At 39.9% G+C, this 122891-nt stretch overlaps 2 protein-coding genes across 4 annotated transcripts; one reads left to right on the top strand and one right to left on the bottom strand.

The window, feature by feature from the left end:
• Window positions 1-14411: 14411 nt before the first annotated feature.
• On the bottom strand, window positions 14412-40780 carry NMRK1 (nicotinamide riboside kinase 1). Of its 2 annotated transcripts, none has more exons than XM_036261481.1 (9): window positions 40593-40780; window positions 35263-35323; window positions 34243-34333; window positions 33908-33956; window positions 28068-28215; window positions 27916-27987; window positions 27163-27269; window positions 18854-18937; window positions 14412-14761 (listed from the first exon to the last, which is right to left on the bottom strand). In XM_036261481.1, exons 2-9 carry the CDS (start codon window positions 35289-35291, stop codon window positions 14724-14726), a joined length of 618 nt encoding a protein of 205 aa, XP_036117374.1. In that variant the 5' UTR covers window positions 35292-35323; window positions 40593-40780; the 3' UTR covers window positions 14412-14723. The 2 variants fall into 2 exon arrangements, with proteins under 2 accessions (XP_036117374.1, XP_036117375.1); XM_036261482.1 differs by lacking the exon at window positions 40593-40780 and adding an exon at window positions 37589-37653.
• Window positions 40781-41069: 289 nt separating this feature from the next.
• Window positions 41070-95852, top strand: OSTF1 (osteoclast stimulating factor 1). Of its 2 annotated transcripts, XM_036260940.1 has the most exons (11): window positions 41070-41306; window positions 66992-67038; window positions 75035-75085; window positions 77767-77830; window positions 79433-79486; window positions 80852-80959; window positions 81887-81936; window positions 86192-86270; window positions 89700-89798; window positions 95253-95283; window positions 95686-95852. In XM_036260940.1, exons 1-11 carry the CDS (start codon window positions 41273-41275, stop codon window positions 95723-95725), a joined length of 657 nt encoding a protein of 218 aa, XP_036116833.1. In that variant the 5' UTR covers window positions 41070-41272; the 3' UTR covers window positions 95726-95852. The 2 variants fall into 2 exon arrangements, with proteins under 2 accessions (XP_036116833.1, XP_036116834.1); XM_036260941.1 differs by lacking the exon at window positions 95253-95283.
• Window positions 95853-122891: the final 27039 nt, after the last annotated feature.

Genomic DNA, 122891 nt, shown 5'->3' with positions numbered 1-122891 from the left:
CAGCCCAGCCTAGGCTCTCCTGTTGCTTTGTCTATTCTAAGCCTTTCCTTGTTTCACTGTCCCCAGCATTAATAAATATCCCATTAAAAAATTTAAAAATGCCCTGGCCAGTTTGGCTCAGTGGTTGAGCATCGGCTTGCGGACCAGAGAGTCCCAAGTTCAGTTCCTGCTAGGGGCATGTACCACAGGAAAAAAAAAAATTTAAAAACAAAAACAAGTACTGTGATTATTCTTCATTAATGTTACATTTTTATTTTATTTTATATTTTTTATCCTCACCCGAGGATATTTCTTTTGCATTTATCTTCAGATAGAGTGGGAGGGAGAGAGAGAAAGAGAAACATCCGAGAGAGAGAGAGAGAGAGAGAGAGAGAGAGAGAGATTTAGAAATCGGGTGGTTGCCACCTACATGATCCCAACCGTGGGTACAAACTGCAACCTAGGTACATGCCCTTAGCGGGAACTGAACCGGGGCCTCTCCAGTGTGCAGGCACATGCTCTAACTGCTGAGCCAAACTGGCCAGAGCTAATGTTTCATTTTTATAGAAGACTTTTATATGTGCTGCCAAAGAGGCACTCTATTTTATTTCTTCACTCTATTCCTCGAATCAATTAATTACTGGGTATCAATTAGCTAAAATTCTGGATTTAAAGTGTAAAATTTGAAGCTAGAATCAGAATAATGTGTAAGGAAGAGCCAGAATTTCACTATCTTCCTAAAATCTCTAGAAAAATCAGTGGTTTTTTTGGTGGGAAGTAATGTTTCTTCCCCACTCTTGATGTTTCCATCCATGAAAAGGGAGTTTAGTCGGGAGTTTAGTCAAGCAATACTCCTACACTCTCTCTACTCTACTCACTGTGCCTGGAGAAGACTGACTGGTAAGAATAAACTACATGAATCAGCTCCTGTCATTATTATTATTATTATTATTATTATTATTATTGTTTTTCCTCTTTGGAGTAAACCTGCGTGCAGTAAGCATAATTTCTTCTCTGTTTCTCATACCATAAAACCCATCCCACTTGGAAAAGTCCTGGTCCAATGCTGCCTGTGACCATATGAGTAAGTCTGCTAATTCTGGATAAATTTAGGAGGCTCATTTGACTCTTACATTAGGATTCTCCAAGGTAGGCTTTATCAGTAATAGAGAGGATATTTTAGCCACTATCTGCCTCTCCTTTGTCTTATTGCTCAATTTATTCTGAATCCAGGTGGGAAATAGAGAAGTATATTAACTATCTTATTTTCTGTATTTTTTTTTAATCCTCACTGAAGGATATTTTTCCATTGATTTTTTTTTTTTCAGATTGAGTGGGAGGGAGGGAGGGAGAGAGAGAGAAAAAAACATCGATGTGAGTGAGACACATTGACAGGTTGTCTCCTGCATGTCCCAGACCAGGGCTCGGGATCCAACTGCAACCAAGGTATGTTCCCTTGACTGGACTTGAACCCAAGATTCTTCAGTCCACGGGCACTGACGCTCTAACTGCTGAGCCAGGGCTGTATTTTTTTTAAAATTTATCTTTATTGTTGAAAGTATTACAGATGTCCCTCCTTTTTTCTCCCATTGACACTCTCCATTTTCTGTTTTTTTAATTTATTTATTTTTTCTTTATTGATCTTTAGAGAGAGAGGAAAGGAGAGGGAGAGAGATATAAAAACAATGAGAGAGAACATAGATTGGCCGCCTCCAGCATGCCCCCCCCTGACTGGGGATTTGGCCCACAATCTGGGCATGTGTCCTGACCAGGAATCGAACCAGCAACCTCTTGGTGAATGGGTCAGTGCTCAACCACTGAGCCACACTGGTTGGGCCATTTTCTGTATTCTTGATGCTCTGCCATCTGGGGCTTTATTGACTGGGGAGAGACTGCGTCTCCCCACGCTAGCTAATTTCTAGGGAGAGCAAACAAATCCACAGAATCTTTTATAAGCAAATAGATCAAGCTGGAACACACAACCATCTCCTTTATCAAACTCTTACACACCAAGCCAATATTCCCCTGCCCTAATCAACCCAGGGATAGGCACCAATTTGGGATAGTCTCTACACCCCAAATCCTGCTAAATTATTCCAACTAGCCAATCCTAAACCTTCTTACTCTGCTTTGACTTTTCCGTCCTGTGGAAACTACTATACAAGCTTGTACCCATGCTTTACCCCACGCTCTCTGCCTCCTGGCTGAACCTGGTGCTTCCTGTGTGGCCCTTCCCCTCCTCTTGCAGACTGTTAGTAACAAACTATCTTGTCAAAGGCAGTTGTCTCCTGCCCTGGCCGGTTTGGCTCATCGGTTAGAGCATTGACCTGACGTCTGAAGAGACCAGGGTTTGGTCCCCGCTAAGGGCATGTACCTCGATTGCAGTTTGGCCCTGGCCCTGGTTGAGTCGTGTGGGTGGCAGCCACTTGATGTGTCCCTTTCACATCGATGTTTCTCTCTCTCTCTCTCCCTATCTGAACAAAATATAAAAAATGTTAAAAAAAAAATGTCCTCTGTGTTATAGCTCACTGTCCTTGGAATTCAATAAAGAAAAACAACTTGTCCTTGAGCTGCCCTAATTAACAGCCTCAGGGACAACAAGAGAAACAATGGGGATGTTATAGATGGCTTTCACTGGGAATTTGAAAAGTAACATCCTTCAGAAAAAGGGAGGACAGAAATGGCCCCAAGGCCAGAATGTCCTGCATACTCTGTAAATAAACTGATAGGGAGAAACTGAAGCTGAATAGCAGGATAGATGTGTGCTGACCCAGTTCACCCAGTTCCCTTTAGCCTCAGCTCCCTCCCATCTCTGTTCCCTCCTGCTTATCGCTAACTGCCTCAGCTTCTGTACACGTAGCTTGCTTGCTCTGCTAAACTCTTGAATGACCCCTGTCCTATATAAGCAACCCTCCCCCTGAGCTCCGGGCTACAGTTCTCCTCTGTGTAGGTTGGCTGCAGTCACTGCACAGGTAATAAAGCTCACCTTTAATTCACCCAACTTTGTGTCCGAGTGAGGTTGACTCTCCTAGGTTACAACACTTGAGTGAGGATTAAAAAACAAAACAAAAAACAAAACAAAACAAAAAGGCAGCTGTCTCCTGATCTCTTGGTCTCACCATGCATGAATAGTAATAAAACCTACATTTTAAAACTGGGAATTCTTATCGGGCCCCTCCAAATACCCTAAAGGATATCGTCAGGAAATGATTCTAAGTGTGACTTGATAACACAGTCACTGATATAATTTTCCCTTCTTTCCTGCTATCTTTGTTTTTAAATCAGTAAGATGGGAACAGAATTACTAAAAGAGCTGAGCTCTGACGAGCAACAATTTGCCCAACCTTCGTTTATTCTTAGGATTCTAACCTAAGACTTCCTAAAGAAAGATAGCTTATCCAAGAATTTTTCAGTCAATCTACATCTTAAGTGTGAAAAATTCTTAAGTGTTCTGAACACGAGAGAAATGTAATTTGTGGTCCAAGTTTTCAAGAAGCTTTTGGTACAGTAGGGAAGCAAAACCAAGAAATATTAAACAATTGAGATGCTTTAGTGTTAAAATAGTATGGATTAAGTGAAGTGTAATGGGAATTAAGGAACAGGAGAACAGTTTGAAAGTGGCATAGAGCTAAATGTCAAGGAGGCAAAGATGTGGGAGTACTCTTTGCAAACCAATTCCAAGAGATTTATTTTTTTCATATTACTGAAAAGATCAGGCATAGGTAAGTCTAGAAGCTCAAATTATATCATCAGGAATCTGTCAGTTGTTATTTCTAATAGTGCTAAAAGAGCACCATTTTCTAAAAGTCAGTGAAGCCCCAGAAGGCTCTCAATGGACCAGCGTGGGTGTTGTGCTCGTCACTGAACTGACTGTTGTGGCCAAGGGGCTGTGGTTCTCTGATCAGCCACACTTGGATCACATGTCCACTCTAGAAGGCTATGAAGTCTGTCACATCCCAACCTTGGACTGAAGGTAAAAATTTAATGATTTCCAAAGGACATTCTGAGTGATGTTACCAAAAGGTAAAGTTGTTTCTGGACTGGAAATCACAACAATTTTTGATGTGGTTGGGAGTAATAACATAAGCGAGGTGGAAAGGAAGGCAAAGACCAGTCTCATTATCATCCATATGAAGAAATAGGGGGAAACATTCAGTAATTCAGATGGTATAAAATTATTAAAACCTTTAAAAATTAGAAGAGTTTGGGCGAGTCACTAAGCCAAGGGGATTCATTTTAGATTCTGAAGCAGCAGTGTGATATGATGAGTAGTAGTATAGATCGCTTAATCGAACAATAGCCAGGCGATAAACTGTTGTCAGGAAGACCAGATGAGGAGATTGTTTGAATAATTCTGAAATGGCGTGATATAGATTTACACTAGACAGTACGAGTGAAGGGAAGAGATTAAAGTAAATCCAGATGATATTTTCAAATAAAGAAAAGACAGAATTGAATATAAGGGATGAATAAAGAGAAGAATCAAAAAGGTTGTAGCCAGAGCTACAAAGATATTACTGGTAGAAATTCATAAGGAGAGTGGCTTTCTCCTTCTCCAATGCCCTCAGCCCACAAGCCTGCCCTTTTATCCTATGATTTCCATCACTAGGCTGGATAAAGACTACTAGGGGTTCGAAGTACTGAAAGATTATGGTATCCACCTCCCTCATCATATGTGATTCTGAGTAAGACTATTAAAAAATAAGCATGAGGGGTCTAGCAGTCATGAATTGTCACATGATGCTACTGTGATGCTTTTTTTACAATCACAAATATTGAGTTTTTACAATTTTTTCTCATTTGAAATTCACTTGCTGATACCATAATCCACGTTTAGTTTATATAATCCAGCATTACTTATTAAAAATGATGTCCTTTTTAAAAAATCCTCACCCAAGGATACTTTTCTATTTATCTTCAGATAGAGTGGGAAGGAGGGAGAGAGAGGGAGAAAAAAAGGGAGAGAGAAATATTGATGTGAGAGGGACACATCGATGGGTTGCCTCCCACATGACCCCAACCAGGGCTGGGGACAACAGCAATCGAGGTATGTGCCCTTGACCGGAATTGAACCTGCGACTCACTGGTTCACGGCCCATGCTCTAACCACTGAGAAACCAGCCAGGGCATAATGTCCTTATTTTTAACCCTTGAAAACACATATTTCTAGACTGTAGATGTTCTTTGGATTTTTTTTAAGGTAACTTTTAAATGGTGTCCTAATACAGCTAAAATTCTTTTTATTTCCTCACAGGAAATGAAAACAAGGTATGGAAGGGATATCTACACTCCCATGTCCATTGCAGCATTATTCCATGTAGCCAAGACATGGAAACAACCTAAGTGTCCATCGATGGATGATGGATAAAGAAGAAGTGGTATTATGTACATAAATTATAATTCTGAAATGTTTATTTATAACTTCCAGCTGTTTAAAAAATAAGAGAATGTCTATCTAATCTTAGTAATTAGGACTATTTGATAGGGGTACCAATCATATCTAGGCATAAAGAAGAGAAGAAGAAAGAGGAAAGATAAAAAGTATATGAGGTAAAACTATCTCTTAGTTGGGGAGAAGACTGACAGATATTAGCACTCAGGCAGAGCTTTATCTTACTTTTCCAGCTTCCTTTCTCTAGCCACTAGATCACAGGAAGGATTCTTCTTCATTTTAGGAAACTGGCAAGATTCAACAATTTGGTGGATGGAATAGAGAGAATGTGGGAGTTGCCAAAGGAGAAAAGTCTAGAATGGAAATAGAACGCCAAGTACTAGCCAAAACTATTGACTACTGGCTTAATGGAGCATGCAATTCAAGTTATACTTGAATGTCTTGTCACTAACCTTCCACTTGCACAAATTTTAGACTTTTTTTCTGTCTTTAAATAAGGGCTACTATTTAATGAGCACAAATCCTGTGCCAGATTACTATGCCAAGTGTAAAGCATTTGCATGAGTTAAAAATTTAATCCTCACAGTAAGTTTATAAAGTAAGTTGATTATTATCTCTGTTTTACAGACCAGATGGCTAAGTGTCAAGAAAGATTCTGCTCTATATGATGCACACCAGTTCTTTTCCAAATAGAGAAACTCTTAAATTTCTTTTAGCTGGGTGACAGCGTTTCAACCTCAAAAACAAAGTGTTTTTATTGCTAAAGAAGGGGCAGGTGGAAATTGAGAGGCATTCTCTGCCACATCCAATAAAGCAGCACAGTCAGTTTTCCTCCAGTGTTGGAACAGATCACTGTTTCTTTAGCTGAACATCAGATGAAATAACTGGCTTGCATTTGGGGGTTGTATTTTCTAAAGGGTCAACCACATTTAGCATTATAGGATGCTCATCGTATTGTGTATTTGGGGACACTTATGGGGGATCTTGTAAATATACATCTTCTCCCATGTTACCTGCCAGCATATAATCATTTTCTCTGCTTCTTCTGTTCTCTCTCTGTGTCTCTGTCTCTCTCTCCCTCTCTCCTTCTCTTTCTCTCTCTCTCTCTCTCTCTCTCTCTCTCTCTCTCTCTCTCTCTCCCCCTCTCTCCCCCAGCCCTCCTCCCCCACCCCTTCTCTCTCCCTCTCCATTAAACCTCCATAGTTTATTGGAATATGAAGCAATGGCATTTTTATTTCTGGTCTCTTTTCCATTCACCTTTTGAAATAGTTTTGGACTTCAGAAAAGTTGCAAGATTAGTATAGAGAATTTTCATATTCTCTTCACCCAACTTCCTCTAATGCTAACATCTTGTATAATCACAGTAAAATGGTCAACATTAAGAAGTTGGTAGAGTAGCATTAACTAAGGTACAGAATTTATATGCATTTCAATGGTTTTCCTACTAATGGTCTTCTATTATTCCAGAATTCAGTCCAAGAGCTGGTATTCTATTTAGTCATCATGTCCCTTTGTGTTCTGTGTCTGCCTGTGACATCTTCTCAGTCTTTCTTTTTCTTTAATGATTTTGACACTTTGGAAGAGCACTGATCATTTTTTTCATATGATGTTCCACAAGTAGGCTTATCTGGTATTTTCTCATAATTAGAATACCACAGAAATTATGTGCTCTTACCAGTGTATTATGTTAGAGTGTATGTGATGTCAATGACATGCTTTTAATTTTTTTCTTTATTGATTTTAGAAAGAGAGAGGAAGGAAGGGGAGAGAGAGAGAAATATCGATGAGAGAGAACATCAACTGGCCACCTCCTGCATGCCCTGCACTGGGGATTGGGCCCACAACCTGGGCATGTGTCCTGACCAGAAATTGAACCAGTGACTTGGTGCATGGGTCAACACTCAACCACTGAGCCACAGCACCTGGGCTCAATGATATGTTTTAATCAAAGGAGTGACATGATACAATTTACACTTTGGAAAGATAACTCTGGCAGCGAGGTGCAGAGTGAAGTGGAGTGAAGGAAGGTTGTCAAAGTCACCAATTAAGAGATTGTTATAATAGACGAGGCCAAGGATGAAGGAAGTCTGAGCAAAGGCTGTGACTGCAGAAATGGGGATAAGATTTCTGAAGTAGAATTAATAGCATTTGGGGGCTGCTTCCCCGAGTGAGATGAGGAGAAAGAGGAATTGAGAATCATTACTAGGATATTAGAATATCAGATGGATGGTTGAGTCCATTACCAATTGGTGGCTAAGATCTTTGTAATTTAGATTCCTTAATAAGATTTTTTAAATGATTTGCTGGTGTGTGGCTAAATAAGAAGCTGCTAGACCGAGTGTTTGTGGGGGGAAAAAATACTAAAAGAGTGGGAGAAAGAGATGCTTAGCCATTCATTTACTCTTGTTTTCAAGTTTCAGGTTTGGAAATTCAGCATCTTGGGTCTATATGAGTGAGAACTAGGCAGAAGTGTCAAAATCTCACCATGGTGTCATTTTGTCTGGGTGGAAGGAAATTTTCATATGTACTTGAAAAGTATTTGTGGAATATTGCGTAAATGAGCTAGTATGTCTGAGTCAGGGCCAAGGGAGGGTGAGCAACAGAATGTGATGGGATCCGTTTCAAATTGTCCCATGGCCAGGAATATTTCATACAAACTAGCTGTGATCCTAACTCCTTACAGTGAAGCCAAGATGGAAATTCAAGGGTAAAGGAGTGAAAATAATCTTTCTTGCTCATTTCTATGTTAGAGATAGAAGAGAAAAACTCTCAGATTTTCCTAATGTCGGAGCCTACCTGAGCTTCCATTACCTACCAGCTGGCCCTGTCACAATGCATCATCAGGGAAGAGGGAGTTTAGTTTACCTGGAGTTTTAGGGTTATAGTTATATGTTAATATCAATATTCCACAATAAAACAAACTTTTAAAAAAACGGGGCTGCACATTATAATCATCTGTAGAGCTTTAAAAAATTAAAAAAGAGAGATGCCCAGGACCCATCCCAAGTGATTCTGGTACAGTAGACGTATTATTCAGAATTTCTTTGGTGGGAAGTGGCAGAATTGCAACTCAAATTGGCCTCAGCCAACAATTTTTTTTTTTTTTTTGGTACATGCCCCTAGTGGGAACCAAACCCGGGACTCTCCAGTCCACAGGCCAACGCTCCAACCACTGAGCCAAACCGGCCAGGGCCTCAGCCAACAATTTTGAGTGGGTTGTGTGTTACTTATCTACTACTGCATAATATATTATCCAATTACCCAAAACTTAGCAGCTTAAAACTCAATTACCTTGTACAGTTTCTTCTTCTTTTTGTTTTTTATTCCTCACCTGAGGATATTTTTCTACTTATTATCAGATAAAGTGGGAGGGAGAAGAGAGACAGAGAGAAACATTGATATGATAGAGCCACATCGACTGGCTGCCTCCTGCACAACCTGACCAGGGCCAGGGACAAACTGCAACCGAGGTATGTGCCCTTGACCGGAATCGAACCCATGACTCATTGGTCCCTGGGCTGATGCTCTAACCACTGAACACAAAACCGGCTAGGGCACCTTGTACAGCTTCTGTGAATCAGGCTTTTGGGAGTGACTTATATGGTGGTTTGCCTCAGGGTCTCTATGAAGTTGAAATGAAGGTGTCAACTGGCTTCAGTCATCTAAAGGCTTGTCTGGAGTTGGAGGACCTCCTTCTGAGGTGGCTTAGTTATATGGCTGGCAAGATGGTGCTGGCTGTTGGCCGGTGACCCTATTATTTTGCCACATGGATTTTTGCACAGGACTGCTAGAGTAGTCTCACAATATGTTGGTTGGTTTTCCCCAGACTGAGCAAGCCAAGACAGCAAGGCAGAAGCAGCTTGTCACAATTTATGGCTGGAATTAAGATGTCCTTGAGTAGGAGGAGAAGGATAGTATTCATAGGTTGCAAAGGCTAAAGACCATCCTTATATAAAGTTTTAGGTCCTCAAGCCATATGTTCCATCATACCCAGTCATTTTTTTTATGAGGTGAAAATGATTAAAATGAGTATACAGAGAGGGCTTGAAGGGGAAAGAATACTAATTAAAAAACCCCCAAGGGTTATGTGTGACTCACCTCTACTTGTGCTAATAGGCTTAGATCTGTCTTAATAACACTTTAACATTTGAGGAGCTCTTTAGAGTCTTATAGATGGTTTCATAACCTTTTATTTGATCTTAAGAACAATCTTCGGTTTGTAGGATGGAGTTGGAAGGGTTGGGACTGAAAGATGGAGCTAATAATAGTGAACACCCACCAGGTGCCTGGCATTTGACTGGATGCTTTATATTCATTGAACCTTTTAACCAAATACCATGAGGTTGATGTTAATAATTTCAATTTTGAGAGAGGCTTGTCTTCCTTGGTCTCAGAGAAGTTAAATGACATGCCCGTGGTCAAGCCGGGAGAACCCAGGTTTTCCTACTCACAGTCCCACCTGCTTTCCACTTGGCTGTTTCACTTTCCAGCACGCCAGCCATTGCTGCTGCCTTCTCCACTTGCTGTATCCTTGATTCAGTCCACATCTTCTGGCAGCAAGGACGGGTGATGCTATAATTGCAGGCCCAGACTTAGAATAGCTTTTTGTTTTTGTTTGTTTCAGTGAGCACTTCCTTACAAGCCTCTTACAAGCCCGATGGGGGTGGGGGCAGACAAAGAAAAGCATATTGGATTGGAAAAGACACCTAGTTTATAATCTATGCTAAAGTAAATTGAAGTCTCTGGGAATGTCTACTTTTGTTTGATTTTTATTAAAAATCTGGCCGCAATGCAGGCTATTTGAGTGGCCCCAAATAACACCTTGGCTCATCATTTTCCTTTGTTGTCAAGTGGGGTGATTGTTAAGGTTGACCTACCTTTCATGGATGTGGAAGGGTATAGGTGGAATGAAAGATGGAAAGCACTTTGTCCTCACCCGAGGACATTTTTTTCCCCCATTTTTGTTCAGATAGAGTGGGAGGAAGAGAGAGGAAGAGAGAGAGAGAAACATTGACATGAAAGGGACACACTGAGTGGCTGTCATCCACACTACGAACCAGGGCCGGGGACAAACTGCAACCGAGGTACGTGCCCTTAGCGGGAACTGAACCCGGGTCTCTCTGGACCGCAGACCGATGCTCTAACCACTGAGCCAAACTGGCCAGGGCTGGAAAGCACTTTGTATTCCTGCATATGGAACCAAAACCTCCTGAATCCCCTTTAGTGTCATCCAAAACTTGGACTTCCTCTATTATTAGATTTAAAAAAAAAACTTGGACTTCCTCTATTTCTGAATAAAACACACATACACACAGAATCAAACAATCCTTGCACAAATGAACTATGCAATTCGATCACCCTTTCTACTTTAAACTTTCTTTGCTAAAATTAAACAGCACAACACTGAGGAGTCCTCTATACTCTTCATCTACGACACCAGCTCCTGCCTACATCTATGAAGTGTTTTTGCAGGCAAGCCAGAACTGGAGGTTTTCTTCCATAACACCCTGATGAAAGAGCTATCTTTTTTGTTGTTGTTGTTGTTTTTGGTTGTTGTTATTTATTTATTTATTTTGTTAATCCTCACCGAAGGACATGCCTTTCATTAATTCTAGAGAGAGTGGAAGGGAGAGGGAGAGAGAGAAACATTAATCAGTTGCCTCCCGCATGCACCCTGATCGAGGATCGAACCCAAAACCTGAGTATGTGACTTGACCCGGAATCAAACACACCACCTTCTGGTGTATAGGATGACACTCCAACCAACTGAGCCACACTGGCCAGGGCTACTCACTTCTGATTTAACAGTAATTTATAAAAAGTACCCAACATTTATGATGTGTTCATCATGTGCCAGACACTACACTAGTTAGCAGGGACATGTTTACAACTAAATCCCAGAGGTAGGTCCTGCCTTCCTGGAGCTTGTAGTCTAGCTGGAGAGACGGCCACTAAACAAGAGAGTCTGTATGTGGCAGTATAATTACAACTGTAATCAGTGCTGTGAAGACAAAACAGGAGTCCTTTGAGAGCACCAAGTAGGGGGGATCGGGAAGGCCTCCCTGAAGTGGGATTTCAGAGGTGATCTGAAGGAGTAGGAGTCAGCAAGCTGGTTGGAGGGGACTGTTGCAGAAGTTTGCTCTGAGCATTGGGAGCAGCAAGCGTGCCAGGTGTGAGGCAGGAAGGGTCCTGGGAAGTGTGAGAGGTCCCTGTGGCTGAACAGTAGTGGGCTGAGTGATGGGAAATGAGGGCAGAGAGCTACACGGAGGCTAGATTGGGGAATGCCTCAGAGGTTATTTTAAGGATTTCTAACTTTATCCTCACTCTACATTACACCCTAATAAATAATGTTGATATCTCCATCTTAAAAAGAGGAAATTAGGACTTTCAAAAGCTTGATCAAAGTCATATAGTCATTAAGGAGCTGAACTGTAATTCGAGTCTGGGTTGTTTTCTTTGTTTTATGTAAAGTGTGTGACCAAAAACCTCCTAATCATCACCGAGTGCAAGCTAGTTAGAAATACAGAAATAATAGAGCTGATCAAATGAGTCTTTAGGCAACATTTAAAGTTAATGTAACAATGTATTTTATATTTGTAAGGACTGAAAGGGTTGTGAGCAATCTATTTGTTATTTATAAACAGAAAGTTGATCAGTATGGAAGATAATTGAAATTCCTGCATTAAAAAAGGCCTCAAAAAAATCACACAATTCAAATCGCCTGTCTGTGCTTTTCAGTGAAAGATATTCTTTATTACATCATTGAACTTATAACTTATTTCTGTCATTTTAGACCATTGGTTTGACAAAAACAAAGCACAGAAAATAAACCCTATTTGTAACAATGTCTTAACATAAATGACATAATGATTCAGTGATTTTTGACACACCCAAAAAACAATAACAGAATCAACACTGACAAAACACACACAAAAGATACTGTAGAAAATTGTTGATTTATTTAATGTGACTGCTACTCCTGGTAATGCCATCATTGGCTGCAGAAGGTGGGCATTGGTATGGTATGGTAAACACTATTATAAACAATGAAAAATAGAAAAATATCAGAGGATATTATACATAAGGTAAATGTTTTGTGATACTTGATTATGTGTGTATACATATATACATGTGAACACATTTAGATACACACATAAAACATGTACATACAAACACATACAATAGATTTCATTTACACTGCATTGTGATGTAAATCTTATTTCTTACTTTGGGTCCCATTCAGAAAAGTTTGACAGTCACTGGTCTGGAGGAACTGACACACTGTGAGCTATGCTACGTCTATGCACTCTTTGGAGTGAGAACAACTCATTAAGATAAATTCCTGACCATTTTCATGGATAACTATTTACTCTTCCACATGTTGGGGAAATCCTGTGTGCTAGCACAAACAAAATGACAGCTGTCATTGTATGAAAGTACATGTTATATCTTGGTTAAGTTTCTTAATTCACCCAGGAAGAATTCAGTGTAATCCATTGTTATGCTATTATTTGCAGACTTTAGGAATATAACAGAAATCAATGGAAAATTCCAGCTAGAAATGGTATTTGTCTGCAAAGGACTAAATAGAGTCCAAATCTCATTCTTTTAATACTTACATTAAATTTAAGCCTATTTTAGGATTTCAGATATCTGATATCATTTGCAATTGGTATAATAATCCTTGACTTCAAGGAATGAAATAATTTGAGAACTAGAATATCATAAAGGGTGGCTGGCTGCAATAGAATTCTTGTTTTGCAGCATTATCCTTGATTTTGGGAAATAAGTATTATTACCTTTAATGATTTTTCTTAAACCAAAGAAGCCTACCTGAATACTTAGTGACTGACTTAGAAACCCAGTGATAAACCTACTGCACTCTTATTACACAGCTCATGTTGGAGAAACACACATTTTTTAGTATAGCATTTAATCTTTTAAAAAATATTTTTAATTTTATTTTTATTGTTGACATTAGATATCCTAATTTTACCCTGCTTTGCCCACCGCCACCCCATCCCCACTCCCCCTTCCTCTCACCATCATCACACCGTTGCCTGTGTCTATGGGTTATGCATATATGTTCTTCAGCTAATCCCTTCACCTTCTTTATCCAGTCACTGCCCCTCCCATCTGACAGCTGTCAGTCTGTTCCATGTCTCTGTTTTTGTTTTGTCGCCATCACCATTTATCCCCCCTAATCATCACCAAGTGCAAGATAGTTAGAAGTCCTCCACCTCCATCCACCCCCTCACTCCCTGCAATCACTACACTGTTGAACATGTCCATGAGCTCTTTTAGTACTTAATCTTTGAAGTATGTAAAAATGATTATACTCTTTGACCAAGCACGTGCTACTCTGAAAAATTTTAATGTAATTAAAGAAGAAAACCAGTAATCTGTGCAGATATTTTTTAATAGCATGTTATTTGCCACCGTGAAAAACCTGTACAATGCTAAATATCCAACAATTGAGAAATGACTCAATAATTTATGTCAATTTGAAATATTAGGTTACCATTATTTTATAATTAGAAACTATATTTTAAATTCAATATAGAAAAGTGCCAAAAAGAAAAACATAAAAAATAGATTAAATTTTTATTTTGTAATTTCTTATTCCTATGATTTGAAACTAGACATGTGACATTTTCTGCTATGTTGTGTTATAATTCATTTTCTGTGAGCAAAACAGAATTCAGCCTTCAGTCTTTTAACTGGGAAAGTTATTTAGTTTTATTTAGTTTCAGTATATAATGGACTCTATAAAGCTTCTTCAATATTAAACATAAATTTAAAAAATAAGCATCACAATTAACCATGTAACCATATAAAAGACAGATGAATGTTAACAGTAGAAACATTGAATGTGTACTCATTAAGATGTTAATTAACATTGCTCACTGGTGGAAATATAGGTGATTATTTTTTCTGCTTTTGCTTTTACATTAAAACTTTTTTTATAATTAATATACTTTTATAATGAGATGAAAATAAACATTCTTAAAGGAATTTTTAATGATGCTGGTGGCTAGAATGCCTTGTTTAGTGAGAATAAGTAATGATTCAATTTTGCTTCAAATTTGGATTTAAATAAGGATTGAATTAAATATATAACTTCATATCCTTACTCTCCTGGGTCATTTGCTGTTTCATTATTAATTAAACTCAATCTTTGTTGTTTCCCTTTCATTATTATTACTTTATCACAATTATGATTTTATATGCTTGGAGTGGAAAATTAGTTAAGCAGGTTTATGAAATGCTATGCAAAGCTGAAAGAGTAGTCAACTGAAACATCTGAAAGGCCTCCCCATTAGCTCATTCCTGAACTGAGGGTTAAAGTAGGCTATTCTGAGGATCCCTCCAGGCTGGCTTTGCAGGACACTGTGGTTGGAAAAAATGGGAAAAATGGAGGGTTAATGTAACACAGTAACTTATTTATGCAACTGGAAAAAAAATAACATAGGTCTTAGAGGTAGGAAAAGCTGATTTTCTTTGGATTTTATTTCTCTTCTAACATATCTGTTATATACAGGGGTGGACAAAAGTAGGCTTACAGTTGTTTGTGTGGAAAATACCATTATAAATAAATAAATAAATAATACAAGAATAAACTCTGTGTTTTGCATACTCATAATTGTAAACCTACTTTTGCCCACCTTGTACTTTTTTCTTTTTAAATTTGATCCAATGTATTAGTTAAAGCCCAGTCTGGGTAGTTCAGTTGACTGGAGTGTTGTCTGTACACCAAAAGGTTGTGGGTTTGATTCCTGGTCAGGACACATATCTAGGTTGTAGGTTTGATTCTGGTCGGGGCAGTTGGGGCAGGTATGGGAGGCAGCAAATCGATGTTTCTCCTTCTCTCTCTACCTTCCTCTCTCTCTCAAATCAATAAAAACATAGCCTTGGGAGCCCTGGCCAGTTTGGCTCAGCGGTTAGAGCATTGGCCTGTGGACCAGAGAGTCCCGGGTTTGGTTCCTGCTAAGGGCATGTACCTTGGTTGCAGTTTGTCCCAGTCCCGGGTGGGGTCATGTGTGTAGCAACCAGTTGATGTGTCTCTCTCACATCGATGCTTCTCTTTCTCTCTTCCCCCCTCTCTCCTTCCTGCTCTATCTGAAGATAAATGCAAACAGTCCTTAGGTGAGGACTAAAAAAACCAAAAAACAAACAAAAGAAACATAGCCTTGGGAGAGTATTAAAAAATAAAAATAATAAAGAATTTAAAAAAAATTTAAAAAGGTATAGTTAAATATTTCCTGGGGGAGGGGGGAGTAGAAGAGGGTAAAGGGGGGATAAATGGTGATAGGAGACTCGACTTAGGGTGGATAAACACCCAATAAACTGATGATATATTGTACAATTGTATACCTGAAACATATGTGATTTTATTGACCAGTGTCATTCCAATAAATCCAGTTAAAACTATAAGAAATAATAAAGAAAAAAATAAAAACACAATTCAAGGATAAGAGAAAACTATATAAATAATCTTATTTTAAAAAAGAATAGTTTATTGATTTTTTTAGAGAGAGGAAAGGAGAAGGAGAGAGAAAGAAACATCAATGTGAGAGCATAACAATGATTGGCTGCCTCCTACACACCCTACTGGGGCTGAGCCCACAACCCTGGGCATGTGCCCTGACCAGGAATTGAACCAGCAACCTTTGGGTGCACAGGATGACACCCAAAGCCACACTGGCCAGGGCTATAAATAATCTTTTAAAATCAACATTAATATCCCTGGAAACATGAGAAGATACTGCACAAATCAAGAAAATGAAATTACATATTTAAAAAGAAGAATTTTATAAACAAAAAGAATGATGGGGTAAAAGATACAGCGATGGGAGGAGATTTGACTTTGGGTGGTAAACTCACAATGCAATATACAGATGATGTATCATAGAATTGTACACTTGAAGCCTATATAATTTTATTAACCATTGTCACCCCAATACATTTAATTTAAAATTTTTAAAAATATATATATTTCCTTACAAGTCCCTAGGACATAGGCAAAGAACAAGGAGGGTATAAACACATATATTTTCTTGTGGGCTTTCAGCACCTGTCAAAACATGCCAGCTAGTCTCAGGCCTTGGACCAGATGGCAAAAGTTGGCATTTGTTATGGACCTAGGCAAAAGTTGGCAATTTGCCTAAAATACATGATCAAGGCTCCTTTCATTTTTATCAGCAGGTAGATCATAAGGCCAAACTCCAGTATATGACTTAGTTGCTAAGGAAGAATTGGACCTGCGCACTGGCCATTATTGAGAGGATTAAAAAGTCTAGGTGACCAACAGCTGAAATGCCCCTGGAAATGTCTCATTAGGGCCAGAAAGGAAGCCAATAACCCCTATAAATGTGGCTTTGGCTCAGGTGCTATCCTTTATGAAGGCAGAGTCCCCTCCTTTCCCCTACACTCTCTGTATTCATTCATGCTGGGGCTCTGAGCTTTCCTGTGGGAGGCCTGCCTTTCATTAAAGTTAACAGATGGCAGGGGTGGGCAGGAGTATCTGGCAAGAATTATAAGTTCCACTAAAAGTAATTTAAAAACAGTCCAAAAATTTCTTCAAATGAGTTCATGTCTACCTGAAGAGCTGATTTTAAAATTAGGAGTATGTAGGATCAATAAGCTTCTCAGCTGGGCTCAGTCCCCTAGTCAGATAGGAATTTACTGAGGACAAGAGAAATCTAATTCTTATTGAACAGATGATGACATTTGGACTGGGGCAGTTGTGTCCCACTAACAAAGCATGTAATATTCTTCACTGCTGGAGTGGCTAATCCTGTCTTCTCTTGAGTTAGCTGATGATTGCATTTTGCAGGAGTTAGCCATGAAAATCCTTTTAGTTCAAAAACAGCAGCTAGATCTATCGTTTTGTTCTCCCAGCATGCTTTATTATCCTTCTTCTTCTGGTTTCTATCTTTTGCCCTGCTTTCCCTTTGGGGAATTTCCCCCCTTAATTCAGGAGGCCTTAGGAGGTATACTCAATTACAAGATAAGTACATGATCCAGTCCTAGCCAGAGTATGCCATCTCCCTGGCCATAGTGATCAGTTTAGCAAAAGTCATGTGACCCAAGCAGGACCAATCAAAGCCTTCCCCGGGAATTTTCAGCTGGGCTACAATGGAAAACAGCTTAAAAAAAAACTATTTAGGGGAAGTGGGGTTGGGGGCCTGGTTGAAAGATGAAGGGATTAAGACATACAAATTAAGTTACAAAATAGTTGTGGGTTATAAAGTACCGCATAGGGAATATAGTCAATAATATTGTAAGAACTAAATATGGTGCCAGGTGGGCACCTGAAATATTGGGGGAAATCGCTGTAAATTATGTGATTGCCTAACCACTATACTGTATACCTGAAACTAATATAATGTGAATGTCAACTGTACTTGAAAAATAAAATTTGAAAAACTTTCTTTTTTAAAGTGCACTCAGACTGGCTGTGCGTTTTTATTTTTTCATATTTTTTAAATCCTCATATAAGGATATTTTTCCATTTATCTTCATATTGAGTGGGGGCAGGAGGGGAGAGAGAGAGAGAAAGAAAGAGAGAGAGAGAGAGACAGAGACAGACAGACATCGATGCAAAAGAGACACATCAACTGGTTGCCTCCCACATGATCCCGACCAGGGCGGGGGACTGAACTGCAACCGAGGTATGTGTCCTTAACTGGAATTGAACTTGTGACTCTGGCCCACGAACCAATGTTCTAACTGCTAAGCCAAACCAGCCAGGGCTAAAAAACTGTTTAAAATAAAAAATTGTAAACATCTGCAAAAGCAGTGAGAATAATATGTAAACCCCTCGTATCTAACACCCAGCTTCAACTTTGATCAACTCATGGACAATGTTGAAAAAGGATAAACTGTCTTTTTCCACTCGGGCTGTTGGACATAGAATAGTGCTTCTAGCAGACATGATATCTGTCAGTGTCTGCTGCCCCTATACTTTTTTTGCTTAAGCAAAATTTGAAGGATTTCTGTCATTTGCAAGGTGTGTTGTCTAATATAAAAATCTTAAAGAAACACTCAATAAATAATTTTTTAAATCTTGTGTTTACTTTTGAAGTATTTGGGAAATAGAAATTCATGGAAAATCTTTAAAACGAATAAAGGAGAAGGGGCGCTCTAGACATATTAAAACAAGAACACCAGCATTTTAACTTTACTTGGCCAAAGGATAGTTTCAGTCTCATTGAAATAGCAGCCATCTAAATAAGTATTTAAACTATATAACATAAATATTATTAAGAGATATAACAAAGGGTGAATATTTTCACCCTTAAAATAATAATCAAGCCTCCAAACCCATTCAGAGTCTCTGATTCTGAATTATCTTCAAAGCAATGAATAAATAGACACAATCACTCCTACATCAGCATTCTGGTATGCCATTCTTGAGTATGTAACGAACTATATTCCTAGCTGTTTCTTCACCATCCATTTTGAAAAGACAATACTTACATTTTTGCTTTGCTAGTTCTTGTCTTAGATCTTCATATACTTGTGAAAAGAGTTCCTCTTCAGATTTTGTACCATCTAGGTAAACTGAAAAGGGAAAAAGAGAGCAATTCAAATACTGACATTAATATAGGATGCTTACTTTGGCATCTGGTATCTCTTGAAAATACCAGTAGGTTTAACCAAAGAATCCAGGAGCATAAAGTAAAAATAAATTAATAGCCAATAAAAAGAGAAATAGATTATAGCCAGAAACAACAGGTAAAAAAATATTGGTTAATTACAGAGAAATGCACACTATCTGATGTGAACATTATTAAAAACAAACAAACAAACAAAAAACAAGAAAGAAAGATAAAAAAGAATTAAAAGGACTGAAGAGGTGCCTCTCTGAAAGAATCATGTAAGGGAGTTCTCCAACTTACTTATGCATCAAGATAACTGTGAAGCTTCTTAAACCATGTAAGGGTCTGGGCTCCCCCATATGTACCGAATCAGAATTCTGCAGGCCTGGAAGATTATGTATTTTTAATAAAACTGGCATAGTCAGTTTCAGAGAAAAATTAGTTATGTATGTTAAAGGAGGGAAAAGGCCTCCTAGTCAGAAAATTGCAGAGGTAGGGAGGTAGGAGAGAGTTTTGCCCATTAAGAAAAGGATCCCAGTTTGGAAAGCCTAGAATGTGGGGAGCAGAAACAGTGGAGAGGTGAGGTTTTAGAGCAAGGCTGTGGCTTTGTCCTTAGAGGCCTTGATGTCTGGCTGTGGGTTTCACTCGAGAGCTGGAGACTCTTTGAAGGTATTAAGCAAGGCAGGGACATAGTTAGGTTTACATTTTAGATGGAAAGGGAGAGAGGAGCAGGAAGAGGAGGACGCCTCTGCAACCAAGGTCCAAACTACAAGTATTGTGTCTAGAACCTCAGCAGCATCTTGGGGATGGGGAAAGGAGATGAACTTGACTGAAGAAGAGATTATAATGGCTGCCAGACCCTGGAGAGGCCCCTTGTCTGCACGGCTCAGACATAGCCACCCTGGAGGCCACAAAGCTTCTCAACATAGGCAACTCCCTTTATTCTGAAAAGTATACATCAGTTCTGCTTCCCCTGCCCCAACCAAGAACCTTCTTTTTCAGCCTCCTGTAGCCTCTCCATGTCGAATTCTGTATTCCAGAGGTCTGTTCTGAGCTTGTGCTCATAGATCCAGATGTTTATCCCCCAAATTGCCACTTTATGTCTCTCAGGCATCTCAACATTATGTGCAAAAGAGACTTGCATTCTTACCTTATAAACTTGCAACTCCTTCAGTTTTTTCTGTTTTCCAAAATAGTACCTGCCAGGTTCCCAGGTGTTGTTTTTGATATCTCAATGTCCTGCACCCTCCGTATCTACGCTATCACCCAGTTCTATTCAGCTATGTACAATATAGCACCCTCTACACCCACCTTCCACATAGCCAGAGGGATCTTACTAAAACAAGAATCTGGTATTTATCATGTCCTTGGTTCAAACCTCTCTGTAGAGGGCTTCCTACTTTTCTTGGGATAATGACCCAAGTCCTTAACTGGCCTATGGCCTTGCAGGGTTTGGATTTTTCCTATATTACAAGCAGCACTTCCTGTCCTTGGTTTTCTCTATGACAAATACACCAACCTTCTTTCGGGTGCTGATCATTCCTTCCCGCCCCCTGGTCTTTTCATGTACCACACCCATTGTTTGAAGTGATCGTCCATCCCAACAGTCTTCCCTTTGTTCAGTTAACCCTATCAGAGCATGGTTTACATGAGGCTGGACCACTGGAATGTAGGCAGAACCCCAGGAACTCGCTGACACGGTATTCAACACAGCTAGAAAGAACATGCTTGTGCAGCTACTGTGTTTAACCTCTGCTTCCCTAGTAGAATGTTTGCTCACAAGAGTAGGGACTGGATCTGCCTTATTTCCCTTGACATATATCACCAGGGTGGTACCTGTACACAGAAAGCATTCAATCAATATTTAATGAATAAATGACCATCTAGAAGTCAATAAGCTACTGACAAGAGCCAAGGAGAGAAGCAGAATCCAGAAGAGCCAGGTATGGAAGATGGGGAGGCCAGAGTGTCATGGCTTAAAATGTTCCTTTAAAATATAATACATGAGATTCCAAAATGGTGGCGGAGTGAACGGAGCTACACAGACCGTCTCCCAGAAACAAACTGGAATTACAACTATAACACAGACAAATCGACAGAAAAAAGCAACAGAAAAGCAGCTTGTGAGGACCATATAACCAGGGACACTGACTCGATCCTGGTACGCTTGCAAAGGCGCAAGACGAGGGCTGGGAGCCTACGGTCAGCAGCTCGGCAGCGGCCTTAGCTGGGAGCAGCGCCCTCGGGTTACACTTCCAGGCGGCTCCACAGTGCAGCCGGGACAGAGGCTGAAACAGCCACAGCCACTCACCTTGGGCTCCGGCAGAGGGAGGGCAGACTGGACTGGAACTGTGTGGGGACACTCGGCATTTGGAGGGCGCTCAGAGCTTTTGCTGAGTGGCAGCCACGCAGGACGGTGGCCATATTGCTCCTTCCCAGGGTTCTGGGGAGAGGCAGCAGCCCCTCCCTCGGAGATCCAACCCCACCCTGTGGGCCATTGAAATGCTAATTGAGGCTCATTAACAACCAGCATCTGCCCCACCTGCTGGAAATCCTCTTATGCTGAGCACCTGAGGGAGTTTTTCAATCAACTGACAACCCAAACCTCTTCAAGTAACCTCGACTGCTAGCCTCCAGGCAAAAAGCTAGAGGATAACAGTAACTTTCCTGGGCTAGCAACTTTAACCAGGGAAGTAAGACGTGACAGTGGTGTTTAACGTGGGTCCTCCCTCACTCATCTAAACCTAGGAGAGGGAGCCACAAACAGCAGAACACCAACACCCACAGGGAAAACTTGACAGGCTCCAAAGCCCACTGTGATAGCCAAAATGGTGAAACACAGAAACAGAAGCCAAATGAAAGAGCAAGAGACCTCCACCGAAGATGAGATCAATGTGGAGCAATTAGGCATGTTAACAGAGCTAGAATTCAGAGCCATGATCTTGAGGAAGCTCAACAGCATGAGTAAGCACGTAGAGACACTGAAAATCAGCCAATTGGAAATTAAAAACCATCAAGAAGAGATAAAAAATGACATATCCGAAATGAAAAACACATTGGAAGGTTTAAAAAGCAGAGTAGAGGAAGCTGAGGACCGGATCAGTGAATTAGAAGACAGGGTAGAAAAAGTCAACCAATTAGAAAACCAAAAGGAAAAAACAATTAAAAAACAGGAAGACAGTTTAAGAGAACTGTGGGGCAACTGGAAACGTAATAATATTCGCATCATAGGAGTCCCCGAAGAAGAAGAAAATGAGCAAGGGTTAGAGAATATCTTCAAAGAAATAGTGACAGAAAACTTTCCTAATTTGGTGAAGGAAGAAGGCATTCAAGTTCAAGAAGCACAGAGAGCCCCAAGTAAGAAGAACTCAAACAGGCCCACACCAAGACACATAGTAATCAAACTGCCAAAAATTAAAGACAAAGAGAGAATACTCAAAGCAGCAAGAGATAACCAACAGGTTACCTACAAAGGAAACCTCATAAGGCTCTCAGCTGACTTCTCAACAGAAACACTACAGACCAGAAGGGAATGGCATGAAGTAATCAAGGTCATGAAAAACAAGGATCTGAATCCAAGACTACTCTATCCAGCAAGGCTATCATCCAAAATAGAAGGTCAAAGAAAGAGCTTCCCAGACAAAAAAAGGCTAAGGGAATACATTAGCACCAAACCAGCACTGCAAGAAATGTTAAAAGGACTGCTGTAATTAGTAGAAGAAAAGGAAGAAAAATATTACCAAACTAAACAAAAATGGCAATAAACAAGTACATATCAATAATCACCTTAAATGTAAATCGATTGAATGCTCCCATAAAAAGACACAGAGTAGCTGATTGGATAAGAAAGCATGACTCATCTATATGTTGTTTACAAGAGACCCACCTCACAACAAAAGACTCACATAGGTTGAAAGTGAAGGGATGGCAAAAAATTTTCCAAGCAAACGGAAAGCAAAAAAAAGCTGGGGTAGCAATACTCATATCTGATAAAATAGATTTCAAAATGAAGGTCATAACTAGAAACAAAGAAGGCCACTACATAATATTGAAAGGCTCTATCCAACAGGAAGATGTAACCTTGATAAACATATATACACCCAATATAGGAGCCCAAAATATATTAAAAATCTTCTGGAGGACTACAAAGGAGAAATCGACAGCAATACAATCATAGCAGGGGATTTCAACACCCCATTGACACCACTGGATAGATCCTCTAGACAAAAAATTAGCAAGGAAACAGAGACTCTATATGAAGCACTAGACCAAATAGATTTAATAGATATCTACAGAGAATTACACCCCAAAACTACAGAATTCACATTCTTCTCAAGTGCACGTGGGACATTCTCAAAGATAGACCACATGATAGGACACAAACTAAATCTCTACAAGTTCAAGAAGATGAAATCATATCAAGCATCTTCTCAAATCACAATGGCATAAAACTAGAAATCAATTTCAACAAGAACATGCAAAGACATTTGAACACATGGAGGCTAAATAGCATGTTATTAAACAATGAATGGGTTACCGAGGAAATCAAGGAAATTAAAAACTTCCTAGAAACCAATGAAAATGAACACACAACAACACAAAATCTATGGGATGCAGCAAAAGCACTTCTGAGAGGGAAGTTCATAGCACTACAGGCCTACCTCAAGAAACAAGAAAAATTTCTAATTGACTGTCTAACTTCACAACTTAGAGAATTAGAAAGAAAACAAACAAACAAACAAAAAACCCCAGAGCAAGTAGAAGGAAGGAAATAGTAAAGATCAGAGCAGAAATAAATGACATAGAGACCAAAAAAACAAAAAAACAAAAAAACACCAATTCAAAGAATCAATGAAACAAAGAGGTGGTTTTTTTGAAAAGATAAACAAGATTGATGGACCCTTAGCTAGACTCACCAAGAAACAAAGAGAGAGAACCCAAATACACAAAATCAGAAATGAAAGAGAAGTAACAACCAACACCACAGAAATACAAAAGATCGTTAACAGCTACTATGAACAACTATATGGCAACAAATTCGACAATTAAGCAAAATGACAAATTTCTAGAAACACACAGTCTCCCAAAACTGGACCAGGAAGAGATAGAAAACTTGAACAGACCAATAACAACTAAGGAAATTGAAGAGGTAATCAAGACTCTCCCAGCAAACAAAAGCCTAGGCCCAGATGGTTTCATGGGGGAGTTTTACCGAACATTCAAAAAATAACTAACACTCATTCTCCTCAAACTATTTCAAAAAATTCAAGAAGAAGGAAGACTTCCAAACTTGTTTTATGAGGCCAGCATTATTCTAATTCCAGAACCAGAAAAAGACACTACAAAGAAAGAAAACCACAGGCCAATATCCCTGATGAACATAGACACCAAAATCCTGAACAAAATACTAGCAAATCAGATCCAGCAATACATCAATAAAATTATTCACCATGACCAAGTGGGATTCATTCCAGGGATGCAAGGCTGGTACAATATTCACAAATCAATAAACGTGATACACCACATAAACAAAATGAAGAATAAAACCACATGATCATATCAATAGACGCTGAAAAAGCATATGACAAAATCCAGCATCCATTTCTGATAAAAATGCTCAGCAATGTGGGAATAGAGGGATCATATCTCGACATAATAAAGGCCATATATGAAAGACCTACAGCCAACATCATACTCAATGGGCAGAAACTAAAAACATCTCTCTTAAGAACAGGAACAGAACAGGGATGTCCACTTTTGCCACTCTTATTTAACATAATACTAGAAGTCTTAGCCACAGCAATCAGACATGAAATAAAAATAAAAGGGATCCAAATTAGAAAGGAGGAAGTGAAACTGTCATTATTTGCAGATGACATAATATTATACATAGAAAACCCTAAAGACTCCATCAAAAATGTTCTAGACTTTGCCCTGGCCGGTTTGGCTCAGCGGTTGGAGCATTCGCCTGCGGTCAGGAGAGACCCGGGTTCGGTTCCCGCTAAGAGCATGTACCTCGGTTGCAGTTTGTCCCCGGCCCTGGTTGGTCGTGCAGGTGGCAGCCACTCGATGTGTCCCTTTCACGTCGATGTTTCCCTCTCTCTCTCTTCCTCTCTCTCCTTCCCACTCTGTACAAAAAATGGAAAAATGTCCTCGGGTGAGGATAAAAAAAAAAAAAAATGTTCTAGACTTAATAAATGCATTCGGCAAAGTAGCAGGATACAAAATTAACGTCAAGAGTTCGACGGCATTCTTATACACCAATGATGAACTCACAGAAAGAGAAACTGAAAAAACAATCCCATTTACCATCGTGGGAAAAAAATTAAGATACTTGGAAATAAACTTAACCAAAGAAGTAAAGGACCTATTTGCAGAAAACTACAGGACATTGAAAAAAGAAATAGAGGAAGATATAAAAAAGTGGAAGCACATACCTTTTTCATGGATTGGAAGAATTAACATCATTAATATGTCCATACTACCCAAAGCAATCTATAGATTCAATGCAATCCCCATCAAAATACTAATGACATATTTCACAGAACTAGAACAAATACTTCAAAAGTTCATATGGAACCAAAAAATTCCCCGAATAGCCACAGCAATTTTGAAAAAGAAGGACAAAGTAGGTAGGATCACAATACCAGATATTAGGTTATACTACAAAGCCACTGTAATCAAAAGAGCCTGGTACTGGCACAAGAACAGGCATATAGACCAGTGGAACAAAACAGAGAACCCATAAATGGACTCAAGGCAATATGCTCAATTAATATTTGACAAAGGTGGCAAGAGCATACAGTGGAGTATACACAGTCTCTTTAATAAATGGTTTGGGGAAGTATGGACAGCTACATGCAAAAAAAATGGAACCAGACCATCAACTTACACTATACACAAGAATAAACTCAAAATGGATAAAGGACTTAAATGTGACCCGTGAATCCATAAAAATTCTAGAAGAAAATGTAGACATCAAAATTTCGGACATCGTATGCAGCAGAATTTTCATTGATACATCACCTAAGGCAACAGAAACAAAGGAAATAATGAACACATGAGACTACAAACTAAAAAGCTTCTTCACAGCAAAAGAAGCAATCATCAAAATGGAAAGTCAACCCACTGCATGAGAGAACATCATTGCGAATGATACATCAGATAAGGGGTTAATTTCCAAAATACATAGAGTACTCATACAACTCAACAAAAGGAAGACAAAGAACCCAATTAAAAAATGGGCTGAGTAGCTGAATAGACACTTCTCTAAACAGGACATACAAATGGCCAAGAGACATATGAAGAAATGCTCAACATCACTAATCATCAGAGAGATGCAAATTAGAACAACAATGAGGTATCATCTCACACCTGTCAGAATGGCCACCATCAGCAAATCATCAAACAAGTGCTGGCGAGGGTGTGGAGAAAAGGGGACTTTAATACACTGCTGGTGGGAATGCAGACTGGTGCAGCCACTATGGAAAACACTACGGTGTTAGCTCAAAAAATTAAAAATTGAACTTTCATTTGACCCAGTGATCCCGCTTCTAGGAATATACCCTAAGAAGCCTGAAACACCAATCAGGAAGAATATATGTATCCCCATGTTCATAGTAGCACTATTTACAATAGCTAAGATCTAGAAATAGCCCAAGTGTCCATCAGTAGATGAATGGATAAAAAAGCAGTGGTACATATGCACAATGGAGTACTAAGCAGCTGTAAGAAAAAAAGATCCCTTATCCTTTGAGATGACATGGAGGGACCTGGAAAGTATAATCCTAAGTGAAACAAGCCAAGCAGAAAAGGACACATACCACATGATCTCACTTATATACGAATATAATGAACATAACAGTCTGAGTAATACGGTAGACCCAGAAACATGAAAGTAGGGTACAGACTGATAACCCTGAGAAGGGGGTGGTGGGGGTGGGAAGAGATAAACCACAGAACTAATATGCATGTATGCATAACCAATGGACATGGACATCAAAGCCTGGGATCGGGTGGGGGGGATGGGGAGGAGGGTGCCAAGAGGGTAAAAAAGGAGAAACATCTGTAACAAAAATAAAATTAAAAAAAATATATATAATACATGAGAGATATGCCTCCTGAAATCTTTTGTGTACTTTGAGGCATTGACATGTAAATGGCCTTCCGTGGAGAAAGGGCACTTACCAATTTCCCACGTGATGTCCTCCATTTCTTGTCTGTGCTTTAGATACATGGGCCACACGTGGCCATCAAAATACCCTGGGGGGTCTGGAGGCTTGTAGACCCTTGTGCTATCAAAACATGTAGGACATTTTATGTTGATAGAAACTCACAGTGATAAAGTAAAATCACAGTGGTCAGGATAATGAGAAAATCACCCAGAGATTGAATTTAAACAAGATTAGGATTACACATTTTAGACTCAATGCCAGTTACAAAGACAATAAAATGTATTTGGTTCACTCACCCCAAAATTATCTTATATTTCACTGACTATCATTCATATTATCTCCTCCCCACCCTAGTTTTTTAAAATAAAATAATTACAAGACAAATATCAATGTAAATAATGATAGGAAAAATGATAGGTTGGATTAATTGGAGTTCTTTGTGGCTGTAGCAGAGTACAGGCCAACTAATTTCAAGTAATAATCAATGACTTGTTGATTTCATTTAAAGATTCATTGTTTCATTTGAAGATTCGAGAGGAATGATCCAGATGGCTCCTACGAGAGCCTTTTCTTAGAAAAGTAATTTGTGTTAGTCCACGTGGATGATTATTTATGGAAAAAGGTTTTGCTCATTGTGTAAAAGAGCTGAGACTTCCCCTTGTTTGAAAAATGGCATATACACATTGCTCAATAACGTCACTTTCCTTTTTTGTGTGTAAATTTTGTCTTTTGAATCATCATCTACAAAGGCAATTTCAAAACTTACCTCCTCCTCCTCTTACATTCTTCATATGGAATGGTCAGAAAGTAGCTTCTATTCCACACAGGGTCGAGGGGCCTAAGATAACAGCATATTTAGTTAGTTCACAAGGTTTCCTCCCATTCATCCCGAGTCGGCATTTGAGTGAGGATGCTTACTTATAATTAAAGAGAAGAAAACCTTCGATGATTAATATGGGGACTTCCTCAGCACGTCCCCAGGCTGTTGACACCAGAGTGTGTCTCGGGCTTTCCATCCAGCAAGAAATGGTGGACATCATTTTTTCCATGTTAAGCGCTTCAAGCACTTCAAACAACATACAAAAATATGAAATCAGTACAAAGAACATTTTATGACACAGCTTTTTATGATAAGTATATCCTGGGCTCTAGAAATGTATAAAAGAACACTATTTACCCTTCAAAAAAACCTAATAACAAACCTTTTTTGGATACTTTTAAACTCTAATATTGATAAATTGGTATGCTTGAAACACTTTTCTTATGGAAAATTTGAAACATATACAAAAGTAGAGAGAAAAGTACAATGAACTCCTATGTCACCGTTAGCAGCTTTGACAATCATAAACTCATGGCTAATCTTGCTTTATTTAACTCTTACTACTGCCCTGACTACATACAAGTTTAACATTTTTAGATGACAAAATATCTATAAATTAGTTTGAAAGATACATGACACACTGAGGAAAATATCTGCAATGTATTTGGTAAAGAGCTAATATTTTTAATACAGAGCTCTTACAAATAAATAAGAGAAAAATCATTGAAAATTTTCACAAAGAGCACAAATATGTCATTTTCAAACTTTAACATGTGCATACTTCCTGAGCTTACAGTTATACCTCTATAAAAGTAACTATGAAAGTGATTGTGAAAATGTGGTACGTAGATCAGCAGCATCAGCATCACCTGGGAACTTGCTAGGAATGCAAATTCTGAGTCTCACTCCAGAGTCCTGAATTCAGTCATCTGGGCTTAGAGTTTTTTTAGTTAAATAAATTATGGACTAATTTATTTAATTGATATAGGGCTGCCCTGGCCGGTTTTGCTCAGCGTTTAGAGCACTGGCCTGCGGTACAGAGAGACCCGGGCTCGGTTACTGCAAACTACTTGGTTGCAGTTTGTCCCTGGCCCTGGTTGGGTCGTGCGGGTGGCAGCCACTTGATGTGTCCCTTTTATGTCGATGTTTCTCTCTCTCTCTCCCTCCCACTCTATCTGAACAAAATATCAAAAAAAAAAAAAAGTCCTTGAGTGAAGATAAAAAAAATAAAACAATATATAATAGATATAGGGCTATTAAGATTTTCTCTTTGTTCTGGTGTTAGTCTTGGTCAGTTATATTTTTCGGGGCAATTGTCAATTTCACTTACGTTTTCTAATGTATTTATATAAATTGTTTATAATACTCTTTTATCTTTTTAATGCCTGTAGGATCTGTAATGTTATTACCTTTTTTTTTGGGGTTTTAGTATTTAAATTTGTGCCTTTCCTATTTGTTTCTGGATCAGTGTTGTATAGCCTGTTTGAGGATCACTCAGATTCTTGCATATGTAGATTTATGTCTTATGCCAAATTTGAGATGTTTTACACCATTACTTTTTTTTCTTAATTAAAAAATATTGATTTGAGAGAGAGAGAGAGAAAGAGAGAGAGAGACATCAATGTGTTGTTCTACTCATTTATGCATTCATTGCTCACTTCTTCTATGTGCCTTGACCAAGGATTGAACCCACAACTTTGGTGTATGGGGGTGACACTCTAACCAACTGAGCAACCTGGCCAGGGCACTTCTTTAAATACTTTTTCAGCACCATACTCTTTCTCCTCTCCTTCAAGACTCCAATGATATATTGAATCTTTTGTTATTGTCTGCATTTCTGTTCATTTCTTTTCAGTCTATTTTTTCTGTTGTTCAGATTGAGTAATTTCTACTGTTCTGTGTTGCAGTTCACTGATTATTTCCTCTATCGTTTATTCTGTTGAGATCCTCCAGAGAGTTTTAAAAGTTCAGTTATTGTTTGTTTTCAGTTCTAAAATTTCAATTTGGTTCTGTTTTACATCTTGCATTTCTTTACTGAAGCTTTCTGATTTTTCAGTTGACTCAAGAATGTTCACAATTGCTTGCTGAAGCCATTTATTTATTTATTTATATTTATTTATTTATTTATTTATTTATTTATTTATTTATTTATTTATAATCCTCACCCGAAGATATGCCCTTGGCTGGATTTGAACCCAAGACTGGTCTGAGGGCCGATGCTCTACCGCTGAGCCAAATTGGCCAGGGCACAATTGCTTGCTGAAGCCTTTTAATAAACACTGCTTTAAAACACTTTGTCACATAATTCCAACATCTGTGTCAACATGGAGTTGGTGTCTGTTGATTGTCTTTTCTCACTCAAGTTGAGAGTTGCCTGATTCTCCATATCACAAGTGATACTCAGTCTTGTCCTGGAAATTTGGGGCATTATGTTGCGAGGCTCTTAAGCCTATTTAATCTTCTTTTGTGCAGGTAGTCACCTGTTTAGGTATAGGGTGCCAAGGTTGGGCGATGTTTAGCTCCCTGCTAGGGGTGGGCTGCCATGGTGGGGAGTAAGGGAAAAGCAAAGTGCTGGTAGTAGCTGACACTATCCATGGGAGGAAAGTGTGGACTACCAACTACCACCACCTCACACTGCCTCATCTGCTCCTCCGCGGCTAGGTGAGGGTGGAAGTTCAGTCACTGTTTGGTTCCACTGATATGATACCTATGGATGACATGGGAGGCCAACTTACCCCGCCTTAGTAGTGTTGGTGGATTCAGAAGTCTTGTTCCCCGCTTGGCTCTGCCAACACCATGAGGGGAAAATGTTTTTTCCTTTTTTGTTTGGCTTGAGTAGGGTGGATATTATCAAACTGATTTTCTATTCTGCTAGGCCACCCTTTTTCTGGTCCTTTGACTAGGGAACAGGTTTCCTGGTTTATTTTTATTTTATTTTTTATCTGTGTCTATTGATGTTTCCATGTTGCACACTTCTCCAGCATTCCTTCCTGAATGAGTAAGAGGCAAAAAGAAAACTCTGGTAACTCACAGCCATGTCATTCCTCAAGTCTGGAAGTCCCTAGTCAGTCTGGTCTCTTCTTTTTATCTTTCAATCTTTCAGAGTCTTGCCTTTGTTGTATTCCATCCAGGGTTTTTAGTTGTAAGAGAGAGGAATAGTTAGGAATGGGGCCAATCCATTTGGGCTGGAACCAGAAATATCATTAGTTTTAATATATTTTCATTATTACTCAGTTTAAAATATTTTCTAATTTTCATTGTGATTTATGCTTTAACCCATGGGATACAAAAGTGTTTTGATTCAGATACAATGGGATGATGTCTGGGATTTGCTTCAAAATAATGTAGGAGAAAGTGAGTGAGGCTATAGATCAAATATAATTGGTCATGAGTTCATCATTTTTAAAGGTAGATGTTCAACTAATGAGAATTCATTATACTTTCCTGCTACTTTTGTATATGTTTAAGAAAAAGTTTTTACAGAGACACAGATACATAGAACAGCCTGACAGCTGTGAAGGGGATGTGGTGGGGGAGGGGGGAACTGGATGAAAGAAGGCGAAGGGATTAGCCAGAACATATCTGTATAACCCATAGACACCGACAACAGTGTGGTGATGGCCAGAGGGAAGGGGTGGGTGGGGGCTGGGTGGAGGTGGGCAAAAAGGGGAAAATGGGGACATCTGTAATAGTGCCAACAATGAAAATAAAGTTGAAAAAAAAGTTTTTAAAAATCAGAAAAATAAAAGGTACTGATTATTTTCCAAACACTTGGGACTTTACTACTTCCTCTTTAGTCATTGATTTCTAATTCAGTTCTCTGTGATTGAGGGATGTCTCTGTATTACCTGAACTCACTGAAATGTACTAGCCCTTGCATATGCGTCCATTTTGGTTAATGTTCCATGTGTCTTTGAGAAAGAAATGAGTATTCTGCTGTTGCTGGATGAATATTCTATATGTGTTAATTTAGTCAAGTTTGTTCATTGCACTGTTCAAATCTGTTATGCTTTATAATTTTTGCCTGTTAAGTTCATTAGTTTTTGAGGAAGTTGTATTAATTTTTCCCACAATAATTATAGATATGTCTATTTCTACTCTTAGTTTTGGCAGTTTTTACTTAATGTATTTTGAAGCTATGTTATTAGGAACATGCAGATTTTAGATTGTTTATCTTTCTGTTGAATTGATCCACTTATCTCTCTTTATCTTCAGTAATACTCTTTGCCTTAAAGTTTACTTTGTCTGATAGTAATATAGTTTTCTTTCAGTAGGTATTTGCATGATATACTATTTTTTTCTAGTCTTTTACTGACTACTTCTCTATGTATTAATATTTAAATATGTCTTTTATAAGGAGTTGGTAGTTGGCTTTCTAAAAGAATCCAGTCTGATAATATTTGGAGTATTTCAGTTCATTTAACTTAATATAGCTAATGATGTATTTGTTTTAAATTTACCAGCTTACTATCATTTTCTACCTTTATACCATCCTTTGATTTTTTTTAAATCTCTGTTTTTTATGTATTTTAACGTACTTTGTATTTATCAACTATATTTTAATGATTCCATCTATTTACAATTCCATCTATTGATAGCTACATATTTAAAAATTTAAGAGTAAAGATTTCAACATTATCATGACTTACCTTAAATTTGTACATTTACCTAAAAAGTTCAGATTTTTCCTCAAGATAGATTCCTGGAAGTGGCCACTTGAACACATGGGATGAATATTTTAAGGTCTTTGGGACATATGCTTAATCTCCTCTCCAGAGAGTTTGTACCAATTTATGATACTCCCATCTGTGACAGTTTTTGTTTTATTAAAGCCAGTGCCATCATTCAATAATTATCATTGCTTTAAAAATCTGTTTACTAAGTAAGTTGGGAGAAAAGTAAGCTATAATCCTTTGACTACCTTTAAGGTTGACTTTTTATTGCACATTATCAAATAACCTTTTGCTTTAGTGAATAGCTTATTCACATCCTTGGACATTTTTTCTATTGGGATATTAGTGTTTGTTTTTCTTATTAGTTCGTAAGGACTCATTTAAATTAAGAATAATTCTTTGTCAATTGTTGAAAACAGTTTTTCCTTGTTTAATACTTTGTAATAATCTTCTTACTAAACTTTAGAGGAATAGAAAAGAAGAAAAAATATCCTGGCTGCAGCTTAAGACACAAGAACAGACAGCAAGTCAGAGACTTTGCCTTTCTTAAAACTATCATGTGTCTATAAGAAATGACTACACAACATTTTACCTCCAAAGCTATCAAAGTGAAAAATAAAGAACATATTTTATGGCTTCTGAAGAAGCCATAAGCTTCTTGCTAGTTGGCATAAGCTCTCAATATTATCTTTGTTAATTATAAAAGCTGACAATATCATTAAATATAGCTTATTTGCATGCTATTCTTTATAGGAAAATAAACGTTTTCTGATGGCCTTTAATCCTTTTGCTTCAAAGCAGTGTTAGATTGGGTAGAGGAGTGAGGTGAATCCATCTGAAAAAATATTCACTATCCTTTTTGAACAATGAAAAGAAAAAACCAGAAGCATAGTATCATCTTGGTCACTGGGCAAGAAAGCTCAGAAGATAAGTGCTTTGAGATTCCTCCAGGTAAGACTGCGGGTAGTAAGGGAAGTATAGTTAGTTATGCATTTCCCAAGCAGGGATGGCTAGAGTAGTGGTGAACCCACCTTGCCCCAACTTCAGAATGAAACTTTGCATCATTCCAAAGTTTTCTGTTTTAAATATAAAACTGGGGAAAAGATTTCATTTTTAAAAATAGGTGAACACAAATCCAAAACCTTTACAAAAGCAGGTTTAAAGTACAGTAATATATTTAAACACACTTTGAGGATGTCTTCATAGATAGCAAAGTATCTGGGCTTGAAAAAGAAAAGGAACATTTTACAAGCTCGTCTACTTACCATCATACTGCAGAAATCCATTTTTATCTGTCTCTATCTCAGACTCTGGCTGAAAAAAGAATAAAGTACCCATAAAACTGTGCAGCGCAGAAATAATACAATTATAGAATGAAGAGGCGATAAATTATTAAATGCATTGGATGAGGAGGATAAATAAAAGCAAAGAACAGCAGCAAATAATGGTGCCATCTAGTGGATATGTAACACTACTGCACTGACTCTATCTTCACTACAAAAGTTGTATCTCTCCGCAAAGGCTTTTTGGATGTAATTCAATGAACTTTGCTACTAGAACTTTTGTGTTAAATAAATTATCTGAGAAGTTTTAAAGATACCTTGAAGAAATCATCCTGAGATATGACACTGCAGTTTGGGAGATGTTTCTGCAAATTTTTAGCCAGTGTTGTCTTCCCACCATTTGTCACACTGAACCAAAAAAGAAAAAAAAAAATTTTTTTTAAATTATAAATAGTAAGTAGAAAGATGCATTAAAAAACATAAAACATTTAAAATTAAGTTTGAGAAAGAATATTTAAAACCATAGGCATGAGTAGACCTGATGTAATACATTTTAAGAAATAAGCTGGACGGATTGAGAAAAAAGGTAACTAAATACTGGGCAAGAGAATTGGGTAATACCAAGACTTAGACTTAAAAATACAGCTATTGTGTTGGAAACAAACACATATTTTGTCTATGGTGAAACATTCACAGGGTTCATATGCAACACAAAGTATGAGTAGTACGTTTTAATGCAAGCACATAAAGCTACATGTTATGGTCAATGCACAGTGGAGAAAAATGGAGGAGTGTCTTATTACAAGCCCACTTATCATGAATTCACATCTCCCTCTATGACATCCCCTTTTCCCCTAATGTCTATACTTTGGGGCTAGGTGGGAGGTCCATTTAGCTGATCACACCAGCCAGGTGAGGTGGTTCCATAGTCCTTATGTCCAAAGCTGGGCATAATAGACAAGAAATGACAGAAATGATAGATTTTCTCCAGTGTCACACTGGCACATTGGCGGAGCAGCCATGTGGAGACTGAAACCATCCTGAAGCAAAGTAGCATCTAACCAGGCCTTGCCTCTGGTATCAGTTCCAGAAAATAAATGATAAAGTAGGCAAACTTTGCTTACTGACTCTCCTGTTTTTCTGTTTATAGGGAAACTCTTCCATCTCCCATTGGCATTTATGTCCCAGTGCCCCCTGTTTTACATTGGAGAGTGGCCTGCTTTCTCCAGGACCCAGGAATCCTCACTGCTTCTCCTCCCCCCATCACGTCCACATGAAAACACACCCTTTGGACATCCTGAATGTCTTGATCAGCTGTTTGTAGCAAAATTACTCACCCACCAATTCCAATGACAAATGTTTTCATAATTAGTTTTGAAAATGTCTTCCTAAAATTTCCTAAAAAAAAAAAAAAATCAAATGCTTATTATTTCAATGTCTGAAGAGGTAAAAGAAAGAGTCCTAAACTAGGAGGGCCAGCAGAGGGGGTACAATGGTTATCCTACCCCTGGATTACCCACATTCACATTGTACAGGCACAGCTCATAGTTACTGTGCTTTCAGTTCCAGACCACTCTGTCATAAAGGGAGTCATAATCTTTTTGCTGGCACAGGGTCTTGCCTTCAGTTTGTAAAAAACACATCTGTAAAGCACAGTAAAACGAGGCATGCTTGTACTGGCTTCTCTCTGCCACACTCCCCTGCTAAGTGCCAACAGATGGTGCATGTGTAGCACCTGTTATGCCCAAGAGAACTGAAAGGGCCCCCGTGACAAAGCTCATACCCTTGAAGGTCTGTGTTCAAGGCTGCGGAAGAGTTGCTAAACCGCAGAGCACACTACAGAGTTTCACACTCTATCCCTTAGCCAGATTGCCTTTTACCTGCATGATTCAGTCACTTGGAGATGATGACCTACCATTCCCATGGAGGGAACTGAAGAACAGACATCTCTCCTCACCCCCTCCCCTTTGAGGGCATTCTTTTCTCACCCAAAAGCCTAGGTCTAAGGCCAGGGTAGACAATTTTTTTTCAGAAAAGGGTCAGGTAGTAAATATTAGAGGCTTATAGGTCAAGAGGCAAAATCCAGGTTATTATGTAGGTATTTATGCAAGAGAAGACAACACATTTCCATACTTTTTTTGATGACAGTCAAAACATAATAATAACTGAGTACAACTAACTGACTTTTGGTAATACATGTCTACTAATGGGAAGAACGGAATTCCTTATTTTTATATGGATAACACTTCCCTTATTGGATTTGAAAGTTTGTGCTCCCTATCAGAAAATTGATGCAAATGTTGAAACAGAGGGCCAGGTTTTAGCCACAGGTCTAGGGCTTGGAGGGCGGTTTCATGCATGGTTATCTAAGGTTCACCACAGCAGCCCCTTCCAATGGGAAATTTTCACCTTTTTCAGTGAAAAGGTAAAGGTCACTGGAGGGAACCTTAGAAAAACTGTTCTTTATTCCTGACTGCTTCGGCTGGGTGATCAGGGGCCTATGTTGCATTGCTCAGGGTGAGTGGCCCCTGAGCTGGAGGCTCCCAGCAGCCCTTTCCATCCCTGTCTCTGACATGGGTCCAGCCTTCCCCTGGGGAGAGGTGGTGAGGTGAAGAGCCTGGTGGAGAGAGAGCTGTTGTTCCTTGGTATCTATTCAATTTATCCTGAATATTCCAAATTGAGAGTAATTGCTTAAGGTTTGGTTCCACTTTCATTAACAAGCTTATGTGAGAATAGAATTCAATAATGACTGTGTTAAAAATACAATAACAGAACAAGTTGAACGTCTGAGTTTCACTAGGATTTGCACTGTTGAATATATAATCCACCCAAGTTGACAAAGCATATCAAGGGAACAATTGTTACAATGAATACTATAAATTTTTATGCTATAATTGTCAACTTAAGAAACATCCGAACTATGAGTTTATTTGAGCTGAACATGACAATTGCTGGGAAGCAGAATCTCAATGGACTGAGAAAATGCTCTGGAGAATGCAAGTTTTGCAGCTTGTTTTATACATTAGAAGCAAAGGAGGGGACAGAATGGGGGTTACATGACATTCATTGGTGATGGATTAGGGAGGCAGGAGAAAGCAAATTGGGAAATCTCAGATTGGATAAAGAGCAAAACAGAGACTTCTTTTACATTGGTGAGTACAGGACAGTTAACAAGTAACATTTATAGAATATAGATATGGTATTTGGGGAACAATGTAATAATGAGGGGTTCTGTGGCCTCCTGTCCTGGTGTGAGGTTATAGTCTGAGGGGTCTGGAAAAATGAGGTTACTCAGACATTCCAAGGGTTTATCTTGGATGCAAAAAGACAACAAACAGGCTTACTTAAGGTAAAAACTGAGCCTTTGCCAATGCTACAGGCCCAGGATGTGACCACCTGCCATGACTAGCTTTTAGTCAGGAATATTTTTGTTCTGGCCATCCCATGTGGTTACTTTTAGTCTCGGAGTTTGTAAGGACACCAGACAGGCCTTCCCTGAGCTTGTCAGGTTTAGTTTGCGGCCCCTTTTTTGTCCACGTAATTTTTCTGCTTTTGAATTGTTTTACCCTATTCTTATTTTTACTATGTCGGTGCAAGGGTGGCAACTATTCTTTTTTGGGAAGACAAAGGCTAAGCTTTATCCTGAGATGATACCTTTCTTACTTTTTGGGTGATAAATGTCCTTTCTCTTATGAAATTGTGTTTGTAGTAAATAGTAGTAGATTGATGTCCTCACTTGGCAAAAAAAAAAAAGAAAAAAATCATAAAACTTTGTCATTCGTTGCCCCCACCTCACTTATTTTTGTATAGTTCACCAGAACATTAAACTCTCAAACCCAAAGAAGTACAGACTTAGAGAGTCTACCCATTCATTTTGCAGAAGGTGAAACTGGCCCAGAAAATGGAGTCACTTGCCCAAGGTCACACAGCTAGCTAGTAAGCTTTGGAAAAGCGAGAACAAAACTAGACCTCTTTTCAAGCTGCTAAAAAGTACTTTATTACAAGAACAAAGAAAAAATAGTACATATGTGCTGGCTTGTGAAGTTCTCATGTATAATTAATGTCCTTTTTATTGATGTATTATTGATGGGTGTTTATTTACTGCACACACTGAATGGCAAGAACCACTGGTACCCTGTGCTTCTTTCTACATCTGTGCAAATGCATGAGGATATTATATTAATTACGTAGCATGTAAATAACAAGTGAGTGTGATTGTGGCCCTGGAAATAGGCTTGAGGGGATTATTTGGGTGGAAACTCTAGCAATTCAAAAACTAGGAATGAGGGAGAGTCAATAACCTACTATTATAAAATCTCTTGGGCTCAGGAGGGAACTCACCGAGTCAAATGCAAGTTTTTACCAAAAGAGAACCCAACCCTCAGTTCTTTATTAGTTTGCAGTCAGCCTGTCCAAGGCAGTGTTTGGGTAAATGTTGGGTACAGTCCATTAGCAATGAACAGATGTCAATGTGGCAGGAAGGGTGGGGAATTGGAAGAAGCAGAAGCAAGACCTGTGGCTGGGATGAGTAGCTGGGGTGGTACTGGGCATAGCAATCCCAGAAGCCATTTATTTCAGAAACAGTTGGATGCACATGGTAGCTTCAGGTAAATTCTCAGTTCAGGCCTGGCACTGCCCACCTCAGCACCACATTCTGTCATTTCACTGCCTGTGGCCCACTTTAAGAACTATTTTAAAATCACATTAAAAAAAAAAATCCTCACCCAAGTATATTCTTCCATTTATCTTCAGAAAGAGTGGGAGGGAGAGAGAGAGAGCAAAACATTGACTGGAGAGAGACACATAAAATGGTTGCCTCTTGCACAACCCTGACCAGGGCCGACCAGGACTGGGGACCAATTGAAACTGAGATATGTGCCCTTGACTGAATCGAACCCAAGACTCTTTGGTCGGCGGGCAGATGCTCTAACTGCTTAGCCAAACCGTCCAAGGCTAAAATCACATTTAAAAAGCTTTCAATCAAGAGTTGCCAGTCTCTAAATACAGGGGTGGGCAAAAGTAGATTTACAGTTGTTAGTATGGAAACTAATGCAATGATTAGTAAATAATAAAACAAGAATGAACTGTTTTAGGTACTCATTACTGTAAACCTACTTTCGCCAACCCCTGTATATGCAGCAGCAGACTCCATGAAGCAAACACAAATTTGATCAACTACACACTGTTAATCACTGAATGTCTCCAGAGAGACAACCATTTAGACTTTCCAGCCTCATCAATCCAGGGCATCCAATTACTAGGACTATAACCCACCTCCAATCTCATGGGATATTTATGCACTTTCCTCTCCCAGTAAGTGCAAAGCTTTCCTTAGCAGCACAGAGCACTTGCATAGGGGTACGAAAACTAATTATGATATCCAAGAGCAAACCAGAAATAAGTAATTTTAATAATTTCTAATACCCTTTTTTACCCTAAGTAAAATATGCTATTGAGTACTTTTTTTAAATAGCTGGTGTTTGTTATATCTCATTTATTTCACTACTAAACGTGGTACATTTTGAATTCTAAACTGCAAAATGGTCAGAGGTGGCATGTGCAGAATCAGCAGGTTATAAGAAAATAGCAACTCCCTAACACAAAGAATTTGAAAGATGGAATGACAATATGCTAAGGAAGTGTTCTGCTTTTCCACGCACTGAAAGAGCAGTTAGACATTTTTAAAAGAGTGAAACGTTTTCAGGACTTCTCATTCATTTACTTTATTCAATAGATATTTTGGTTATCTTCTTCCACGTGGCAGGGAAGTCTTTTCCTACTATTGTTTAAACTTTGCTCCCTTTTGGTAAACAGAACTGTCCCAAGGCTCAGGTTTCTGAATATGCAAACCATCCCCCTTTCCCTTGGAATCACTATCTCTTTCACTAATCCCTAGTATTAATTGCGAAGCTTCATTTTATGGAGACTCTTCTGTAGAAAGTCCTTTTATTATTTTCCTTTTCACTTTTTCTTTCCCCAAACACACAATTGGTTTATAATACTGACTGCTATTTCGAAGTTATGAACGCTGCATTTCTTGTGTGCTCCAGTCCTTGCCTCCCACTGGCGACTCAATTTGCTAGGTTACCGGTGGGTAAACTTTTGTCAAGTGCCTGACAGCAAACGTTTCCGACTTTGCGGGCAGCTGTTGTGAAGTGAAAGCGGCCACAGCCAACACGTAAGCAAATGACCGTGGCTGTGTTCCAATAAAACTTTATGGACACGAAAATGTCAATTTTATATCACTTTCACGTGTCACAAAACATTCTTTTGATTTCTTTTCAGCCATATAAAAATGTGAGGAATCATTCTTGGTTAGCAGGCCATACACGAGGCAGGCGGGCCGTAGTTGGTCGACCCCAATGCTATGGGAATAAAAAAAACCTCCTCCCGTGGTGATCCAGATCTGGTCCCGGCCCGGTGACTTCCCCACAACCTGGACGATCTCTGGGAGGCCGGCTCCCATTTTAAGGATTACTCTGGGCGTTGAAGCACTAAACCATTCCGAGTACACTTGGCAGGCCACGTCTCAGCTCGTTTAGGGTGGTAAGAGTCCCAATGGGGCTTGTAAGACGCAACTAGGTGGGGGCTCCAGCGCAGGAACACTCTGGAAAGGCTTCTAGGCCCCACTCGGCGAGCGGCGCGGCGGGGTCTGGCAGGTACTCACCCGGAGCCCGTTCTAGTCCTCCCAAGCAAAGCGGCAGAGGCGATGGCCCAGCGCGCGCTTGTCACTAACCCGCCGCAGCCCCAAAGCTCTTTAACCGAGAGGCCACAGCCCGGTCCCTTGCGCCCTAACCAGGTCAGATGCGGCCCAGGTAGAGGTCACCAACCGAGGGATCGGTCCCACCCCTGCAGGAGGCGGTGCCCGACTGCAGCCCCCTTAGGGCGGGGCCGGGCTCCACCAAGCGTGACTCTGCGCGCGCCCCTTTCTCGTCGGGGGCGCGCGCGGCCGAGCCTGCCCCGATGCGAGCCCGCAGCGCCCTGGCTTGACTACGGCCGGTTCCGCCGCCGCGCGCGCCGCCGTGCGCGCTGCCCGCGCTCCCGCCGCCTGCGCCGCAGCTGCCAGCCGAGGAGCCAATTAGCGCTCGCGAGGCGGCGGCTACTTCCTCGTCGGCCCGGCCGCGCGCTTCGGACGGCTCCGGCGGCCGCGAGGCGGGGCGGGGACTGCGCTGAGCCGCTCTGCTTGCGTCCGCTGCTCCCGCAGCCAAGGGTGGGCGCAGGTCCTTGAAGGCGCTGCACTGCAAGGCAGACAAAAAGAAACTCTGGGGCGCCGGGTGTGCCGGCTGGCTCGGCGTTCAGTTGGCTTTTCCTGCGTGGTCTTTAGGATCAGCTGCTCCAGGAAGCGAGATGTCGAAGCCGCCACCCAAACCGGTCAAACCAGGTAAGGGAGGTGTTCGCTTGGTCCCCTGACCGTCTTGGTGCCCTGCGCTGACTCTGCCACTTGGCAGGGCAGAAAAGACACGTACCCGGCCCCCAGCCTCGTTCTGGAGACGCGACCCACCGGGATGGGAGCTGTTAGCTTTGTTGCGTTCGCTAAAGAGGAGGGATCGTTTTGGATAGCAAGAGGATTTCGAGGATTTTTTAAAAGTTTATTTTCAAAGAGGAGTCGCCCTCGGTTTTGCAACACTGACATTCTCTGCGACTTTCAAGCGGGTGTGATGGCTACGTCCCATTGAAGCTTTCCTGGTAGACAGGGCCACTGATCTCCCTTAGAAAAAAGATCTTAAATAAATGTCTTGAAATGGTCTTGTAGACACTTCCTTTCTCTTAGCCCCCCCACCCCAAGTGTGTGTCACTGTCAAGTTAGAGTCCTTGACCGGCCAGAGCGAACGGGAAGTGCGCGGCTTGCAGGGTGGGGTGGGTGAGCAAGTCTCCTCCCGGACTTTTGAGAGGAACAGCGTTTGAAATTGACCTCGGGATCTTGGGAAAAACATTTAGAAAACTTTGTACTCGGTTCATGGCGAGAACAATCTAGGTTGCGGCAGATTAGTCTCGGCTGTTACTATTCGGAAGTGTCACTTAATCGTGCAGTACAAATCCTGTGCCTCCGCTCGCCAGTGAATTTGGCCTTCTAAACCGGAGAATGCGAGATTACTAAATTCTTCACAGCCGTTTTCTTGGCCGATAGTCCTGGTTGGTTTTTTATTCTATTCTTAGAATATTTTCTGGAGTAGGTAGAAAAAATAATTTAAAATGGACTGATGTATTTCAGCTCAATACCATTTAACAAACTCTTTCTTGCATTCATTTGGTAGGTGATTACAGGAAACGTAGGAAACGGAAAATAACTCTGACATACTCAGGTTTTTTTTCCTGCCAATCTCCTGTAACTTTAGTACATCACAGGCTGAAATTTACCTCCTTACCTTATATTTCAAAGTAACCTTGGTTGCAAGGCTTAGAGTTTCAGCGATTAATTTTTTTCTTGGCTTTTCTAAACTTTAGTCAAGCACTATATCTTACATGTTATTCGGTTTTCTTTTTTTTGCTCTCATACACTTAGTTTCAAGTCATTTTATTTGAAAATTATGTACATACATATATGGAATAGTGATTCACTGAGGACTTAAATTTTGGTAGGCTGGGTGTGGAAAAAGTTTCGGGGACTTTGGCTGTCCTGTGAGCAAAGATGGGGATTGGCTAAAATTTGGCTCTGTGCTTCTGTAGATGGGAATTTGCATTTTAAGTGAATATGTGGGAGGTAGCAGCTTTCTAAACTCAGATGTAAATCAGGACCTCAAGTATCCAGCAAAGCAGAGTTGTTCTTTGATAACCAAATAAAGTACTGTACTAAAAGATTGTCCTGAGGAGCTCTCTAGACATTTAAGTGATGTCTTTCCTCCAGCTGGAGGGACAGTGATGTGTATGTGTGTGTGCATGAGTGCGCACATGAATATTTATGCACACATGGGTGTGGTTTAAGGACCATAGTGTTAGCAGTTGGGAATAAACTCCCAGGAACCATTTTTGTTGTCTAGCACCACTACTTTCTCCTCTTCAGTAGACCAGAATGCAAATGGTTGAAAATGACTGCTGTTTAGAGAGAGCTTAGACTCCGCACTCATTTATGAATGACATCCAAACTCAAATAAGGTCACCATACAAATCGGGTCTATATAGCTTCCTGCAAAGCAAGGTCCGGGGCAGAATAGCATGGCTCAATTCATAGGCAGTGCTAAAAGAAGGGCAGCTGGGCGAGAGAGGACAAAGGACTTATTGGAAGATTTAAGTAGCAAGGAACATTAAGCTATAATGTGGGCTAATGTATCTATTGGGGTGATTGCCAATACCCCAAAAAGGGACCTTTTTGAAAATGAAGCTACTTGGTCAGCTGCTTGTGGGAAAACCCTGCTACTAAATTTTTTTTTTTGCATTTCCTTAATTTCCTTCCTGAGGTTATACCAGGGTCACCTTGTTTGGGATTTTGGCTATAATCAAAATTCATTTGCCAAAAACACTTCTTAATACATGGAGCTTATATTTTAGGCCCTGTGCTAGACACTGAGATTCCAAGGAATAATGAAATAGGTTCTCATTCATGAGAGTCTTAAGTCTAATGGGGGAGATTTATGTATATACAGATTAATTTTACATTTTTTTTTTTTTTTATCCTCACCCGAGGACATTTTTCCATTTTTTGTTCATGTAGAGTGGGAGGGAGAGAGAGGAACAGAGAGAGAGAGAGAGAGAAACATCGATGTGAAAGAAACACATCGAGTGGCTGCCACCCGCACGACTGACCAGAGCCGGGGACAAACTGCAACCGAGGTACATGCCCTTAGCGGGAACTGAACCCTGGTCTCTCAGGACCGCAGGCTGACGCTCTAACCGCTGAGCCAAACCGGCCAGGGCTACAGATTAATTTTAGATTGACCCATATTTACAATGTGAATGGCTGTTCTTGTCCATTTTGTTTAAAAATGATTGTACTTAAAAATAAAAGTAATATATCTGTTATAGAAAAATTAGAAAATACAGTACAGAAAAATAATAAACATATAGATAAAAACATTAAAGTCAACCCTACTTATCATCTGGTGATAACCACTGTTTTTTCTCAGTTTTTTTTTTCTTCTTCTTCAAATCCATTTCATCGGAAAGAGAAATACAAACAATTATCCCCAGAACAGTCTTAGTTTCTGTTTTAAGTGCCTTGCTGTTGGTTGGCATATTTTTCCCATTGTCTCTAGTATCACCTACGCTCCACTTGAAAAAGCAGTTCTGTCACATTTTCAGCTTTCCTTGTTTACTTTGTTATTGTTTTCCTATAGGGTCACTTTTGTCTACTCCAGATCTGTTATCAAAACTCTCTCTTCTAATTGTTAGGTGTGTCACCATGGTACTCCATCTGCTAAAATGTGTCACAGTTTTATGGGACCCTCCTTTCCTTCCACTGACCCAGCCCAGCCTGTCTGTTTTACACACATATGGCACTTCTGTCCCTTTTAGCCACCCTCCGAAGACTTGCAGTTAAATTAGGGCGAACCTGTCTGGCTTGTCCGAGTGTAGAAACAGCTCATGTTCTCACAAATACCTTTTTTTCCCCACCCGAGGATATTTTTTCATTCATCTTCTTCAGATAGAGTGGAAAGGAGAGAGAGAAAGAGAGACACACATCGACTGGTTGCCTCCTGCGTGACCCCGACCAGGGCTGGGAACTGAACCTCAACCAAGGTACCTGCCCTTGACTGGAATCGAACCCACCACTCTTTGGTCCGAGGGCCTATGCTCTACTCGCTGAGCCAAACTGGCCAGGGCCTCACAAATACTTTTTCTGAAAAAGACTTTATTCTGTGACTTCAGGTAAAATGGGCCAAAGGATAATGAATGAGATATGGACCAGAATCATTGCATTCGAAGCAGATTTGATGACTTTCCACTGTAGTTAGAAGCTTGAAGTCTGACCTTGATCAATTCTTTTAAATGGCTTATTGATTTTGATGGTGGAAGTAAAACAGCATAAATATTTCACATATTGTGAAAATAAATTTGTAGGACTTTGAAGAAGTAAATGTCAATGTTTTGGGTTCTTTTGTATACACAGTAAAAAACAAACTTCAAAGATGTCACCCATACGCTGCTTATATAACATCACTGAGAGGAAAAAGGTCTTGATCCAGAACCATCTGAACATTTGTGTAATTTTTTTCCCTTTTAATAAATGAATTAGTCAGAGGTGCACCATTATAAAGTTTGAGAAACATCTTGAAAATTACAGGATGATGATGATAGTAATAGTTAACATTTATTTGGTCCTAAGTGTTAGGAACTGTGCCAAGAACTTTAAATGCTCTATGTCATTAGATTATTTTAACTTCCCTGAAAGGTAGACCTATCCACATTTTATGGATGAAGTAGGACTTAGTGAGGTTAAGAAAACTACTTGAGGTCTCAAAGCTAGGAAGTGGTTGGTTTGACCTAGGAAAGGAACACAGGCCTTAACTGGAGTCTGCATTTTGCGCAGAGAAACCTGTGAGGACTCTGTTGGGCTGGACGAGCTTTTGTTGGGCAGCCACCTTTATTAACTTAGGCAGTTGTATTTTTTGTATTTGCTTTGTATAACTAGACTACTAGATACTTCTTTTTTTTTTTCTTTTCTTTATTGACTTTAGAGAGAGAGGAAAGGGGAGGGAGAGAGAGAAAGAAACATTGATGAGAGGGAACATCGATTGGCTGCTTCCTGCATGTCCCCCAACTGGGGATTTGGCCCACAACCTGGGCATGTGCCCTGACCAGGAATGGAACCAGCGACCTCTTGGTGCATGGGTTGACGCTCAACTACTGAGCCACACCGGCTGGGCATAGACTACTAGATACTTTTTTGAGAGTAGAATAATCTTTTATTTCTTTGTAACTGCATAACAACTAAACTTTTTGTGCATGACAGATACAAAAAAGTCTTGATACATAATAAAGTCTTTGTCTGGAAGGTGAGGGAGACTGTGGTTGGGTACATCTTGCAGCTTCAATATAAAGTAGCAAAGGCTGGAGGCACTGTCCATCCGTAGTACTTCTTTTTTTTAAATCCTCACCCAAGGATATTTTTCTACAGATTATCAGATAGAGTGGGAGGAAGGGAGGGAGGGAGAGAGAAAGACATGTCAATGTGAGAGAGACACATCTACTTGGTTGGTTGCCTCTCGCATGACACTGACCAGGGCCCAGACCAAACCACAACTGAGGTTTGTGCCTTTGACCAGAATTGAACTTGCGACTCTTTGGTTCATGGGTCGATGTTCTAACCGCTGAGCCAAACCAGCCAGGGAGTTCAGTTTTATCCATACTACTACTGAAAATAGTGGGGTCCCCTCCCTTTTGTGTTAATATTTGTGCTTGACTTCCATGGGACTAGTGACAAGCTTTTCTGACATGCCTTTGTTAGGGAGAAAAAAAATCTTTTCCTCTACCCTCTTAGGTTCTATGTCTGGGTCCTGTGAATTAAACTGACAAAATAAAACAACAACAAACAAACCAACCAACAAAAGAAAACAACAACCCCCTCCCCCCAGATTATCAGGAGAAAAGGGCATACACATTTAATTGATGTTTTTAATTTTATATATACAGGGGAATATACAGAAAAGAAGTGAAAACCCAAAGACGTGGTTAGATTTGGAGACTTATACGTCATTTTAACAAAGGGCAATAAAGTGTGGAGAAGTGACTAGGCAAAGAACAGGAGGGTTGGGCTTCTAGGGGGAGTACATTGTGGGAAGGTAAATGTATGGGGATCTAATGGAAGATAAGGGTATTTTAGTAAGGTTTGTTTATACAGACTCATCTAGTTGCCATTGCCATCTCCAGTGATAAGGGTTGTTTTCCTCTTGCTTGTATGGGGACATGTTGGGAGGGGTACCTTCACAAGTGGAATTTATGCCCTGCTTTTCGGCAGCTAGAGAGTGGACAGAGGTCTTCCTGTGTCTGCTTTTCCTCGACTGCCTTCAGCTCAAAATAATCCTTATGCCAAAGCCGAAGTGGCAGATTTTGGGGTGGCAGATTTTGATCCCCTTTACCTCATACCTCATGTCCAATGAAAACCATTGCCAAAGTTGTCCTCCCTTGCATACTGCCCAGTGGAAAACAAAATACGAGAGGGAGAGGGAGAGAGAGAGACAGACAGACAGACAGACACACCCTTTCAGTGGGCTGATGTGAGCTGTTAAGATTATCTATAAATTTGTCAATCGTACCTCAGTAAAGCTGGGGGAAAAAGATTCTCTAGCAAATAAATTAAAGCAGTTTTCGGGGAAACTTTCAGATATCAGTATAAAGAGAGATTCCTGGTTCTTTTGTACAAATGAATGATAATCTATTGTATTTATTTAACCAGACCTATATTAGTGCACATTTAGATGGTTTCCACTCTTTTGTTATAACAGACTTCTTGCTTATATGGTGAATAAATCTACAGGGACAAAGTCCTGACAGTGGCATTGGTGTATTGTTCAAAGGCACATGCCTTGTCATTTTCATAGACATTTCCAAAATGCTGTCCAAAGAGGTTGTACCAACTGACCGTCCTACCAAAAATGTTTGAACTTGCCTTAAACAGAAAAAGTACACAGCATGTCATAGGAGATATTATCAGGGTGTGATCCGAGAGCTGGGAAGTACAAGATAAGGAGCTTGAGGAAGCTGAGAACTTGTCAGAAAAGAAGGGGAATTTAAGCAGGGTCTCGAGTGCTGAGTAAGAGCTTGGTAGGCAAAAAAGGGGGAAAGTTGTTTGACGAGGGCAGAAATGAAATAGCTTGAAAGGTCTTCCTATCCACGTTCGCCTGACTGCACGGGGGCCGAGCTTCTTTCTCTGTGCACACGTGGAACTGTGAACCGGAGAGATTTGTTCCAGATGAAAGAAGTCATTCGTCTGGTACAGCAGTCCGTGGAAAACAGGAATTTGTTCCACACAGGAATCAGAATTTAAATGTCTGCATATCAGCCCTCTACATATCTGCATATCTGTTTGTCAGAGTGTTAACAATAGCTGTGGGTGTATAGTTTGCAGCCATGGGTTAAAAAGGGTCACAGATTTTAATCGTTTAAACAAGTCACTGGTGGGACTGCTGTGGCCACGTCCTTTTTATCCATTCTCGCCAGTCATTTCCCACTTGACGTTTGGGCATCTGTAGAATTTTTAGAAAGTCACAAGGCAAATTCTTCAACGTACTCTTGGGGTAAGAGTTTGGGAGAGTTTTGTATTTGTGCATTTTGATTAGTGTGGGATTTTAAAGCTCATTCACATCCCGTAGAAGTTAATAAGTTACTTTGGTTTTATATTCATGGGACCAAAGAATACACTCAGTGTGGCTCTTTCCTAGTTTAGTGCTCCCATTTCCAGGGAGCCTGAAGGCAATTTAAATTCGAATTAAGGAAGACCCTAGGGACTAACTCAGTCTATCCAACTACAGGGGCTACCTTAGGCCCTTCAGGAGGAAGGCCTGAAGGCAGCTCTAGGGAGTCTTTCTGGCAGCCTGGCCAGGGATTTTGCTGGGTTCTGAAAAACTCATGGGTTCTATTTCAGGATTCCCTTCCTCATTTAGGAGAAAAGACTAGAATCAGCTTATTGAGACAAAGAAATGACTTCCACTGGAGAGTGTTCTGGGGTGGCTGTGTCTTCTATGCACCTTCTGACCCAATCTATACTTGGAGGAAGGACCACCAATTTCAGTCTCTCTGGGCATTTATGAAGACCACTAGGCTGAGAGAAGCCCCTCTAGCCTGTTGGCACAGTTGGCTGGTATCTCAGATTCCAGATTTAGAAGTGTCCACAGAGTCTCATGTTTCCTTGTTTGAAAACCAGATTCCAAATGACTCTGCCTAAAATGTTGCCTACCCCGGTTTACAAGGTTTTCTGCTTTGGGGGCCTGTTGTTTGATGAGTCATTGCAAATTTGTCTGCAGTAGCCCCGGGAGGACCTAAACTGAAGGTATTCTTGCTAGTGTTTCAGGCAAGAAAACTGGCTGTGAAATGTTGCAACAGAAACCAGTCCCTCCCAAGATTTTTTTTTTTGAACAGTGTACCGAATTTGAGATTGTTTTCTGCCTTATTTTTCTGTTGGGGAATAAATAATTTTCTTTCATTCCTCTGCACTCAGGTTCTGAGTCTAAGGCACCCAAGCAGCTGCCAACAAGAACCTGGGCCTGAGTTGAGTTGAAATGTGAAGCAGGAGTCACCCCTTATGGTGACTGTCCACAGGGAGCCTGTCTTGTCCACAGGGCTGCTTCTTCTGATCCTCGCCTAATGCCTTCCCACTCTCAGGGAGCAATTGTATGCCTAAATATTGAGGCTCTGAAGGGTCCCTGGGACTTGACACTGGCTTGGTAGGAACTTTGTTCTCCACAATGGGCTCCTGACCATCTCCAGATTCTTGGTTGGCACTGGATCTCTCCGATGTCTTGATATCCATTGTGGCACTCTGTTGTGGACTGGCACTGGGATAGCTACAGCTTTGTCCCAAACCCTTGTCATTGGCCTGCTTTTCTCCTGCATGAACGCATGCCCCATATTATTTGGGCTGTTGGCTAATACATGTGTGCCTTATGGATGTGTTTGGACCCTAAGATTGTCCTAGCTCTGTGGATTTCCCAGTACGTGCCCTAGCTTCTTCAGACCTGGCCTTAGGCACGCCCACATACCATAGCCAGTTGTTGTCTGCACTCAGATTATGGCACCTCAAGGGACCAGGGCCACATGCCCAGAGAGCCTTACAACATTATCTCGGTCAGGACTGTCCCTGTCTTCTTCCTTGACATCATCTGGATCTTGATTTCCTCTTATCTCAATGCCACAGGGCTCTAAGAATGAACATCTGATGAACAAATCTACCTTCTGAGTTAAGCCAATCATTGATTTGTCATAATTCCCTTCCCCAAAAAGGATTAATTTAAAAATAAATTAAAACAAGATTCCTGAAAGGAATTCCATTTTCAGTTGGATTATGGTAGTCTGCCTTATTCACCACGGTTTTGCTTTCCATGGTTTCAGTTACCCGTGGTAAACTGTGGTCTGAAAACATCAAATGGGAAATTCCAGAAATAATTCATAAGTTATTAATTGCGCTTTATTCTGAGTAACATCATGAAATCTCATATCATCCTGCCTGACATGCATCAACTCCTTTCCCAGTGTATCCATGCTGTATATGTTACCTGCAGGTAGTCACGTAGAAAGTCTTGGTTATCAGATCCAGTGTCTTGGTATCCTGGTGCTCGTGTTCATGTTACCGTTATTTTACTTAATAATGAGTAATAATGCTGACGATTTGGATATGTCAAAGACAAGTGCTTCCTTTATGGGAAAAGTATGTATTTGTAGGGAGAAAAATAGTATATATAGGGCTTGGTACTACCTGTGGTTTCATGTATCCACTAGGGTCTTGGAACTTATCCCCGTGGAGAAGGGGGGCTACTGTACTCTTTAATGGGACTGTAGTCATAAAGCAGGCTAATAGAATGGATATTCTAGGGACGGGGCTTTGATTTGGAGGAGGGGGCAGAGTATAGTAATGGGTAATGAACATTTGCTTTGGGGTGAAATTCTGGCCTCAATTTTTTAAAAAGCCTCAGCTAAGGATATGTTTATTGATTTTCAGAGAAAAAGGAAACCGGAGAGAGAGGGGGAGAGAGAGAGAGAGAGAGAGAGAGAGGAAGGGAGAGAGAGAGAGAGAGAAACATTTATTGGTTGCCTCCCGTACGTACCCAACCAGGGATTAAACTCGCAACCTGGGCCTGTGCCTTGAGCAGGAATCAAACCAGCAATCTTTGGTGCACAGAATGACACTCAACCAACTGAGCCACACTGGCCAGAGCTGGAGGTAACAGTTTTAAGCCATGGATTCTAATTCAGACCTTGCTTTATAGAAATGGCCATGTTTTATTACACTGTGGAAGATTTTCAATGCTTCTCTCTGGAAGAGAAACGGCGATTCTTTCTCTAAGAAAGTTGTTCTCAGCCCACCTGTCACTGTCAGTTAACACAGTTCTTAAACAAGAAACCAAAGCCTCTTTTAATTTTTATTAGTTTTTTTAATCCTCACCCGAGGACATTTTTCTATTTATCTTCAGATAGAGGGGGAGAGAGAGAGAGGGAGAGAAAGGGACAGAGAGAGAAATATCGACATGAGAGGGACACGACTGGTTGCCTCCCACATGACCCCCACCAGGGCTGGGACGAACCACAACCGAGGTACATGCCCTTGGCTGGAAGTGAACCCGAGACTCATTGGTCCGTGGGCCAAACCAGGCAGGGCTTCTCTCTCTCTTTCTCTTTTTCTTTTCTTTTTAAGAAAATAACATTTATATACTGATAGGGATTCTGATATAATGACAGTTTTAAGAACATAGAAGTGTACTGATGGGTATACGTTTTATTGCTAAAACTTTAGAACTTAAACCAAAAAGATCTGTTTGTTAGTTAAAAACTATTATAATACTCGTGAGTATTAATTTTTCACTAAATACATTTAAGGTCATAAGGAACTGCAATTTGTTAGGACACATGACAAGAGAAGACAGGTTACTTATGCAGCTGGACAGCTGGTACTGAAGGAGGGATAAATTCCTAGTAACTATTATGAAAGCCTGCAGTTTATATACTACTGTGTGTTGGTGGAAAGCCACTGCCCGAGAGAACAGTGTTTCCCCTCTTCTGTCCCTGTGGGCAGAGAGGTTCTTTTCTCTGCCAACCCATCCATATCATAAACAGCAAATAGTTCTGGGAGGGGACCAGGGGTGTTCATAGAGTTTTAAGGGCAAATTCCAATGTCTCAATCCCCTGCCATCCTCCACTCATGACCCTATTTCATAAAGATAAATGATCTTCTGGGTGTTTGTTAATGAAAAAGAATTAAAATTCACGAGCCACTTACAGCCTCAGGAATGAGTGGAAACGGTGCCTTGGGCTTGGAGTAGCTGAAGTTGGTCACTGAGTCTAGGTCTGTGACCTTCAGTTTTGCCCAGGCCTTGACTGGAGGGGATTTTTTCAAAAGAATGGTCCTGTAATTACCCTATTTTAATGACAGCCCCAGAAAACCACAGCTTTCCATTTGTCTGATCTTTGTTATTTCGTAGGGAAATTCTAGGGACTTCTGTATCATTCTATAGGGACTTTATTCTCCTGGGCCCCTCTTCCATCTTCCCAAATCTGATCTGGTTTGGGAAAATACCTGAACATTTCTTTGGCCTTTTCTGGGAGTCACTTGGACTCTGTGGGGTCAAATAGACACATGGCAGATTAGCAAGAGAAAATAACTAAATTTAATACATACATATGTATGGGAACCCCACATACATGAGCATCAAAGACCCTACATGAAGGAGAGGTTTATGCTGAAAGGGGACTGAGGTACACAGACATGCTGAGCTAGGGATGAGGTAATGCACCGTGGGGGCTGCAAAGCGTCTTCGTGGGATAATAAGAGGAGCAGATGTTTAGAACAGAAAAAGTTTGCCCCATCATGTAGGTGCCTTGAAAAGTTTATTGCTGATAATCTCTTATGGGAAAGGTCTCTAATTTGAATTCTTCTAGGCTATTAGGGTGAGGGGCAAAAATTTCTCCTGAGCCTGCGGCTTAAAGTTACCTTTCGATAAAAACAATCAGTATACCACAGAGACACGTCTTAGGGGTGACTCTTTCTGGACCCTCACTACTCCTTGGGTCTTCCCAGAGCCTCCAGACTTCTGTCTAGCCCCCCTTCCCATACACTCTCTCGACTCTCAGAACTATGCAAGCTGGAGAAGGAACTCACCCCCTGCGTGCACCTCCTGGGCTGAGCCTTCAGCAAGATGTCCTGTCTGACTGTGATGGCCGGAGGTGTCATGTGCAACACGCCCAGGGTGACCAGGCAAGGCTCACCGCTTTCATGGTGGGACCGTGACCCTTAGGAACACTTTGTTAACCTTTTGGAGGAGCACTGCTGTGGAACTTGAGAGAGGATGCAGTTAGGGAAACAATTTCTAGTTTAAAGGTTGTTGAGTAGATGATTTTGGAAGAAACAGATGTCTTAGACATCTTGTTGGTTGCCTGCAGATGGTCTTTCCGAATCTACTTTCCTGGTTTTGGTTTTGTTCCCACTTCGGTTATGGACTTCCGTGGAGTCTCTTGTATGTGCCACAGAAGCAGATTGGACTCCTTTTGTTTTCTGAACTGAGAGGGTTCAGTTTCACTTAGTGTTTGTTCTTTGCTCTCTAATTTCTTTTTCCTGTGTGTTTGGTAATGTTTCTCACATATCCAGAGTTTTTATTGTTAAATGAGAGTTCTAGTATTAACTAGAAATAGTAAAATTCCCTCCGTTACGGATTTGGCCCCTCTATCCATCAGGTAAGCTTCGAGTGAGCACCTTGATTTGGCTTAAGCTCAGTTCAGTGTCTCCAGAAAGTCTCTTTTCTTTTTCTTAGATACAGTGTATAGCTTTGTCTTTATATCAGATTTTAAACGGGTTCTGCTTTAAATAAAGGGAGGTATTTTTTTTTTAATCATCATATTGTCTTGCTAGTATGTGTTTTTATAGAGGTCTAAGACCAAGGCCATTTTGTTGTTGCAAATTTTTATTTCCTAAGCACATTCGTAATTTTCTTAGAAATTAAGCATTTATGAAGTCTGAAGTTTAAGCTTGTCCATTTATTATCTGCTGAAATTTTTAAAATCCTCTTGAAATAAAAATAATTTCCAAGGTCATTTTTAATATATTCTGAGAGCATTTTATGATGGCCAAGAGAACCAGATATCTAAATGTGAAAATTTTCTATTTGGTTTCTAAACACTGGTTATGCACATTCATGTATTAAATGCTTTGGTCTGGTGTTTATTCAGATTGTGAGTGGTGATCTAGTAGTAGGTCACGAAGTCAGCATAGTTAGTCATGACTAGCATTTAGTGGAAAGAGAGAGAGAGGGAGAGAGAGAGAGAGGAAGAGAGAGAAAAGAAGTAGAATAGAGCAAGAATTGAAAATAATCAGAGAGTGCCCTGGTGGGGCATCTCAGTTGGTCAGAGGGTCGTCCGGATGCACCAGAGTACATACAAGAACCACCCAGCGAATACGTAAATAAGTGGAACAACAGCCCTGGCTGGTTTGGCTCAGCCGTTACAATGTGGACTGAAGGGTCACAGGTTTGATTCCTGGTTAAGGGCATGTACCTGGGTTGCAGGTTCGATTCTTCACCCTAGTGAGGGTCGTGTGGGAGGCAACCAATCAATGTATCTCTCTCACATTGATGTTTCTCTCTCTCTCCCTCCTTCCCTCCTTTCCACTCTATCTAAAAATCAGTGGAAAAATATTCTTAGGTGAGGATTAACAACAACAACAAAGCTGAGTGAAGGGAGCTAGCCTCAGGAGACCACATGTTGTACATTCCATTTATCTGAATTATAGATTAGTGATTGCTTGGGCTGGGGGCAGGAACTAAAAATGACCAGGAGGGACATTTTAGGGGCTTGTTTGAAAAAGTTCTAAAATTGATTTATGGTGATAATTGTATGACTTGATAAAGTTACTAAAAATCATTAAATCGTATGGTTAAAATGGGTAAATTTTATGTCAAATATATCTCAATAAAGTTCAAAAAGAAAAAAGGTAATGAGTATAATTTTACATATCTTGGTCTCAAGTGCTTAAATTAACATTTAAAAAATTTATATGACTGTCAATTAACTTTTTGTAGTTTGTACACTATCTTCCTTTAGTCATACAACAAACATTTATTTTGGTTTTATTATGGGTCAGGTTCTCTGTGAAGCAATGTAGATATGAAGATTTTATTTTATTTCATTTTTTTATCCTCACCCGAGGACATTTTTGCATTTATCTTCAGATAGAGAGGGAGGGAGAGAGGGTGAAAGAAAGAGAAAGAAACATTAATGTGAGAGAGACACATCGACTGGCTGCCACCCACATGACCCCAACAGGGGCTGGGGACAAACTGCAACCGAGGTACGTGTCCTTAGGGGGAACCAAACCTGGGCCTCTCTGGTCCACGGGCCAACAGTCTAACTGCTGAGCCAAACCGGCCAGGGCAGATAGATATGAAGATTTTAAATAGCCTGTCCTCCAGAAACTCATAGTTCAGGAATGGTATGTATATATCTTTATATTTTTATCTATATGGTCATAAACATATAGATAAATCAATATAGTTCTGTGGTAGGCAATTAGACAGGCAGGAGCAGAACAAGGATGGTGGGCCAGGTACAGAAGGTCACCAGGACAGAAAGCCCCAGGTTCCTAGCAACGGGTAAAACTGGCATGTCCTCTAATATATCACTGGTCGTGCAGTTTAGACTCCCTGACCTTTCATATTGCTGATACGTGGTTTGGACCCTCCCCTGACCTTTCCTCCCCTGACATGTCGCTAGTCATGTGGTAGACCCCTTGGAGGAGGAGCAAGGGGCAGGAAAGTAGCCTCATGTGACTCCCATGTTGGGGTGATCCCTGAGCAGGGCCTTGTGGGAGGCAACAGGTTGATGTGTCTCTCTCACATTGATGTCCTCCTCCCCACTCTTTCTAAAAAAAAAAAAAATCAATGGAAAAATATCCTCAGGAGGATTAACAAAAACAAACCAAACCAAAAATAAGTGGAACAAGTAATTGATGTTGCTTTCTCTCAAATCAATTAAAAAATATCAGAGAGAATCATTTAAAGTAAGGATACATATTTTTGGTGAAAATTTTTTCAGTTTTATGAGGGTGTATATATGTGTGTTTCCTGGCCTGATGTGCAATGTATTTCTTAACGTGAGTCTCAGAAATATCGAGAAACCTCTAGCCCGACTGTGCTATGTCCCCAGCCTAATCTCTCACCATTTCTCTTACCAGGTTCCAACCACATTGATCTTGATACTCACTTACAACCCTTCCTGGCCTCCAGCCCCTCTGTCTATATACTGCTCTATATAATGGGTCTGCCCTACCCTGCCCCCTGTCCCTCCAGAAAAGATAACTCCTGTTATCTTTCCAGAATCAAAGTAGGTGCTCACCTCCTATCCAGCCTGCACTGACCTAAGAGTCTCCCCGCTGTGTCTGTCACTTACATGTCCTCTGAAATCATACCTTTGTGAGCATACTTGGCATTGCAGTTGTTTATCTCTCCACTGATTTGTGTGTGTGTGTGTGTGTGTGTGTGTTTTCCTGGTTATATATGGAATTTCTATTCTTTTAGACAATTTAGAAAATAAGAAAATAAACATGACTCACAGTTCTATTGCCCAGAGATAACTATTCACATTTTGACTTCTTTTCCTTCCAGTTTTTCTTCTATGCATATATTTGTTTTACATAGCTGATTGTATGTATAATATTACCACCAACCTTTTTTATGCAATGGTGAAACATAAGCACATCTCCTAAAAGCTGATTTTTACTATTTTTGTGTTAGCTTATATTCCAGCCTATGTACACATTTACATGTTCATGCAGTTCTATAGTTTTTTAAAATATAGAATTTAGCCTGGCCAGTGTGGCTCAGTGGTTGAATGTTGACCCATGCACCAAGAGGTTGCCAGTTTGATTCCCGGTCAGGGCACATGCCCAGGTTGTGGGCCAAATCCCCAGTGGGGGGCACGCAGGAGGCGGCCAATCGATGTTCTCTCTCATTGATGTTTCTGTCCTTCTCTCCCTCTCCCTTCCTCTCTCTCTAAAATCAATAAAGAAAAAAAATATAATTTGATATTCATAGCTGTTATGGACTAAATGTTTTATTTATATATTGAAGTCTAACAGTGTGATGGTGTTTTGATATGGGGCTTTGGGAAGGTTATTAGGGTTAGGTTAGGTCATGAGGATGAGGCCCGCATGACCGGATTAGTGGTTTTATAAGAAGAGGATGAGCGATCTGTTTGTGTAGAAAAGTCCACGTGAGCACAGTGAGGAGATGGCCATCGGCAAGCCAGGAAGACACCAGAAACTGAGTTGGCTAGCACCTCGATCTCGGACTTTCCAGCCTCTAGAACTGTGAGAAATCAGTGCTGTTTAAGCCGCCCTGTCTGTGGTGTTTTGTTAGGGCGACCTGAGCTGACTAAGGACAATAGCTATAGGTTTAAAAAATGACCACTTAAAACTCACATTTAATTCTTCAGTAGCCACCAGGGACAGAATACTAGATGTTACACTTTGTTTGCATAACAAAAACATTACGACTTCTCTGCTGGTGTACGATAAATGATAAACTTCCTAATGTACAGGAATAGGATTTTGATAAGGCTGTCTTGCCAGTATGGATACAGACACAAGGAATAAACCCTGAAATAAGGTAAAAATATGTGGTAGTTGATAGTTTATGCTTACAGCACATACACCACCTCAGGTACTGCACTCAATGCTTTATGTATGTTAATTTGTTTAGTCTCTGTTAATCCCAGTGTGCTGGCATTAAAAGCTCACAGCCTCAGAGTAGGGGGTGGGAGTGGGGGATGGATAAGATGAACCAAAGAACTTATGTGCATGTATGCATAACCAGTGGACATAGACAGCAATGCTGGGGGGTAGGGGGAGCAGGATGGAGGGGAGAGGGTTGGGGGGGGCATCTGTAACAAAAATGAAAAATAAATAAATAAAAAAATAAAAGTTCAGATCTTTCTGAGCTGCATCTGGGGTGTTCAGGGCATATACCCTGGAGCCTGGGCCTGGGTTTACTCCCTGTCTCTGCTCCCTCCTAGCTGGGTGGACCTGGACTAGGTACTTAGCCTCTCTAACCTCAGTTTCCTCAGCTGTAAAATTGGGCTAAAAAGCATTTATGTCCCAGGATTGCTTTGAGGATTAAATGAGTGGCTGAAGTCAGCGCTTTGCATGGTGTCTGGCACGTGGTAAGTGTCCAATAACCATGAGCAGAGATGGGTAATTTTGTTTTGAATTAGAGATTTTAATATTTTTTAAAAATATGTTTTTACTGACTTTAGAGAGAGGAAGGGAAAGGAAAGACAGAGAGAGAGAGAGAGAGAAAGAGCGAGAGAGAGAGAGAGACATTGATCTCTTGTCTCCTGTATGCACCACAACTGGGGACTGAACCTGCAACCTGGGCATGTGCCCTGACAGGGAATCGAACCAGTGACCTTTTGGTGTACAGGATGGCGCTCAATCAACTGAGCCACACTGGCCAGGTCTGGATTAGAGATTTTAGTGTCAGGGAATTTTCTTTTTCAGTCTCAGATGTATAGACTTATTTTCCCAGCCAGTTATTTTACATAGGATGAGGCCGGTACCCAGACTGCTGGTGGGCTCAGTGAGAAGCAGAGTGGGACCTGCAGGTTTACACATGATGATGAGCCTGTGGTCTGACTTGATACTTGCAGAAGGGACCATGAGGTAGGAATTGGCAGACTTTTTCCATAGAGGGCCAGACAGTAAGGACCGTAGGCTTTGTGGGTCACAGAGGGGCTCCATCGCCACTGCCCACCTTGCCATGCAGTACGAAAGCACCACAGACAGCATGCACATGTTGGCTGTGATTTGATAAGACTCATGGATGCTGCAGTTTTAATTTCAGATGAATTTACATGTCTTGAAATATTATTAGTATTTTGATTTTCTTCCCCTCCCACCTCAACCATTTGGAAATGCAAAACCATTCTTAGCTCCTCACTGGTTGTGTAAAAACAGGGATTGCTATCATGGGCCAGCCCTTGGACTCATCTGAGCCTTTTGCAGAAGGTGACATGACCAATGTAACTTTTTTTTTTAAGTTAAATTACATGGACCGAAATAAAGAATTTTCTTCCATTCATTTCCACAAGCTCCTCGAACTGACTTTGGAGCAGTTCATCTTGGGATGAGGGGTCTTTAGAGGCCTTGCCCCCTCTCTGGTTTAGCCAGTCAAGACACACTTGACAATGAATCTGTCACTTGAAATTTTGAACACTGCTCTTTGGGACTTTTATGTTTTACTGCGGAGACGAAATAAAAATAACCAGCAGTTATGACCCCTCAAGATGTAAAAGTAACCAAGTTTGCTGAAAGGCACTGAAAAGTGTAAGCAAAGGAAAAAATGGATAAGAAAGGCACACTGTTAATACACAGAACCCTCTTGTCAGAAAACAAACTGGCTACTGTTTTTAATGAGTCTGCCATTCCTGCAGCTGAAATCAAGACACGTTTCCCATTCTTCCGTTGTTGTGTTTTTGGATTGGATAAAGGGAAGCCGCAGAGAAGAGGTGGTGTCGGCGTAAGAGAGATGACAGTTTTATGCTCCTAGCCTTTTTATTAGTTGTATCCTTTAAAGATAGACATGCGAATAGAATCCATTGGATTTGATCTAATTTTTCCAAGAGTATCAGTATGAGGGAAGAAACTTATTCTTGACATGGGAAACTCTCGGACATTGCTGCATTCACATGATGATTTTTCTTTGCAAGGATCGTAGCCTCTGTGTTTTATTTTCAAGAGCAGTAGGCTTTGGTGGAGGGACGTGAGTAGAGATCATGACCGAGAAGCCTCTCCTGAGCCAGCCACCTCATTTATGGGCGTTTGCAATCCACCAAGCTCAGGGGAGCCTTGTGTTGGCCCAACAGCACAGCTGTTTCCTTTCGCCCAACGAATGATGGCCTTGACTCTTGGATGCTGTCACATAGAGGCCTTCCTTTTTTTTTTTTTTTAGCAGAAAACATCCTGTTTCAGCATGCATGTTTAATGGAATAATTTAAATATGCTTGGTGGAAGTAACATTAATATTTTTACTTACCCTGAGAATATTCAGAGGTGATGACACATTTTTTTTCATATCCACAGGATGTAAATTAAGAAATTAATATGCCCTGCGTTCTCTTAGACAAGTGAGAACTATATGTATATGGTAACTTCTTATTTTTTCATGATTCTCCCCCCCCCCTTTCATTTTGTTAATCTTCACCCGATGACCCCAAGTGGGGCTGGGGATCGAACCTGCAACTCAGGTACATGCCCTCAACCAGAATCAAACCCACAACCCTTTCATCTACCAGCTGACACTCTAACCACTGGGCAAAACCGGCCAGGGCATGATTATCCCTTGTTCGTATAATTTTCTTCCCCTTCTTTCTTTTTGGAAGTGCTAATGTTGGTTATATATCAGTTTTGGGGGGAGATAGGAGAATATTGTTATATGTATGCAAGCTGAATTTTAAAATTCACAAAGTAGAGGAAATATTATGTATTCTTTAGTGTCTTGTAGCAAATTTCTAATTTGATTACATAGTGTAGAGCAGTGGCTTTCAAACAGTTTTTGACCTTGATCTTCAGTAAGATATTCTATTTAGTGACCTAGTACACACACACAATTATGGGGGTGAACAGAAGTTTACATTAGCTTCAAATTTCTTCTGAAATCTGCCATTCAGCTCAGGCTGAGTAGCCAGGTGGTAGACTGCCTACTCGGTGTCCTTTTAGGCACACCTAGACTTGTACTAGGATGAGGGTTATAGGTTGCATTGGTAACCCTCCTGTCTAACCAGTGTAGCGGCACCAGTAATCCAAACAAGGTATGCCATTTGGATTTATCATTACCTAAACCTTCACTGTGAAAAACAGGTATGTTCTCGAAATGTAACTTACTCCGAATGTTCCTTTTTGTGCTTTATGTATAAAATTCCCTCAGTCAATTGAAAGTTTAAATGTATGTTTATTACTAGAGAATAGAGTATTGCTGTAAGTAATGATGACGATTGTCAAGGCTGTGAATTTTACACGTCCAGAAATTACTATACAAACAGTGGCGGTTGTGGGTATAGATTGCGAGTTAATGTTGTGAGGGTGTGAGTGCTCATAGTTTTGGGGAAACCAGTGTGTCCTTCGTGGGGTTGTCTTCAGTGAAATTGCATCACTAACATTAAGCAAATCTTCCAGCCCAGGAGATGCACAGGAGGTAAGTCTTGACCTCAGTCGTTTTCTATTAGGGGGAAAGGAAAGCTTACTAGCTTGGCGGTGACATGACCACCTGCAGCAGCTAAGTTGGCAGAGCAGGCACCGAACTACCTGGCTTTTCCACAGACCTCATTTCAGAGAGATCATTTATTTCGTTTCACACAAGTCTCCTCTGGCTGCAGTTGATTGTGCCAAGGAATTAGGACTCCTGGCCTTTTATGTCAAACTTTTAAAATGGGTTTACCAGAATTTTTAATATAAAGATAGTAATCATAATTTTTTTTAATTCAATTTCAGATTTATTCTTGTTTCTTAATAGTTCATTCTGTAAAGGCAACATTTGGCTTTGGCAAATACTGACTTCAATATTTGTCCATGTGGTGTGATGCCAAAGAAAATGTGTTTATTTCTAAAATAAACATCCATCTATCCAGTCCCAATGAAATAAAAATTTCACAAAACTCTTATTACTGCTATTGTGTACAGTGTACTCTGGCCTTTTCAGTTCTGCTTAATATTTTTTAAAGCGACTAAATTCGCTTCATAATATACTATATATATGTACGTGTGTGTGTGTGTATGTGTAAAATGTACAGGTTATGATCTGAAGTTTAAAAATGTTGAGACTCACTGTACTCTGGGAGTTGTGACACTGTCCTGAAGGGGTCATCTTTGTATGCAATGTTTTAGTCCTACAAAAGATGCAATGAAGGTTTTCTAGTTATGTTTCTTTTCCAGAAATGGAATTTAAGATCTCAAAGGCATAAGATGCATAAAAAAGGAATTAAAGCTACTGCTAAATAATTTTCTGTAGTGGTTGTACCAGTTTACACATCCACCAATAGTGTCCAAGAATTCCAGTTGTTCTGTGTTCTTAACACTTAACATTGTCAATATTTTTAGTTTTAACCATCATAAGTGGGTGGTAGTTATCATAGCCATTCTAAATGAAGTTCTAGGTGGCTCATGCTTCCTACATTCTTAGCAGAACATAAATGAAATAGCCGACCTGTTCTAGATAACAAAGTTCTGATAATTTAAGAAGTCATTCCTCTTGCTATTTATTATATGTTTGTCCGTTAATAGCAAGCAGTCTCTTTTCATTCTGTTTTAGTGGCTCACTCTAGAAGCTTCTCCTCCACTCCTTTACCAACAGAGAATAAAGTAGATTAGAAATTTTATGTTTGAGTTGATAAGCCTCAAGGCCCACGTGCCATTTCAGGGCCTTAGAGGTGCAGCGATACATACTCTATTTGCAAACCTCTTACCCATTCCCTATACAAGGCTCTGTCCAGATCCCCTTCCCTCTGTTTTTCTCAAGCATGATGGGCAAGGATTCCTTTATTGAAGCCTGGGGTCAGCCTCCCTCCACAGGAAAACAGTGTTTGGCTGATGGCTGGTGGATTCCGCCCTTCTCTACAGGGGCAGGGTGGGCCTGCAGAGAGATGGAAAGGGTGTACCAGGCAAGGTGAGAAGCCAGCAAAGGGAAAAACCAGGAGGGGCCAGCAGCTTCTGGTGTTTGGTGTTTACTTGTCTTGCTAACAGCAGGAAGCCGGCCCTACTGAAATTCTTAATACCATTCACATGCTAGTTCAGTGAGAGCTACATAAAGCCTCAGACAAAAGATTGGGCCTCTTTCCAGTCTTAATTCAGGGTGAATTCCAGGGTGATTTCAGGTAATTCACACAGTCTCCTCAGCTCTACTTTCTCTCTTTGTTATGTGTAACCAGACTGCCATGAGAAAATGATCAAGATGGAAGGTGCCCCAAGAAGGCATCTGAGTTAGCCTCCCTGCACATACAAGACACAACTATTTTACATTTGTGAATCTGCTTTCTTTAAATTGGAATTGATCAGTACTTGCTCTTGGTGATTAAAATGTTTTATTATTATTTTTTAGATGTCTGCAAGGATAATACTATAGAAACACATATTTGATTTCTTCCCTTCAATACTCTGTTTAAACCTGTATAGAACATCACTCACAGTTAAATTAAATATGATGTAAAGATGATCACTGTATTATTATTAATGATTATTTTTTATTTAATTAATTTATTTTTGTTACAGATGTTCCTCATTTTTTCCCCATTGACACCCTCCCGTTCCTGCCCCCTACCCCCACAGCATTGTTGCCTATGTCCATTGGTTATGCTTATATGCATAAGTTCTTTGGTTTATTCCCCCCACTCTGCCCCTCCTCTGAGGTTTCAGTCTGAACCCTACTTCTATGTCTCTGGGTCTATTATGTTCATCACCTTATTTTGTTCCACAAATAATTGAGACCATGTGATATTTGTCTTTCTCTCCTTGGCTTGTTTCACTTAGCATAATACTCTCCAGGTCCCTCCATGTCATCTCAAAGGATAAGAGATCTTTCTTACAGCTGCATAGTATAACACTGCATTTTTATCCACTCAACTATTGATGGATACTTGGGCTATTTTAGATCTTAACAATTGTAAATAGTGCTGCTATGAACATAGAGGTGCATGTATTCTTTCTAATTGATATTTCAGGCTTCTTAGGATATATTCCCAGAAGTGGGATCACTGGGTCAAATGAAAGTTCAATTTTTAACTTTTTGAGGAAACATTATATTGTTTTCCATAGTGTCTGCACCAGTCTGCATTTCTACCAGCAGTATACTAGGGTCCCCTTTTCTCCACACCCTCACCAGCACTTGTTTGATGATTTGTTGATGGCGGCCTTTCTGGCAGGTGTGAGGTGATACCTCATTGTTGTTTTAATTTGTATCTCTCTGCTGATTAGTGATGTTGAGCATTTCTTTATATGTCTCTAGGCCATTTGTATGTCCTTTTGGGAGAGGTGCCCATTTTTAAATTTGGTTCTTTGTCTTCCTTTTGTTGAGTGGTATGAGAACTCTATATGTTTTGGAAATTAACCCCATATCTGATGTATCGTTGGCAATTATGGTCTTCCATATAGTGGGTTTTCTTTCCATTTTGATGGTTGTTTCTTTTGCTGTGCAGAAGCTTTTTAGTTTGATGTTGTCCCATGTATTAATTTTTTCCTTTTTTTTCTCTTGCATTAGGCATTGTATTAGTGAAAATTTTGTTGCGTGTGATGTCTGAAATTTTGTTGCCTACGTTTTCTTCTAGGATTTTTATGGATTCATGAGTCACATTTAAGTCTTTTATCCATTTTGAGTTTACTTTTGTGTATGGTGCAAGTTTGTGGTCTAGTTTCATTTTTTTGCACGTAGCTGTCCAGTTTTCCCAGCACCATTTATTAAAGAGGCTGTCTTTACTCCACTGTATGCTCTTATTACAAAAGAATATTATTAATTATTACTCTCTTGAGCAACTATCCAAGGTTGGTAAACTATAATCATGAAAGTCATGTTTTTATTTTTTTATGAAATTCTTTCATACCCTCATTTGCATTCTTTCTTTTCTACTTGGTCAGGTCTGAGAACAGAATAAATTAAAGACTAGAACTTTTATAATATATAGATTAAAAGGGATCCACAAAAAGCTAACATCCCAACATTAATCGATAAGTAGATCATGTATGTGATAAGTGTTTCTACAGCATTACACAGAATGTTTTCTTGTATAACAGCCTAAAGCAGAGATTTTCAGGAATTTTGAAAATATGCAATGCCTGACTATTTAGTCAGGAGCATTGACCTCTTTTCCCTTAGATTGTAAAATAAAAAAAAAGACAACAGCCAACAGAACAATACCTATCCAGTGTGAATGAATCAAAATTATACCTTTTTTTTTTTGTATGATTTGCACAATAATTTTTTTGGTGTGCCACAGAATTTTAGTAATTAGTTTATATGTGCCATGAGATTTAAAAAAAATAGAAAATTGCTGGCCTGAAGATAGTTGCCTGATGTTCAATGTAAATCAAAATGCAAATAAATCTCCCACTTCCTTTTAGCTGTGAACAGTTTAAAGTGAGACAATCACAAAAGATAGAATTAGAAAAATCAGTGAGTCACACTCCACATATTTTTTTCAGGTTCTTTATATTGACTTCTATCTAAGCTCATTAAATTGACACTGGATCTTGTTTTCAAAATCAGCCATAGCACATCCCACTGCCGTTATTCCCTCAAAGGAATGAGAAAGTTCTGTCACTGTCGATTTGGGTCACGAGTACATTGCTTCCCTGTGTAACTTCTCTTTGGAAAGTTTGAAGTAATCAAGATAACCAGTCTCCCCTCTCAGAGAGACAGTCAGGTCAGCAGAAAATATTTCTCCTGGCAACTCTTCCTTTCCTCTGGTGTTTCCTTTCCCAGTCCTGTGGGTGTGGTTAAAAAGTAAACTCCAAACAAAAACAAGGTTTTACCTTTTCTTCTGCCTATGAACCTTCCCCTAGTAAAGCGGGAAAGAAGTGGCACTAGAATCCAGATTGCAAAAAATATTTTCCTGCAGCCACACTAAGTAACAGGGATCTGAGCTGTTCTTCTGTATTACGGCGTTTAGAAGAAAGAATGATACTCACCCCTCCACTCCCCGTGAAAGGATCTTCACTGCTTTCATTGATTATAAAAGTAATACATGCTAAGTGTAATGAATTAAATAATACACGTAGAGTAGAATGTGAAGGTTCCCCACAGTTGCTGCTGTCAGTCAAGGGGTGTGTGTGAGAGTGTGTGTGTGTGTGTGTGAGAGAGAGTGTGTGTGTAGTCAACATAAATGGAATGGGACTTGGCCTAATATTCTACAACCTGCTTTTTTTCACTGCATGTTTTGTAGGCTCTTTGCTATGTCAGGGTCTGCAGATCCACCTGCAGCCCTCTTTTTTAATGACTATTGTGTGAATGAAACAGGGTTGATTTATTCCGTCATTTCTCGTTTTCGGATGTTCTAAACCTGAGTTGTTCAGTATGCTAGCCACCAGCCCCGTGTGGCCATTTAATTTAATTAGAATTAAATAACGTTTAAAAATCAGTTCCTTGGTCACTCTAGTCACATTTCAAGTGCTCAGTAGCTATATGTGACTAGTGCAGGCGTAGAACTTGACCACCATTGCCTAGTTATATGGGTCAGTGCTGTTCTGAACTACTGGTTTTCAGACTGATTTTGAGCATGTGTTTTCATTCCTTTATTTATCATTCTTCATTCATTCAACAAATAATTATTGAGTGCTACTATGTTCCAGACACTGTGCTAGGTACTTGGATATCTCATTCATAAAACAAAAACGCCTGTCTTCATAAAGCTTACATTCTATCAGCAAAAGGTTTTGAGTACTCACTCCCAATAAATGTGTATGAATTTTTAACTTGCCATGTATTCTATTATGCTGTTACATTATAAAACATGTTAAATTAGGAATGAAAAAGAATAAGATAAAAATGTACATAATTTCCTAAGAAGAAGTCTTCCTGTATCCCACCCTGGAGCCCACCATTCTGCACCATGCTCTTGTAGTAGACGTCATCTGTAAAGGTGCTTCCAGTGCTGAAATGGAAATGTTAGCACTTTAAGTAGGTAGTTCATCTATTTCCATATATCCCTTCTAAATCTATTTATTTCATAAAAGGACCTGTTTTTTTTTACACTGTCTGAATTTGGTTTTTCCTTACATGTTCATTTAACAAGCATTTATTAAGTTCATACTATGTATATGCCAGGAAATTGAAAATGTCGGGGTTTCTGCCTTTAAATGAGACAGGCCAGCAAATCAGTTATTCTAAGACATGGTCTTATTAGAAATGCAGCAGAAGGGCAAATTCAGAGAGAGATTGTTGGGCAGAAGGGAAGATAGTTCTCATGAGTGTGACCTCCTCTTTGCTTAGTTATTGTGCTCTGGGGACTTAATGGAATCACAGATTTCTCCAACAGGTACTATTTTTCTCAATGCTATTTTCTTTTTGGAGGGAAGTAAAATTCTAAACCACTGATTTAACAATATTAAATAGACCATTGTCTATTGTCATGTTAAGTATCTCTTTATGTTAAATGTTCACCTTTCTAATGAGACAGATTTTAGGATTGGAAGGGCTCTAGATAGGATAGAAGGTAAGCACTAATATTGTTTGAGAGGAGAAAGCAAAATCACCCCTGGAGTTTGTGTTTATTCATACTTTTGTTTAACAAATGTTTTAAAAATACCTGCTATGTGGAAAAAACACTTATTTCTAAAATTAATTTCTCACATGGGCTTTGAATTAGGGAATTCTGAAGCATATAATGAGTGGATAATAATATTGAGAGAAATTTAGAAATGAAAGAATTAATCATGTTGTTTTCTTCCCTCTCTTTTAGGGCAAGTTAAAGTGTTCAGAGCTCTTTATACGTTTGAACCCCGAACTGTAAGTATTCAGTTTTTAACTTTAAAATTGGCATAAAAACCTAAGGTGGTTTCATTTAGATACTTTTTCTGGCCTAAGTGGCCTGCCGGTTCCATAAATAATTCACAGGAATGGATGTTCGCTCACTTCCTCCTGCCGTCCAAAAGCCTGAAAGCTAAGCCCTTCCACTGGTCTGCATGTCCTTCCTTCTCAAGGTCATGTAGTGCATCCTGAGCTGCTTGTCCCCATGTGGTGAAACCCCTCGCTTAAAATCACCAAGTGACCTGCATTGCAAGCATGTGATCCTGTCTTAGTCATTCCGCTGACTCTCTTGCTAACTGATTTTCCACTTGACCTGCTATCTCAAACTACATTATAATGGCATCATCTGCCAGTTGCCCGGAAAAATTTTTTTATGTCTCTGCTGTATGCATTTTTAATTGTTATAGTTTCTGGTGTGCATCCATAAATTCATCTATTCACCCGTGGTTTAGTGAGCACCTATTATGTACCAGGCACTGGTGCAGGCTTTGTGGATAGTGTAGTGACAACAGAAAGGACTGTCACATGGCACTCACATCCCAGTGGGGAGAGATAGTAAGTAGATAAATGAGTGTAAATGTCAGGGCCTGGTAAGTGCTATGAAGGAAAATAAGGAGGGTAAGGGGCATCATGGTCAAGGGAGGAGGAGTGTTATTTTCAGTAGGGTGGTTAGGGATGGCCTTTCTGTAGAGGTGACGTTTGAGTAGAGATCTGAAGGAAGTGAGGGAGCAGAAGGAGCAGGAAGGATGCTTGGTGGGTTCTAGAAATAGCTGGGAGGACAACAGGGCTAGGAGATTTGTGAACAAGGGGGAGGGAGGTAAGAGATGAGTTCAGATGTGCTGGGTCCTGTAGGGCCTCGTGGGTTACATGTAGATTTTGCCCTGAGTAGGATGGGAAGCAAATGGAAGGGTTTGAGTACAAGAGTAAGTAGATAGCTAAGTTTGAGAAGACTCACTCTAAGATGTGGACAACCATCTAGGGGAATATGAGTGGAAGCAGGGAGTCCAGGCAGTTAGGATGCAGAGAGAGAAACCGAGGAGGAAACCTGTTCGCATCTGACTTCTCTCTCTCCTTGTGATGCGGGCCTTCCTGCTGTGCATGGCCAGCCTGCTGCTGGCTTCGTCTGGGTTTGCCTTGGGCTCAGCAGTCCCTGGGACAAATGGCACTGAGCACTGATTCACTGCTGTCAGGCCAGGGCCTGCCTTCAGACCCCAGAACTGTCATTAACTCACTGGGTGAATGATTCTTGTGGCCATTGTTTCCCTATCTTGAAGATGGGAATGATACTAACCTTCTCACAGTAGAACCTTGATGAGATGGTGAGTGCCAAGTCATAGCATGAGTGTGTGTGTATTCAGATGAGTTCTCCCAAGACTTTGTAAACAGAATGTTTCTGGGATTTGGTGAGTAGAGGTAAGTCTTAGTTTTTTATTCTCACCGAGAGGTTGCAGTGACACCTCCCTGTGTTGGTTGAGGTGGGGAATGGGCGGTTTGTTAGTCTGCTAGGGCTGCTGTAGCAAAGGACCACAGACTCTGCAGCTTGACCAACAAATTTATTTTCTCAGAGGTCTGTAGGCTAGAAGTGTGAGATCAAGGTGCCAGGAGGGTTGGTTTCTTCTGAGGCTCTCTTCTTGGCTTGTAGATGACTGTCTTTCTCCCTGTGTCCTCAACATGGTCTTTCCTCTGTACTTGTCTGAAGTACATTGGTCAGATTGGATTAGGGCCTGCTCTTATGACCTCATTTTAACTTAATTACCTCTTTAAAGATCCTGTCTCCAAATACTGTCACATTTCGAGGTACTGAGGATTAGGACTTCAACATTTGAATTTTGGGGGGACATAGAAGATATGGAAGTTTGAGGCCGAGACATTGTTGTCTTTGTCCCCTGATCACAGAGAGGACTATCATTTCATGCCTCCATTTGGGACCATATTCCTGGTCCCAAGGTTGCATGACCCCTGAGGTGGCTAGGGGTGGGAGGAGGGGAGAGGTCATCATCTGCCCTCCTGGGCCAGTCAATGAATAGACCATTCTGCCACCTCCCAAACTCTAGAAAGCAACCTGCATTTACTGAATTGAGACCTGACGTGACGTCTGACTGTCCTCTCTCCCTCTAGTATCCTGTTCATCATCACCTTTGGCCTTTCTCACTGACCTCCTCTTTGGTTCTTGATAACTTTTTTGGTAATCCTCACCCAAGGATATTTTTCCATTGATTTTTAGAGAGAGGAAGGAAAGGAAGGAGAGAGAGAGAAACATCGATATGAGAGAGATGCATCAATTGGTTGACCCCAAATGGGCTGGGGATCAAACCTGCAACTCAGATACATGCCCTTGACCAGAATCAAACTTGAGACCCTTCAGTCCACAGGCCGACACTCTTAATTGCTCAAACTGGCCAGGGTTGTTCTCCGTGACCTTTAACAAATATTTTTGGTTGGTTGATGTATTAGTTACTTTAATTCACCTTTGGTTCTGTTCCAGATGGAATCTTTCCACTGCTCTTTATTTTAGTTATTATTGAATGCACAGGAGAAAATAGGCATTTGTTTATTAGGTTTATTTGAGTATTCTGTATTTAAAATGTTATTTTATCTTTTAATATCCCTGGTCACAAGGATTTTAGGCTGCAGAGCAATGCTGCTGATTCATCCTGTATGTACTGAGTGTTCAGTAATGACTACTCCACACCCTGCTTCACCCATACTGTGCCCCTTCCCACCTCCCCTCAAACCAGGTGTTAAAGGTATCCTCCAGCTCCCATGGACCTTCCTGATTGGTTAAATGCCTATGCTTAAGTGTATCAGCTGTTCAATATTTTGAGTATCATCTAAGAAATAGGTTAGTTTTACATTCTTTTCCTGAATGAGAATTTTTGTTGGATAATGCTGGAAACCCAGGTTGGTCTTTCTCTCCCATGACCAATAACCATCTTCCCTGGTGGGATAAAAGTACATCCTAAACTGACCTGGCCTCCTTACTGTCATCAGGACCAGGCATGATGGAAGAGCTGAGCTGGACTCTGTGGGATGTTTGCTCTCTGGTGCAGCTCCCCAGGGAGGCCTGGGTCTTGTTTTTCGCTACTGTTCAACCCTCAGATGATAGGAACAGCAGTGCCCAACTCCACTCTTAGTGACCTACTGAAGAGCTTGTGGCTCCTGGTTCTTCTTGCCAACCCATTTTTCCTCTGTCTTGCTTGAAAGGTAGTCCTGGCAACACCCAGCCCTGTTTGGTTTTTTTTTCTCACCCAGCCCCCAGTGCAATAATGTGCCATACAGAGACCTGGCTGGACTTGATAGACCGGCGTAAAGATGTACTGATGGAGAAAGAGCAGCATTTCCTGTGTGCTGGAGGTGTAGCGCTGATTTCTAAGGAGAAACCAGCAGGACCCTGCTCTATCATGTATTTGCTAGACCTTGCTAGGTTTATAGCATTAAATGTAGAGGAAGGAGCCCTAGAATGGGATTCCAAAAGCTCAAGTAGGAGCCTAGTCCTGCTACTCACTGTGGGACTTATGGCAAGTTCTTCAACCTCTCTAAGCTTGGTTATGAAATGGAGATTCTACTCATGACCAGCCCTGCCCTAATGGGTTGTTATGATGATAGAATGAGGTTAAGTAGGCTTTGCAAGTATAAGGTGCTGCTTTAGGTTTTGTCGTAATGCGTTATGTGGGGGTGGGGGTGAGGGGAAACATATTTCCCATGGCCACCAACTTCTAACCAGGTCATGACACCATGACGACCAGTAATGGCGACGCATGACCCTTCTGTATGAGAGAAAGCATAGGTGGTGGTGAAGAGCAGGGAGACCAGAATTTTACTGTCATGGTTCAAGTCTGGGGTCTGCCGTGTACCTGGTCTATGGCCTTGGATAAGTTTCTTATCTATAAAGAGGTAATAAGAGTCACACCCGCCTCATAGTGTTGCTGGTGAGGATTAAATTAGTTAATATTTGTAAGTGTCCAGACCAGTGCCTGGGGCATAATAACACTATAAAGTGCTAAGTGAAAATATCTGTGTCAAATTGATTTGTCTTCTTTTCTTTTTATTAATTTTTGAGGCCCTAGGTTGACAAATCAGATTTATTTAAAAAGTATCTCACTGCCTTCCAAAATTTTTACATAAAGTATATATTTGTATAAACCAACAAAATTAATTCCTCGGGAATGATATGTTCCCAAGAATATATGGAACAGGAATGAGAATATATATTGCCAAGTGTGTGCTCATCGCTGTAACATTACAGTGGCCAACAGTTTACTTGTTCTCTCTCAAGGGGAGAAGAAAGGAGGAATGTGGTTACAAACCGAAGGACAAGCTGGAAATAGAGATATGCTTACTTAAGCATGTCGTCATCCTCCCATTTCTGTTCTGGGAATATGATGCCAGGAATTTAAAAGTAGATCCTCACTGAACAATTTACATTAAGTGTCCTTTCTGCAAGTAGTTTCTTAATGGAAAGTGTGCCCATTGTAGGTAAAATCCACCTAAGTTTTAAAATCATGGAAATTACCTTGTCATCCATATTGCCATCAATAGTATGAAGAATTTGGTAAACCACTTCCTTAGATAGGCCAAGACAAGTGCCCCTAGTTTCTTTGGAAGAAGATACTCTATAGATAGGAAGTAGCACTGTGTGTTTGGGAGCTATTGATTGTAAAGGAAAAAACCATTGACTCTCCTTTCTCGAGATGAAAAAAAAATAGACCTTTTTATACCTGGCTGAAATTGACCACCTGTTGTTGCCTCAGTTGAGAAACTAGTGTGACCTAATATATGTGGCTTTTGCCAGACACCAGTATTGAATAGTAGCCATCAATTTCAAAACCAAACTGAAAGAACGCTGAGAAGTAGCAAAATGACCGTACTTTGTGACATTTTCCAGATGCCACTTAACCAAACCATGCAGGACAAGAATTGCTCGAAAGACATTAAGAGTTTTAACTGTTCTTGGCTTTAATTGCCTTTTAAAAAATTGAATTAAAATTACTATTACATAAAATTAACCACTTTATGTGGAAGAGGGCATAGAGGGGATAAATGGTGATGAAAAAAGAAGAAAATGCACGCAATAAAAGAATTCCTGAGAACCCAAACAAAGGCCAGTCTATACCACAACCAGTGAGTGAGTTCTGCTAAAAAAGGAAGTATTGCTGGACTCCAGACATGCTCAGAACCAGACTGACTTCTTAGAAAAACAAAACTAACCACTTCAAATGAACTGTTCAGTGGCATTTAGTACATTCAGTGTTGTCAGCCACCACCTCTAATTCTGAAATATTTCTGTCACCCCAAAAGAAAATCCCATACCCTTAAGCATTAAGCATTTACTTTCCATTCTTCTGGGATTTCTTTCTTTCTTTTTTTTTTTTAAATGAGAAAAACTAATCACAGGTATGTGTTTGTATGTGTGTGTTCTGTTTTTGTTGGGTTATTTGTGTGATACCTTTTCAAAAGGTGCCTTTTGCTTCCAAGAAGGAATGATTTTTTTTTTTTTGTTAAACCCTCACCCAAGGATATTTTTACATCTATCTTCAAACGGGGAAGGTGGTGGTGGTGGGGGGTAGACACATCGATTGGTTGCCCCCTGCGTGATCCCAACTGGGGCCAGGATAGAACTGCAACCGAGATGCGCGCCTTTGGCCATAATTGAACCCGGGACTCTTTGGTCCACAGGCCAATGCTCTAACCGCTGAGCCAAACTGGCCAGGGTGCAAATGTAGGCAGCCTTGACTTTTACCAATTTAGAAGGAGACCAAAACTGTGGGCAGAAATGATGCCTTAATTTCAATGAAAGCAGTGATTGGGCGGATTCACTGTTGGACTTAGGTGGGCGGGGTTAGCTCTTAGAGAAGTACGGAATAAGAACGGCCCAGGATGGCTCTTAGGCCAGAAGGATCTCAGGGCGCTGAGCTCTTTGACAACTCCAGGAAATGTAGTCAGTACAGAAGAACGCTACATTTCCACATATATTCTGTTTTCCTTACTTCCTTATGTCCTATTTCATTCTGTCCTCCTATCCCTCTCTGTCATCTAAAGGAGAGATAGTCAAATGGTGTTACCAGTAAAGGCTGACATTACTGTAATGGGAATGGACACTGTGTCTAGCTGGGATGCTATCTGTGGTGGTATGTGGGTCCCCTTTCTGGCCTCTCTGAGAGGGAAATAAAATACAAAAGAAAATAGTTTGTTTCCCTAATCACTTTCTATATCCATCACATATTGGTAGTCATAATGATCATAAATCATCGGAAAATTTTGGAGAATAATTAGAGACAATCTTAGAGGTCTTGCTTTTTTTCCCTCCTAAATGCCTAATTCAAATAATATTAAGATGTATATCATCAAGTGTATATAGGTTCAACTAATTTTGTATAGCTCGTGCCATGTATAAGTCTAGTCTGGCAAATCAAAGTGTAAATGCAACAAGTGCTTCAGGAAGTTGCCTTTTAAAGGAGCTCAGCCATTTTTTGGTATCATTAATCATTATTTGTTAATTTTTATATTTGAATTTATAATGCATCTAAATATTCATGTATTGTGGTTTTTTAAAGCATTATATAGCTGTTATAGTCTTCATTTATATTTGGAGGAAATAATTATAATATAGATCATTTTTGAAACTAAATAAATTACTAGTGCAGAGTCAAATTTGCTACCCTAGTCTGTGACTGAGAGAGGAGACAAACAAATGGAAAAAGAAATAAATTAAATAATTTGTTTCACTTGTATAACTTTTATTTGTATGGAAGAATAACTATAATCAGAAATAGCAAAGCCTCTTATTGAAAAAGTATTTTTCCAACTAAAATTATGAAAATATTAAAAGTAATAAAATTTGGAAATTTTTCTATATATATCTCATACAGTTATTATGATTTTATCCTATGTGAAATTTGAGCCGTACATTTTTCACTCAATGTGACGACGTAAACATTTCCTGGTATCTGAAACTCCCTCTGAATAGACATTGTCTTATTTACTCATAATGTCATGCTGATAAGTGTTATCTACTGATGGGGAAAAGATGTTCAATTAAAGTGCCTGGCTTTATTCAGAGAGTGTGTGGGACATTTGGCTGGCACAGGCCAGAGCACATGCTGACTGTAATCAACTAATGCCTTAGACCTGCTTATGGTCTGAACTGTCCAAGTCACCGCTTCATCTTTCAGTTCCATATATTTCATGATTGGATTATATATCAACTATTCTCACATATAAAATGCTCACTCTCTCTGAACATAAAGAGGTAGGATAATAGTTTTCTCAAAGTAAGCATTTAGCAGATGTTGATATGAAAGTGGTTTTTTTTGTTTTGTTTTTCATCCTCACCCAAGGACACATTTTTTGCATTTATCTTCAGGTAGAGTGGGAGGGAGAGAGGGAGGAAGAGACACATTGAGTGGTTGCCACCCATACAACCCCAACTGGGGCCGGGGTCAAACTGTAACTGAGGTATGTGCCCTTAATGGGAACCGAACCCAGGACTCTCTAGTCCGTGGGCCAATGCTCTAACCACTGACCCAAAACAGCCAGGGCAATAAGAAAGTGTTTAAAGATTGATGCCTAATCACTTAGGAGAGAGCCAAGCTTCTAGTAATTTGTCATGGTTTTAATTCTAGACATTTATCCTTTTATGAAGAAGTATGTATCACCTTTTGGAATTTCTATAAGAAGTTTTATTTAATATTCTATTTTCATATAAAATGTCCTGATTTCATTGTGGAAGAATATAAAATGTGGGTATTTGGGGAATCTTTATTATAGTTCCTTGAAGTTCATCATGGGGAAAATTCAGCTTCTATACATGTGTTAATTTGTTAATAATGTTTTGTGAAATGGTTTATGTAATTTAAAACCACATCGTCTATAAGGATACTTTACTATTTGGAATCTATATAATTATCATAATTGTTTTCAGATTCATGAAAATATTACATGGAGTCAAACTTAAACATTTTTTTTTTTCTTTTAGCCAGATGAATTGTACTTTGAGGAAGGTGATATTATCTACATTACTGACATGGTAAGCAGCTAAAATTTTGTAATACCATGTATGAATTAAAGATATATAAGACTATTTTGTACAGCTGTAACTTTGTACATTATTTAAATGTGTTTCTATATAGAAATACATATGCTCTTATCTATTCATTTTAGCACAGTTTGTAATAGCATAAGATTAGAAATACCCCACATGACCATCAACAAGAAGATAGTTGAATAAATATTGCTATTTTGGAGTATTATGCAGCTACAAACAATAAAGAATATCTCTGTTGTGGAGTAATCTAAGTGGAAAAAAAAGCAAGATGAAAACATGTGGATAGCATGTCATCACTTATCTAAGAGAAGGTGACAGGATACACATTTACTGATTTTCTTCAATTGGTTGCCTCCTGCTTGACCCCAGGCTGGGGATTGAATCTGCAACCTAGGTACGTGCCCTTGACCAGAATCAAACACAGGACTCCAAAGTCCATGGACTGACGCTCTAACTGTTGAGCCAAACCAACCAGGGCTAGAAGATGGACTTTTAAAAAATTATACTTTGTTTTGGAGATTTGACTTTGGAGTCATGCCAACTTTTTTATAAATATACAATTAAATCAGTATAAAGCAATCTCTGACAACTAAAAGCAGCATGAATCAAGTGAAATTAATTGTGTCCCAGGTAAATTGGCATAACCACACAGAGAGGAACCATTCCAGGTGACTTTAAAACTCAGCAGTTTGAGCATCTCTCGTAGAATATAGATGAGGGGCAAAAAAGACTGCCAAAAAAAATGGAAAACTGTTTTTAAACATGCTCTTGTTGGAGAAGTGTTGGTATTGCTATTGTGAGATAGTTGCATGTGTATTGTGGAGCAAATGAGTCATTAGGTCAGTGATGTTGAAAACTGGAATTTTCAGCCTGCAAGAAAGGATATGGGGAGGTGAGCTCAGTGGGGGTAAGTAAAGACCCTGTAGCTCTGCATTTGAATCGAATGTCGTGTTTTTACCGAAAACAAAACAAAATAATATCTCCTGCTCTATACTTTGAAAAGGCCTAGAAAAAATTACCTTATTTACTAATAATTACCTAAATTAACTAATAATTGTCTATTTATTTCCCATTAAAAGGAGCAAAGTTCTTTTGAGAAATGTTGGTACCAGGTCAGTTAAGGTATAAGATAATTCCCTAACATCTTGTTTTAAGGAAACTACCAAAGACTACTTAGGGTCACATTGGAAAGACACAGGAGCTAAGTTGAAGAGGCTGCCACTAGCCAAAGATAGGACAATTTCAGCAGTCAATTAGAGCAGCAGTTCCCAAGGACTGAAACACATTTACTATGATTAAATGATGAATTTCTAATGATATTTCAAAACAAACATTATCAGACACCCTGAGAGAATGTGAGGGAACCAACTTTTTATTCTGACATCTGTTAAGGAAAATAATCAGCATTTATTCTGCCTTTTTTAAATGAACTTCATCTCTGGGTAACCTGAACATTGATGAGGGAGAGTGTCTCTTTAAAGAAGTATTCTAGTTATTTAAATGAAGAAGGAATGATAGAGTTAGAATCTCATCCATTTTGCAACCCCCATGAAATTATGGATCCAGGTAATGCTCATCAGCGGTTTCTAACAATGCAAAAAGAGACCACCAGACATTGTGTCTTTTGATGGAAAAGATCAAGAGTAACTGTGAAATAGTCTGGCCAAAAAAATTGAGTCTGAATCTAATTAAGCATCTAGAACTCATGACCGATTTAGAGGCAATACAGGGAACAGCGGAGCACATTTTTGCTAGTATAGAAATTCAACAGGCAAATTCCAGGCTGTTTGAAACTCTACAAAACAAACGGACTGATTTTTCTAACAAGTGGATTGTGAAGGAGTGAAAAAAATGAAGGGGAAACCTGCAGACTAACAGACTAAGAGACAAATCAGTCAGTCGTATTGTATGGCCTTTATTTGGACTCCAAATTATAAGACAACTGGAAAATTTAAGTATTGATAATTGATGATATTAAGGAATTATTGACACAAATTTAAACTGTGATAATGGTATTATAATTATGTCTGAAAAAGTCCTTTTCTTTTAGATACATATTGGAATATTTACAGATGAAATAATACAATGTCTAGAATTTATTTCAAAATAGTCTGAGGGAGGGAAGTTGCAGGTGGGGGTATGTATGAAACAGTATTGGCCATAAGTAAATAATTCATGTAGTTAAAAATGGGTATGTGTAGGTTCATTATACTGTCCTTTCAACTTATATATATGGTTTGGATTTTTCTGTAATAAATATTACTCCAGAAATAGAGGTGAAATAAAGATATCTTCAGAAAACAAACAAACAAAAAATCTTGATGCTAACAAAAATTAGACTGGACAAAAAATTTCTATAGATAGTCTGTATAAACTAAATGTAATTCTTTTCTTCTCTTTGTATTATCTCTGTTTGAGTTGTTTGATGGTTGAGGCTCTGTGATGAAGTGTATTTGATTTGTTGGAGACAGATGTGTGAATATTTGTGATTTAGTGATAAGGGGAATGGACATTCGTAACTGGGGAGTGAGGAAGCTTGATCATTGTGACCAGGGCGGATGGACATTTTGTAGAGTGAGTCTACTCCATGAGTCCAGTGGTTTTAAAAGTGATTGGATGTAAACTGGGTCTGCTGCCACTTAATTTAACTCTTCTTTCCCCAGAGTGATACCAGTTGGTGGAAAGGCACTTCCAAAGGCAGGACTGGACTAATCCCAAGCAACTATGGTGAGCATGGCCGCTGTGGCTAGACTTTGGTATGCTCTGTGCACCTTCAGTTATCTGTTCCCTGAGGCCTTTCTGCTCACTGCTCTGGCTGAGGAATCAATGAGGCCTTGTCAGTCTAGCACATTTTCTCCTCCGTGAGACCCCTGTTAATAAAACGGTCATGGACACTGGAAGTGTTTGAGCCTTGACTCATTGGTTTAAGAAAATGCATTGTAGCATTCTTGAAGGAACCCAGGGTTTCCAAGGAAACACTATGCTTTTACTTCATTCAACTCTTAGAACTTTTTTTTTTTGCTGTTGAACAAAATCTCATGGATAGTTTCTTAGACTAGCTCTTTCTTTCTTTTCTGATGAAGTAACCCTGCCTTGTTAATTCATTTTGGGGGCTGTGATGTTCATTAAATGCCTATCAGGGGCAATTTGGAGAGCTTGAGCAGAGAGATGTGGCCCCTGCCAGGAATCCACTTCTAGTTGGAGGGGGGACAAACTAGACTTCCCTAGAAATTGGCAGAGTAAAGTAAATAGAGCCCAGGATTGATAAGCAAGGGTCCTGGGTTCTAAGCCCTTTTCTTCCACTTCCTAATAACCGGGGACCTTACTGAAGGCACTGAACTGCTTGCTACCTCTGGGGCTTCCCTTATCTGGGTAATGAGAGGGTTAGATTTAAATCACTCCTAAGGTTCTTTTTGACTTTAGCGTTAGGTGAATCCTTAGACCAGTTGGCCTGGCATCAGGCGCCAGTTTCAAGCATTGTTAGAAAATTTCAAGGAAGGTACTTTAAAGCTCCTCATGGAGGGGAGGAGGGAAGAAGATGGAGAGCTGAGGCTTGGGACCCAGTACAGGGGGCCTCACCTGCTCTGGTCTTAGGGTGATACCATTTTGGATTTAAAAAGGCTTGAAACTTTTCTACATTGCTCTGACCTTTGAAATCCCAAATATACCTAATTTCTGAGGGTGTAAACTGTTCATAGACACTGCAGTTGTAAAATGTTGCTTTGGATCCCCAGTAACCAAGGGATGTCCAGTTATAGCCCTTTATGGAGGGAGGGGGTGTGTGTGTGTCTGAAGTCTCATTTGCACAGTAGTCTAGTCACCCCTGCTGATTCTAGGACAACAGTGAACATGCCTTCCTTGGAGGCAGGTAGGTGTACTCATTGACCTTTCTGAATACAGGAAGCAAAATATTTTCCTCTTACCTCACCCCTGACCCTGCTCTACACACACAAGGGAAACAGTTATTTTCTGCCATCTTCAGATAGGGTGTTTTTACAGACACATCAAATACTTTCTTTTGCACTTTTGTGACTAAATTTGTTTATTACGGACTTGAATAAACTGGTGTGCAGGCCATGATCTGTTTGTTTTGTTTATACTTCCACTTAATTGCTATGTTATGGTCTTATTGCTTAGCTTGGTTTCATTGAACACATAATTCAGATTCTTTTAAAGCAGAAAACATCATTTAGATTTTCTGCTATGTTTCCCCCCCCACACTAAGTAAGGAAAGTTGGATTGTGGAAGCTGGGGGACTGTGAAGGCTTTAGTGAACCATTTGGGTGACACTCAACATTGGGTTTGTACTTTTTTTTTGTTTCTTTCTAGTGGCTGAACAGGCAGAATCCATTGACAATCCATTGCATGAAGCTGCAAAAAGAGGTAGGCGTGATTCTTTTTGACTGAGATACACAGTACAGTGACACACAGAGATTTTAATTATGTGGTCTGGTGACTTTTGACAAATGTATCCACCCATATAACCAACACCCAGATCAAGATCTTAGAACATTTTTGTCATCCCAGAAAGTTCCCTTTCCAGTTAACTCTCTGCCTCCCCCAGAGGCCATCTCTGTTGTGCCTTGTCATCCTGGAGAGATAAGTGTAATTTTAACTTTAAAATGTCAGTCACAAACACTTTTGAGTACCTCACATACCCCATGCGTGGTGGCAAGTGGAAAGGCATGGTCTGTGACTCCCAGAGCTGAGTCTGGAAAGGGGGTGTGACCGAAAAAGATGCTGGTGTGACACACACAGCAATTGAAGTGTGTTTGAGGCCATAGAGGCCAGCAGGCGTACCAGGAGGGCGGAGGGGTGGGCGCTTCTGGGGGAGAGTGTTGGTGTAGTGAGTGTGTGGTGAGGTGGAGTCGGGGAGGGAGGAACAGGACGGGCTTGCACCTGGGGCTTTATCTGTAGATCAGTGGTTCTCCCCTGAGGGTACTCTTCCCTCCGCACCCTGGAACATTTGGCAATATCTGGAGCTATTTTGGCTGCCATGACTAGGGGGATGCCGCTGGCACCTTTTGGGTAGAGGCTGGGGATGTTGCTGAATATACTGCAGTGTCCAGGACAGCACCGGCAACAGAATTCTCCAGCCCCAGTGTCAATAGGGCTGCTGTTGAGAAATCCTGTGTAGGGAGATTTTGCAAGGCCTGAGAGAACTCCCTTTTATTTCATTTTAGATCTTTTTGAAATCTGAATATGTAAAAGGAAATTATTGGTTTGGGATTGTGCATAAGTGGAACTCCAAAACTGATGTTTAAAATATTTTTTTATAAATTAGATATTTAGGGCATTAGCGAGAGGATTTTAAATCACTAGTTATACTTTAACATATAAGAGTAGCAGATCTGAGTAGATTATTTAGTGTTTCATGTAAAAACTGAAAATATGTTTTAAATATGAATATAAGTAGTGTCTGCTTCTTCTGAGGTTTTGACTGTTTTTGTTCCCCCAAAGTTTCAGGAATTCACAAATGATAAAAAAATACAGAGTAAATACCGTAAGCAGACCCATTTAGGCAACTCTTCCCATTAACGTACTATTAAAAATGGATGTTAATGCTTTCCATGAATAAACTAGAAGTCAAAATGTACCATAATAAATGCATTACTGGGCAGGTCTTAATCTCAGACTCGCTGATTAATCCGTTGTAAATAGAATTTATGCAGGATGAAATTGATTTAAAGGAAAAACAAACAAAAAAATTCTTTCTCTTGTGTTTTTATGAATGTAAAATTTTTTCAGGCAACTTGAGCTGGTTGAGAGAGTGTCTGGACAACCGAGTTGGTGTTAATGGCTTGGACAAAGCTGGGAGCACCGCCTTGTACTGGGCTTGTCACGGGGGTCACAAAGGTATTACCTTTTGTTTGTTACCATAAACGTCCGTGCTTCTGAAAAATGTGCTTCATTGAGGGGAGTCAGATTTACAGAAATGAAAAAAAAAAATTGGTTTCTCTTTTCAAATCCTTTAGAACATCAGCCAATAGCCTGTTCCTGGAAGCTTTTTCTGTGATGTGGAAGGTTGAATGTGATCAGCCTCCCTGACTTGAAAGAGTGGCAGCTTCCTTTCCTCTCTCAGACTTGGCAGAGTCGCAGGAAAACAACAGTGATATAAAAGCAAACCCCAATATCTAATCTTACAGAAGATTATAAGGGCCTCACTGACTCCTGGTGTAGGTTTTTCCATGATATGCTTTTATGATGTAATTTTAAGTTTAATGCAAACTGTTAGATTCAGGAGAAAGAGCATTTACTTGAGTTAGTGATTCATAGTTGGTAACTTTCTCTGTTATAGTCAATAGTAATAATGACAAATGGAATTTCTAGACGTATTTCAGACTGGCCAAAAATCTGCCACAACCCCTCTCTTTATACCTCTCTCTACAACACACAAACATAATCCCAACAACGATGAGAAACAACCCAACAAATTGGGTAGTACAGCGAAAGGGAAATTTATGGTTGTCTCCCCAAAGATACCCATTTTATTTTAGCTAATAAACAAAAATTAGTGATATGAATATTAAGTATCATAGTGAGTGTAAAATATTCCTATAATGTCTTGTAAAAATGCAAAAGCCAAATTATTTGAAAAAAATTTTCCCAAATAATTCTACCTTTTAGAGTCTTAAGACTTCAATTTAGACACATTTTGAAAAATTTGATGTAAGGATTTTCTTCAAGATTCTTCTAAAGAATTCTCTTCTTTAAACTTACTATGCCTAGTTTTGTCAGACTTTTACTTCTTATTCTTAATTTTTTTTTCTATTTGAATTTCAGATATAGTAGAAGTGCTATTTACTCAACCAAACATTGAACTGAACCAACAGGTAAGATTGTTTACATGAAAGCCATTTAACACACTTCCCTTATTCTCTTTGTGGAACTTATGGGCATGAAAAATCATAGCCTAGTGTCTTGAACTGACCTTTTCCCATTTGTTATCTTTCACAAATTTTAATCAAAATACTACAAGCACATAGTTAAAAATTATTATTGTGCTAAAGTTCAAATTGTATAAAGCCCGAGATGCTGACCACATTCCTCCTTGTCTATCACTTTTGGCTTTTAGCTCTTTCTTCTTACCTTCATGTTACTTAAGAAAATACTTATGAAGCTGTGTCATAATTTATCATCTTCATATGCATTTTGGTGTCCTATCTGGTAGGTGCAGGTTTAAGTTTGTCAACTGCCCAACTCTTCCTCCGCTGGTCTTCCCAACGTATCATATGATAGTTTTTGGTCATATTACTGTATATTGCTTACAATTTTATGGCTAATTAAATATTGTTCACTGCTTGTATAACTTCTTTGTTTTTACATTTTCTGACTTTTATTTCGCTTTTTTTTTTTTTTTTTTTGGTATCTCACAAAGACTTCTACACTGTTTTATACTCTCTTGATAGATTTTTCCAAAATGCGTAAGATAATCAAGTGCTTTCATCTTTCTCCCTGGAATCATACTTCCTGAAGCCATTCATGCTTATTCTCTGTTCTGAGCAGCTTGGTTGGTGCTGCCCTTTGCTGCCACCCTGGGAAGCCCTTCACCTCTCTCCCGCGCCGTGTCTTCACTTTTCTGGGTCCCGTGTCTTCCATTTGTTGACGAACATCTTCAAGTAGATTCCTGAGAAAGGAGAGCTTACTACTGATTATTTGGTTGACAGAATTATAGGTTGAAAATGATTTCCTTCAGAATTTTGCAGGCATGCCTCCATGGTATTCTACTCTCTGGGGTTGCCTTTGAGAGGTTTCAAGCCATTCTGTGTGTGATGTGCTTTTTCTCTGGTTTGGAGTCTTTAACTTTGGTGCTCTAAGTTCACAATGATGGGCTTTAGTGTGGGTCTTTTCCCAATAATGATGGTGATTTTTTTCAGCTGGAAAAATATCTTGTGTTATTTCTTTTATAGTTTTTATGGTCAGTTTTCTGACCTTTTTCTTTGTTCTTTCATTCTGAAAGACCATTGTAGTGATGTTTGACCTCTTAGGTTGAACCTCCAATTGTCTTAGTTTTTCGGAGATTTTTCTCACTTTTATCTTCATGTTTTATTTTTGTTACCTTTTTTAGTTACCCAAAGCTCTTTATAAGTTTTCTATTGCTATGTAATAAATTACCACAAATATAGAATATAAAACAACACCCATTTACCTTACATTTTCTGTAGACCAGAATTCTGAGCATGGCTCTGCTCAGGTCTCACATGTTGGACTCAAGGTACTGGCTGGAGTAGGATTCTCATATGGAGCTCATATCCTATTCCAAGCTCATTCAGGTCACCAAGAGAATTGAGTTTCTTGTACTAGTAGTAATGTGGCCCTCAGCTTTGAAAAACCACTGTTCTCCATTGGCAGTTCATGACTATCTTGCTCTCTTCCTCAAGGCCAGCAGGAGATTGTGTCTCTAACACTGTACCTATTTTGGAAAGAGCACATCTGATTAGGTCAGGCCCACCCAGTATAATCTCCCCTTTGGTTAACTCAACATCAAATGATTAGATACCTAATTATGGGAGTGCTGTTTTGTTATATTCACTGGTCTCACCCACACTCAAAGGGAAGGAATTGTACAGTGGGTGTGTGCCAGGGAACAGGAGTCTTAGGGGCCATCTTAGAATTTCGGTTACCCCAAGCTCTTTCTTTTACTCTGTTATTTTAAATAGCATCTTTTTTCTTGTTTGATTATTCATTATCGTCTTATATCTCTGATGCTAATTACAGCTTTTAAATAATTTTCTTCTGTTCACAGTACTGTGTCTTTTTCCTCAGAGATGCATTTATTTTGTTTGGTGTTTGCTCAAGTACAAGAGACTTTCCTCAAATACCTAGTGTCTTTGACCCTTCATGTCTAAGTGTAATTGGAAACTTTGTGTGCTCGAGGGGCTTGTTGGCTGGTGGGCTTCTCCATAGGGTGAAGTGGTGAGGTCCTGGCTGTTTTGCTGGGTTGTCCCCATATGCCAATATGAGTACTCTCTCCCTCCTCTACATGTGGGGATATTCAGCTTCACCAGAAAAGTAACCTCCAGCCTCCTGCCTGGGGTACATGCTAGATTGTACACAATGGGGCAAGGGGGTCAAAAAGGCAGCTGGGAGAGCAGTCATACTGCTCAGTGTTTAGGGTTTTCACCTATCCCCTGGTTTTATTTCTTGGCCTTATTGCCACCATTTTCTGTATCTAGTCTCCATGAGCTTGGAAACTATCTGGTTAATTTCTTGACAGGGTAATTCTAGCATCGGTACTGGGTCATCTGGCAGGAAGGAGAGAGGCAGGTGATCTGGAGTTCTGGGGTTACTCTTTATAAACACTTTCACCCAGTACCCTTGTTTTCACCCCATGCCTCATTCCTGCTCCAGTGTCTCCAGGCATCTCCAGTTCCTAATTCATGCCAGGTCTCTGTCGGAGGACACCTGCTGGCTGGCTTCCTCCTGGTGTCTTCCTCTGCAGGTGTCTGCACTTCTGCTTGGCTGCAGTCATGGTGGTTTCTATTCCTCATCCCATTGCATCTCCCAGCATGACTCACCTCCCACCTCTTGAGTCTCCTTTTGTTCTTTGGAATTTTATATGATTTTAAAACTTCCTTCTCATTTGAGGTTTACTTAGAGCAATGATGTTCTACTGGTGTGCTGCAAAAAATTTTTAAACATGCAATACCTGGCTATTTAGTCAGGGGCCCGGACCTCTTTTCCCTTAGATTGTCAAATGAAAATATGACAACAGCCAACACAGTAATAGCTGTTCAATGTGAATGCCCTATCTTTGAACCAAAATATATAGGTCATATAGTAGAGTTGTATCTTATTGGTCTTGTTGCATAATAAGATTGCATCTGATTGGTTAATTCTTAGTCCCAGAAACTCTTTTTTTTTTTTTTTTTCTCACCAGAGGATACCTTTCCATTTTTTGTTCAGATAGAGTGGGAGGGAGAGAGAGGAACAGAGAGAAAGAGAAACATCGATGTGAAAGGGATACATCTAGTGGTTGCCACCTGCACGACCAACCAGGGCCGGGGACAAACTACAACCGAGGTACATGCCCTTAGCGGGAACCGAACCCGGTCTCTCTGGACCGCAGGCCGACACTCTAACTGCTGAGCCAAACTCGCCAGGGCAGTCTCAGAAATTTTTATATACAAGTGTAGGGACCTGATTTTTTAAAAAGTCACTTTGGCCCTGGCCGGGTAGCTCAGTTGGTTAGCGTGTCATCCCGATAGGCCAACGTTTTGGGTTTGATCCTGGTCAGGACACATACAAGAATTAACCAATGAATGCATAAATAAATGAAACAACAAATAAATGTTTTAAAATAAATAAATAAAATAATTAAAAGTCTCTTTGGAGTAAAAAGGGTAGGTAATTACCTTTATTATATATTTTTTATGAATCAGTCAAAGCTATACCTATTTGTTTTTGTCAGAGAGCTAAAAACGATTAATTTTGGTGTGCTGCAGAATTTAGTAATTAGTTTATGTGTGCCATGAGATGAAAAAGGTTGAAAATCACTGACTTAGTGTAAGCCTAAATTCCTATGTGTTTTCAGTTTATACCATTTAAAAATGCTACTTTCTCTCTCAGTGTTTTTTTCTTTGTCAATTTTTTGATTGAATTTATTGGGGTGACATTGGTTAATAAAATTATATACGTTTCAGGTACACAATTTTATAACACATTATCTGTATCTTGTATTTATTGTGTGTTCACCACCCCATTATGCTAAGTGAAATAAGCCAGTCAGAGAAAGACAAGTACCATATGATTTCTTTTTTTAAAATCCTACTCACCTGAGGATATGTTTTACTGATTTTAGAGAGGTGGGAAGAGAGAGAGAGAAACATTGATCAGTTGTCCCCACTGGGGATTGAACCAGCAACCTTTCCCTACAGGAGATAATGCTCCAAGCAATGGCCAGGGCATCATGTGATTTCACTCATGTGGAATCTAATGGACAAAATGAACTAACAAACAAAATAGAAATGGACTCATAGATAGAAAACAGACTGTCAGCTATCAGAGAGGAGTGGAGTTGGGGGATGGGGTGGGGGGACAGCACCGGAGATGATGGGATTAAGCTACTTTCTCTTTTTATCACCATAGAACAAGTTGGGAGACACAGCTTTGCATGCTGCTGCCTGGAAGGGTTATGCAGATATTGTCGAGTTGCTTCTGGCGAAAGGTAAACTGCTGAGTGTGTCTGGTTTTTGCTTACCCTGAACAATACGATATATCTAATTGTACCAGTAGGAATAATAATAAACTACTTATTTTAAAACTGGGATTTTTAACCTCTACTCTTGTGTGTATCACAGAGTTGTTATGAAAAGATAGAATTATTGAGGTGATCTGTGTAAGTTTTTAGTTTTAAGTTAAAACCAACTTAAGCTTTAAAATTGCATATATTCATTTTAGTAAGAGCTTATTGTACATTTCTGTAGGATTAAAGGGCCTTAGAAGAAAGATGTATTGTGTGCGTGTGTGCATGTGCTTGAACAGGCAGAGGAGGTCCTCTCTGAGAAAACTGTACAGGTGACGTTTCTGCAGCCCCTGTTCTCACAGGAAAGTCTCGATAGGTAGGAAAGATTCCTGTAGCTGCTGTGTCCTGCTCTGAGCTGAGCAGGTATTAGCTGTACAGAGAATGGGAGAAGATCCCTTGCTTCCCTGTTTTTTGCACAAGTCAGAGGGAACTGTGAAATTATGGACTGACCATCCATCTATCCATTTTGTCCCACAAATATCAATTAAGCATTACAGTGAGCCATGCATAACACCTGTACCATGCCCTGGTCTAGAAGGCTATATAGATGCTTGAGCCCCCAAGGCACATGTTACCTGGATGCACTGTCATAAGGGCTCCTCGGAGCAGTGTGGGATATATGAGAGGAAATGGATTTTTTTGTTTGTTTTTTAAAAAATCCTCACCTGAGGATATTCCTCCATTTATCTCCAGACAGAGTGTGAGGGAGGGAGGCAGGGAGGGAGAAAGAGAGAGAGAGAAACATCCATGTGAGAGACACATCGATTGGTTGCCTTTTGCACGACCCCAACCAGGGCCAGGACCAAACCTCAACTGAGGTACGTGCCCTTGACTGGAATTGAACCCATGACTCTTTGGTCCTTGGGCTGATGCTCTTAACTACTGAGCCAAACTGGCCAAAATTTTTAATTTTTTAAATTTTTTATTTTTCCTTATTGATTTTAGAGAGAGAGGTAGGGGGGGGGAGAGAGAGAGAGAGAGATAGAAACATTGAAGAGAGAGAACATTGCATGGCCACCTCCTGCATGTCCCCCATTGGGGATTGGGCCCACAAACTGGGCATGTGCCCTGACTGGGAACCGAACTGGTGACCTCTTGGTGCATGGGTTGATGCTCAACCACTGAGCCACACTGGCCAGGCAAGAGGAAATGCTTTTAATTTAAAGTATATTGATGATGTAAACTCTAGGTCTGCTAGATCGGACACCACTGCAGTGCCCACCAAAGTTATGCCAAGAGCCGCACAGTCAGCTACAGCAGCTCCTGGCCACGTGTACGCTTGAGCCCCTGAAATCAGGCTACTGTGAACTGGGGTGTACTGCAAGTGTAAAATGACTGGAGAGTTCAAAGACTTCGTGAAAAAATGTAAAACAGCACAGTCATTTTTATAATGGTTACATGATGAAGTGATAACATTTCAGATGTGCTGAGTAACATAAAATATATTATTGGAATGAATTTCGCGTCTGGAAAATGCAGCCACTAGGAAGTTGAAAGTGACACACCATGGCTCAGGCTGTGTTTCTGTCAGGCAGCGCTGGTCAAGGACACAGGAAGTGGCTGTTTCTTCCCAGCATTGCTGTCTCTGAGCATTTCCTGTCCTGACAGAAATCACATCTGAGTCCTCAAGTGTAATTTAATGTAAGACGTGGTTAATCACAAAACTGTTAGCCCTCAGGACCTTTGACCTGGAGCACAGTGAGAGGAGGTTTTCCATAGAACCCTAACTGTGGAGAGGTTTAATTCTGCTCACGAGAAAGATGTTCACACGCAGTCACCATATTCCTAATTAAACATAATGTTTTTCTCTGGACTCAGTATTTTTGTGCCTTTGCGTTTTAGGAATTTGTTTTTAGTGTGTTGAAGAGGCTGTGGTTGCAAAGAAAATGGTGCATTGTGGCAGGAAGTACACTTGGTAAAGCCTCGTTGGAAAGCAGGCTGATAGTAACTAGGATAATTAAAAATGTGCATATTCTTACGTTTCAACACAGCTTCTAGAAATATATGTATAAACAAAGATGTTGTATGATTTTGTGTTTATGTACATGTGTGTCTGTGAATGCATCCATGCACGTGACAGTGATAGCTGATGCCCACTTGTGAGGAATGGTTACCTCTGGAGAAGGTGGAAGACAGGGAAGGCTGCATTTGTTAGGAGATGAGATGGACATATGATTTTGGTCAGCATACTTCTGCATTTTTGAATCTAAGGATGAGAATATTTTCATGAATTCTGATATAATTTTTAACATAATAAAGACGAGGAAAAAAGTGTGTAGAAGATGGACTTTGAGAATTATGAATTAATTGCCTCTGGGTTTTTTTTTTTTGTTTTTTTTTATCCTCACCCGAGGATATTTTTCCATTTTTTGTACAGAGAATGGGAGGAAGAGAGAGGAAGGGAGAGAGAGAGAAACATCGACGTGAAGGGACACATCGAGTGGCTGCCACCCGCACGATCAACCAGGGCCGGGGACAAACTGCAACCGAAGTACGTGCCCTTAGCGGGACCGAACCCGGGTCTCTCCGGACCGCAGGCCGATGCTCTAACCGCTGAGCCAAACTGGCCAGGGCGCCTCTGGGTTTTATGATGTTACTCTTCTGCTAATTTACATGAGAGTATACTTATAGATATAAAATATGAATTCCCCTCAAGCTCAACCTTCATGGTCTCTCCTTCTTGAACAAAAGAGGCAAAGGGTGTATTGAATCTTATCTCCAGTCATGCTGAGGCACACTCACTATTGGTGTCGAACTGATGTAGGATTTGACATAGGGACAGTCAACTCCACACGGAGAAGTTCACATCAAATTCTAGAGGGACTTGAAGGGAAAGGCTTTATTTTTTTTTTTTTTTTTTTTTTTTTTTTTTTTTATCCTCACCCGAGGACACTTTTCCATTTTTTGTTCAGATAGAGCGGGAGGGAGAGAGAGGAAGAGAGAGAGAGAGAAACATCGATGTGAAGGGACACATCGAGTGGCTGCCACCCGCACGACCAACCAGGGCCGGGGACAAACTGCAACCGAGGTACATGCCCTTAGCGGGAACCGAACCCGGGTCTCTCTGTACCGCAGGCCGACGCTTTAACCGCTGAGCCAAACCGGCCAGGGCGAAAGGCTTTATTTTGATTGTGCATAATTATCACAGGTGCAGCAACAAGCTCCCTGATTAAAGATGCCAAATGTGCTATTACTGGTTTGGGAAAGTTTTTCTGCTTTGAAAAAGCTTGCTTCTGGACCAGAAAAGTTCTCCAGTTAGTTTTGCCAAAAGTGATCATTTTTGGTGGAAAGAGTATTGCTACTGCTATAGTCTTCAAAAACATCTAATTCACTTTTCTTGTGTCGGGAAAGGTGCTAGAACAGACTTAAGAAACAATGAAAAGAAGCTGGCCCTGGATATGGCTACTAATGCGGCCTGTGCAACCCTCCTGAAAAAGAAACAGGGAACAGGTATGCTAACTCTTCTTTCTTCTAGGGTGCCATCACGACTAAGATTTATCAGCTTAGTATTGGGAAAATTTCTTCTTGCTAAACTCTTCGGGTGATGCTGAAGTTAGATTTTATATCCCTGGTCTAAATCAGAACCTCTGACACAGAAGGATACACTCACGCAAACAAATTTGAAGAGACAAATTAAACATACACATTTTTGTATACGTCTTTGTTTCTTACAATCAGGTTCTAATCACCTTGCTTTCCATTGCAGTCCTTATCAGAGAACCATGGTCTCCATCTCTTTTCAAATATGTTTTTATGAGTGGATATCTCTAAATATTTTTTAACGTAAGCACTGAACAGACCCATGATTATATTATGTTTCTGTTTTAAATGAGGGCCTCAATAAACTATAATCAAAATGGTTTTACGCTTTGTAAACATTTGGGTAGTTTTTAAAGATGAAGCGTAGGCGTACATTCGTAAAAATGAAAATAGCTATTGATGTGAAGAGAATAGGTTTGGAAAAAAAAAGAAAGATTTGTGTGGTTGTTTTCAAAAGGTGTTAAAGAAAGGTGTTAAACATGGTTGCAATCATTCCTGTTTACTATTTAGAGACTGGATGCTTATTTGACCTCTCAGTACATAGCTTATTGAATGTATCCCCCCAGAACCATTCTAATGTAATTCCTGAAAGAAATGCTGGGATGGTGTGCCTTGAACTTTTCTTTCTAGCTCCCTCTTCTCCCCTTCACTCCCCGCCCCTCCCCTTCATCATCAACCTTCTGGCCCTGAGAAACCCAGAGATGTAGGAAAAAGAAAGGTAGAAGATGATTTGGTTAGAGGGAACTTCTCGTCTCTTTCTTTTTCACTTCTTAAGGTTTATCATACTTTATTACCTTATGTTTGGCACTTTATTTTAAAAAATTGTTTTTCTTTATTGATTTGAGGGAGAGAGAGAGATAGAAATATCAATGAGAGAGAACATCGATCGATTGGCCGCCTCCTGCCTGCCCCCCACTGGGGATTTGGCCCACCACCTGGGCATGTCCCCTGACCAGGAACTGGGTCGATGCTCAACCACTGAGCCACACTGGCTGGGCATGTTTGGCACTTTAATACCACTTTGAAGTATATAATTTATACATATTTTTCACTGTTTTTTTTTTTTTTTTAATCCTCACCTGAGGATACTTTTTCTGTTTATTATCAGATAGAGTGGGAGGGAGGGAGAGAGAGAATCATTGACATAGGAAGGACACATCGACTGGTTGCCTCCCACATGACCCTACCAGGACTGGGGACAAACTGCAACCGAGGTATGTGCCCTTGACTGGAATCGAACCCGAGACTCATTGGTCCACGGGCCGGCACTCTAACTGCTGAGTCAAACCATCCAGGGCTTCATTGTTTGTTTGTTTTTTTTTTTAAAGAAAGGGACCAGTGTAATGGGTTTTCCAGGTCTTTAGCATGGCTACTTACCATTCTAACCCCTCTTAGTGTTGCTTTAGAGTTTAAAGTTTAGACTGATGAATCTTGATGGAAGATCACAATACAACTTTTGAGAAATTTCATTATAGAGGTGAAGTGCACATGTTTTCATTTTAACTTGAAGGTATATCACTTTCAGAGATTGCGTGACGCGATACCGATTTCTGTTTTTATCATTTGAATTGATTTTTTATTAAGTTTTGAACCCTGGGCAAACTTATTTCTCCCTCAGGTATCCTTTTATTTATGAGAAGAGGCAACCTTATACTGTCCCATACATATTCCAGTCCTAGCAGAAGCAACAAAATAAAGTCAGTGCCCTAGTTTCCTGTTTCAGTCAATCAAAAATACCACAGTCCCCTTCTCTGCGTGGCTCGCCAAGGGGGCTTCCCAAAATTATCCTCCTTACCTATCATCAGATTCCCATCATAGCCCTCGGAATCTATTGTTCTTGTTTGTTCTTTATTCCAGATGTGTGTTTGTTCCAGATTCTTATTTGGTATTCTTTAACTATTTAAGCCTCGAGGGCTCCTTGGTAGAGCAAGTCTTGCTTTAAAGTCATTGCTCCTGTAGAGATGAAGTAGGTTCTACTAGTGCGGGAGAAAGCATTTACCAGCTGAGCGATGCTCCACAGCCGCATTGTTGCTGAGCAGCTATATTTGCAGCCATGTGGGAGAGAGACTTTTACTTGAGGTCAACCTGTTACTCCTTGCTTCTTTGATTGGGGCAGGAAGTACGACTCTGGCCTAATTTCCTTTCCCTGCTACCAACTTCCTGTTGCTCTGTGGGTACCTTCAACATGTCCTGTCCGAGGAGTAAGTTTTCTCATGAGTTAAAGGTTATCAGAATCTCATGCCTAGTATGAGCTTGATCGTGATAGGCAAAGAAAATACCAGACCTGTTCAGCCCCTAGAGAGCTGCACCCACAGCCTTGACATGTGCAGCTGGACTGGGGAGAGGCGGGTGGCAGACTCTTGTCTTTGCCCCTCACCTTCATGAAGGCTTTGTAGAATAGGGCTGGAAGGTGGGTGCTCTTTTTCTCTGTTCACTCCTAAAAATGTAGTGACTTCCTAAATATGTAGTGACTAGATAATGGATTTGTTAAGGAGGTAACCTGGGGGCCGAGCACACAGAGCCAAGAAATGAATTTTCATGTTACCTGTTTTCTCTTTTCATGCTTCATTTCCCCAATCATTCAGTTAAAAAGTTTTGATCCTAGTTGCCATCAGAATTTGAATATTGGGCTAGGTAACTAATTGCCAGCATGAACTCTAGTTGGAAAAGGTATATTCTGATATTGTTGTCCACTTTTAAAAGCACATCTTGGATTCTTTAAAGGGACAAAATAATTCATTTGTTTTAGTTACCATGAAGGGTAACTTTAGGATATAGAGAAGGAGTCAGGGTCATATTTGAGGGTTGAGCCCTTAAATTCTTTTTCCAATAAAAAAAAAAAAATCGGGATATAATTAAGTAACGTATATAAATCCTAAGTGTACAACTGAGTGATGACTTTTTATTTTTCTGTGTGTGTACTTATTTGCTACAACCCAGACCGAGATGGGAAACATTTCCCATACTCTAGAGGCCTTCCTCAGCATCCTTGCTGCTCTCACCATAGATTAGCTTTGCCTCTTCTTGCACTTGACGTACATGGAATCAAGCAGTATGTACTTTTTTTGGTCTTAACTTCTTTCCCTTAACATTATTTGACATTTATCCATGTTACGTGTTTAGCCCTCCATCATTTATTTATTTGCTGCCTGTATGTCTGTCTGAAGCGCTGGTGCTTGATTTGGACACGTAAGTCCAGGGTAGTGAGACCGAGGGAGAACGGAAGTGAGGTACGGGCGGTGCCGAGGTGCTCGGGTGATGCTTTGGTCATGCTGGTCGTGCTCCAAGACAGGCTTTGAAGAGATACAGCTCATGACTCAGCATTTGTCCATATGAGAAGTTTCCAGAGAAACTGCCTCAGAACAGTTTATGAGAGGAAGGAAGGAAAAGGCATTTATTTGCCGGACTCATTTCTATCTCTTGAGTTCTATTCAGTGAGAGTCTACACCATGGGAAATCATCCTTCTGGTGCTAACGGGAGAAACAAGGTTAAAACACAGTGCAGAAGTAACCCTTGAAGGGCAAAGAATATCTCAAATGCCACAAAATGCAGCATTGTAGTAGCAAAGTAGAAGGGAAAAGAACTTTGCTGTTTGTCTTTTTTGTGTTATGCTTAAAAAGCTGCTTTTACCAAGTCGGCAGCCAGTCCTGAAGGTTGTGGGTGTATGTGGGATAGAACAAAATATATTTCTCCCATGTCTCCAGAACTCCTCGTAGGGGAATGGAGAAGAATATAGTCAGTCTGGAGATTTCTAATAATTTGGAAGTGAGGTCGTTGAAGTTTCCCTGCTACAATATCACTAACGTACCAAAACTTAATAAGTCCTTTATATTATCAAATGTCATTTTCCAAATTTGCCACTTTTTCTTCTACCTGTTTGTTTATTCTTTTTACTTACATTTTGTATAAGTCAGGGTCCACATTAAGTAATTGACAGATCTGTCTCTTAGTGTTTTTTTCTTAAATCAGTGTTTCCTTTCTTTTCCCTCTTCCTCTGTTTCTAGCCTTGCAATTTATTTTTAAAGAGACTGGGTTAGTTTACCTGAATTTCCCAGCGTAGATATTGTAAATATGCATTCCCATGATGGTGTTTGTCACATTCTCCTGTCTTCTGCATTTTTTTTTGTCAATTGATGTTAGATCTAGAGGTTTGATTAGATTTAGATCTAGCTGTCATAAGGGGAGAGGAAAGAATACTTTGTAAAGAATATCACATTCTTGCCCTGGCCGGTTTGGCTCAGTGGTTACAGCATTGGCCTGTGGTCCAGAGAGACCCAGGTTCGGTTCCTGCTAAGGGCATGTACCTCGGTTGCAGTTTGTCCCCGGCTCTGGTTGGGTCGTGCGGGTGGCAGCCACTCGATGTGTTCCTTTCACATCGATGTTTCTCTGTCTCGCTCTCTCTTCGTCTCTCTCCCTCCTGCTCTATCTGAACAAAAAATGAAAAAATGTCCTTGGATGAGGATGAAAAAAAAAAAAGAATATCACATTCTTTATATATAATATAATATCTGGTTGTGACCCAACCTATGATGTTCGCATCCACTGACGATTATGGTTTAGATCCATTATTTTACTACTGGCTGCAAATGGTGATATTCTAATCCCGGTACTCCTTTCCTCAGTTATGAGCTGGAACATTCTATAAAGAAACATTTCTCCTCATCAGCTGTTTGGTTACCACGAGGAATAGTTCATGTAGAAGCAGCAGAATAAAGGCTTGCTCTTTGCAAGAGGTTTCAAAATAATGTGCGGATTCCCTATCAGTCTCCAAAGGGGACCAGTGCATTCCCTGAAATATTTGAAGTGTTTTCATCCCTTATAATTGGGTCTTTGTGGATATCTTTGGCTAGTGGATGCCTCTTTAGGTTGGATCCTGAACCCTTTTAAAGTGATGCTATTTTTGGTAGGATCCTTGCTTTGTGACATGACATGGTTCCAGGTACATTTTTTTTCTCTACATTTTCTGCTCCAGACTTGAAATTAGTCATATCTCCAGTGAGCTGTGGGGATGTAGTATTTAGAGACATGATCTGGGTGCTATAACATGTATTTATTGAGCTCTAACAATGTGTTTATACATGCATTTCAGTTTTCTGCCTTAAATTATACTAGTGTAACTTGTTGCTATAGAAATTTGATTAGACAGTTGAATAGGTGAACAGTTAAAGGTCCAATGTCTTTTTTTAAGCCCCATTCAAAGTTGATTTTTACAGTCTATGAGGTTCAGCTTTTTTTATTTCAAAACTTTTATTTATTTTTCATTTCAGTCTTCTGCTTCTGAATATACTTTATTAGTGTTTTCTACAACGAAACTGAAGCTTCTGTGTTTTCATTCTCTTTCTTTTCCCTTTTCCCCTCATTAGTTATCTTTCTACCCAGTGACCTTGCCTTCAGGTAAGGCTGCAGGCTGTTGACCGACTGAAGCCAAGTGTGTGCTTGTCATTGGGGGAGGGGGTTGGAAGCACAGTTGTCAGAGGGGAGGGGCTCCTGGTGTGTTCCACGTTGGTCATGGTTTATTTTGTACAAGATAGAGTAATGGTACCTCAGTACCACGTGTTTTACTGTTTTGCATGTCTAAGGAACGTGCAGACAAAGGTATTTACCAGCCTCTCTGGCAGCAGAAACTGAACAGTTAGGCTGAAAAGCAAAAGTTGAAAAAGATCCTTGGGGAAAGGACCACCCCTGGGTCTGAGAAAAGATGACAATTTGTTGATTTGTCAGGAGCTTTGAAAATGAAAACAAAGTCCAAGCAATTTTTAATTTCTCTCGTTTGCTTTCTTCCTCAATGTTTTTTAGATGCTGTTCGAACATTAAGCAATGCCGAGGAATATCTTGATGACGATGACTCAGATTAATTCCTTTCAGAAGCTTTAAGAGCTGAAACTTCTGTTGCTTTTGCCATTACAGAATCTTGTCTTTGCCAGAAGAGTGTTGGTAACTGTTTTTTTGTTTTTTGTTTTTTTTTTAAATGTCCATATGAAAATGGCAGTATTGCACTGTTTAGTAGAACATGTAAATGAATAGTTCTCACCTTTGGTTTGCCAATAAGTGACTGGATGCTTTGCTGTATAAAGTACGTTTTTGTTTACCAGAGTAGAACAAGATTATTGCTATTTATCAAGTTAAAGGAATTTTAAGAATTTATTTCTTTAAAAAAAAATCAGGATGGTTTTTTAAATTAAATTTCTTTACCTCAAGGATTGAGATGTTCTGAATGGGTTTTTCAAGGGGGGAAGTGCTTATTATAATAATAAACCAAAAGACAACAGAAAACCGTCAGTTATTCTGACAAAAATAAACATTTTAAGAGACTTTATTCTTTTTGTCTGTTTTTCTGGTATCACTCTTTGCTGGTAAATAAATAAAGCTTTTTATATTTAGGTAAAGACTGATGTTATTTATTTAAATTATATTTGTATTTGTTAGCACAGAAGAATCACAGTAGCCAAATCTCTGTTCAACTTTCTGTATCTGCTTTGATTAAAGTCAAGACAAGAATCACTGAAAAGATACATTTATAATAAAGCATAAAACTTTAATAACTACAAGATTTCCAGTTTTATCTCCAAGGTTATACTTAGTGTGAAGAAACCTAGCAGCTCATTCTTAAGGTTTCAAAGTTTAAAGAAATGATTGCCTTGGCTGGGTACTAGGTTAGAGCATTATCTTGATACACCGAGGTTGTGGGTTCGATCTCTGATGAGGGCAAATACAAGAAGCAACCAATGAATGCATAAATTAATGGAACAAATCGATATGTCTCTCTCTCCCTTCCTCTCTCTCTAAAAAAAAGAAATGATTTTCTTATTATGCAAGATGCCATAGTTTTTCATAATGGAGTAGCCAGAAGCCATGAACTTTTCTTGGCTTTCAGTTTTTCACTTTGATAATCTTTCTTTCTCAGAGCAGGGCTCTGGTTCATAATGATTCAGATTCTTTTGCTAAAACATCAATAAACATTGCAGGGAGCCTTCTGTACTACTGAAGTGACACTGTATTTGAGATTCTAATTTTGTATCACTACTGTGATGATACTGAAAATGACATGGCCATTGGCATTTGTCCAAATTCCAGGCACAAGGACTAGGAGTATATTTTGCAAGAAGACTTCGATACTAATTTCAAAAAACACATTGGTGAAGAGAAGGAAATGTTTGAAAAAGGAAGTGGGTTAGCTCAGGAAACAAATAACTGCCACTATACAGGTTTCCTCTCTCTGGCACTGTTTGATTTTCTCTCTGTGAGAAATGAGAAAAAGGATACCCTGAGAAGCTGTTCGAGGTCTTTCAAAAATACCCCAACTAAATTTTAGAAAGAAATCTGTATGAGTAGTGACAGAAAAAGATGAGCTCAAAACATGAAATTAGTAAAAAATGATATTTTATTCTCAAAACATGTATGTTAAACAAATATGAGTTAAACATTTGTATTTCTGCCTGGCTGGTGTGGCTCAGTGGTTGAGCATCGACCCATGTACCAAGAGGTCGCTGGTTAGATTCCCGGTCAGGGCACATGCCCAGGTTATGTGCCCCATTCCCAGTGGGGAGCATGCAGGAGGCGGTCAATCGATGTTCTCTCTCATCGATGTTTTTCTCTCTCTCCCTCTCTCTATAAAGTCAATAAAGAAAAAAAAAAAAGGAAAAAAATTGTATTTCTTTATAAGCATAAATTAGAAGATATGAAATCATTATTGAAATTATACCTGTTCTCAGAAATCCTTTAAGGATTTGTTCCTTAAAAGGGGGGTTTGTGCCATAACAAAAAGCTTTTGGAAATCTCTGATTTTTTGTTCTAGTACACTGTGGGCCTGGGGTAATTAGGATAGACCCCAACTAAATACTCTTAATTTTTTAACATGGGCAGAGATAGTACAATTTACATGAATATAGATTTTTTTATAAAAATATTCTGTGATTGATGTGGATATATTATTTATGTTTGAGGAAAAGAATAATGGAGACTTCACTGTCATTGCTTTGAACATTTTCAAACCTATGAGGATTCTAGAAAGTTGGCCAACTTTCGTTTTTGGGAAGTGGAAGGTATTTGCAAGAATTGTTGGTGAAGCAGGACAATGCATTTAGCTGTGGTTATAACTCCATGGTAAAATTCACTGTTGGTTCTTGTTTATTCAGCCTAGCTGATGCGAACTTTTCCAGAGATTATTTAATGCTACCTCAGCAAAAAAAAAAAAATACTGGTTCTAGGAACTTGCCACTGCTCTGACTCTGCAGAGGAGAGCTTTGGTTATGTTCTGGGGATGACTTTGGAGATTGTGCTGTAACCAGAGCTTTCTGACAGTCACAGTGGCCTGAACTCCTTCCCAGCCATTGCATCCTTTAGATAGAAAATGCCTTTCAGCCCCTTGGGCCAAGTGAGATAGATGTTTGTACTGCTACCAACCCAGTAACCTCATGCAAAGAACATTCTTTTTTTTTTTATTTTTTTATCAGAGTTTCCCATTTTGGTTTCCTTTCTGGGACTGGTCTATTGCAAATTATTTATTGTTGGACTGCCATGCATTATAGCTGTCAGTTTCTGTATGTCCTTAGCAACCCTGCAAATGGCCTCTTTTCCCAACAAAGGGAAATAAATGTTAAGCAAAGCAGGGGTGACTCTATTTTTTAAAATCTTGCACAACAAACTAGAAATTATGCTGAAAGGGAAACCTCAGATAATTTTAGGTAGTGGAAAATATAATTTTTTTTTTCATATATGCTTTCTTCATAAATGTTCTTTATTGTACAGAAATTCTAATTTCCTGATATTTCTTAGTGTGAGCCCTGTATTTCTCATCTTCACAGATGATGATTTTTTTTTCTAATAGGTTACAGGGTTTAACTTTTACACCTGATCATCACCATTTCCCTGATGACTTTGATTTTGGGGTTTATTCCTTTAAATTTTATGTTGTAGGTATGTATGTAGCAGTAAGATACTGAGCAACCAAACTTTGCATGTCTGATCACCAAAAGCTGAAGGTTTGGTGGGAGAAGTATTGCAAAAGATTCTTCTCTCCCTATTTTAACGGAAAATACAGCTTTAGTGAACAGTTCTCTTAAGTGAAGGAAAAATTGCAGACCACAAATTTATGGTTTCTGTCTCCTTATTTCTTAATGACAAGCCTTTACATCTGCCTCTCCCTTAAAATGACATAAAATTAAATAAAACTACCATTTATTAAATGCCTACTCTGCCAGTTCCTGCGCTAAGCACTTTCAATGACATGATGTCATTTGATCTTTACAGCAAATGTTTACCAGGGTAGTGAATGTACATTTAATGCTCCTATGTCTTTACAGAGAATTGAGGTTTGAAGAAGCTAAGTAACTGTCTCAAGGCCCCAATGCTCGAAGGTGGGCGTGCAGGTCTGGCTGACTCCTGAGCCGACGCACCTGCTGCCTACTGCTGCTGGCAGTTCATACTCTGCCAGAAAAATATGCAGAAATTGACCTGCTCCTCTTCCATCTCAGCCCCTGGATGTAGCATCTAATAAATTCAACATATCTACTCATTTAATTGAATGTGTTATTTAAAACAACCCTGAGATTTTTTTTTATAAGGGATTTTCCTTTTCCCCCCAGAAAAATTTTGGCAACCCTGCAGAAATATGATTTAATGAAACAGGCTTCCTCTCAAGTTTCCAAAATTTCCAACTCTATGCAAATGAAACGGAATACATACTAAAGAAGGAAAACCTAGATTCGCAGTTGTTTACCTTACTCTGAGTTTGCATTGCTATATTCAGCATTTCTCTCAGATAGTCTAAGGCTCCTCAAATATTTTCACATCACCATGAAAATAAATGTGTCCCCAGGAAGGGCCAGAGAATGTCTTACTCAAGTCTGGGAGCTTGGCGTGGACATGTAGGTAACCTCACATTTCCATGCAGTTCTTTTGTTTTCTGCCAACAGCCATCTGCTTGGGGTTCCCAACAGGCTCAGCCTCCACCTAACTTGCACCGTTGCCAACTGGGAGCTGGAGTGAGACCAGGTTTTGGCTGTGGCTGGAAAAGAACGGTGGAAATTTCAAAGGCAGGAGTTAGAGAGCCCGAGACGCAGCAGGAAGGAAAGTGGAAGAAGAGACAAGGAGGAAAGAGGCTGAACAACAAAGGAGAAATGGCGGCCCTTTTAAAATCACCCCTATTTCTGATAGGACATCATACGAATGCTTCAAGAAGTGGTCAAGAGCGTATGAGCTTTGGAGGGAAACTCTGGATTCATGTCTGGCTCTGCTGCTTATTGCTGAATGACCTTGGACAGATTACGTAAAATGCTTAGCTTCCTTAGCTCTAAAATGGGGCAAGTCATAGTACCTACCGCCTAAAGTTAAGGGGATTAAATAAAATGAGCTATGTGAATGACAGGATAGTGCCTGGTAGAGTCGTTGCTTATACTCATATGCTCCAATGAGGAAGTTGTTATTAAAAACAAATAAATGTGTATGTATGAAAGATGTATCAACACATGTTTTTCAAAGTCCCCTTCATTGTGAAGAGTGGGATAGTCTAAAATGCTTTAAAAATGGAGGATAGTGATGTTTCCTTTCCATCGTTTAAGTGTGTGTCCGTGTGGTAGCAGTGTTTTTTTAATGTGAATTTATTACAGAGAAGAGGTGTATAACTTGAAGAAACCTGGTTATTATTATTTATTATTAAAATAATTTAAACTTCAGGTGAGGAGGATATGTCTGCCATTGTTCCCATTTTACATTGTTCTTTGGAGTGGTTTAATGGCGTTGAAAGGCCATGGGCCCGATATTTGGTATATGATGATTTTAAGTTGAAAGGTTACTTGATATCACCATCTTGCTCTTACATGTTTTCAAAACAGAAACTGTCCATCTATTTAAATAGATAAGCTTTGCCACTTCACCTATTTCTCCTATGAGAGAAAAACTTAAAGAATTTAGTTAATCAGTGTCAATGAGATAGAGAACCTAAGACACTTAGAAGTTAAGTCAGTCCTCACTAACTTTGAACAAGAAGGCAATAGAGTAAGAAATAAGTGGGATATTTCATCATTTCCCATTCCAGAAGGGGAACTGCTGGGGCCCCAAGAGCATGCCTTCATACCAGGAGTAAGTTGAAGATGTGAAAGTGAGGCCTATTTGAACATAGATTTGTATGACAAACCAGCCAAAGAACCGCTATAGAAATAGCTTCAGAAATATCCACAGTCCTAAAAAGTTCTCAGGTAAAGAGGGCATCACTATGATAGTGAGTGCTCAGGGAAAACCTGGCCTGCAGCCCTCACCCATCATTTCTGAGCCCAGTGACATTGGCCAGAACTCTTAGTTCCCTTAATGCACCTGTAATGAGACCAGGCGATGTTGGCTCCTCATGGGAATTCAGTATCATTACTGCATCAGTGTTTCAGAGGACCTGATTTTTGAGAACCTCAGATTGTGGCATAACCTAGTGTGGTTGCCACGTCAACATCTCAGCGTAGCCCTCATCTGCAGCAGGCCACATGGAAAACCCCTGGCTTTAATCTCAGAACGAGGGTTCAGATGGGCCTCAGGGTGAAAGGACACTTGGAGGTCTCCTACTTCGACCCAGATGAGTATGTGAATGTGGTGTGGTGTACTGGGAGTTTTTACTTTGTTCTTTAGATCTGCATTCATCAGTGCTTGGGGAGTTGCTCTTCTATGAGTCATACGCTTTTCACATTATTTTTAATATTTTGGTCATCACTTATAGACACTGCATGAAATTTGTAAAAGCCTTTTTCTCTTTAAATTGGAAATTGTGCCTCGTCTCTCTCCATTTTTCATTATTAGCAGTGGTTTCTTCTGTACTGTCCTGTGAATTTATTAATTACTACAACTACTATTACCTCTAACCACAAAGCATTTATTCCTCACTAGGAAATTCCAGCAAGAAAACTGTAACTGCTAATATGAGAACTGTTCTTAAATGTTTTTGAACAGTCAGATGCTACTTATTCAGTTCAATATCTGGCCCCTCTCTCCTTTTTTTTTTTTTTTTTTTTATCCTCACCCGAGGATATTTTTCCATTTTTTGTACAGATAGAGTGGGAGGGAGAGAGAGGAAGGGAGAGAGAGAGAGAGAAACATTGACATGAAAGGGACACATCGAGTGGCTGCCACCTGCACGACCAACCAGGGCCGGGGACAAACTGCAACCGAAGTACGTGCCCTTAGCGGGAACCGAACCCGGGTCTCTCCGGACCGTAGGCTGACACTCTAACCGCTGAGCCAAACCGGCCAGGGCCCTTCTCTCCTTTTTTAATAGATGGAGCTTGAGGCCAAGAAGTGTCTATTAGAAACATAACAAGTCAATGACATAGCTGATCGCCAGTGAGGAATCAGATGCAAGGGATTTGAGATAGTTGCCATGGGTATTTCTAGATCATGTTGCCGTGTGTGAGAGATCATTTTCTCACTCTAGGCATTTTTTTCCTGCAGTTGATTTTCCAGGTCCTTTACATTCAGCTCTCTCCACTCTCCCCTCCCGTTTCATTTTCTGCACTACATTTTAGTAACACACAGGGAATGAGAAGGGCCTGTTCAAATCAATATATATTTATCAATATAAATCATATATATATATATATATTTGCCTTAAAAAATTTTTTTTGTTGATTTTAGAGAGGAAGGGAGAGGGAGAGAGGGATAGAAACATCAATCAGATGCCTCCTGCACGTGCCCTGATCGGGAGTCAAACCGGTGGTGACCTCTTGGTGCATGGGATGATGCTCAACCAACTGAGCCACACCAGCCAGACTATATATATTCACATTTGTCTCCTGATAAAGGTTAATATGAGAAGAAATTGAAGTGATAGCCAGAATGAAACTTGAAATGATTGAGTTTATTATCCATGTTTTGTGTCTGGCCTTCTTACCTATCCTAGATGAAAAGGAATGGAAGCTCTTGTGTCCTTATTTTTACGGTTTCTTAGTTACTACAGTAAGATGACTCAATTTCGTGGAGTGTGTCCAATCATAGGATGTAAGTGTTCTCAGTACTTTCTATTTCATCTGTCAGCAATGCATATTGCTGAATATTCAGCCAATATTCATGAACCTTTTTATGTTTAAGATGCTTTCTTTTTAAGATGAAGAATAATAAATATTTTGAATGATTTTATGTTGTACTTGTTTAGCAACATTGCCATTTAGACCCACTGAGGAATCTTAAAAATGAAACCATGGTAAATAGGTAATGTTTCAGTAAATACTTGTGGCTATTATGTTTTCCTTTGAACCAAGAGCCCTGTAAACTTTGTAATGACTTCAGATGAATAAGAATACAAGTCTGGTTTCATTTCCTCAATCTTTATTGCTGTGCCTTGCTTATTTTACTTGTTTGCATATATTTTTTATTGCAGTGTTAATAACGATTTCACATATATTCATACAAATAGGAAAAATCTCATTGTGTTCAGTTTACTTTGAGGGGCTCTTCTGTTGCATACAATTGTGGTTTAATACAAAAACTGTAACAATATACATCCAGTACTATCAAATTTTATTTTTACTGCAAGCTCAATAACAAACTTTATTCTCTTAATAAGTCATTTTTATTTCTCTTTCAACATAATTTTTTTATTGTGAGAAAAGCCACCAATACAGGCATTTCTTGTTAGCTATTGTGGGTTCCATTCCAGACCACTGTAATAAAGAGAGTGTTGCAATAAAGTAAGTCAAAATCTTTTTTTGCTTGTGGAGGGTCTTGCCTTTCATCTGTAAAAAATGCAACACCTGTGAAGTGGAATAAAGTGAAGCACAATAAAATGAGGGTATGCTTATACTCATTTTTTAAAAGAATTAGTCAATCACAGATTATTTTCTTGTTCTCTCTTTTATAAAATTCATGAAAATTCTTTCCTCATCTCCACACCAATAAAAACTTCTTTTAAAAATTGAATTACATCATGCTGTTGCTTAAAATACTTTTCAGTTTTTTTTTTTTCAGTTGGAATGGCCTGCTCTCAAACATTGTTTTATAGCCCTGCATGCATTTTTAAATTAAAAAAAAAATTGGTTTCATCTATAAAACTGATTTAAGCATACTAATATTTAAATACAATTGTTGGACAAGAATAAAATAGTCACTAGCTACATTTCATCCTAGTAAAATTTTGCCTCTAAACCAGTGTTTGTTTTTTTCTCCCCTGTTCCTTCATCCTTTACATCCAACTTACAAACCAGCCTTGTCAGTCCTAACTCCAACACGGTGTTTCTCAAATCTGTGCATTCATTCAATTTCCACTACTACTGCCTGAATTCACAAGGTTTTTTTTTTTTACCTTTTTGGGAGGGTACCATCTGAGTAGAGGTTGCTGGGAAATAAAATAAGGGGGAAGAGATGATATTGGAGATGTGAGGATAAGCTGCAGGTAAGAGACAGCATAATTAAGTTAGGAAGAGCCAACATTGTAGCCAGGAAGAGGAAGATGTGACCCACATTTGTAAGTGAGGCAAAAGTCTCAATTGGTGGGAATAAATGAAGTAGATGATGCCAACCTTCTACTGGTCTCCAGGGTAAACTACAGGTATGGATCCAGTTGTACAGAAAGGCTTGCTGTGCTAGATGGTCAACACCCCAGCTCAAACTCTTCCCAAATTCCTTATCTTCTAACCAGGCATAATTTCTGCCCTCTGCACTTTCTGTTCCATTCCTTCCTGCATGTTATTGACATGATAATCTAAATAACCATTTTCCACATGGAATTATCATTTGCCTTCTCTTGCTCTTGAAACTGAGCTCCACTGCGACCTCTGCTTGTTTAGCTAAACTAGAAATGATCTCCTCTTTAATTTCCTGTAACACTTGCTGCTTTTACTTTTCAGTTATCCTATATCAAATATGCTTGTGCCCTAATTACTTTGTGTTTATATTCATGTGAGTCTTGTCTCATGAAGCTCAATGCTTTCGCCTCAGCATATAGTGCCTGGTATAGAGTGTTTAATTTTTTAAAAAAGTTATACTGTAATTTGACTTTCCCCCTTTTTCTATGTAAAGTTATATGGATTTCAACACACATCTAGGTTTGCATGACCACCACCATAATCAAGACACAGGACAGTTCCAGTCAACTCAAATAACTGTGCTATGACACCCTCCCCTGATTCCATCCCGTCAATCACTCTATCAATTATTGATCTGTTCTCCAGCCCTGTAGTTTTGTCTTGTCCAGAATGTCACATAAATAAAACCAATCTTTTGAGACTGACTTTTTTCACTCAGCATGCCTTTGAAATTATCCAAGTTTGTTGCATGTATCATCGATTCCTTCTTTTTTTATTGAGTAATATTCCGTTCCTTGAACGTACACAATTTGTTGCTGAACATTTGGGTTGTTTACAGGTTTTGGCAATTATGAAAAGCTACGAACATTTACTTACAGGTTTAGTAAGCACTTTCTTTCTTGTTATTGAGAGGAAATCAGAAAATCAGATAGCCCTTTATTTCTATCTTTGCCTGGAGGTAAGGGTGCCTGGATTCTCACCTCCCACATCTGCTTGGACCTTTTCCTGTGCCCACGATCCCCCTGTTTCTTTCAAATGATTTTTCCTTTTCTGGGCATTTATTCTGGAAACCATTCCTTCTGCAACACACCCAAGGCCCAGGTGCACGGATCTAGGCAACAGCCTGGCTGATAACAGCTGTATCTGTAAATCCACGATGTTGCTCAAGCATTCGGCAGTGCGGCCTGTCCCCGGGGTCTCCACGCAGGGATCAGTTTGGACTCCGCACCAACCACACACCTAACAAGTGGAAAGAGGACATAGATTTCTCAGTCGTCCCCACAGTTCAGCCCTCGCTGCGAAAATGTGCCTCTCGGGGGCTGAGCCGGTAACCTCGAGAGATCTGGTTGGCGAGGTCCTGCTCCACCAGGTGCACCGCCGTCTTGGTGTGGGCGGGGCAACTGTTAGTTGGAACCTTTGCTTCAGTACCTGGAACGCAGGTTGCCCCAGGACTGGCTTCACCGACTCCCCACCTCCTGCTACAAGGGCTTTGAGCACTCTTGATGCGACAACATTTTTCCACAAGGAGTTTCTGGGCCGTAGGCCTGCTTCTCCTTCGTGTCCCTCCCAGCGCTGGTGGCAAAGGGCTTTTTCAGTCAACAGATGAGTATGGGGTCAGCATAGTTTCAACCACTTGGTCTAACGGACTTTCACATGCAAGCGAACTGTGTGAGGCCTCATTGGAGGCTCCACAGGGAAACTGTTTTCTTCAGCTGTACACTCTTCTACACCACTGTGTGCGATTTCCACACCAAGCAGTTCTCCACCTCTCTGGACACCAACCGGATATCCTACCATTCAATTCAGTTCTGACACTGCCGCCTTGGGGTTCGCCCTGGGTCCCCACAGATTAAGGGCTAAGTCCTACAAGACCGCCCGCTGGACCTATGCCAATCACAAAGCCAGGTTGTCACCTGTTCTTCTGACCAGCTGTTCAAATCCGCTGGACCCACATTTCTCCTTGAGATGGATAACTTGCTAGAATGGCTCACAGAACCCGGGAGAGCAGTTTACTTATGTTTAACAGTCGGGCGGGAGACTCAGGTTCTGGGGAAGGGGCAAGGCTTTTCCGCCTCCTTGTGCAGTTCTCCGGGCACTCGCACGTAGTCACCAGCCCTGTTCTCCAGACCTCTTCAGTTAGTTTTTTGTTTGTTTGTTTTTTTAAATGGAGGCTTCATTACATAAGTATGATTGATTAAATCAACGATTTTCAACTGGTGTGCTGAAAGAATTTTTATTTTATTAAAATTTTTTATTTTTTATTGAATTTATTGGGGTGACATTGGTTAATACAATATATAGGTTTCAGGTGCACAGATATATAGTACATCATCTGCATATTGTATTGTGTTCACCACCCCAATCAAGTCTCCTTCCATTACCACTTACCCCCCCTGCACCCTCTTCTGCTTCTCCCCACCCTCCTTCCCCTCTGGTAATCACCACACTGTTGTCTATGTCTATGAGGTTTTTTTCTCTTAATCCCTTCACCTCTCTCACCCAGCCCTCCAACCCTCCTCCCCTCTGACAGTCTATGCTCACTCTATGAGTCTGTTTCTATTTTTTTTTGTTAGTTTGTTTTGTTCATTAGGTTCCACAGATGAGTGAAATCATATGGTACTTATCTTTCTCTGACTGGCTTATTTCACTTAGCATAATGCTTTCCAGGTCCATCCATGCTGTCCCAAAGGGTAAGATTTCCTTCTTTTTTATGGCTCAGTAGTATTCCACTGTGTAAATGTACCACAGCATTTTTATCCACTGGTCTACTAAGGGACACTTGGGCTGCTTCCAAATGTTGGCTATTGTAAATAACACTATAGAGAACATTGAGATGCATATATTTTTTTTGAATCAGGGTTTAAGGTTTCTTCAGATACATTCCAAGAAGTGGAATCTCTGGGTCATAAGGCGGTTCCATTTTTAGTTTTTTGAGGTAACCTCATACTGGTTTCCACAGGTGGCTGCACCAATCTGCATTCCCATCAACAGTGCACGAAAATTTCTTTTTCTCCACATCCTTACCATCACTTCCTCTTTGTTGATTTATTGATGACAACCATTCTGACAAGTGTGAAGTGATATCTCATTGTGGTTTTAATTTGCATTTCTCTGATCATCAGTGACATTGAGCATCTTTTCATACGTCTATTGGCTGGCTGTATGTCCTCTGAAGAAGTGTCTATTCAGGACCTTTGCCCATTTTTTCAATGGGATTATTTGTCTTTTCTGGTGTTGAGTTTTATAAATTCTTTATAAATTTTGGATCCTAACCTCTTATCAGATGTATCATTGGCAAATTTGTTCTCCTATTCAGTCAGTTGGTTCAACAAATTCTAGTTTTGCTAGCTAGGATTCACGCATCTCTGGATAACTATCATTAACCTCTATGGTGACTGTAATTATTGAGGAGGCTTGAGAAAACATTCCTTGAGCAACATGGAATTAATAAAAATGACAAAAGTTCTGTTAGAAACTCAAAAAAACATTTAGTTTATGTTCCTATGCTGATTTTAGGAAACTAAAGCTATCTTGTGTCTGTGTTTGGTTTAGTAGTAACTCTAAGGACTATAACAGCTCACAGATTGTGGTGGTTATTATATAAACACTTTATGTGTATAGTAGATTCAAGATGACTACAAATTCTTTACCTTTTCACCCAGTGATAGGTGGGGTTTAGTTGTTGTCCCCTTGAACATATCCTGGCTTTTGTGATATGCTTCACCAATTGAACGCAGTAGAAGTGACACTGGGATTTAAGTGAAAAAGGCCTTCCAGCTTTTTTCCAGGCCCCATAAAATCTTGGAACCAAGTTGTCAGACTGTGAGGGAGCCCAGGTAGCTCTGTGGAGAGGCTCATTGGAGAGGAACTGAGGCCTCTGGGCAAGAGCCCTGGGTGATCTTCTACCTTCTAGCCATCTTGGAAGTGGAATCACCTTAGCAGGTGCTTTGCGCAGCAGAGATAAAGGCCTAGCCAAACCTTTACTACATTCCTGACCCACTAAATCATGAGCAAAATATAATTGCTGTTTGAAGCCACTGAGTTTGAGTTGTTTGAATGTAGCAACAGATAAGTAGATTACATGAATTAACTTACTTAATTCTCACAATAACCCTATGAGGGAAGTGTGATCATTTATGCCATTTTAATGGTGATGAAATTGGCCCATAGCCGTTAGATAATTTGCCAAAATTCTGCAATTGCCAAGCCAGGGAGATGGGAATTGAATCAAGGTCTATCTGATTCCAAAGCCCCAATTTTAATTTTTGAGTTAAATTGTTAATGTAATTCTGTTTGGATCTCAGTTAACATGAAAAAGTAAATTTGTGTTTAGTCTATCGAACCTTTAGTTTTTCAGATGCCAACTTGCCTCTATGTAATCTTAGGATATTGACGGTTTGTAAACATATTAGGAATTTTGGAACCACCTAGAAAGTAAGCATAGTCACTCATCATTGATATAGTGCCACTTATCTAAATCAGCTCTCTGGATCATATCTGAGATCACTTGCATTTAAGCACAAAGAGGTTCTAAGTATTGAGAAATGAAACAGAAACCACAACTTGAAAACTATATCATAATACGCAAGACAAACAGCTCGAATTCCTTTAACATCAGCTCATTCAGACTCTACTGTTCAAAATAAGTCACAAAATTGATCTAATAGTAACTGTATAAGGACCTTAGAGATAAAAAACACTGATTGTTCCAGTAAAGCACCTAGTTTACAAATTCTGACCCCTCTCCTCAGACTTTGTGTTGTATCTTCTGCCCTAAAACTACCCAATGACAAACCGAGTCCCCCAAACCCCAGAAGCACCCTTCATTAACTGCCTTAGTTTGAGATTTGTCAAGTTCCCATGGTGTGTGTAGCCCCTTGCTGAAGAAAGATATAAAATCTAACTTTTTTTTTTTTTTATCACAGGTGTGTTTTGGGGATCTTTGGTGGGTGAACTTTAATAGCAGAAAAAAAGATACAAATAAGTCTAGCTTAGGTGACAGAAAATTAAAAATCACATATACCTTAAGGAATATATTAGTTTGCTAGGGCTCTTCTAACAAAACACCATAGACTGGATGGCTTAAAAGTAGAAATTTATTTCCTCATGGTTCTGGAGGCTGGACATTCAAGATCAGTGTGTCAGCAGGGTTGGTTTCTCCTGAGGTTTCTCTCCTTGGCTTGTAGATGGTCACCTTCTTACTGTGCCCTCACATGCTGTATTTGTGCATCGCTGGTGTCTCTTCAAATTTCCTCTTCTAATAAGAACACCAGTCAGGTTGGATTGGGGCCCACCCCAATAGCCTCTTTTTAACTTAATTGCCTCTTTAAAGGCCTCGTCTCCAAATACGGTCACATTCTGAGGTACTGGGGCTTCAACAGGTTGATTTGGGGCAGGGGTAAATAGTTTAGCCCATAACAAGGAACACAGATGTTTGGGGCTCTTTTGGGTGGGTAAGCTGGCTTGGGTTTGAGGGCACTGAAAGAATGGTCCTTTTTCCTTGATGCTCTACTTTTGTCATTTATTCATTTATTTTTATTGATTTTTAGAGAGATGAAAGGAGAGGGAGAGAGAGATAGAAACACTGATGAGAGAGAACATCGATTGGCCGCCTCCTGCATGCCTCCCACTGGGAATTGGGCCCACAACCTGGGCCTATGCCCTGACTGGGAATCGAACTGGCGACCTTTTGGTGCATGGGTTGACGCTCAATCACTGAGCCACACAAGCTGCGCTCCACTTTTGCCATTTAGGTAAATGTGGACCAAACCTTGATTGAGCCTCCCTCAGCTGGAGAACAGCCCATCAGATGAATTATCAGGACAGGCTCCTGGAGCAAATGTTTTATCCCAAATTTATTTCTTCCACAGTGATATGTATGACGGCTAATATTCCTGAGTACAGCACACCCAGTGGTCAGTTCCTATCACCCTCAGGCTAGCGCCTTTCTTTTCCAGTCAATGAAGTATATTAAATGCAAGTTAATGAAGGTGATATTATATGGAAAACTAGACCATTCTCATTCATGGAAAAAAACAAATTGGCAAACTTCAGCTGTTTGAAACCCAGCAATTTGTCGTCTGAGTGTTCTTACATCCTTCAGCCTTATGAGGTTGCCTGATACTTTAATAACTAGTAGAATTGTTCCTGCAATAGTCCCATATGCTGTTAGAAATCCAGTGTTCTCCCCAGTACCTCCAGAGATCTCCAAAAACATATATCTTCAGGTCAGTCTGCTCTAAACCCCCGCTGTTTCGGAATCCCCCTAGTTCTTGTCCTGCTATAACCTCTTCTTCCCTAAGAATCTCTTCTTCTTGTGACTATCAACACAGACCTTGGGAGACCCTATATTAACCTAATGTTTGCCTGTCTGATATGAATCCTTTATACACTTACCCATATGTACATTTCATCAAAATGTCATTTTTCTTTTGGTCCAACGATGCCACCTTTCCCATTATTCAACCTTCTTCATGAGAATTTATTTTCATGTTTACATTTCTTTATTATTTCAGTGGGATTTTGAACTAACTGCTTGTTTTCAAAGGAAAAAAATGTATAATTAATACATTATAGATAAGCGAATTTCAAAGAGTTATGTTTTCCATATTAACATGCATGATTCATTCACAACCAGAGTTGTAAATTCCATTCATTTTTCCATGTATTATGAATCTCTGAAATTACCTTTTGGGCAAGAAAAATCTTGCTCTTTAGAATGTCTGCATAGTTAGCCTAATGAACTTGAAAAACTTTTCCTAGAATTTCTAATGGAATAAATATTTCAATCAAATATTATTCTGGAATTTCTGAAATAATATGGAAAAAGTTGAATAACTTAAGGCAGAATATGTATTCAGAATATTTATTTTTTTAGATTTTTCACATAGACATCTGTAGTGTCTGACATACATTAGATGCTCAATATATGTTTAATTAGCAAAGAATGTTTATATTTTTATTCTCAGTTCCTACATTGGCCATGAGAGGGCACTAGTTACCACGATAAAAAATTAGAATTCTTAAAAATTATATATAGAATTTGTTACCTGTAGTATTAATTATAAAATCAGTTTGATCACACTTTATGTGCAATATGATTTCTAATATTTCATCTGAGAGAGGCAGCTTTATTTGGGAGAATACCCTGAATTTTATGCTAAAATAGAATAGCGAAGTTTCTAGTGTGAACAAAACTACAAGAAGAGTTAAAGAATAATGGGAAGATTCTTCCTCAGGGAATGTGGAAAAAGAGAAAAAAAATACTGGAAAGGAAATAGAAAAAGATAAGATAGATAAGGGAAGAGAAGGGAGTGAACAAGACTATGAAGAGGAGAAAAGGAAGCGAGTATCTTTTTTTTAAAATCCTCACCCAAAGACATTTTTGCAATTATCTTCAGATAGAACGGGAGGGAGAGAGGAAAGAAGAGAGAGAGAGAGAAACGTCAAAGTGAGAGAGACACATGGAGTGGTTGCCACCCACACAACCCCAACCAGGGCCGGGAACAAACTGCAACTGAGGTACCTGCCCCCAGCGGAACCGAACCCCGGTCTCTCTGGTTCGCGGGCCAACACTGGAGCCGCTGAGCAAACTGGCCAGGGAGAGACAGAATCTTTTGATGTGGAATGTCCTCATTCATTCTTCTACCAGTGCTTCTACAACTGGAGCACTGCGGTGGATAGAATGGTGCCCCCCTCCCCACCCCGCCCTGCCAAGAAATGTTCCCAGAACCGGTGAATGTGAGGGGAAGAGGTATTTCTGCTGATGTAATTAAGCTAAGGGTCTCTAGGTGGGCCCTAAATCCAATGGCAAGAGGCAGAGAGAAGACAGACACGCAGAGGAGAAGGCCTCGTGAAGATGGAGGCAGAGCCGTAGTGATGCAGCCGCAAGGAATGTCAACAGCCACCAGAAGCTGGAAGAGGCAAGGAAAAGAAGGAGCCTTCAGAGGGAACGCAGCCACCCAGTTTCTGGTAATTTGTTCTGAGAGCCCTAGGAAACGAATACAAGTGTGCATTAGACTCACCTGGAGGGGTTGTTAAAGCAGGTTGCTGGCCCCCACTCCCAGAGCATCTGATTCAGCAGGTCTGCGTCAGGGCTGAGAATCTGCATTTCTAACAAGTTCCTGGGGCTTTTCTCTACTGCCTATCAATTAAAAACAACAACAACAACAACAAAAAACGTAATAACAGATTTTTTTTACCTAATCTTTCTAACCTTCTTTTGAACTTTTATTTTTAAATTTGGTTATGACGATTTAAATTTTCAAGAATGCTTTCTTTGTTTTGAAAAAATCCCTTATTTTAAATGTCTCTTGTTCTTTTATATGAATGTTATACTATCTCTCATTTTTTGAAGTTGTTAATCATTACTTAAAAAGTAATATATCCACTAATATATCCACTAAGTAATATATCCAGCTAATATCCACTGTATTGACAGTGTTTCCTCTGAATTCCTAAATTCTATTTCATTTTTCTGCTTCTGTTTTTTATTTTGAAGTGTGTCAGTTATTCATCTGTTGCCTCCAAGCTGAACACTTGCTCTTCCATGCTTGGTTCTGTTCTGCTGCATCTGGGAGTCTACAAACTACATTTCCCAGGCTCCTTTGCCAGCTGGCTTCCTCTTTGGTTCTGCCATTGAGAGGCGTTTGTGGAGAATACACAAGTGGGAGGGAAAGATAAGCTTTCTGCTTTTGGCGGTCATAGTAGCAGATGGTTGCTGGAAGTTGCTGGCGATTGATCTGGGGGGTTGTTGGCTGTGGAAATAACACACTCCAGGGATCCACTAAGCTGCAGAAACACCTCTTTGGCATTTCTACTTCTGTATCTGGGGAGCCTTTTGCTGCCTCTGGCTGTGTCCTTGTAGAGAAGGAAGGAAAGTGAAATGGCCATTGATTTACTGTTTATGAAGGTTTCATCCAAACACACCTTTTTTTCAAGGAAATCAACTTTGAGACAGTACATAGGAAATCAATTCACCTCACTAATTCTGTACTCTGTTGACAGAATTTGTATAAACTTTGCTCTATCCTTCTTGAATAAGGTGGATAAATTACATAAATATACTTATAATTTACATGAAGTACTGGAGAGAGAAGCTAAGGGAACTTGTTGGATTTGAGATGGATTGGTAGCATCTACAGAAAATTTGTTTATGACACAGCATTCTGCTTGGCCAGGCCCTGTGCTTCATCAGGAAAATGTCACATCTGAATTGGAAATATGGGTTTGAGGCCATTTATTTCTTTGTATATGAAAACACATTCAGTTTTACTTTTCTATCCAGACAAGATTATATCTTTCAAAGACCCTGGAGTCTTGCTTCACTTACATTTGTCTCCAGGTTCATTTCCTCTTTCGTGTGCAAACACTTGCCCAGGTAATGTGTGTGTGCATGAGTATGTGTTAGCTGACCGCTGTGGCCATATAATTCACCAGAGATTTTCCACACTAATTACTTATATGAGTCAATAAAGAGACAAAGAAAAAGGTAGAAAAATTAGAGCCAGGTTTTTTATTTTTTAGCACAACACAAGTTGCCCCTTACTTGGTTAAGAAAGGAAAATTGGAAAACTCTTAGAGTCTCTGGCTCATAGGCACTGAGTCATTGAATCATTGAGAAGGGATTTCTAGTCCAAGCCATTAGGACAATGTAAATTGGACAAGGACTACATTTTTTTCTTGACTGTATATCTCAAAGACATATCATTTTATAAACTGTCAGGCAGTTACATTAGAGTGAGAATTACATTCATTTGAATTGAGCAATCAATATAAAATGTGTGTGTTCATGGGAATTTGTGTGTGTTTGTTTCTGTGTTTGTGCAGAATCTATGTGTAACAAATCTAATGTGATCCAAGTCTCCTCAGTTTGGTACAGAGGAAAAATACTAACTCGAGAAACAGAAGAAATGGGATCTAGCTCCAGGTCATACGTAATACTTGCACATAAAGCACCTTCTGGAGCCTTAACCACAAGAAAGTTTATTTACGGTATTGTTTACAACAATGAAATCTGAAAAATAAAAATCCAACTAAATTTCCTGCAATTGGGAATTATTTAAATAAATTATGGTGCATTTAAATAATGGAATTTATGTAGCCATTTGAAATATTGCTGTAGAATCACATTTACTGGCATGAAATGATGTTTTCATATATAGATGTATTTTATATAATGACTGTTCATTTAATGATTTTATTTTTTCATAATGACTTTTTAACAGCTATGCCACTTTTCAGACAACTCTTTAAGAAAAGTAATTATTTTTCACCCAAGAAATACTAAATAAATATCTATATACAACATTATGGTTTTAGGTTAATGAACACTCACTAATTTTCTCAACAAATAGTTTCTAATAAAATAATACAATATTGAAACAGTGTTTGGTGATTCCAAAATGATTACTTTGTGTATGTTAACTAATCAAATGGGACAAAGATATACCATCTCTGTGAGCTCTTTCCATATATTACTGAGGACTGGCAGATTTAGCCTTTATTTTGCCCTAAAAGTGATTTTCAGTGTTATAACTTATGTCTGAGTCTAATTTCAGTACAAAATAATAACCGTGTATCCCCAAAAGTATGAAAAGTTGGTAAAGAACATGGTATATAGAAAATTCATCTTCCAGCCTGGCCAGTGTGGCTCAGTGGTTGAGCGTTGACCCATGCAACAAGAGGTTGCCAGTTCGATTCCCAGTCGGGGCACATGCCCAGGTTGTGGGCCCAATCCCCTGTGAGGGGCATGCAGGAGGCGGACAATTGATGTTCTTTCATCGATGTTTTTATCTCCCTCTTCCTCTCCCTTCCTCTCTCTCTAAAATCAATAAAGAAAAAAAAATTAAAGAAAAAAAAAATTCATCTTCCAAAAGAATGATTCCCTCACAACTGTCCCTAACCAATACCCACTATCAAGACTCTTCTTCCTCATTTTGTGAGAATAATAAATCTTTATTATATTTCAATGTATAAACCATATTCATATCCTTACTTGTTTTCATTTTTTAGTAAGCACTGTGAAAATTGTGTAGGTGTCATAGGTTGGGATGGAATATATCATATTTTTTTCCATTCAAATTAATGGAAATAGAAAAATTATTGTTTTTTTTTACTTAGCAAGATTTCCCAGGAATAAATGATGTTATGCAAGGACTATGTGAATGATTAAATTAAATGAAGCCAGTTTTCACCTACAGGTAGTAAAAGATAGACATAGTAGAAATATATGCATATAAATAGTTAATGAATTGAAAAGATATATACCACAATTGTCCCCAGTGATTATGGTGTTGGGTGGAGGGTGCTTTAGTTTTTCTTATTATATCCAAATACCTTTTTCTTTGTTCTTTCTTTTTTCTCTTATTTGCTTAACGGGCAAGATAAAATTTGGAGATATAAACACCCTCAAAACTCCCCCGACCCCCAGTAGATTTTGTACCTCTGTGTCAGTCTGATGTGTTACGAGATTCACCTTCATGCCATGAGGGTAGGCTGACTTGGAGCCAACTGTGGATAAAACAAGAGTGAGTTTTAAATTTTATATTTTTGACATGAAGACCTGGCAAAGACAAATAGTTTGGAAACCGTCTACATAAGCAGTTAGAGCCAGCTTCTCCTGCATAAAGACTGGACAATGTCTGCCTGGACTTGAGGAGAGTGTAAGAAAATCAGAGGGAAAGTGAGAAGGTGTTGGGTCCTAGATGCAACAAATTCTGGAATCTGGAGGGAGGAAGAGGCTTACAATCCTTCAATACATCTGAGGATTTGAGAGCAGGAAAGGACTTCTTGCAGAGGAATTAAAACTCACTGGTAAAAAGAGGCACCCTAAGTAACAGCTGCCGATTTAGGGCTCTTCCCATTTGGATGATTATTGAAAGCTAGAAAGAGGGAGGAGAGACAGCGACAGAACCAAGGTTGGTTTCTTCCTAGACTCTTCGTATAATCTAGAGATTTCTATCTCAACAATAGATTAGGAAGATTCTGGGTTCATCAGATCATTTGTTTATAATAATGTACAGAATATTAGTACCTCCAAATAACAATAATGAAAACCAGTATTATAATACACAGAGATAAGTTTACTGGAATTGGCCTGGTTTCAGAATCCTTGTATAGTTGCTCTCAAGTCATTTTGCAAATAAACAAAAGTAACAAGTTTTGAATGTTCAGAGATTCACAAGGCTTTGTTTCTATTAAAACCTAATCTGAACAAAATATACCAATGTAGTTCCACATGAGGTTGAAATGTGACTTCATTTCTAACCTGCCAAATGACCTAATTTAAAGAATAGCGCTGCACAAATAAAGGATCTTTTTATGCCTTCTAGTAATGAATTCTGTCTCACTATTTACATCTATTTAAAAAAATTACAACTCAAGGGTAAAAAAATTTGCAAATATACATTGACCTTATTTCTCGTGTTGTATTTTGCTTCCATTTCTTTAGTTTATTCTGCTAAATCAGCCCTTAACTTTCTGCTACCCCCACCAACGCTCCACTGAAAGTCCTTTTTCCAGGTCATTAGTATCTTTCTTGCTGCTAAACCCAGGAATCTCTTCTCTCTCCTTATCTAACTTAATCTCCCATTAACACTGACACTATTGCTCATGCCCTTCTTGATATTTTTTCCCTCTTCGCTTTGTTCACCATCCTTTTCTTTTGTCCTTCCTTTTGTTCTTAATCTTTCTTAAAAGCTCTTCTTTTCCCCATTCTTTAACTATTGGCCATCTTTTGACTGAGGTACTCAGTTTTTTTTCTTTTCACTCATCCTCTTACACTTCCTGAGAAATATCATTCATTTTTAAGACTTTAATGATCATCCATGTGCATATTATCCCCCCATCTGTATCTCTGATGTACTTTTTGCCTCCTGGGCTCTAAACATATGTCATCTGGCCACTGACTGGGCATCTGCTCAGGGATATTCCATAATCTCTCAAAAGCTATCTGCCCAGAACTGAACACATCCTCCCCCACACCTGCTTCTCCTGTGCTTCTCTGTCAGTGGCTGGACCTCCAAGCCACCCAGTGACCAAGCTAGAGCCCTGGATGTTCCACTTGACTCCTTCCCTTCCCTGAATTCCCATCTGTATTAGCCTGCTTGGGCTGCTATAACAAAATGTCAGACTCTGGCTGGCATAACCAACAGAAACTTATTTTCTCACATTTCTTTAGGCTTCAGAGATCAAGGTGCTGGCAAATTGGTTTCAGGGCCCCATCCGTATGACCTCATTTAACCGGAACTACTTCCCTTGAGGGCCCATCTTCAAATCCAGCCACACTGTGGTTTAGAGATTTTGAGGGGGGACAGAAACATTCAGTTCATAACACCATCCATCCATCACCAGAGTCTTTCAGTTCTTCCTAGTGAGTAGTGTTGGCAGCACTCGCTTCTCTCAACTCACTGCATTCGTGAGTTGAGTTCTGGACATCTACTTACCAAGCAGGCATCCTTACTTGTCGCTCTGTTTCCAGTCTAACCCTGTATCTGGTCCCTTTGCTGCAGCTGAGGTGCTTTTCTCAAATGCAAATGGGATCACATCACTCTTCTCAAATCTTTTCTATGCCTCCTATTACTTTCACGGTAAAGCCCAGATCCTTGATCGCCTCACAACTTGCTAGCCACCCTACTCTCATCTCTCACTTCTCCCCGCTTTGTGCTCAACGCGCCAGACTCAAAACAACCACCGTTCCCCCAAAGGACCATACTTCCTCTCTCTCTCTTTTCCAGGCCTTTTCCCTTACTGTTCTTTCTCCTTCCCTCCGCTGCTTCTTCCCTTCCCTTCTCCCCTACAATAAGAGAGTCTGGCTGATGTTTATTCTTACTCACATTTCAGGTCTCCGGGTTGAGACCACTTTCTCTGAAAAGCTTTCCATACCCTTTACTACTGGTTTGATGTTCTTCCTCTATAGATTCCTTTACTTGCCTGTCACTCATTACTGTGTCCACAGAGTCTAGCACAGTGCCTGGAACACAGCAAGCCTTCAATAGTTAACACTTTAAAAAATGAATGAGTACATCTTACCTAACTGTTAGGCGAGTTAATTCGTTAATAATACTGTTGTATTCTGATTACAGTCTGCTCCATCTCTGAAGGGAAAAGCAAACTAGAGCCACATTATATCAATGTACTGTGTTAGGGGAGTTGGTTGGAGATATTGTAGCACAGAGCTCAGTGGGATAGGAGGTAATGGTCATGGATATACCCAGGTCAGGCCAGCCACAGTTAAGGAGGGAGGTACAAACCCTCATTTACTGCCCAAGTAAATTAATGCCTATAAACCTGAGTGATATTTAAATTGTCAACAATTACTATGCTTTATACATAAATAAGTGCATAAGAAAATGAGAAATGTATTTCTTATTCTCTAACTAAACTAAACTTTGTCATAAAACAAGTGCTGTTAATTCTGCTATACATCGTTTATCAATTATTCTAATAATTTCCAAGTTATTTGTTGATTTGGGAATAAAAATATTTTTTGTGACAGTCACTGACTAAATCCTGTCTTCTCCTCAGCCATGGTTCTGCAGAGTGAAGTATATCAGGGCCTTTCAAGGATGTTCTGATGAGCTTTGCTGCAGCTCTAAGTGCTTGGGCTGGGGGTGCACACAGGTGCAGCTCCTCCCACTGCGCACCCACATTGCAGCCACCAGGTGCCCTCCCACCACTGACCCTGTTGTTCCACACAGGCCCATAGGGAGCAGTGGTGAGGGGGGCACTGCTGCCTCTGCACCACCACACTGCCTGGTTGGCTGAGCGGCTGCCAGGGGCTGCCCTCGCCCACCCAAAGAGTGCTTCCAGGCCCTTTCACCTGCCTCTGTGGTCCCAGCAGGTAACGAAGCCTAGAAGTAGTAGTGGCGTGATGGACGAGGGAGGCCTGTTGGCCCAAGGAACTACCAGAAGCCGGAATTGAAGGCTTCTGGTGGGGAAGGGGGTTTGATCATCATGGCACTCCTCTGTTCAAGAACTTTCTTTCATTCCAGTAGGATATGCTTAAGTACAGACCCTCAGTCTGGCATGGGGAGTCCTTGTTAGTATGTTCCAGTCCGCCTCGCTGCCCTGTGTCTCTTTGTTTTTCACGTGTGCGCTGCATTGCAGGCAAACTGGAGGACTCCTTTCCATACACACACACACACACACGCATACTTGCACATATGCACGCACATACACCTCCTACATCTTATTACACTGGAATTTTTGCCTCTTTCTGAATTATTCTATCTCCTCCCTTTTAATGCTGCCTGTTAATATTTTATCTCTCCTTTGAGGCCTATTTGACATGCTGCCACCTCCTATGAAGGGATTCTTGATCCCCACAACCAGATTATAACTGCTCTCTCATTTGAACTTTCTCTTTTGACCTTGACTCCCACAACCGACCAGGGCTGGGGACAAACTGCAACCCTTAGCGGGAACTGAACCCGGGTCTCTCAGGACCGCAGGCCGACGCTCTAACCGCTGAGCCAAACCGGCCAGGGCTGAGCCTTATATTTTTCAATTATAATCTGCATACTTAAAAAAAGTCTTCTTCATATTATGAGACTGAAGATCCCAGAGAGAAATGTGTTCTACTTTTTCTTTCTCTATCCCTTTGAGATCTATGACAGTGCCTTTCACATAACATATAGAACCCTCTTTTGGGTGGGAGTGGGAATTATTTTTATGTGATATATAAAAGGCTATTGAGAAAAAGTTCTAGAACCAGTGTGAAAGATACAATAAGAAACTTTTGAGATCTCTGCATTTCTATAAGCCTTAGATTTTTCTTCTATTGAAATGTGGGTGATAAAGGTATATGTGTTGTAAGTTTGTTGTGTGGATTAAATGAATTCATAATTTAACACCACATCTGACATGTAGCACATGATCAGTAAATGGCAATTGTCATTGTCCTTATTATTGCCTTGCTCCATAGTAAGATCTTCCTAATAGAGTTGTCTGAAGATGGAAAAGCTCTTTCTTCTTTCCCTGGGAGTATGTTTACTTTTTCATTCAACTTATGGAGGCGTACAGTGTGGTGGGTCTGTGCTAGGGGCTGGGAATCCTGTGCTTAGAACCATTACCATATATGGTTCCCGCCTTCATAGAGCTCAGAGTCTAGAGTGGAAGATGGATGTTTATCTAGCACTTATGCAGAAAAAGATCCACAGCCCTGGAGGCCTGGTTTAGGAAACCTTGACCTAGTGAGGGAAGGTGTTCCGAAAGTGTTCAGCCACAGCTTGCTGACCTCCTGGAGAAAGTACTTTAGGGAGTGATTTGATCAAGGTTAGGACAGGGTTAAGGCGAGTGAGTCATTCATCTCAGGTGCAAAATTTAAGGGGACATAAAAGACTTAATAATCAAGATAAACTATTTTAATGCAATGTTTTTAAAAAAATTGAATTTAATGTGTAATAATTTACAGTGAACAAAATATCACAATTTTTAAAAATCCTCACCCAAAGATATTTTTCCATTTATCCTCAGATAGAGTGGAAGAGAGGGAGGGAGGAGAGAGAGAGAGAAAGGGAGAGAGGGAGAGAGAGAAACATCAATGCGAGAGAGATCTGCAGGCTGATGCTCTAACCGCTGAGCCAAACCGGCTATGGCCACAATTTTGAATAAAAACAGGACCAGTAACAATGCTGTGCTAAGTTATGGTGGAGCCTTCAGCAAAAGAAAAAATCAAATACTGATCCTTAGTCTTAGCTCTGGGTTTGACTAGATAAGAATATTTTAATTTTTTTAATTAATTAATTTTTGTTACAGATGTTTCTCCTTTCCCCCCCACTGATTCCCCCTTCCCCCTCCCTCCCTGCCTTTTCCCCGGTTTGTTGTCCATGTCCACTGTTCATGCATACATGCATATAAGTTCTGTGGTTTATCTCTCCCCCACCACCCCCCTGTTTAGGGGATTGTCAGTCTGTATCCCACTTCTGTGTCTCTGGGACTACCCCCTTCCTCAGACTGTTATGTTCATTATATTCCACAAATAAGTGAGATTATATGAAACTTGTCTTTCTCTGTTTGGCTTGTTTCACTTAGGATGATACTTTCCAGGTCCCTCCATGTCATCTCAAAGGATAAGAGATCTTTCTTTCTTACAGCTGCATAGTGCTCCATTGTGCATATGTACCACAGCTTTTTTATCCATGGTGCTGGGAAAATTGGACAGCTACTTGCAGAAAAATGAAACTAGACCATCAACTTACACCCTACACGAGAATAAACTCAAAATGGATAAAAGACTTAAATGTAGCTCATGAATCCATAAAAATCCTAGAAGAGACTGTAGGCAACAAAATTTCAGACATCATACGCAGCAGAACTTTCACTGACACATCACCTAAGGCAATAGAAACAAAGGAGAAAATGAACACATGGTACTACATCAAACTCAAAAGCTTCTGCACAGCGAAAGATACAATTATCAAAACGGAAAGGCTACCCACTGTATGGGAGAGCATAATTGCCAATGATATTTCAGATAAGGGGTTAATTTCCAATACATATAGAGTGCTCATACAACTCCACAAAAGGAAGACAAAGAATCCAATTAAAAAATGGGCAGAGGAACTAAATAGACACCTCTCCATACAGGACATACAAATGGCTAAGAGACATATGAAGAAATGCTCATCATCACTAATCATCAGAGAGATGCAAATCAAAACAACAATGAGGTATCACCTCACACCTGTCAGAATGGCTGCCATCAACAAATCATCAAACAAGTGTTGTGAGGGTGTGGAGAAAAGGGGACTCTAGTACACTGCTGGTGGGAATGCAGACTGGTGCAGCCACTATGGAAAACAATATGGTGTTACCTCAAAAAATTAAAAATTGAACTTCCATTTGACCCAGTGATGCCACTTCTAGGAATATACCCTAAGAAGCCTGAAACACCAATCAGAAAGAATATATGTACCCCCATATTGTAAATAGCAGCACTATTTACAATAGCTAAGATCTGGAAACAGCCCAAGTGTCCATCAGTAGACGGATAAGAATATTTTTAAAAAGTTGCTTCCTGGCTAGGCAGCCTGGAAAATTATGTACATTTATGTGGAAACTTCTAACTCTATCCAGCAGAGGGCAGTGATGCCTAAGTAAATAACCAGTGAGAGGCTTTTGGGTCTCATTCTCACAGACGTCATTATTATCAAATTCTTAGAATTACTTTAAAGATTAAAAGTTTTTTTCAGTGAAAAGAGGATGTACTGTGGAAATTATATAATTCTGGTTTTGGAGGACAAGCAAACTCTCATAATTTGCGTTATAGCAAGCTTTCTTTTTTCTTTCTTTTTTGTTAATCCTCACTGAGGATATTTCTGCATTAATTCTTAGACAGAGTGAAAGGGAGGGAGGGGGAAAGAGAGAGAGGGAAAAAAATCAATGTGACAGAGATACATCGATTGGTTGCCTCCTGTATGACCCTGTCTGGGGCTGGGGATCAAACCTGCAACCCAGGTATGTGCCCTTGGCTAGGAATCAAACCTGTGACCTGTTGGTCCT

The sequence above is a fragment of the Molossus molossus genome, unplaced genomic scaffold (assembly GCF_014108415.1).
Source record: "Molossus molossus isolate mMolMol1 unplaced genomic scaffold, mMolMol1.p scaffold_m16_p_14, whole genome shotgun sequence".
NCBI lineage: Eukaryota > Metazoa > Chordata > Mammalia > Chiroptera > Molossidae > Molossus > Molossus molossus.
Note: the sequence above shows the minus strand (reverse complement) of the source record. Positions and strands in the feature narration are given on the sequence as shown.

Coding starts and splice junctions, on each gene's coding strand:
- NMRK1 (XM_036261481.1), bottom strand. CDS start 35,291: ATGAAAACATTTGTCATTGGAATTGGTGG. Junction 27,988..28,067: donor TTTCTTCTCTTTAATTATAA/GTAAGCATCCTC, acceptor CTGTTATCTTAG/GCCCCTCGACCCTGTGTGGA. Junction 14,762..18,853: donor AGAACTAGCAAAGCAAAAAT/GTAAGTATTGTC, acceptor TTCCAACCACAG/TGTCCTGCAAAGCCAGCCTG.
- OSTF1 (XM_036260940.1), top strand. CDS start 41,273: ATGTCGAAGCCGCCACCCAAACCGGTCAAACCAG. Junction 89,799..95,252: donor GAAAAAGAAACAGGGAACAG/GTATGCTAACTC, acceptor TCCCCTCATTAG/TTATCTTTCTACCCAGTGAC. Junction 95,284..95,685: donor CCCAGTGACCTTGCCTTCAG/GTAAGGCTGCAG, acceptor AATGTTTTTTAG/ATGCTGTTCGAACATTAAGC.